Source organism: Dreissena polymorpha, chromosome 11 (assembly GCF_020536995.1).
Source record: "Dreissena polymorpha isolate Duluth1 chromosome 11, UMN_Dpol_1.0, whole genome shotgun sequence".
NCBI lineage: Eukaryota > Metazoa > Mollusca > Bivalvia > Myida > Dreissenidae > Dreissena > Dreissena polymorpha.
In genome coordinates, this window is record NC_068365.1 from 33,584,716 (window position 1) to 33,728,894 (window position 144,179).

The 144,179-nt window shown below is 35.0% G+C and overlaps 7 protein-coding genes and 1 long non-coding RNA gene across 11 annotated transcripts; 6 read left to right on the plus strand and 2 right to left on the minus strand.

Annotated features, from left to right (window-relative positions):
• Positions 1 to 18,170: 18,170 nt before the first annotated feature.
• LOC127849745 (ELKS/Rab6-interacting/CAST family member 1-like) lies at positions 18,171 to 19,517 on the plus strand. Its single transcript, XM_052382494.1, has one exon. It carries the CDS (start codon positions 18,171 to 18,173, stop codon positions 19,515 to 19,517), a length of 1,347 nt encoding a protein of 448 aa, XP_052238454.1.
• A 2,798-nt stretch (positions 19,518 to 22,315) lies between these two features.
• On the plus strand, positions 22,316 to 23,236 carry LOC127849746 (uncharacterized metal-dependent hydrolase YabD-like). Its single transcript, XM_052382495.1, has one exon. The coding sequence runs from the start codon at positions 22,316 to 22,318 to the stop codon at positions 23,234 to 23,236; it is 921 nt and encodes a 306-aa protein (XP_052238455.1).
• Positions 23,237 to 30,782: 7,546 nt separating this feature from the next.
• LOC127851416 (sorting nexin-12-like) lies at positions 30,783 to 42,461 on the minus strand. The gene is made up of 4 exons (XM_052385198.1): positions 42,273 to 42,461; positions 37,343 to 37,438; positions 36,408 to 36,532; positions 30,783 to 34,481 (listed from the first exon to the last, which is right to left on the minus strand). Exons 1-4 carry the CDS (start codon positions 42,426 to 42,428, stop codon positions 34,376 to 34,378), a joined length of 483 nt encoding a protein of 160 aa, XP_052241158.1. The 5' UTR covers positions 42,429 to 42,461; the 3' UTR covers positions 30,783 to 34,375.
• A 3,953-nt stretch (positions 42,462 to 46,414) lies between these two features.
• On the plus strand, positions 46,415 to 47,405 carry LOC127851421 (uncharacterized). Its single transcript, XM_052385205.1, has 2 exons — positions 46,415 to 46,702; positions 47,155 to 47,405. The coding sequence occupies exons 1-2, from the start codon at positions 46,415 to 46,417 to the stop codon at positions 47,278 to 47,280; spliced, it is 414 nt and encodes a 137-aa protein (XP_052241165.1). The 3' UTR covers positions 47,281 to 47,405.
• Positions 46,822 to 93,435, minus strand: LOC127851400 (neuronal acetylcholine receptor subunit alpha-6-like). Of its 4 annotated transcripts, XM_052385165.1 has the most exons (10): positions 78,793 to 79,075; positions 77,687 to 78,471; positions 55,755 to 55,897; positions 54,067 to 54,221; positions 53,048 to 53,246; positions 52,467 to 52,604; positions 51,741 to 51,852; positions 51,251 to 51,337; positions 50,071 to 50,189; positions 46,822 to 48,598 (listed from the first exon to the last, which is right to left on the minus strand). In XM_052385165.1, exons 2-10 carry the CDS (start codon positions 77,751 to 77,753, stop codon positions 48,266 to 48,268), a joined length of 1,353 nt encoding a protein of 450 aa, XP_052241125.1. In that variant the 5' UTR covers positions 77,754 to 78,471; positions 78,793 to 79,075; the 3' UTR covers positions 46,822 to 48,265. The 4 variants fall into 4 exon arrangements, with proteins under 4 accessions (XP_052241125.1, XP_052241126.1, XP_052241127.1 ...); XM_052385166.1 differs by lacking the exons at positions 77,687 to 78,471; positions 78,793 to 79,075 and adding an exon at positions 92,830 to 93,435; XM_052385167.1 differs by lacking the exons at positions 77,687 to 78,471; positions 78,793 to 79,075 and adding an exon at positions 82,245 to 82,324.
• LOC127851435 (uncharacterized) lies at positions 55,595 to 63,819 on the plus strand. The gene is made up of 2 exons (XR_008035764.1): positions 55,595 to 55,920; positions 63,639 to 63,819. It is a non-coding gene; the product is annotated as an uncharacterized LOC127851435 (long non-coding RNA).
• Positions 93,436 to 96,395: 2,960 nt separating the features above from the next.
• LOC127851399 (snake venom 5'-nucleotidase-like) lies at positions 96,396 to 106,918 on the plus strand. The gene is made up of 11 exons (XM_052385163.1): positions 96,396 to 96,518; positions 96,725 to 97,209; positions 100,516 to 100,649; positions 101,195 to 101,408; positions 101,754 to 101,942; positions 102,486 to 102,689; positions 103,021 to 103,152; positions 103,580 to 103,702; positions 104,861 to 105,016; positions 105,326 to 105,529; positions 106,284 to 106,918. Exons 2-11 carry the CDS (start codon positions 97,005 to 97,007, stop codon positions 106,523 to 106,525), a joined length of 1,803 nt encoding a protein of 600 aa, XP_052241123.1. The 5' UTR covers positions 96,396 to 96,518; positions 96,725 to 97,004; the 3' UTR covers positions 106,526 to 106,918.
• A 2,095-nt stretch (positions 106,919 to 109,013) lies between these two features.
• LOC127849747 (uncharacterized) lies at positions 109,014 to 110,236 on the plus strand. The gene has a single exon (XM_052382496.1). The coding sequence runs from the start codon at positions 109,139 to 109,141 to the stop codon at positions 110,234 to 110,236; it is 1,098 nt and encodes a 365-aa protein (XP_052238456.1). The 5' UTR covers positions 109,014 to 109,138.
• Positions 110,237 to 144,179: the final 33,943 nt, after the last annotated feature.

The following is a 144,179-nucleotide window of genomic DNA, read 5'->3' on the forward strand; positions in this document are numbered from 1 at the left end:
TTATTAATTATGTAAAACAAGGGCAAGAGAACTACTTGGGTTAAAGTTTTGTGAGTAAAGAATCGAGTGACAGGCACACTATTAATGTTGTTGCTTTTTTTTGTCGTACTTAATGTTCACCAAGACTATGCTGAAGTTGAAACTAAACTTGTTTGTTAAGTATAAAATGTAAGTAATGGATTTCTTTTTTTTTAAACTAAGGTTTGTATTTTTTTAAGATCATGAACACATAGTAGCAGATTTGTGCTTATTAGAATTTGACATAACCTGGCTAGAGTACATATTAATATAACAATATTACTCTGCACACTATATTATTTAGGGTATACATTTAAATGAAATGATATTATGAATAATTAGAAACATTTGATTTTTTATTTTGTTAAATCCTGTAATCCTCGTTCATTCTCTTATTTCGGCATAACCTGTTACACACAAACCAGTTTTGTGAATTTCATATCAAATGTTATTTCTATCAATGCATTTTTGAACATGTAAAGTTTTTTTTTTGTTGCATAATAAATACATTTTGTCCGCTTGTCATGTTTTAATTCAAGCCGTCTCATCACCGTAGTGTGTTATATACGTTACTAGCTTTTAAGATGAAGCAACCTTATCTACTTGCCCAGACTCGGGCATTTGAGCTAGGTTTATGTTTTTCGGTTAGCTAGTTTCTCAGGCATGACTGAGGGTTTTCATTCAAACTTAAAAAGTGTATTACCTATATTAAAATTTCCCCATGTGCCAAGATAACTATAGTTAAAAAAAATTCAAAATTATGGGCCATTTTCTCTTAAACATGTACATGTTCACTATATTTAAACGGGTGCAAGTTTTTCTCTGTAAGCTTGTCTCTCATGAATGGCGTTAGTGAGTTCATTGAAACTTACAAATGAATCTTACACATGGAAATAACCCCTTGGAATATGTTTGGTAACAAGTTTGAAATTTGTCAAAACGAGGCCTTTTGAAATTCCAACATTTGCAAAATTATCATCATAACAAAACGAAATATAGCATGCCCAATTACGGATATGGTGCAAGGTATACTGTTAATGACATAATAAGGTGATATGTGTTATATCTAATCACATTTAAAAATGTCAATATTAAACCTTGTTAAAACTTCATTTAAATATTTGCTATATGCTGCATTTATTTTGATAGGTTCAATGTTGTTTTCACATACTTAATGCCAGGTTCAGTGTTGTTTTCCAATACGTTATGCCACACACATTGCTACTTTCTGAATCCATTGACATTTCTCTGGGGGCATCTGTGTCTGGTGGACACGTTTCTAGCCTTGAAAATAGCGTATAATATTTGTTTACACAAACACGTTTTTACCCTATATTTAGCGGATTTTCACGTGTGGTAAAATACCATCTGGATATAAGACATTACAACCCGATTATTGGATAGATTTTTTATTGCTTATATTTATGCATATGGGTTATTGAAACCATTAAAATATTACGTTGTGGAAGTGGGGGGGGGGGGACAAAGAACGTTTGGGAAACACAAACATTTGCGCTAACCAACTTTCAGATAATTTATTGTAAATGTTGCATTCTATCTGAATTTAAATTCAGTTGTTGATCAGCGCGGTTGTTATAATTTAATCCCCACAATCACTTGCTAGAGGCGGCTTCATAGGAACTTGAATTACAAACCTTGGCAACTGAAAATCCGGACGTGGTCGCATTACAGGAAACCAAGTTTGATAATAGTATTAAATCAAATGAAATTATACCAGACAGTTTAGAATATGACATATATAGAAAGGACAGAAATTTAAATGGTGGTGGTACGATGCTATTTTCAAATCTAATTTACTTTCTTCTCCGTTAAACTCGGTTGAAAACGAATCAGAATCAGTATGGGCTAAATTGACTTAAAAAGGGAAAGATCACTTCTTCGGCAGTTGGTATAGGCAGCCGGATGACCCAGTAGATCATCTTTTCTTTAAAGATCAGTTATGTAAAATTAAATCTTATGTGAAAGAGAATGTCATACCATGTATACATGTGTGATTTTACCTTTAGACAAATAAACTGGCAAAAAAAAATTAACAAATTTACTTCATCATGCTTATCGGACTGTGAAGGCCAATCTCTTATTTATATCCAAGACGAACGCTGAACAACTCGTGAATTTTTCCACGAGGGATGAAAACATTCTCGATTTGTTAATTACAACACTACCCGGTCAATTTGAAAACATCTACTCGCCAGACAAGTTTAGTGATCATGATGTTATCGCTAATACGTTGAAGTGTGATATCCCGTACAAAAACCAACCAATACGCTCTTATTTCCAATATTCAAAAGGAGATTATGATGCAATGAGAAAGAAAATTTCGGACTTTTCTATGGAGAATTATTTCAACGGTTATCAAAACTCCAGAACAGTGGAAGAAAATTGGCAATTAATCAAGAAATTCTTATTAAAATGTGTAGACACTCATGTTCTAAGTAAAATATCAAATAGTGTACAATCTTTACCTTGGATTACCCGCGAAATCAAAACATTAGTAAAACGTAGAAATAAAACTCATGCAAATTATAAAAAAAAACTGGAAATACCAGGCTGAAGAAAAAGTGGCAACTGTTAAGAAAACAAGTTAAATCTGAAGTTCAAGATGCTCATGACAATCATGTGAATAATTTAATCGGAGAAATTAAAAAAGACTAAACCTTTTTTGAAATACATAAACTGTCAAAAATCCGACAAACAAGGTATACCCCCGCTAACAACAAAATGTGGCTCTATTGTGGAATCAGATTTAGATAAAGCTAAAGCTTTAAATGAACAATTCACCAGTGTCTTTACGCACACAGAATATACATCAGTTCCTTATGAAACACATTTATACGTACAAATGGACTTAATAAATATTACTGAAAAAGGAGTCGAACAACTGCTTCAAGGCTTAAATACAACAAAGAACTTGCAACTAGTATATCAAGCGTCTTAGTGCATCTCTTTCAGCAATCAGTAAACATTGGTACTATTCCGGAAGATTGGAAATCAGCAAATATTTGTCCTTTATATCAGAAAGACGACAGATCAAAACCGAGTAACTATATACCCGTGTCGTTGACATGCATTTGTTGTAAACTTCTAGAGCACACCATCTGTTCCAACTTAATGCAACATTTAGATAACAACTCTATTCATAACAAAAATCAACATGCTTTTCGTAAAAACCACAGTTGTGAAACTCAACTTGTAACCGTCATTAATGACTGGGCAACATCTATAGATAAATCCAAGCAAGTGGACTTCGAAAAATCGTTCGACACCGTGCCTCATGAATTATTAAAATCTAAATTACACAAATATGGAGTTCCTGTAAACATTCTACAGTGAATTGATTCGTTTTTAGTAAACCGTAAGCAATGCGTTGTGGTTAATGGCTCCATGTCCGAATCATCAATTGTTAAATCTGGAGTACCGCAGGGAACTGTGCTAGGCCCGATCTTATTTTTAGTGCATATTGACGACATCTCTATGGACATAACTTCAAATACTAGACTTTTTTACCGACGATTGTGTTTGCTAAAGGGAAATCAATAATTTTGAAGACTGTTTGGATTTTCAATCGGACATAAACAAACTTGGTAATTGGGCCACTTCGTGGGGAATGAGATTTCAACCCAGTTAATGCAACATGTTGACTCTTCACGTAAAAAAAAGAATATTAATTTTGACTACACATTGAAAAATACTCGTCTAGAATTCTTATCGTGTATAAAATATCTTGGAGTGAATATCACAAGTGATCTGAACTGAAGTAAACATATTAATGAAGTAAGTGTGTAACAAATCTTACAGAACGTTAGGTCTTCTCAAAATAAATTTATCTATGTGTTCTCAAGACGTAAAACTTCAGGCATATAAAGGTTTAATCCGCCCCGTGCTAGAATACGCCAGCGCGGCCTGGGACCCGCATCAAATTTATTTACAAGACAAACTTGAAAGTGTACAAAAACGTGCAGCTAGATTCATTTCTTCTAATTATCGAGACTATGAACCGGGATCTATTACTAAAATTCTAAAGGACTTAGAACTTCAATCTTTGATAGAAAGAAGAAAACAAAATAGATTAATATTACTATGCAAAGGACTAAATTCACGTGCAAATTTACCATTGGATCAACTTCGTCGACCTATTCGTTATACCAAATATATCATAATGAACATTTGAACAGAATTTCGACAACAACAAACGTACTGAAGTTCAGTTTCATTCCAAACACGTATGTGACTGGAACTCTCTTCCACCGAACTTTATTCGCAAATACCAAACAGCTACCAGCGATCGTATTTTTGTGTTTATAAATCAAATTAGAGGGGGGGGGGGGGGGCACGAACACTGAGTAATTTTTACAGCTACTTGACGCACGCGCGGTGAGTAAATGTTTTTCAATGTTTCACCGTAACACATCAAGATCAAGATAGGAGTCTGTCTGTTGCGTGCCTATCGGCCTGTATGTCTGCCACAAACTTAAGCAGACTGTAACTTAACCGTGCATTGGAGGATTTCAAATAAACGTTGTACAAATGTTTACCCATATGGCGACGGTGTGTCAAGCACACAACATCGTTGCCACCTTTAATATCAAGGTCAAACATTGAGGTCAAATTTTAGGATACAGCGCTTCATTGTCAAAATAGGACTTCTCTGTACTGTTACTTCCCACACACTGTACGATTTAAAAATCACTTGGCACAAATGTGCACCTATATGAGACTGTGTGTAGCACAGAAACAAATGTTGGTACCGTCCAGGTCAAACTGGTTTAAGTTCAAACTACGTTCGTTTATTTTTAGCTCAGCTGAGCACAATGTGCTCATGGTGAGCTTTTGTGAGTGCCTTTTTTCTCCGTCGTCCGTTGTGCGGCGTCAACATTTGTCTTGTTAAGGCTCTAGAGAACACATTTATTGTCCGTTCTTCATGAAACTTGGTCAGAAGGTTCGTCTCAATAATATCTTGGATAAGTTCGAAAATGATGTCAGTTGGTTGATAAACATGGCCGCCAGGAGGCGGGGCATTTTTCCTTATATGGCTACAGTAAAAACATTGTTAACACTCTAGAGGCAACATTTATTTTCCAATCTTCATGAAATTTGGTAAGAAGATTTTTCCCAATAATATTTTGGATGAGTTCGAAAATAATGCCAGTTGGTTGAAAAACATGGCCGCCAGGAGGCGAGGCATTTTTCCTTATATGGCTTTAATAAAACTTTGTTAACAATCTAGAGTCCACATTTATTGTCCAATTTTTATGAAATTTGGTCAGAAGATTGGTCTTAATGATATCTTGGGTGAGTTTGAAAATGGTTATGTTTGCTTAAAAAACATGGCTGCCAAGGGGCAGGGCATTTTTCCTTATATGGCTATATATGGCTATAGTAAAACCTTTTTAACACTCTAGAGGCCACATTTATTGTCCGATCTTCATGAAACTTGGTCAGAATATTTTTCTCAATATTATCTTAGTTCAAAAACGATGCCAGTTGGTTGAAAAACATAGCCGGGCAAGGCACTTTTCCTTATATTGCTATAGTACAACCTTTGTTACACTCTAGAGGCCACATTTATTGTCCAATCTTTATGAAATTTGGTCAGAAAATTGGTCTCAATGATATCTTGGATGAGTTCGAAAATGGTTACGTGTGCTTTAAAAACATGGCTGCCATCGGGAAGGGGCATTTTTCCTAATATGGCTATATACGGCTATAGTAAAACCTTGTTAACACTCTAGAGGCCACAATTATTGTCCAATCTTAATGAAACTTAGTCAAAAGATTCATCCCAATAATATCTTGGACGAATTTGAAACTGACGCAAGTGGGTTGAAAAACATGGCCGCAAGGGTTCGGGGCATTTTTCCTTATATAGCTATAGTAAAACCTTGTTAACACTCTAGAGTCCACATTTTTATTTCGATCATCATGAAACTCGGTCAGAAGATCTGTCCCAATGATATCTTGGACAAGTTCGAAAATGGTTCAGGTTGCTTTAAAAACATGGCCACCAGGGGCGGGGCATTATTTCTTGTATGGCTATATATGGCTTTAGTAAAACTCTAGATTCTAAATGTATTGCCCGATCTTCATGAAACTTCGTCGGAAGATTCATCCTTATTTATCTTGGACGAGTTTGAAAATGGTTCGGGTTGGTTGGAAAACCTGTACACCAGGTGGCTGGGCATTTTTCCTTTTATAGCTATAGTAAAACCTTGTTGGAACTCTAGATGACACATTTATTGTCCGACCATCATGAAACCTGGTCAGAACATTTGTCCCAATGATATCTTAGATGAGTTGAAAATAGTTACAGTCGGTTGAAAAACATTATAGTTAAATATTCTCGAAGTTTAATGTAGTCATATTTATTTCGCAGAAAATTACTTTAGGGAAAAAACACTGTTCATAGCTTAATTTTTTTGAATTCCAATCATGAATGCACACTTTATAACTTCAACTGAACCTTATCAGCTGCCTGAGCACAAATCAATACACATCTCTGAGTGAACCTTGTTGTTCTATTTTCAGACCTTGTTGTCCTTTGTCTTTGATGTGTGGCACCATAGATAAGAGAAGATATAATTTTTTAGGCACATAGTTTATTTATGAGGTCTGAATTTTGTTGTGTGATTATCAAAGATTTGTGTTTTAAAATGGATTTATTGATGTTTGTTTTTAAACATTTCAACATCTTGTAGAATCGGAAAATACAACATTTTACACTTTACAATTGTACAAAACAGATATTAAAATGTTGTATTTTAAAAAATTCTCTGTTAAATAAATGAGATGAATATTCACCACGTGCAACATTTCTGGTGATGAATAATATTGGCGGTCTTTCCCTTCCATAAAAAAACACATGAGTACCAAAGTCATACAAATATAAATATTCGAACAAGTTTGTATTTCTACAACTCCTTAGTTACTGCGGGAAAACACAACATTCGAAAACGTTACATACAAGAAATTTACGCAAAATTAAGACTTCAATATTACTTGAGGTCATGATACAAGTAGTTATTAAAATGTGCTGAAACAATTATGACTTAACTTAACAAAACGCATTATACGTATACAAATTCATATAATGGACCTGACAATAGTGAGTTAGAATTTATACAGTTTGCTTAGTGGATTTACTTGCTGTCCTTTTTTGCGGTAGTTCATTTTTTGCGTACGGTTTTACACGATCTTTTATGTTCTTGAGATTGAAGTTCAGTGCCAGACAAGTTGACGGCTTCAAGTTGTAGACTTAAAAGTCGTGATTTTCAAGTCGTGATTTTCAAGTCTTGTTCTACAATGTGTGGTACTCAAGCCGTGTTCTCCAAGCCGTTTGTCCATGCCTGGTCAACAACGACACATCATGCGTATGTGATTGCAATTGCAGTCTTGGCATTAATATTGTTTAGGCACTAGCACAGCCGGGCTACCAGCTTGGAAATTTCACCAGCCCGAATCAATTTAAACGAGCCCGAAATGAATGTTGTAATTATTTTACATTTTTAGCTATATTTGCATTGAAGAAACATAGAACAATAAACATTAAACAAATAAACACTTGATTCTGTTTTATTCACAGTTAATTTCAAACAAAAAAAAGTATCACAAGGTCTCAAGACATCTCCATTCATGGTCATTGTCTGAGTCACCGACATCCAGGTCTGTCATGTCAGGTATGCTCTTAAAGGCAGCCTGAAAACAAAAACAAATGTTACAACGTATGAATTTTCCACTCAAATATCTGAATAAGTAAATGCAATGTCAAACTAGCAATAATACCTGTGCATAATAAGTAGAACAAGAAGGTAATGTTGTTTTCTTAAATTATGTATGAATTGCACTTACCAGCCAGTCAGCAATGATGGCTCAGAATCAAAGTCTCCTTGGAGACATCTTAACGAAGCCATCACTGATTATTCTTCCATAACGGTTGCAATTTTCGTTTTATTGACTGTTAATAGTTTTTGTTGCAACCTTCATTCTCATTTTGCAGTTGATGTGTGAGCGTTGCGGGCTCAAAATAACGCAGAAAAGACATTAAAATAAAATTATTGCCGCATGTTCTCCACCCAGTAGTAATAAAAGTTATAGCGTCTCGCGAGATTGACTTACAACACTGTTCGATAAGCGTCTAATCAATGACTGCTCAAGGGAAATAACAAATGAAGTTTTGATTAAGCGTCTATATGAATCTATTTCGGACATGTTACTAAGTTCGGACTTGAAAAAATGCACTCGACCGATCGGGCTGCCGGCTTAGAATTTTCACTCGACTCGGTCGACGGTCGAGTGGGTTACGTCCAAGACTGCAATGGACATATACACCGAAAACATAATTAAAACTAAATAATAAGCAGGTTTAATCCGTAATAAACCGTAATAAATAACAAAACAATTATAAAAACATATTACACAAATATTATTTAAAAACGTTGTGTACAATACGTTGAACTATTTGTACTCATACACAGCTGGCAGGCCCACACTGGACTCGCCTATTAACCTCTACAATATTCACACATATAGCACGCAGACCCGCGACGCAGTTTGACAATTTCAAGATACTTCTTTCGAAGTAATAGAGGGTCCTGTAGAGAAATCCGGAAAACAAATCTGAAAGCAGAAAGAAAAAATGGAGATGAGTGGAAGTAACAACTGAGAACAGTCTCGTCAAGAATGGAAATTGCGCAGATCTTCGTACCTGAAAATTTAAAAGAAATAGTTAAAGTGTTAGTGATATTATTGTCAAGCAGTGGCTTTGTTTACGTAAATAAGGCTCATGCTGACCATGTGCGCATCTTCTAACAAGTGACCTTTATTTAGTCGAAGATGACTAGATACCATAGGTAAAATAAAGTGTCACTCAACGTATACAAGATCAGGTCATTACGGATATCCACATAGCGCAGAGCATTACTTACGCTCGATTGGTCATTGTCGGCTCGGGTACTACTTAAATGTACCCCGGGTACTCTTAGTATACTTAAATGTACCCCGGATACGAAAAAGATGCTAATACGTATCCGACCAATTTAGACTTACCAGAGATTTATTTCCACCCAAAATCCGATATTGTAAAGCCCGCAACGGAATACTAAACAATATTCTCTTTGAACAAAACCTTCCTAAAATGCTTTTTGAGTAGGAGTTTCGATAAAATAGAGGCCATTTATATATATAGAATATTTGACATTAATATGAACAAATTAAAAGAAACAAGAGCTGTCTCCATAGGATGACATATGCCCCCGAAAAACGCTTTGATAGATAGTTATGAGCATTTTTCGAAACCTGAACGCAGATTTTGAATCCTAAACGCGGACCCTAAGTTCAAGGTTAAGGTCAAAGGAGTCCAAATGTGTGTGCGTTTGGAAAGGCCTTGTCCATATACACATGCATACCAAATAGGAAGGTTACATCTGAAGCGACATAGAAGTTATGAGCATTTTTCAAAACCTAAACGCAGATTTCGAAACCTAAACGCGGACCCAAAGTTCAAGGTTAAGGTCAAAGGGGTCAAAATGTTTGTGCGTATGGAAAGGCCTTGTCCATATATGCATGCATACAAAATATGAAGGTTACATCTGAAGTGACATAGAAGATATGAGCATTTTTCTAAACCTAAACAAAAAGTGTGACGGAAAGACGGACTGACGGTCCGTCCGATAACTATATGCCCTCCTTTGGGGGCATAAAAATAGCCGACAATGACCGATTTATCGTAAAAATTCGCGGGTACGTTTCAGGACATTTTTCGTACCCGAGGTACATTTAAGTATACTTAAAGTACCCGGGGTACATTTTACTAGTACCCGAGCCGACAATGACCAATTGAGCATTACTTACATAATTGCGCGATACAAACACCTTATTGAAACCAATAAGATACACCTTCATCACTAAACTATTGTCATTATCTAGTTTAAAGTCTGGACGGGCGAATTTGTAAAACAGAGCTTTACCTAGATATCCTCATTACAAAGTTAGGCAATAATTTGAATAATCTAGATCCTATCGTACTACGTCATTTTATATCAGAGCTACCTAAATATAATTAAACGACGGTAGACACATATAAGAATTAATATAATCTCGAACCGGCCTGTACGGGCGCTCAGAAACCTTCATGGCATATTAACGTCAAAATTAATATTTAGGTCGGCAGTTGACCGAATTGTCCAGTGAAATTTGATAAAACCGAATTTTGAATTTACGTAGTATTCTCTTTAACAATTCGAAAGTACGGTTTGTTTTTGGGTTAGTACTGTTCATGTTGATAACGCGCAGGTCATCCGGATACGTTGATTTATGGATCGCCCTTCGATAAAAGAGAAAAACAAAAGTCAAGCCCGAGACGAAAGTTTCTCTTTTTTTTTCAATTTCATATCCTAAACATTAGTTTTGAGAAAAGGGACATGTTGGAGTTGAAAAATGGCATATCCTTTGGGATTTAAAAGAAAAAAAAATCGCGGGACAATAGTACATTTTCTCGAAAAAGTTAGAACAAATACATCGGAAAAGAGCATGGACTGCATGCATGATCGGTACCCATTTCAACAAAATAACATGAGTTCCGCGGTCGGAGACATATGCCCCACCCCCAAACAGGGCTTTGAACGAGTGATCCAGATTTCAATAGGGGTCATCTACTGCCCAAGGCCAATACACAAGTGAAGTATCAAGCCAATCGGTCAATTCGTTGGCGAGTTGATCAGAAACGATTTTAACACGCATTGTGATAGTGGCCTTGACCTTTGACCTAGTGATCACAAATTCAATAGGGGTCATCTACAGTCCAAGGCCAATGTGCATGGGAATTATCAAGCCAATCGGTCAATTTGTTGGCGAGTCGATCGGGAGTTTCAACAGGGGTCATCTACTGTCCAAGGCAATTTCACGTGGGAAGTATCAAGAGAATCGGCCAATTCGTTGAAGAGTTATTGATCGGAAACGATGTTAACACTTATTGCGACAGTGACCTTGACCGTTGACCTTGTGATTCCAATTTCATTAGTGGTCATCTACTGACTAAGGACAATGTACATGAGAAGTATCAAGCCAATCGGTCAATTTGTTGAAGAGTTATTAATAGCAAACGATTTTCACACTTATTGTGGCAGAGACCTTGACCTTTGACCTAGTGACCCCAATTTAATTGGGGGTCATCTACTGTCCAAGGCCAATGCTCAAGTGAAGTATCAACCCAATCGGTAAATTCGTTGACGAGTTTCTGATAGGAAACGAACTGTGGTCTACCGACAGATCGACGGACAGACCGACCGACATCCAGCAAAACAATATACACCCTCTTCTTCGAAGGGGGGCATACAAATACGAAAACATATTGCAAGAAAGTGTAAGCTATTCAGGCTCGAAGAACAATTAATGTGCTTCAAATACTGACACTATGATTGTATTCAATGAAATATGAACAGTAATAGTTTTTTTTCAATAAGTTGTATGCACGATGTTGTAAATACTTTGATTTCCGATAAAGGACAAGTCGGAAAACGGAGACTTTCAACGAATTGGGCTCTCTGCCTCTGGTATACGAGTTTCATATTCTATTTGACATGCGTTTATATATTATGAATATTCGTACCAAACTTTTTGAAGTACGAATCAATTTGCCTACATAATCCCGACACAAGGGCTATGTATATCTTTCTTACAAACACATGTGAAATATAACCAATGGTGTTGTTCGTTTTCAAATAGGACATTTCTATCATCATCTGAAAATAAAAACGGGTGATTTCAATTTAGAATTAAGATTCAAGTGCTTATTTCTTACGAAATATATTTCAAGTGACAACCGTTAATACAACCGTTAATATTCATCTACATAAGCAATTTTGGTGGCTTGAAATCTGTAATTATTTAACAGAACTGCGAAGTAAATGTCTCAATAGACTGCTCTCAACAGAAAGATTGAACTATTTTCACAATAAGTTTATATATTTGAGCCTCGATCTGTGATTAATTTTCGTTAACAAAAAAGTCTCTTCTTAGCAAAAATCAAGTTAACTGCAAAGGCTTATCTGGGGAAAAAACTTTCCGCACATACATTAAACCCCCTTTTCACAAATCGCGGTCCATTTGTATATGGTCATAATACTTTTCCTTTTTTTTCAAGTGAGCTTCCATGCAACCGTTCTGGATCAAGTACGCTCAAGCTTTGATGGATCTGATACTTGAAGAAGCACACGATTCCATCAATGATTTGAAAAGCTTTCTCATCTTTCCGCGTTATGTACTGGTGTCAAATAATTCCGCATGTAAACAAACGCTAAACATTTCTTTGAAATGTTAATAACGTTTTATTTATTGTTAAATTCTAAAAAAGGACTCAACTGACTTGCGTTGAAATTTTATCAAAATGTTGTTCTTGTTGGTTATTAAAAGCGCTTCCGCTGGATTTAAAATTTCTTTTCTATGTATTGTTGACGTTGAGTTCCAATTGATACAAAAATCCATGTTCAAAGCAGAACTTGAGAATTCTCATTTTTATGTCAATTATTGGAAACGGATCCGTGGGGCGACATTAATCCAGTATTAGAGCGTCGGAATCGGTTACAGAAGATTTTGAGTTCTAGCCAAGATAGCAGCGGGTTGAAAATGCGGGAAATAACCAAAATGTGGCGAGAAGACAGGTGTAGTACCAGGGAAGCAGACATCGAGAGGAGCTTCGACGTAACAATCAATTTAAGATACATAAATTGAACATTCACGCTAAAATGTTCAAATTTTAATCCCCAAAAAACGCATGTCTTAATTGAATAGGCCATTAAAAAACAAAGTCACATTCAGGTTCAAAACGGACGAGAAAAATGAAGCAAATCTTCATTGAATCGTTTTTAATTAACGTCAGTACATAAATTTTTATTAATTGCCTGCTTACTTTGACAACAGTAAATAATTATAGAAAACAGAGAAACAACTTCATTCTGTGGTAAATTTACTGGTGTGTAACCGGAACAGTACGGCAGAGGCTAATCGATTGAACGGAAACCAATGCAAATAATCGTCAGTCATACTGTAGCCTTATTACTAGACGGACGTCTACTTTTGTATCGTTGATCATCCTATGTGTTTTGTGTGTCTACGTTCCTGGACTGAGGGATCCGGGAACAGATACAGCTTTATTTCAGGTAAGTACTATCAGTATTTACTTCACTGGCGCTGCGAGCAATAATTTTTGCAACTTTCGCAGTTCCAAAAATTTAACCTTTGCGGGAACATACCCGCCATTGTGGTTTGTTTTTATGATTGTTTCCGCTGTGGTATGACTCATTTTGTTGTCAAGATTGTGCAGAAACTGCACAATAGTGACGTTTTATTTTGCATTTTATGAAAGTGCAACAATATTTTGATATTTGTGATATTTTTGCGATTTAGGCTTTCGCGGAAAATTGTCCGCCATATTGTTTTTTGCAAGAATCGTCAGTCATTACAGGCTGTCAAGCGGTCATACTTTTTCCTACTTTTTCCTACTATTTCCTACTTTTTCATCAGGATCCTACTTTTTCCTATTTTTTTACCAAATCTTCCTACTATTCCTACTTTTTCATTTTCAATGGAGAATTTTTTTTTTTAAAGAGTTAATTTAGTAAACTTGCAGGATGAATGAATCTATGGCATGACTGTATCCCTGTTAATGTGCATTCATCTAGATGAGACCTGACAACCCATGCTGACTGCTAGCACCTCTTCAGGAGCATAAATATTTATTTCTTATGTAACTTTTAAAATTATTGACAAGTTTTTTTTTGAAGTAACAATAGTGCCTTGTTTACTTCCTTAGCATTTGTTCACTGCAGACCTCACTACCTTACACAGTTCCCAGTGATGCAAGAGCTGAGGGAACCCATTGTTAATTCCAGTTTTATTTTGTTTCCATTGACAACAATTTGACCAAACCTTATGCATGTTTACATGATATTGCTGTTTGGAATGTAGAGATATAGAGATACATGTATTGTATGAGTGGTTATGTAATATGGAATTTATTACACAAGTTATTGGAAAAAAGATAAAACTGATGCTTTGCCGAGTTTTCATCATTTACAAATATAATGTAATAAATTCTGTATTACATGACAACGGATATGATGTTCTATTGATATCATAGGTACATCATGTTTAGTAATTAAAGATAAATGCACAGAGCCTAAATGCCATGATACATTTTTATGCTCCCGGTAGGGTGGCATATTGCAGTTGTACTGTCAGTCCGTCTGTCTGTCTGTCTGTCTGTGTGTGTGTGTCCGTCCGAAAACTTTAATATGGGCCATAACTTTTGCAATATTGAAGATAGCAACTTGATATTTGGCATGTATATGTATCTCATGAAGCTGCACATTTTGAGTGGTGAAAGGTGAAGGTCATCCTTCAAGGTCAAAAGTTAAAAAATACAATCCAAGGGAAGTAATAAGCTTTAAAAGGGAGATAATTTCTAAACCTGCCAAATGATATATTGAAATTTTATTTCAAAGCTGCGCAATAGTGGGCATTGTGTTTTTTTTGTAGCGGATCCGTGGTCTAGTGGTAACACACTGGCTTCACAATCCAGAGATCGCTGGTTCGATCCCCCACTGCACCTAACCTACTAACTCGTCTTTCGCATGAGACGTTAAACCGAGGTGCAGTGTACTAGGTGCTATACACCGGGCACTAAAAGACCCAGGGTCACCTCTGGAACGGGGTGTCTCCTGTATCTTGCACTATCCCCCGTAACCAACTAACACGTCTTTCTGGGGGCGATGGCCATATGGGAGACAATCCCGGTGCACTCGATAAAAACAAAAACAACAACAACGGGCATTGTGTTTCGGACAAACACAATTCTTGTCTAATGATGCCATTGCTAGTGAGGTAACTTCAAGGTGTTAAAGCGAAGTATTAAAATTATTAAACGGCATTATTACACTCCCGCAAAGTCATCAATAATGTAAAAGCCATTATTTGAAACTGGAATAAACAATGTAGTGCAACTGTTTCATTGCCCAATCAATGCTGTCATAAAAGATGTCAGGTGATAAGGTCCTATCTCCAGTTGCATAATCTGCTCTGCAATGACCAGTCATTTTGAATGTAACTTGAGTCATTATAACTGCACCCTATTGTCAATTTAAAGGTTTCACAATGTAGCTGTAGCAGAGCATTTACACTGCTTTATATTCTAGTATTAATCTTGTACAACAAGTTGGTGTATCACTAAATAAATTTGGTCTTCTGCTTAAGGATATAACATGCACAATATAATTATCATTTTTATATTGATACACAGAAGACCTCTAACCACTTATTTGATGATACACCAAAATGAACAGCATCTAATTACATGTATACTTCTTTATCAGGGTAGCTTTGCTTGAAACTTAATTATCATAGATACACTATAAGTGCTAAAATTCCTAGTGGGAAAACAAAGTTTAACCCTTCATGGATGGAGAAGTTGGACACCAGTGGAAAAACACTGGGATCATGGTGCAAGAGAGATACCGGCAATGAGTTTGCAAGATATTGTACTGTCTGAATGAAGTCCATCTTGTAGTAATTCTGGTGCTAATCAACTGATAAGTCATGCAGATGGATAAAAACACAAGGAAAACATGAAATACATGCATGATAATTCACAAAAGCGTTTGTTTGGAAGTGCCCAAAAGCCAAGCAGCTCTCAGGGTTGTGGGGATAAATCTATCTGTATGCAAGTACATCCATCACACAAGGAACAGGTACAAAAGGCTGAACTCTTCTGGGCCCTTAAGGTAGCTTCAAGTGGGTATCCATACAGAACATGTGATGGCACTCCTGCTCTGTTTCAAGCTATGTTTCCTGGACCTGTGTCTAAAAAATAAGTATTATGTATTCCTACTTTGAGGGAAAAGTTCCTACTTTTTCCTACTTTTTTCCTACTTTTCTTGCAAAAGTAGTTCCTATTTTTTCCTACTTTTTGAAAAAAGGTCACTTGACAGCCTGTCATTATTGACGATTGCATTGTACATTCGTTCATTTATTCTATTAATTTTGTGAATTAACCTTTTAGTTCATTATTCTGGAATAGTTGCATGGTTTCAGAATAGTTTCTGTACTAAACTCATTATTAAACAGTAAACGTACGTGTACTTTCATGCATTAGTGAAAGCCATCTTTGGTTAATCTGAAAGTTTGTAGATTTATTCTTTTGAGACGTAATTTCATTAGAATTATTGATATTTCACTGGGAGTTTTTAAATTTCCCGGATTTAACAACCATCAATAAATAGCTCGGGATACCCCATTTTTCATTGGTTGTTGCCATGAGCTAACCGGAAACGGAAATCGTTCCATTGTTTACTTTCCGGTGATTGGAATTTCAGCAATTGCATCTATTGTTCATTGATATTTAGTGTAACTAATAATTGTTATAAGTTGCGCTAGTTGATATTAGAGTGCAATAGCAATTGCAGTATATTTCAACCTGTATTTTGTTTTTTTTAAAAAAACAAAAATAAATAAATAAATAAATACTTAGGAAATAGTGTCATTTTCATTTCATTGTAATAATATTACAAATATTGTCAACTTGCTTTATTGCTTCATCACATATTAGTATTATTACTGGCGTATGCATAGTTGAAACTGTAAATTTTCTGAGCGACTGGATATATTACAAGCATATTTTGGTTTACCGTAAAGCTTTTCTACTTCCTAAAGAGCGCACCTGTAGCAATACCGTATTTACTTTAAAGCAATTAGTAAATAATTTAGTACAGTAAACCAAATACACTGAAAAATATTTCAGTTTCTTTTCAAGCTAGTGCTATCAGGGTGATTGAAAACTTTGCCATTGATTGTTTTTGGAGAATAATCATTTAATGTCTTTGTTTCTACATTAGTTGTGTTCTAGCCTAGCCAGTGCACGGGTTCCTGCACCCGGAGGTATCTGACCTTGAGGGTACAGAGGAGACGTGCACTGGGGATCGGGCAGTCGCAGTGAGCAGAGGGACTATCGGTTCTCCGGCATCGCTGGGGATCGCGCAGTCGCAGTGAGCAGAGGGACTATCGGTTCTCCGGCAACGCTGGGGATTGCGCATAACCTGCATCATACTTTACCGGCAGTTTCTGGTTGAGTTGAGGTTATAGGTATAAACACAATCCATTTCCTGTAATAGTTGCCTATTATCCTGGAGTCATTAAAATAATTGCATATCATTAAATACTATTCATACTGGGTCTCTATCAATACTGAGAGTTATCAACGGCTATAGTACCCGGCATTAGATACTGGGTGTTATATTTTGGATACATACATTTTTGGTGTTTATGGCCATTTGTTTTATTACATTTATGTCTATTTGATTCCATTTTTGTATGCCCATTTTTATTAGGTTGAGAAATAGATTTACTATTTAGTATTGTGCGTGATTGAAACCTATTCCTTTCAACAATTTAATATTATTATACTGGAGTCATTTAGATAACCACACGCTATTGAACAATATTTATACTTGACCCTATTAATAATCACAATCACTAAAGAACAAATACCCGGTACCAAATACTGGGTGTTACATTTTCTAGTATATGTTATTTGAGTTGTGATGGCCATTAATTTGTTTTACTACACTTGTGCTCATTTGCTCCCATTTTTGATTGGGTGGAGAAAGAGTATTTATTGATTGTATGGTGGTGTGTGAGTGTGATAAATATTGAAATTAAAGTTTTTGTGAGCCAGGAATAGTTAGATAAATACTTGTTTGTATTAGTTTTGCATATCATTGCATTTAAATTGCAAATGTGTGTGTGTGGTGTACTTTATGTGAAATGCTTAGACTAGACTTGGACAGTAAATTGACATTACGTGACAGACAATGGCGGAGAGAACTATTGGTTTAGGTTCAGCTTATTTTGAGGAAATGAAACTGTTGCAGCAAAATGTACAAACACCATTTCCTCATCAGTACCCGTCAGGGCAACCAACTCCAGTACAGACACGACCAATTTCACAATCACAACAACCATTTCCTTACCAGTACCCATCTGTGCAACCAACTGGTCCGTACCCACAAATCCAACAGCCACACCCTGGGCAACCAATGCAGTTCCCACCATGGCTGCAAGGACCGCCACAAATTGCATCTCCATACATGCGGTACCCTCCACATTGGTATCCGGCCCAAGAACAGTTCATGCCCTTCACCAGTATGCAGGGGCACCAAGGAATTGGAGTACAAGCTGGTGTAACAAACCAGGGATTTGCACCGGCAGGTACAAATGTTCAACCGGCAGCTCTGGGCGAAATGGTTCCAGAAAATAATGCTGGTAGAAATCAATCACAGTTATGGTCAGAAGACGAGATCAAAGAGGGTAACCTCCAACTCGCAGAGAGCACGCCGAACACAAAAGCAGTCCCTGAAGACAGTAACAAGTTCAGCAGTTTTTATTCGTCTGGCTATGTTACGGCTAACCAGTCTGTGGAAGTCAGCCCGGCCAGAGTACCTGTGAAGCAGCAGATTGATATACCTGTTCATTCACCCAACAATCAGACAAGGGCAGGTAATGTCACGTCTCGGGCCTCTGGTTCCCGCACTTCATCCATCAGCTCTGCGACAAACAAGGGCTCATTCCGCGCCAACATGAGCTTCAGTCACATGCAGGACAGCCTCTCATCTGATCTACAGTCCGAGATGGATGAGATTTGGATGGACCTGAACAACGTCTCTAAGAGGGACCTGATGGCCGTATACAAAGAAGGGGTACAAGAACGAGATAAGTTAAGGTCGACGATGATTCAGTGTCAAGACAGTGCTTCCCGACGTATCTCGGAGATGAAAAAACAGATAGCCATGGAACAGCATGCAAAGACAGACCTGGTGGTGAGAGTCAACCAGGAAATAGAGGACAAAGTAGAGATTCTGGAATTCCTGAAAGAGAGCAAAGAACATCAGGCGGCTATGCTCACCGATAAAGCAGGCGTTGAGCGAGAATTGATGGAGCTGCAAGTCCAGTTTCAAAAACTGCAGAGTTCCCTCGAGAGTAAGTTACAGCAGCAGGTACAACAGGCACGGGAGATGATAGAACAGTTAAAGAAAGACAGACAGATGGCTATTGCAGAAATGAAGCAGCAAATGCATGAGGAGATGGAGAGAAAAGATGGAGAAATCTTAAGATTAAGGTCAAAGGCACAATCACTCGGTCAGGAGAACACGCAACTGAAGGAACACATTGAAAAGTTGGAGAAAGCTTCAACAAATCAGTTGGAGAAAGCCCGTGCAAATCAGTTGGCGAAAGCTCGTGCAATCTTCAAGCGTTTGAAAGCAGAGAAGTCGGAGGCGATTGCTAAGAGGGAGTCGAGACTGAAGGAGTATGAGAACAAAATGAAAGTGGAGAAGGAGAACCTGCAGAAGCAGGGCAATGACTTCCAGAATAGGGAACGAGAAAATAACCAACGCAAACGAGACTGGCACAAAGTGAGGAAAATTTCAGAAAGATGAATGAACAACACAACCACACAATTCTGGAGAGAAGTGAGTCGGATATGTTGGTCCATCAGATGCAGGTTGAGGCCGATAGACAGAAGGAGGAATACGAGAGACCGGTAGGTGAAGCTGGTCACATGTCAGATGCTAGTCTTGCCCAGTTGGCTGCGTACCATGAGAAAGATGAAGCTGAGATCCTGACCCAGCATCAGACGAGTTTGCATGGGAAGGCTGAAGAACATGCAGCACACCATCAGGAGGTAGTCAGTGGGTACAAGGCTCAGATAAAGGCTGCTATTGAAGACCAAGCGAGGGTCTTTGAGTCAGCCATTCAGTCCACTGAGGTACAGAAGGCTCCTGAAGGGGGACAAGAGCAGTTGGACAAAGTCAACAGACCAAGTGAAGACCAAGCGAGGTTCAGTGAATCAGTCAGGCCGTCGACTGAGTTACAGAAGGCTCTGGAAGAGGGACAAGTGCAGTTAGGCAAACTCATCATCACACTGAACACTCCCAGAGCAGACCTCTTTCTTAAAGAGAAAAAGCTGGAGCAAAGTGGCATGAAGTTCAGTACCAAGATGTTTAATCATAAGGCAGGAGCAATGAACGGCAATCCTGATGCTTTGTGCAGGAAAAACATCGTGGATGATCGTATAGAGTATAAACTTGGTTATGAGTTGGAGGACGTAGATGATGGGGTCCCCTTGTCAAAATCATGGAAAGAAAGACATGAGAAGACACGGGAAGTATGGGATCCGGGTATAATATTTACGAAGGTTATAAACAAGGTGGGTGATCCGGTCTATATGCTTGATACTTAACACTAGAAAGCGAAATAGCACAAACTATCTGTGGGTGATCGGGTCTATATGCTGGATATCGCGCCTAAACAAAATAATACAAACTATCGGTTAAATGGGACGGACCGGGAAGGGTGACACGGCTAATATCTCCTTATATGTACATCATAATGCATAAGAATGTGGTCAAAATTAATCCCCAAAATGGGCAAGTAAAGAAATTGACCGACTGACTGGACACTTTGGTGACAGTGATGAAACCTTATAATGTATGTGTGTAGACAGCCAGATGACAGTTTTATGACCAAGTGCGATTGGTGAGGTGTTTGGTTTCATGGAAGATGTGTCAATGAAAGTGAGGAGGAAGGTGTGAGGATGAAATGTCCAAATTGTGTAAAACTGTAACTCACACTTTGGGCTGAAATACTTGAAATATTGGTTAATTGTTTTAGCATGTCTGACTCCGGCTAGGCAACTGATAGTCCTAAAAGAGGGTGGAGGGAGTATATGGAGAAGACTGCCCGGGTGGTACAGGAGATAGAACAGGCTAATGCAGAAGGCCGACTCCAGTATGGCACGGCAAGAGAGCTGGTGTATGCCCTGGGCCAAGTCCACTCCTCAAGGTTGGAGCAGGAAAAGCGTCATGAGCTACTGAAAGGGCAATATGACATTGCAGTGAAGCAGCAGAAGTACCGTTTTGTTGCTGATCTACGCTACAGAGCGGATGTCATTTGCTCGAAGGAATTTGTTTCGAAGGCATTCGGCAAACCTGTGGCCAAGAAAAAGGGTCTAGGATTGTCACTGAATGCGCGTCCAAGAGGTGGTAAGGTGTTGCAGACAGCTGGACGGCTGAGTACCTTCTCGGGTCTACAGTCCGGGTTTCCAGCCTTACCCGCTACGGCATCAAAAGTCCCGGCAACTGTTTCGCTGGGAGAGATCAAGATAGAGAAGGCTTCTGGGGACGACGAAGTGCTGCCCATGGAAACCGAAGTCCTTTCGGTTATAGCGCAGGAAGAAGATGACCTGTCAACTTCTTCTGTCTTCACTGCGTTGGACGAAGTGGGACAGTTCTCAGTCGTTGATGAAGTGGGGCAGTGTGAAGACACCCCACTGATCAAGACAGAAGTAATTTCTGTTTCAAGCGACTCTGATACAGAAGGACGTGCTCCGGTGGAGGGGACCCCGACCTTGGTTGGAGTCTCTAATACTGGGGTAACTAGGGTCCCTGTCGAGGCTGGGAACTTGGCACCATTTGTAATCCCAACACAGGTGTTTACCAATAGTTCCTATGTTGCGAGGGAGCCACGGAAAAGGAGTTATCAGATGAGGGAGGAACCAGCCGAATCGACACCAGTTTTGCCAGAGTGTGTGCCGGTGAGGAAAGTCCTGAAACCCTCAGTTTGGACCAGACTGGGTAATCGCATGGAAGAGCCCATGAAAAAGAAACGATCGTCCCGTTGTCCGTTAATGGGATGTACGTCAGATTCTCGCCATTTAAGCCGACATGTCTACCAGAGGCATCTTCCAGAGCGATTTCAGCTAGGTAATTTGGCAGATCCGGCTTGGCAGGTAGCTCGGTTGCGAGGGCTTAGATGGCTCGCTCTGCAGATCGTCGGAGACGATCGGCTTGGTACCCTGCTGGACTTTGCCCAGAAGCATGACTTAGGAATCAACGCGGAGGTGTCTCTATCTGAAGTAGATAGACAGTGGTTGTCCGAGTTCGGCCGTCAATCAGGATGGCCGGAAGTGGACTTCGACATTCAACGTCTGAACTCGCAGGCTCTTCTTGCCCATTGGCGTGTCCTTGTCGGTCTACTGAAACACATTCCAAGGAATCGACAAGCTTACTTCTTCAACCTGGACAATCAGCGTACCTCTAGTACCGTCCCGGCTGTGGCTGGGTAACATGTTCAAATCCCTGACGTGGAGCATCCAAGTACCCAGACACCCCCGGTTGTGGCGGTGACGGAACCTGAAGGAAGTGGAACGGCTCAGGCTGTTTCTAATGTACGGAACATGTCTGTTAGGGAGTATCTGGCAGTATCCGGAAAGGCAAACCTCTCGTTGGCTAGGGGGAACACATCCCAGGCGTCAGGGCGACCAGTAACGACCAGGATTTCGGCCTTCGATTCCCATTTTCACCTGGACCGGTCTCTAGTGAAATTGGGTATGCCGTATTACTCAGATATCCGGACCATTCTGGATGCAGATGTAGGGATCAGACCCCAAGTTGAAGTGGATGTGGTAGGAGGTGTCCTGATCTATTGTGACCCCGAGACCTACCCGACATCTTTCCCGGCTCAGGCTGGGTTTGGTGTCGCGGTGGGATTACATCCCCGGAAAACGGCAAGATTCAACCCTGAACTCTACCGTCATTTAAAGCATCTCCTGAGGAATGAACGAGTTGTGGCACTAGGAGAAGTTGGGTTGGATCGAACCGAGCCATCAGATACTTGGGGGCTACAGGAGGAAGTCCTGACAAGGATACTAGAATTGTCATCCCCTTGTCAACCAATCATCCTTCATATCCGGGATGGGGAGGATCGACAGTCCGGAGTGCTCTATCTGGAATGTCTTGAATTGTTTAAGCCCAATGTTGCTCGGACGCAGAAAGTGGTGCTGCATTGTTTCACCGGCGCGCAAGAGGTAGTGGTCAGCTGGTGTAAGGCATTCCCTAATTGTTTCTTCAGTTACTCAGGACAAGCCCGGCTTTTCACGGAGGCGCAGAAACAGGCAGTCCGGAGGATCCCGGCGAACAGGCTGTTGATAGAAACTGACTCGCCATACTTTCGACCAGCTGGGGCTCGGATGTGCACTCCATCCTTTTTAGGGGACGTCGCCAACATTATTGCGTCTTATCGGGATAGCGAGGTCAGGGACGTGTGCCAGCTGAACTTGAGGAATTCCACTCAACTGTTTGGGCTAGAAATAGCATAATTTAATGACATTTGTTTGGCCAATTATCGAATTTTGAATATGGAGTTTAATATTTTAATGTTTAGGACATTAATTTTAACAGAAAGGAAACACAACTGAAGTGTATAGACAATGAATGGAAGTGAAAGTTTGGAAAAACTCCGTTGTTAAATATAAGTTTAAAGAAAAACTATATGCTGGGCAAAATTTACTCATCTAGTCTGTTCTAGTGGACAATTACTGGAATTGATTACAATATAAAGTATCAACAGGGCCCGGAACTTTAGTGTAGGCCAAATTTTTGATGAAGTAACAAGTTACCAAGACTGAAAAAGGACTATGTCTCTTTCCCGTTGGATAAAATGGGGGAGAGTGTGGTAAATTTACTGGTGTGTAACCGGAACAGTACGGCAGAGGCTAATCGATTGACCGGAAACCAATGCAAATAATCGTCAGTCATACTGTAGCCTTATTACTAGACGGACGTCTACTTTTGTATCGTTGATCATCGTATGTGTTTTGTGTGTCTACGTTCCTGGCCTGAGGGATCCGGGAACAGATACAGCTTTATTTCAGGTAAGTACTATCAGTATTTACTTCAATTCTTTTTCAAAATCAATGTACTCAACGTTTTGGTCAAAGAGCTTCATCAGGAGTAAAACATTTGTAATAAAGTAAAGGAAATATTCCATAACGAAATTTGCATTGTTGGTTCACCAAAAAAGATTGTGCAATATCTGTTAAAATGTGTCAGGTAATCGGGAACAGAAGTGTAATTGTCATTGAGATGATCGGATGAAGAAGAGTCAATGAAACCGTGGCATCAGAATCTTAAAACACTTAAATTTCAAATAATATATAAGTGAACTACAAATTAAACATGTTTTATCATTATGAGACATATTGATCTTTTAAGTCGAATAGTTAACATGTTATTGTACCAAGTATTTTCAATTTGTTGAAATATATATGATCATCGAATTCATACGGATTTTCGATTGAATTAGTTCGTGTTTAAAAAATATCAAATCCACCATTTATCCACGAACTTCTTCCATCATATTACAAAGTCCTGAACTATTGATAAGCCAAACCATTTTCCGTTCCTTGAAAACTAAATAAATAGAACATCAATGCATAAACCGAAGAACTAATCTATGTGCCATCCGTATACTAGTATTCAATTATACAGATGACCGGCGTGATTTAGCAAAACGAGTATGGTTATGGATTAGCGCGGAAAATGAACGGGTTTCTCGTTTGTATTTGTATATGGCTCGTTAATTTATTATTTCGCAATTCGACGTGTGTATTTTACTGCTATAAGATTTGGTGAAGCAGAAAGAACTTGCGATTATTCCATTCTCCAGTCCTAAATATTTTTGTAAACATAATACTATTTGTTCTACTTACAAAAAGCACGCTTTATTGATTTCAGTTCTAGTTTATTTCGGACGTGGCCCTTAAACGATCCGGTTCAATAGCTGGTGATGGATAGCGCAATGTTTACGGACGCCCTCCTGGTCATTTTGGGGAAAATGTAATTTCGGACTTGGGATTTTTTTTCGCGCCAAATGTCCACTGCTTTGAGAAAAACTCATTTAACACAACTTTAAAATTACTCAAATGAGGAGAACAAAAATCATATTAATGATAATTAAGATATTTGTTAGATGCAATTGAAATAAAATTGTGATACAATAATCATCAAAATAATGTTTTTTTATTGGGATTTTTGTTATAATTCGGTTAGGGAGAGGGTCTGTTTAACGGACCAAACAGACCCGTTAAGCCAGACAAGGGCTTGGCTACGGAGGTTGATCACAATTGTACACTAAGGACATAAGAGCGACAAAACGATTATTTGTTTGCATTTATGTGTGAAAAAAAACCTGTCAATTACAAACAGCAATGCACTCTTGTCTTTGTGTAAATATTTATACGGAAACAAACTTGCTTAGTTTAATAAGGATGATGATGATCATGACGATTTCAACGTATTTGAGAGTAGAGAATAATTAACTTCCTAAAGGTATTAGTACGGTAAATATGGAAAAGATAGAAGGTTACAGCATACGGAAGGAAAAACGGTATTAAATGAACATTCTTATTTTGTCAATCTCATGTTCATTTTACAAGATGCTACAGCAAAAGTATCTTTTTAACTTTAGAATTTATTTATTTACGACGAAGGAACCGAATTTTAAAACTATTAACAATACAAAATAAGATGACAGTTTTTTTACTAACACATCTGCGAAGATAAAAGAAATTGTTTATAAAATATAATATAATAAATTGAAAATTGTGTATGTTAAAATACTTGTTCTTATTTTCTCACCCCACCCAACATCGTTAAAAGAAAATAATGTTTGTATTGAATGTACAAAGAAAATTATGATATTGTTATGCATGAATAGATATCCCGTATTACATACATGGAGTCTGCCGAATTCTGGCAATTTCCTTCGTCGAATTTCTGAAAATTTCGCATTTTTCTAAGAGAGCTTTGAAAGCGTTTGGATAGTATGTCAACAATAGACATTCTGACGTTGGTATGTTCACACGACGACGTCAACTTCCGCCAATTCGCAGTAAATAAGCAAGTGACGTCGCATTGGTAAAATTTAAATAATCTTGATATTATTATATGACTTGGTATATAGAGGATATTTGTACATGTCAGTGTGAGATCGTTTGTTATTTCACGAGTGATCACGGGTGTTTAGCGTGTGGCTATGATAATAATTAGTGAAAACATCATTTTGAATCAAAGGTGGTTAGCGTGAGGCTATGATATTAATTAGTGAAAACATCATTTTGAATGATAATTATAATAATAATAATCTCTTTATTTTCCGAAGGTAACTCATAAAGACAACACATTGATACAAAGTCATGCAAACAGTTTAACAATTGCAATCTTATTTTCAATGAGGCATTCAAACAACTATGGTATGTATAATGCATTTTTACATTATAATGCAAACATGTAGACTTTTACGGACATAAGAGTACTGTAACAGTGTAATAGAAGTGTTATAAAAAGCAAGTATATTATATGAATTCTCTTTTATTATTAATTTCTCTTCCAATATTGAAATGGTCTCAATGTCTCAAGGAACAAATATTTAATAACAGAAAGTATTTAAGAATATAAATGTATTGTTGATTACATTTTCCCATATGCACACACTCTAACGCACGCACGCACACACGCACACACCCACCTATACACACACACTTATACAATTACCATATCTTAATTAACACGACCAATAACAATAACAAAAAGTTAACAAAAACAGCCGCGTACATTATTGTACAAAGTCAGAGTTTAAAAACGTTATTTCTTAAAAGTTGACCCAGTATTTGTAAAAATATTGCAAGACATATACATTTCCAGAAAGGAAATTCATTTCTGCGTTGAATAAGACCAAGATCGTGAAAATCGCTGCAAAATTGACGAATTAATGGCTGTTCAAAGCGATGCACCCCGTTTTCGGGTAATTTCGAGTTGGATACCTTGTTATATATTTATATATTTGATATTGAATTTTTTTTCCAGAAAAGTTAATTGTTCGTTATAATATGATAATTTATCATTCAAAATGATGTTTTCACTAATAAATATCATAGCAACACGCTAACCACCTTTGTTTTGAATGATAAATAATAATATATAATATAATAAATGCATATAATAAATGTGGCCTCTAGAGTGTTAACAAGATTTAACTAAAGCCATATAAAGGAAAAATGCCCCGCCCCTTTACAGCCATGTTTTTCAAGCAAAGGTTACCATTTTCAAACTCATCAAGGATATCATTGGGACAAATCTTCTGACAAAGTTTCATGATGATCGGAAAATAAACGTGACCTCTAGAGTGTTAACAAAGTTTTACTATAGCCATATAAGGAAAAATGCCCCCCCCCACGGTGGCAATGTTTTTCAACCAACCGGCATCATTTTTGTAATAGTCCAAGATATTATTGGGATGAATCTTCTGACCGATTTTCTTGAAGATCGGACTATAAATGTGGCCTCTAGAGTGTAAACAAGATTTAACTACAGCCATATATAGCCATATAAGGAAAAATGCCCCGCCCCTTGGAAGCCATGTTTTTCAAGCAAACGTAACCATTTTCGAACTCATTCATGATATCAATAAGACAAATCTTCTGACCATATTTCATGAAGATTGGAAATAAAGGTGGCCTCTAGAGTGTTAAAAAGGTTTTACTATAGCCATATAAGGAAAAATGCCCCGCCACCTGGCGGCCATGTTTAAACCAAAGGGCATCATTTCTAAACTCGTCCAAGATATAATTGAGATGAATCTTCTTACCAAGTTTCATGAAGATTGGACAATAAATGTGGCCTCTAGAGTGTTAACAAGATTTTACTATAGCCATATTTAGCCATATAAGGAAAAATGCCCCGCCCCTTTGCAGCCATGTTTTTCAAGCAAAGATTACCATTTTCGAACTCATCCAAGATATCATTGGGACAAATCTTCTGACCAAGTTTCATGATGATCGGAAAACAACCGGTATCATTTTGGAACTCGTCAAAGATATTATTGGGATGAATCTTCTGACCAAGTTTCATGAAGATTGGACAATAAATGTGGCCTTTAGAGTGTAAACAAGTTTTTACTATAGACATATAAGGAAAAATGCCCCGCCCCTTGGAAGCCATGTTTTTCAAGCTAAGGTTACCGTTTTCAAACTCATCCAAGATATCATTGGGACAAATCTTCTGACCAAGTTTCATGAAGATCGGAAAATAAATGTGACCTCTAGAGTGTTAACAGGGTTTTACTATAGCCATATAAGGAAAAATGCCCCGCCAGGGCGCCCCCCCTGGCGGCCATGTTTTTCAACCAACCGGCATCATTTTCGAACTCGTCCAAGAAATTATTAGGATGAATCATCTGACCAAGTTTCATGAAGATCAGACAATAAATTTGGCCTCTAGAGTGTTAACAAGATTTTACTATAGCCATATATAACCATATAAGGAAAAATGCCCCGCCCCTTGGCAGCCATATTTTTCAAGAAAACTTAAAAAATTTCAAACTCATTCAAGATATCATTGAGACCAATCTTCTGACCAAATTTCATGAAGATTGGCCAATAAATGTGGACTATAGAGTTAACAAGGCAAATGTTGACGGCGCACGACGGACAAAAAGCGATCACAAAAGCTCACCATGAGCACGTTGTGCTCAGGTAAGCTAAAAAAAGCAACAGCCAACAACAAATACATTAATTGACTTTATACTGATTATACTTACAGTCCATATTCCATTAAAATTTGATGTTTTTGTATAACTATCACATTTTCGTCTAAAACGCTGATGAGAGTTCCGAATTCAAAAGGAAACAAAGCATTATGGAAGAATGTGTATGGGCCATTACTTGTTTTCGAGGTCGAATGGCAGGTTGTCGGAAAGTCATTTTTATAAATATTATAGCAGTAAGAAGCAAAGCGCTGAAGGCACTGAATTTGTTCGCTGTTGTATAATGTTAAACGCAACTCAGTTTTTGAAATTATGTTATAGCTTTAATATCGCAAGTTTGAAATGACCACAACGCATTTAAATTTATAAAGAGTGTATTTAAACACAGGTTGAGATGTGTTGGTTTTTTTTTTCAAATCATTGAAACAGCTAATCAGTGTGCACAGGCTATTCTTATTTGACATGCATTAAGCCCTGTTCTCCCGGAAAGCAGCCAATATGTACAGGTTTCAATGATAAACACTAGACTGGCCAACATTGTCTTACAAACTGTTAAATACACACTATGTACTGTACCAGTGAGAACAGGCAGATGCGCTGTTTAAAGCAGACGCTTTTAGCATTCTGTCGTCTGTTAAATTTTACTGGAGTTATCCACACAGGCAGTCACGGGTTACGGTTCCTAGCGTAGCTAAGGCATACCGATTTGCAAAATTCGGTCTGCATTATTTGTGAGTTAACGCTCACAAATAAAAATATTGATCGTTAAACATTATTTTGTTCCGCTATTTGCGAGACGACTGTTCGCTATATGAAGGCAACACTTGTTAAATCAATTTATGCTTACTACTACAAAGGCGTTACTGATTGGATGACGTTTTGTAAATCAGTTTGATTTTGAGATCACATTATGTGACATATCTATTATTTTGTTTATTTAACATAAGTACTTAATCATAAAAAATTTATTGCTGCATAAGATAATAGAATAGCAGTGTAAATAAAATCAAACGCAGCGATTGGATATTATATAACTGACTTTTTACTGTATGCACGCTTTTGAATATATGACACAATTTTTTTCAATATTAAATTGTAAAACATGCTGCAATATTTTCGGGCAATAATATCGTCTGCAAGTTTCGATTCTAGTCACATAAATCTCTGACAATCTAGGTTTTGATGTTAGCTTCATTACGAACAGCGTTTATTGATACTTTGTATACATCTTCACATTAGTGCAAATATGTTTAATAAAAGTTAAGTTGTTAATTTCTTATAAATGTATAACTTGGTGTGAACGACAAATGCGATGTTAAGGTCAAAAGTACACTGTATCAGGGGTTCGTTTGCGCACGAAGCATTCATGAACTATGTGCAAAATTGATAAATTGCTATACCAACCAGCTTTCTCCGACAAAGCTGATTGCCAACCATTGATTTTCACAGACATCTCCGTCAAATAATGAAGCCCGTATTTTCTGAATGTCTATAAGTACATCGGCTCGTCGGCTCACACAGGATGCCAAAACATCCTTTAGCTGTCCGGTTGTGTAGTGTTCGATGGTTGTATTCCCATTACCAGTGCGTGCAAGTTTGGTTGGTGGTCACCATACTGGATAGGTGGGGTTTCCTCCTAGTACTTCGGTTCTCCTGCCCACGCAGCACAAGTCCATACAGAAATTAAAATTATTTTAGTAAAACACAAATGGAATTCGATAAAGCACCGGCGAGTGCGACCGAGTCTCAGGTAATTCCCGGGTGTCAGTTTCTTTCAATCATAAAAAGAGGGCAATTTTTAATAAGCCTTCGACTGCATTCAGGATACAGCATTTCGAAGACTGGACTTTGTGGACTATTTTATGGACTCATGCGACCTAGATATTGTTAAGATAAATATCCTGACTAAATTTCGTAGATATTGGACAAAACAGAAAAGGCCTTTAGAGTGTGAACGAGCTCAATGTGGACACCGCATGACAAACGACGAAGGACTTGGACTGACCACAATAGCTAAACAATGGTACAAAATTGTTTCCTTTAAAGAAATAGCATAAAATGTAAATATTTAATTAATAAATTCAAGTGATCGAGGAATAATTCAGATTATGACCTACATTTTGTGTTGTTCTGATTACGCAAGTCATTCAGCTTGTGAAACCATAAAACTAGCAGTGCAATTAACTGAAACATAATTTGAGGTATATCACATAATAGCCTTAGATAGCCTAAGGAAAGCCCATGCTCTCGATGTTAAGTATTTCTGTAAATGGTTGAATTTCAGTCACTTCAAAAATGGCTATTTATAAAACTGAAAAATGTTCTTAATAATGTATTTATTTACAACAATAACACATTTTTGAACTTCAAAGTACTTCACTATCATGACTTTTGGACTTTAAGTGAAAGTCACATTTTCTAAAAACATTCTTCCTTACAGAAACACAAGCCTCTTCAAAACACATTAATTTCAAGACATTACAATACAATGTAATATAAATATAATCGTAACATTATCAATCATGCAAAATAAAAAATTTGTTCACTACATTTACAAATGTAATATACGAGTTTTTACATTAAATCAGCTATTTTCAACACAGAAAATAAATGTTACATAAATTACACACACTCTCGATGTAAGGGTGTCAAAGTGAATTTACTACGAGACAGAAATCTATAGCAATTCCTGTTAGTTTATTGGCCAAGTGTTTACAGTTATTTAATCGGATTATGTAATCAAGTGTTTTTATTTATCAAAACAAATCTAAACCCACACTTTGAGAACTCAAACCTTGATTGACAACTGTCTACTAGTCAAGTATCCCAATTGCATTTTTGTACGAATCCGTGAACAAACAAAATGATCTAGTGTAACAATTTCCTATGTAACCAAGTCAAGACAAATAAGTATTGGATGACCTCCACTCTACAGGGTTAGTCTCCCCTGACGACATGCAATATATTGCTATATCAAGACCTCTTAAAATCATGTTTCAGAAGTCTAAATATTAAGTTATTGAACATATAATTCTTTTTTCATTATTAACCCTAAACATGATTGAAATAACCTGACATTTACAATCTTTTGTCTAAGATAACATTATTTTAACAAAATATTTCAAGAAATGAATTTTTGATGGAAAAAAGACTATAACAAAACAACCAATATTAAAAAAGATAATAAAAAATCAGTGAGTCAGTACTTTGCAAACTTACTTGAGAAATTTAAAGGCTTGGGAATATTGGTCAAGGTTTGGTTTATTCTGAAATAACATTGTCTGGATCAAATTCTGCATATATTTATATCTTGACACATACACCCTTCCAATTATTAAACACTATTGAAGTTCATTTAAAGTATTTTCATCAAGATGCATACATTTCTGTATTTTGCCAAATGTTATGTTATTCATAAGTTGATGCTTCAATGCTTCAATTTCATATCTAAACATAAACATTTCAATTATCAACAGCTAAAGCAAAGTTTTGTTTTGCACTTGTGCCAATTGTAGTTCGCAAAACTGAACTTTGTATTTCCAGGAGAACTTTACACCAACTTTACAAGTATGCACGACCCATAACACTTAAAGTTCATTTGGTAGATGTCATAAGTGACTAAGTGGCTTCAAGAGACTAATTAATCCTTTATCATAATTATTTATCACTAAATTTATTAGATCAGATTACTAAAGAAAAACATAAAAGAAGCTGCCTCAAGCTGCCTTCATAGGGTCATGTGTCCAGTTCGATAGGAGTTTAACCCTTTGCATGCTGGGAAATTTGTCGTCTGCTAAAATGTCGTCTGCAGAAATTAGCATTTTCTTGGATTTTTTTGCAAAGAATACTATCAGAATAGCAAACAGTTTGGATCCAGATGAGACGCCACGTTCTGTGGCGTCTCATCTGGATCCAAACTGTTTGCAAAGGCCTTAAAAATTCGGTTCCCGCACTGAAAGGGTTAAGTCTGTTATGCTTCAAACTCGACAAAGTGGTTTTATATAAAAAAAATTGTGTTAGCATTCGTTTTTATGTGTTAAGTTAAAAAGCTTATTTACGAATTTTCCCATGATTCTTTATCAACGACAAATCATTTAAAATATATTTCGTTTGCAGTTTCTTTAAGTTATAACATTCCCAACTACTTTTGGAATGTGTGACAACATTTTGGAAAACATTCAGTCAATATGCCAGTTTGTGGATAGATTCTATTTCATCAAACAAAGTGCCCAAACAAGTACATAACGCATTTTGCCAGAGAAAATATGGTTCTAGGTTGCATTCTTTTCACAGCTTATTAGAAATTATGCTGTGTAATACAATATATCAAACATAATTGTTTGTGAATGATACTGTAACACTTACACTATCATGCCTATTAACTCACAGGGCAGTTTTATGTCTTCTTTATTACTTAAAACTATTAGTTTACATTTCGGTGGAGAAAAATAATCAATTTTGTAATAAAACCCCTTAAATAATTAACAATGTCACATTCACCTTATGCAAATGTAAAAAAGAAACAACAAGACTTATAACAAGCAATATAGTCCCCTACCGGCTCCACCATTGTCAGAAATTCCACCATTGTCAGAATTTTTTGTTTATTTGTTGCCATAGAAACCAGAATTTTTGACGTAGAAAAAAAATGAAATGACTTGCATAATGTCCATATTACCATCTATCCAGTTTTCAAGTTTCATGAAAAAAATTATTCAGAACTTTAAAAGTTATCGCAGGATCCAGAAAAGTGTGACTTACAGACTGACAGACAAAGCGCAAACCATAAGTCCCCTCCGGTGAAACCGGTAGTGGACAATAAATGACACAATAGACAACGACAAGGTTGTCTACATAAATTCATTTGTGGTATGTTTAAAAAAGGAAATAGAAACAGAATAAGAAAGGAAAATCAAACAGGTTAGTAAACAGTTTAAACTAAACAGTAAAGAAAATACAAATGTTTTGATTTAAATATCAAGAAACATCGAAGAAAATATTGCAGAAACTTATTGAATATATGAGAATATCGCTTAACAGAATTCTACACCTCTGATTGGTTTGAGAATTCAACAACTCAATTTCTTGTATTGTTAAATAGTAACTGACTACAAACAGAATCAAGTCTTTAACACATTATACACAGCATCAAAAAGTAAGTTGACTAATGTATGTAATGTATGTTCATAAATAAATGTTGAGTAAACATAATTTTGTAATAAATGATGCAGCTCTGAAATGGGGAATTTATAAATATAGGATGAGGGGCATTATACATGTTCAATTAAAAAATCCAATGCAATCAAGGGCTTTGCAATACACGTATTTAATAATAATGGTCCTTGCATTAAGAAATTGCCTATAAAAGCAAAAAGAGAAAATAATGAATCCCCAATGACTTTATTGAATTATATTTCCATTATTTTAAGAAAAATAAGAATATTGAAGCACCTTATTTCAACAAAGTCACATGCATTTCACTATTTTCACATGCACCTACATTATATAAAATGGCAAACTTCATTTTGAACATTAATATACAAAATGTATATAGAAAATCCGACAAAACATTATATCACAATAATACACAAAACAATATGTCCCTATACACAAAACAGTGACATTAAGAACAAATGTGGCCCAATGTTTTGTGCTACAGACAAGTTTTTGAAATTAAGTACAGTCAAACTTGAATTAAGTAATGCAAAAATATTTATACATATTCCAGACAAATACAGAATTTATAAAAAACGATTTTTGCAAAAATCTTTAGATTGATGACCTGTTATTTTTGTTAAATGTATTGCCCCAAACACAGGTTTTTAGGCCTTACTTAAAGTAACCTATTGTATTTGAGTTATAAAATGATACCACAAAGCTGTGTACATTTAGGCTGGGTGGGTGGGGTGAGAGGTTAGGTTGTTCTGATTTTGCCTGGCACATAGTTTTTATCTATAACTGGTTCTTGCAGGAACATGTGTAGACATTTCTCGTTCTGGGCCAACGGGTGTCCTGCCACCCTGCAACACATGAAATTAATAAATAAAAATCATAGATAAATAAGGGCTTTGTCACAGACAAAATGTATACCCCCATGTGCGGCATTGACACAGACTATTTTGCATGCTGTCTTCACAAAACAAGAGAATCTAATTTATGGCGATTTTTAAGAATTATTATGCCATTATCATTTAAAGCTATTTTGACCTTTGAACTCTTGAATTCTTTCACATAAAATGCCGTCCAATGACTGTGAACAAAATTAATGTACAAAGTCATTTTGAAATCTCATAATGAATGACATGGTAATGGCCCGGACAAGATCATTTATATCCATCTTTGACCTTTGAACTAAAAGTGTCACCTTGACCTTGGATATATTGACGCAATTCTTTCAAGCGACACACTGTCCAATAATGGTGAACAAATGTGCCCAATGATTTTAAAATCTCACAATGAACGACATAGTTATGGTCCGAAACAAGCTCATTTATGGCAATTTTTGACCTTTGAACTCAAAATGTGACCTTGACCTTGGAGATATCGGCTTAATTATTTCATGCGACACACTGTCCAATGATGGTGAACAAATGTGCGAAATGATTTTTAAATCTCACAATGAACGACATAGTTATGGCCCAAACAAGCTCATTTATGGCCATTTTTTACCTTTGAACTCAAAGTGTGGCCTTGACCTTGGAGATATCAACGTAATTCTTTAGTGTGACACCCCGTCCAATGATGATGAACAAATGTGCCAAATGATTTTAAAATCTTTCAATGAACGACATAGTTATGGCCCAGACAAGCTTATTTATGGCCATTTTTGACCTTTGAACTCGAAAGTGTGGCTTTGACCTTGGAGATATCAACGTAATTCTTAAGTGCGACATCCCGTCCAATGATGATGAACAAATGAGCCAAATGATTTTAAAATCTTTCAATGAATGACATATTTATGGCCCAGACAAGCTCATTTATGGCCATTTTTGACCTTTGAATGCAAAGTGTGACCTTGGAGATAACGACCTAGTTCTTTCGCGTGACACATCGTCCAATGATTTTAGACTGGTATGAAAGATAATAAATCATTAAACACCACTGCTGTAAATTAGACAAGTAAGCTTGCAAAAGCAAATTAAAATAGCAAAATGGCTAGCAACAATTTTCAAAGCTGGCACATTTTTGTGATTAAAAATACATGTATAACCAAGGTCTTATTTATATTCTTTATAAGGAGCAGTAATATAGTTGACTAAATAAGTTATCGTTCATAGATCCCAATAAGTGCTTTCTAGATCTCCACCACTGTAAAAAAAAACACTCTAATATGTAGGTACAAATAATGCTAAACTGTTTTATCTACAAGTGATAGTTATAAAAATGGCTGATGCGCTTTGTAATATTTAAAAGGATTGTTAAGTTGGCAGCTGTGTTCATACCTACATATTAGTAAAAGCGTTGTCTTCATGGTAGTCAATATATTTCCTATAATAACCTAACTTCTGTGAATGAATCCAGTTGTGTGTGCATTTTTCTAGCTTCATTGCACACAAGAATGATGTGTTATGCGACATTGTATTATACAATGTCTGCTTAACAGCACAGAGTGTTAATACCCATGATGTAACTTCGATCATTGATGCAGTCATTTTGGAGTATTAAGTAGTTGACATTCATGTGGTCCCTTTAAGCACTACAGCTCCAACTGAATCATAATTAGGATATAATTCTACGTACATGTAGCTGATTATTTTTTAGAGCAACTTTAAACTCGAACCCATTTGAAAAATTTACGTTATCAGTTAACCATTATGTACAATTAAAACTTTTAAGAATGGATTGCATATTTCTTCATTTCATCAATGTGTTAACTGTCCATAAAATTATTGCTGCTCTAAGCATTATACAATGCAATACAATGTGTACAGCTTGGTTCGACTTACTTATTAACAAATACTTCGAGTCCTTTTCTTCTCTCCTCTATGAACTCATCCTCAAATATGCCATCATCCCCTCGGAAGGGCAACTGTCGTTTAAATGCTTTACCAGGCAGTGGAGGAACAACAATCTAGGTAATGGCAAAACAGAAAGACTTTTCGGGCCCTGCTCTGTGAAAAGGGGTTTAATGCATGAAGTTAAAGTGTGTCCTCCCAGATAGGCCTGTGCAGTTCACACAGGCTAAGCAGTGATGACACATTCCGCTTTTATGATTTTTTTTGTTTGAAGAGTCTCTGCTAGCAAAAATTCAGTTTAGACAAAGTGTCGTCCCTGATTAGCCTGTATGGACTTTACGCTCAAGCATTTAGCCCTTATTTCACAGAGCATGGCCCATATACAGATGAATAGTATTTGGTATATCTGGGCTTTCCTTTGACTTTTGCAATTTAGAAGTTTGCGATTGAACTACAGTTTTTACAATGTAGGATTCAACATTATCAATATCATGCATTAAAGAATACAAAGAAGAGCAAATAAGAACATCAGACCTAAACTCAAAAATGTGAATTTAAGAATCACACTTTTGACTTCTTGATTGTTTTAAAACTATGAAAAGCCCAGCAATTCATACCAATTGTAATGAAGACAGACGATTCTCTATGAAAGCGTTAGTTGTGAGACATATGACATGGTGTTGAGTATCAATAATGACACAATTTATTTATAGTTTTGTACTAAAAATTGCAAGCAAATTTTGACTTGCTGAGCATAAAAGGATTACCAATTAAATCTGAAAAAGGTAATCATTTTCAAAGCTGTTTAGTTTAATGTACATATTATAGTTTCTACAAAAGAAAATATTTGTAAAAAAGAACATACCAAAAAACATTTGATTTACTGGATGGCAAAGCATTTCAAACACATCAATTAAGCTACTCACCTTACTGTCTCGTTCCAGTTCAGTCCGTAACCATTCAAAGTCACTATATCGTCTGCGTACACTTGATTCTTTTACTTTAAAAACAGGTAAATTGGTCTGAAAATAAAATAGTTATATCAATGTTAAATTAAAATGGAAAAAACCAATTAAAATAGAAATTTGTTCAATTTAAGGTTTGTCTAATGATCAATTATAAAACTCCTGTATCATGCTTGTAAAGGGAAAATAATCAAGAACGCATGACCCTGGGATGAAATGTGTAGAAGATTTCTTGCTGATGACAAATTTAAAATTGTCAATGTTATCCCAAAAAAATGTTTCCCTCTCAAATTGTGTTCACAAGTGTTGTTCGTAAGCCATAGTTCTATACAACATTATTTGTTGAGACAAAGAGTATTTCAATTACTTAATTTTGGATTAATTCCTATATCATAGACTTCAAGACTTCTCAAAAATACATTTGCTGCAATGTCACTGTGTTCTGTGAGCATTATCCTTCACTACATGCAAACCATTTTGACAATGAATTGCGAAACAAAAAAATAATATTTCTTACCTGAGAACAGCATATTTTTTAATAATGGACAATTGTTAATATAATAAAGCTCAATGCAAAAAAAAGACTATTGCCAAGCAAATTGAAGCACTATATGTCCTCTACCGGCTCCACCATTGCCCATTTTTTTTTAATTTGTTGCCATAGCAACCAGAATTTTTGACGTAGGAATAAAATGAAATGACGTGCATGATGTCCATATTGCCATCTATCTTGTTTCAAGTTTCGAGAAAAAATATGAAGAACTTATAAAGTTATCGCAGGATCCAGAAAAGTGTGACAAACTCACAGGCTGACACACAGAGCACAAACCATAAGTCCCCTCCGGTGAAACCGGTATGGGACAATAAATACTAAATGCAAGTTTTGTTTGCTATTTCATTTAGTGTTTAGGACAATGGCAATATTTATCTTTATTTAATAGAAATGATTAACGCATTTTTAACTAACCATCAAGCTAATGTGTTACACATTTTTAGCTTAGTAAAACTCTTAATAAACTTGCCCTTGTCGAAAACCTTGCTAAGGCTTTTCATGAGACTGACACTTTTGCTTTGGATTGCTAATGTAAATGACGTGCTTATTTTGAGGTCTTTATCATTATTAACCAAAGGCATTTGACAAAAAAGGTTTGCTGCTCTGAATGACTTCTGTTTTAACTGACTGTAATAATTGTAAGTCCTTAATGGAAACATGAATAATCTAAGAGTGAGAATAAAACAATGAAGACTAAGGTGACCTTACTTATTTGTTTTCGAATGGTATGGTAGAGTTTATCTTAGTTCTTTTTTAATGCTCTGAGCTTTTATGGGTATATGTACAGCTCAGCATTCTTCCTGGTTAAACCAAATTCAATCTCAAATTAATAAGTCTCAAGTTTGTCTATAAATTTGAATTCAATCAACCTAAAACAGCGTAACAAACACAATAGCTGTTACCATTGATATAAATTTGTGTGTTGTTTGTGAATAAATGCTCACAACAAAATGTTCATGAAAAAACATTATCAAACAGAAAGTCAAAGTTTTGAATTGCAGATTCGATCTTTCTTATGGAGGTTACATAAAAAGTTGATGTATTACAATTGGTTGATTAGACACGAGATCTATATTGCGGGGGATTCCGGAAATAATCAATAGTGGTGTTTTGAAATTGGAATTTTCGGAATACTTGGCTTTTTCCATTGCAAAAACTTACACATTTTCATGAACCATTAACATGTTTGAAACTTGGATTAATATCATTATTATTCTAGCATACCACATTACAGGTACTTGAACACATTTTTTTGGTCCTTTTATATATAATTAGAGTAAAGGTATCCAACGATGATTTCACAGGTGTATTGAATAACACAATGCAACAGCATGAAAGATCAAACAATGCACACATATGTCGTTGTGGTTGCCAGCAGGAAGCGTTCATCTATGATAAAACACCTTTTATTTGATGAAAATCCACCAAGTATGTCCAAAACAGCTGAAAGTTTCACAAATATGACCCCAAAATCAACGTGTGTAATTCTGGACGTCCAGCTGTCAGTAACGAATGAAGGCGATTTTTGGTTGATTTTTCACAATAAAACAATAACAGTTACTTTGCTATAAACTCCACGTACTTTTTTCATTTACTAAATTTCCCTTCGAAAGACATCGTTCTGTAGTAAGGGCAGAACAAAAATACACAGAAAAAGTAGAAAATACAGCAATTATTATATATTACAAGTTCAAACAGTATACATGTCATTGTTGAAACGCGCTAAATTTTATCTTGTTATCGATTGTTTGAATGAGTCTTAAATTACAGAACAAGTTTACCAATTTTATTTTCAACCAATGGAAACGTCTTCTGTCTGTAACATCGATTTCTGCCTCAAAATGATGGTCGTGAAATTGAAAGTACACTAAATGTGTTGTTTCTTCTGAATTTCTGACTTTTTACCGTTCAACTGGTACTAAAGAACGACAATGTTCAAAGGCAAACTTAGTAAATGAAAAAAGTACGTGAACTTTATAGCAATGTTCTTAATTTATTGTGAAAAATCGACCGAAAATCGCCTTCATTCATTACTGACAGCTGGATGTCCGGAATTACACACGTTGATTTTGGGGTCATATTTGTGAAACTTTTAGCTGTTTTGGACATACTTGGTGGATTTTCATCAAATAAAAGGTGTTTTATCATAGATGGACGCTTCCTGCTGGCAACCACAACGACATATGTGTGCATTGTTTGATCTTTTATGCTGTTGCATTGTGTTATTCAATACACCTGTGAAATCAGTGCTCCAGCCAGCTTTTCAAAATAGAGGGGAACTTCCCCAAAAAGGGCACATTTCACGCGTTATTTTGGAAAATAGGGCATTTGGTTATAAATATACTTAAGTATATACTTTGGTTATACTATATACTTATTAATTGTAAACACTAGTGCATTGGATGACTTCACCAATTGTATGCTGTTCCTCATTTTGTGTAATGAAATTACAATAAATATATTACTATCTACATTGGCGTTAAGGAAAACAACTTAATGGCCAATTTCCTAACCGCTATGGGCTAGCATCCGACTACACGCATTAGAGATATGTAGATATCATATTTCTTTCCGGTGTGTGTGTGTGTGGGGGGGGGGGGGAATTTTTATGTGTTTTTTATCACCTATCATCATTGAACTGCATGTTAATCTTTCAGGTTCCAGTTTCAGCATCAGTGGCCTTTTAGAAGAAAATGAAATGAAGAAAACGTGAATAAAATTCAGGGGTTTCACTGGGTCAAAAAAAACGTTGTGACTGTCACTACTTAAATTCGTTGCTTTAAATAACTTTGAGCCAATGTTTGTCCACAATAATAATATTAATTAAAACAAAAATCTATATTGACAAATTTAAAGTCTAAACAATGATCAATGTCACTATTAAGTAGCATCTAGTCTGGAGATTAAAATGAAACATTGTTATTGTTAATAATAGGATATATTTATTTCACAACACGTTATTTCAACTTATGTCAACAACGTTGACAGTTTCGTTAGGTCGCGAAAATATATGACAATATCAACATTACATTTTACTTGCAGAGTGATAAATCCTCCTTCCAAACAAGTTCATTGTTTGTTGAATTAACAACTATCTGCCCCTATTCATGTTAAAATTCATCATGATTGGGGACAGACAGTGTTTTAAAGTTCAGAAATAAAATCCAAACACAAATATGTTTTTCATGCGGTAATTTCGGACTAAGAATTAACCGCATATTCGCATTTAAAAAAAGATGATTAATTTTCAAATGTTAATAGGTATTTTGAATTAAAAATCACTATTTTTGCAAACAAATTATAGCCAAAGAATTCAGAAGTTAAAAAAATCAATAGTGCTGATTTTGATTTCATTCGAGTGTGATTGTGCCTAACCAAGCGTGACCTCAGAGATTATCTTTCACAGCATGTTACTATCGTCTGCAACAAAAGGCTTATTAGTGATCTGATAACAAACCATGCCCTTGGGGCTTGTTTGTTCACAATGTGTTGACTTAATACACCCCAGGCGGTCATGTAATGGTGTTATCTGTGTATTCATGTCGATGTTTCTGGCGATTTATACGGCATGAAAGCAGATATTTAGAGATCAAAAGGGCATTTGTCAGAAAAATAGAGGGGCGCTTTTTAAGGGGACAAATTTCAGAGGGGCGCAGCGCCCCTCTATTTATTGCTAGCTGGAGCACTGGAAATCATCGTTGGATACCTTTACTCTTATGATATATATAAGGACCAAACATTTTTTTTCAAGTACCTGTGCACCACATCACGGAAGTTGTTTTAATTTGCGCATATTAAGTGATATATATATAATCTGTTTGTGTTTATTTATGCCAGAAAATAATTTATGCTGCTAATATTGGTTAAACTACTGCCCCGATTTCGAGCTGGAGACTTCCCATGGAATATGCAGTAATCAGTTGCAACTCCCAGCGACCCAGAGGGTCAATAGCTGGGAGTAGGATTATTGCAACTAGATTTTATCTGTATCTTGGTTTGATCATTAAATGAAATATGTAAGAGGAACATTTACATGCGTATTCTATGCAGGTAAGCATTTGATCTGACTTAATTGCTATTCAATAGGATGAAACTGAAAGCTGACAGTAACATAACATTTGTATGTTTATCAAATTTTAAACAAATCTCAATACAAGATTATCATAAGATATATCATTTAAGGCAATTGTTGAGTATTACCTGCACACATTTTGAACTGACAATCAGTTTTTGCATAATAAAACGTTTTTTTAATGTAAACATTTATACCCTATAGTTTTTATTGCGATTTCTTTCACAACAATCACACTTCCGGTTTTGTAAATTTACATATCTTACCCGTATTCTGACTTCATAATCTGTGTATCTTTTCTTAGCAACACCATGTGTTTCCGGATCAAGCACGTCTATTTCAAGAAAGTTGGCTGGGGGCGAATACGCATCTTCCAACGTTTGTTTCTTCGGCTGAATTCTCGCAGTCGCTGGTTGTGCCATTTTCTCCTCCTACACAATTTTTGATGACGTCAAATTTGCGTACTCATTTTAACACGAATGGCGAATTGCGTTATCGATTCTCATCACTGAGCGATTCACTACCTTAAGGGATAGCTCCAATGAAGAGAATAATTGTTTAAGTGTATTAACAATAACTCGTAAACTATTTCTTCCAAAACTATTAATGTATTGATTAATAAAAATGTGTTATATAATAAAATTAAGCTTTTTAATTTATAAATTTAAAACAAGTTTATTGGAAAGGACGTCACAACACGTGAATCACAAATGTTTACAGCAACGCAGAGATTGTGAACTTTCAAATGTTCGAAATCATACCGATAGTTTTGCACAAGGACGACACAACCTCAATCTTTTCATGAGCTTTTGGGAGAAATCTTACCAGGTTTCAGACAGTCCTGGATTACCGATTGAGCAGAAGAGGGAAATGCCTTATGGGCCCGCGACTTTTAGAGACAGATGGTACCGTGACGATATTATTTGTTTAATTTCTTACTTAGCCTTATAAAATCTCTTGAAAAAGTCAACTTTTTTTTTATATCAACGTTATGTTCAGTTTAAAGTTAAAAGACTTGACCTTGTCTTACCAAGTGAAAATCATTCATTATTTGCAAATCAGTGTTGTTGTGCTGGTGATTTCATGTTCATGTTCAACATGTTCATTACGGTATTATATAACGGCATTTATATATACAAAAGGTGATTGCCACATTTCATGTCTTCCACGACTTGGAACATGTAGGCTTATTTAAACTTATGAAATTTATTGGGCACTGGCGTACCAGTAGGCACTAGGCCGAGCGGGCGTGGGCCTCAACAGTTTCACTGCCTATGGGCCCTCATGGTGCTTCATCCGGCTCTTGTCATGTCCTTGTTGACACATAGTTGAAATGAATTTTTCCAACTTTTTGTCACATATTAAACAGATGAACAAAATGAATTAGGGAGAGAAAAAACGCTCACGAAATTGACTTAAAATACACTGTCGTTTTTTAATATTCATCATGCGAAATATTGAAATATTAGCAATTACATTTAACGTTACACACGCACAACGATTGAATAACGATTCAGTGTTTCTGTTTGTGTCGTTATATTTTGTGGCAACACACGGATCTCTTTCCTTATTTTAAAGTATTAAATGATGTGCAATTGTAACATGCCGTATATTCGAGTGATTATGTTGAAGGCCTTCAATCCAAAGGTCACTCATTCGTGCCATACTAATATCAAATGGGCCGTCCAACGTTTTGGTAAATTTACAAAATTAAAAAGACTTGTTTCAGATTCGCACATTTTCGTTTTAGTTATGATATTTTTGAGGGAATAGTAATTATTACTGACCATTTACCATGCTCTTAAATATCCATTATATGCATCTTTTGACTATTTGAAAACCTGAAAATTATAAAGCGTCGTGCGACGCCAAACGATTGAATAACTTGGAAAGTTCTGTTGTTGTAGTTGTATTTTGGGAAACTACGAGGATTGCTTATATAGGTAAAAAATACATCCGCTCTGAGCATGAGCACTTATGGTCGAGTGGCTTAGGCGGGAGACTGTTTACTCCAGGACTCCAGCACCCGATTGTATAAACGCTGGTTAAAGTTACCGCTCGGTAACATTCAAAGCTTTGTAAGTTTGCGGTTATTCAGGTATAGCAACCTTCAAGGTAACTCGATTGTATAAACACGATAAACCGCAAAGTAACCTAACCGCGCATAGTGGAATTTAACCACCGGTAACTTTAACCAAAACATTCCCACAATGCATTTTCTAATGACGTAATTTTTGCGCGAAGTGTCACGCTTATAAACAGCGACATGTATTTTTGTTATCAAATTCATTTACAAATGAATTCACAATAAAATAAAGTGTAAATTTTAACTATGAGTTCATCAAAATGACCAGGGACAAACTTTCCGCCAAAAATTGATATTTGCTAAGAAGGGACTTCATTTTAACAAAAAATGTTATTAAAGCGGAAAGTGTCGTCCCTGATTAGCCTGTGCGAACTGCACAGGCTAATATGGGACGACACTTTAAGCACATGCATAATGCCAATTTTTTCTCAGAACACGACACATTTGATTCATTTTAACAGCAGTAATGTACATAGAGTACATGACGTAGCGTGTGACGAAAAAGAATTTTATTGAGTTCTCATTTGAATATAATGATATGATGGCATAAGGGTCTTTATTTAACTATGCTAAAATAATTATCAAAGACCCTTGAGGCAAACTCGTCATTATTGAATTTAATGGATTTTTTATGGATTTTAAAGGATTATTAAAGGTAAGATACTAGTTCGAACGTGTTTTGTTTTTAGTTTGTACTTTTGTTGTTCCCTGTTCTCGGAGAAATGATTTTAACATGGGCGCCATTGATGCATCGGATCACACACGGCATACCCATAACAGAATATAAGAAACACGTTCTGTGCGTCCTTAAATTCGTCGTCCGAAGTCGGAAATCGTATTGCTCTGTAAATTAAGTCAAATAAAAGGTCAGTCGCTGCAATTTGTTGTTTCTCGTCGAAATTGTGAAGGTCGTAGATGGTTGGCTTTTATTATGTCGCGCGCCGCGGCCATTTTGTGTAAGTTACCTCTCGGTAACTTGTACTCACCCACCTAGGGAAGCAGGGTATGTTTTAACTGGGTTTTAACCGATCGGTATAACTAACCAAATTTTATACAAACGCTTACCGACCAGTAACCAACATGTTACCGACTTTTAACCGCCGGTATGTGGTTAACCGCCGGTTTAACTGTTTATACAATCGGGTGCAGGGGTCAGTGGTTCGAGCCCTGTTGAGTGTTACTTTTTTTCCTTTTCTTAAATTGTATTCTTGTTTTTTTTACTGGAGATTTTTAGGTCAAATGTTTAAATGTATCAATATAAAGCATTTAATGACATGCTTCAATACATACAAAATCTGTTGGACGGCCCCTTTAAGTTTTTGTTTTGTTTTGTTTTCTATGTCTATAAACTTCTGATATTTGTATTATTATGGCGCCCTTTTATTCTGCTGTTTAGGCCTAAATGTATTAATTTAAAACATTTAATAAACAACTTAAGAAATACCAAAATCTGTGTTCAAGTCCTTTTTTTATTATCTCCAAAGCTGACAAGTGACACAAATTTGGTCCTAAAACAAATTAATTGTAGATCAGAAGATTCTATGTTATTAAATTAATAAGTTGACAGTTGTAATATAATCGTGTTGAAATGTAATATATTGATGACTGCAGTTATTTTCATTTATTTTATATTTAAATATTGGTATTTATTACGTTGCTATGTTGCCGATGCATTATTATACAAATTCGATTCTTATTTTAACATGAAAAAAGGTATGATATGTTATTGTCTTTAAACTGTTTACATGATTGCATAAAATCCAAGAAAAATCTCACTTTAAATATAGCATCGATATGAATCAATGTGTATCAGATGTAACACACTGATTCTTGATTCTCAAGACAACTTAATATGCCGCTGACCAATATTAAAAGCGATGTTTGGTTTTTTTCATTTCAACATTTTGTTTCCAAAGTTGTTTACATATGTTATTTTTAAGATATCAAAGCGAGCTTTACCAAACGTGATAAGGCTTGATGTAACTGACGCGATACGTTAATGCCATCGAAAACTGGATGTCATGACGTTGTTCCATAACAATACGTGTTGAGAGATTGATTTATTTGACGTGATGCCTCACATGTCACATAAATTCACCGGAAGCTTGACGTCATAAAAATTTCTTCACATTATAACGTCATCAAAATTGTGACGTTGAAGACGTCGTTACCATAGCCACATTTGCTTCAGCAAAGATGCAGGCAAATTCGTGAACCCTATTACAAAGCTAGTATTATTCACTTTTGGGAAAAATTACGCACTGAATTACATTATAGAACGGCGTACCGTTCTTACAGGACATACTTTGCGAAGTCTCAATAATGGATATGTGTGAAAGTTGCCAATGCAAACAATTGTCTTTGTCAGAAACAGATCCCACGATTCCTGTGGTGAACAAAAACAACCACGGGAGGTTCTGGTATAAACATGACGACATTCCTTTCGAAGGTAGTTGGGTGGATAAAAAACAGCGACTTGGTACAGAGAATCATGAAGGAAAAAATGTTGTATATGACGTAGTGGCGCCGAATAAAGATGAGGACTCCGAGAAGAAGTCTGCCATCTTCGATATAGCCGACAAGACATATCATTACATTCGGTATTATGAGGTAACGTTTCGAATTTATAATTAAGAACGACTTTTAGAATATAATACAATAACATGATGTAATTTACTTAATTTTAGCTAAATCGCATATTATTTCATATTTTATTAAGTCGCTTAAAATTGAATATAATTATTTTATTGTGTCAGGGCGCATATTTAAATTACAATTTAACATTTGCAGATAATATGTATATGAAATTCACGCACAATTTTCTCATCAAACAAATTCTTCGAATGACAAACACAAAATGCACATTGGTTACAGCTTGTTCGGTTCCAGGATGACATATTGTTTACAGCTAGTTCAGTTGCAGGATGACATACCTTGGTTACAGCTAGTTCAGTTAACAGTTAGTGAAGTTGCAGAATGACCCACCGTTGTTTCTGCTGATTAAGTTGCAGACTCTTTATTTAATGTTATAAAGATTCTCCACGTGTCTTACATATATGCAGGTTACTCCAAGACACGACAACACCACAAGTGGGTGCAAGAGATGCAGACTAATGTCTTACAGCGTTATTGGGGTCGCCGGATTCGTCGCTGCGTTTTGGCTGGGCCGGAAACTGATTTCAAATTAAATTGATGGACGCAGCGTTTTTGTAAAAAACTCAATTTTGTATTAAATGACAATTTTGAATACATACATATTACCAAATTGTAATTGCATTTGGCTTGAATGAAATAAGATTAAATTTTACTTTATCGGGTTACGTTCTTTATGCGTTTAGAATAATGTAGATGCTTTGACGCCAATGAAGATTTCATTCCGTGCGTTCAGTACATTACGATAGAGCACGTTCCAGAGAATTTTGCATTGTAAGTATATCAGAATGGAACTTATTATTATTGACGCAAAACATCAAAGAATAGAACATAAAGAAAGTAAGTTATTGTTGCCCATTATTTCCTTCCCTTGCGGAACCATACTTGAAACTACTTTATGATATTATGTACATTTACACATAACGGTAACTATTCTCTCATTTTTTTTAAGGATAGAAAATTCTTCCAGATGTGCTGGAAGGCAGGTCATATGTTGCTTTCGAGAAAAGCAAATGACATTATGTATTTAATACGTTTAGTTTTAATAGCAAGCATTAATTCTGTATTCATAACAATTTTTCTATACGTATTTAATGCAAAAGTTAATTAAAGCGTTGCCTTTACAATTAATAACTACACGTATCTGCAAAATGAATTTTATCAACTGTATAGTATAGGACAAGAATATATTAAATATTATGCTAAATATGTCATTAATGTATTTCAATCTCATGTTGAGGATTTATTTTTGAAATGAAATGATCGCACGTTATATTACTCTTGAACACGTTCGAAACGATGTAATGTGAAATATTTAACTAGATCTATAATATTACCATAACTATGTTTCACAGTTCAAAACGAAGCATAACAGCTTACTTAACATATAAAGACACCATACAAAAAGCAGTTGAAATATTCGATATTGAATTTGAACATTTTAAAACTACACAAACAAATCAACCTTAACAAGAACATAGAAAATGAAGAGAACTGTACAACATACGTGTAAAACAATATCTATCCCAAAATAGCGCATGTATATATCACGAATATAGCCGTGAAGAAGATACACATAACGCGATCGAGCACCATGGCCACTTGGTACCACTGCGCATGCGCGTCGCAATGCGAGTCAGTCACCGCTGTGCGCATGACGAGCGTGGTCACGTGCCGCAGGATCTCGTCCATGTCTCGTTCCATCTTTGTTTCCTCGGCGTTTCTTGGGCTGTCGGCATGTGTGACGACGGACTGTTTCTCGAGGCTGCGTAGCGAGACCGCCTCTGACTCCTCAAGCGGGTAGTAGGCGTCGTCTCCGAGGCATACCAGCTTCTTGAGCGTCTTCAAGAAAATCTGTTCAGATAATCAATAAAATCTCGTTAGCATTTTGCGTATTGAACACTTGCATGAGTAAACTCTTAAAGGGGCCTTTTCGCAGAATTTGGCATGTTTTGAAGTTTGTCATTAAATGCTTTATATTGATAAATGTAAACATTTGATATAAAAAGCTCCTGTAAAAATCAAGAATTAAAGGGGCCTTTTCACGTTTCGGTAAACTGACAAGATTAAAAAAAGTAGTTCGCAAATTTTCGTTTTAGTTATGATATTTGTGAGGAAATAGTAGTACTGAACATTTACCATGCTCTAAAATATCTATTATATGAATCTTTTGACGATTTGAAAACATGGAAATTATAAAGCGTTGCAACGTGAAACGATTGAATAATTTGGAAAGTTCTGTTGTTGTCGTTATATTTTGTGAACATATGAGGAATGCTTATATAAATAAATAAAAACATCGTTAAATGTTTGAGGACGGATGGCCGAGTGGATTTAATGGTAGACTTTTATTTCAGGACTCCAGGGGTCAGTAGTTCGAGCCCTGCTCAGGGTAATGTGAGAGCAAGGAACGACAACTCTGCTTGGAGAATGGATTTAAACATATAGGTCACATAACCCCAAACCGGAACTCCTGTTTACAGGGTTACATTTACATGCAGTCAATTTGATATATAGCACACATTGTTCAGTGAATGCTGCCTTTGATTTGTAAAATAGAATGCAAATGGTACGTTTTGGTATTAATTTGAAGGTATATTTGTAAGCAATAAGAAAACAAGCCATTTTTGTGCTCTACTTTTTCTGTTGATGGTTCCCGGCTTTGAAAGTATGTCATACTATTTGAGTAAAAATGGTCGCCTCCTCATGTGGCAAAACTGGTGTGCCTATTCTAAGGTGAATATTTTGAGTTACAACACATAGAATTTGATGGCATGCATTTTTTTTAAAAAGATTATGCATTTATCTTTCCAATGATGTATGATGATATAGTGTTGAAACGCTTGGTCATGGTACAAATTGATATCGAACAACAACTATTTTATATGTAATATAGAAGGAAATTAATTGCGCATGCGTAACCTATATCTGTGAAAACGCGTAACCTATATCTGTGAAAACGGCGAAACAATCCAAAAATATAAACGTATTGTTCTTGAAAGAAGGGAGAAATAGAGCGTCTGTGTTCAATTCAACTTATAATAAATTGAAACAAACCATAGTAGCGTATTCTTTGAGTGAAATAAAAAGAACTCATTATATAAGTTTTAAATTTGAATATTTGTCATTTGACTGTATACACATGTTGCTTAAAAAACTGGAATCAAAATGACCAGACCACCAAAGAGCGCGGCGTAGTATTTAAATGTCATTTTATGGGGCCAGTATGCTAAAAAAGTACAGTTTTACCACTGAAACATTTTAAAGTTGTATCATTTGAAATATTTGAGAGCTAACTTCATACAATTATAGAGACATATGCCTACCTTTTTCACAAGTTCTGGAACTTTCCTTGTCCGGCGTCCCCGGCTTTGTGTGTTTACAACACCAATGGTACATATGATAGAAATAGAAACCCATATCAATGTCACGCCATAGTATTGCACTGAAATAAAGGAACAGGTTTTGTGTTTCATTGCCAATGACACATATGGGAAAAGGGCTACCCGTATCTGGGTTCAAAAAGTAGTATTCAACTAAAAGAAAGGGATAGGTTTTCGCTTTATTACCAATGGCGCATAATAAAATTATGGGACAATTGTCACCCATACCAAGGTCACACTGTGGTAAAGCACTAAAAGAAGAATTGGGCATGTCTTGTAATTTAGATGAAATTCAGTAGCTTGAAAAATGTCTCATAATCTGACCTTTAAATGGGAAATGGTTTTTAATTTGATCTTATACGAGCTTTTTTATTGCAATTTCGTATCTACGCCATCGATTGAACACTCTTAAACCATTTATGCCTAGCGTCTAGAAAAAAGGCCTTTGCAAACAGCGTCGACTCAAATGAGACGCCGCATGATGCGGCGTCTCATAAGGGCCTGCGCTGTTTGCTTAAAGGAATTTCTGTAAGAAATATTCTAAATATAGCAATTAATATTCTAGACACCCCAAATTTTGGAAATAAATTGATCTAATTTAGAAGGATGAGAAAGTCCATTAGGCATAAATGGGTTAATCATTTTGCAAAATGCGCGAGTCTAGTATCATGCATCTATAGAGTTGCGAATAACTGTAAGGAAACAAAAACAAAACTTTTAATTAGGGCGTTCCTCATGCCTGTATACGAATGCATTATATTTTCGAAAATTGTATTTTCTAGATATAGATCCACGTTTCTATGTAAACGGATTTATTAGACGCATTAAAGTACTAATATATATTCATGGTATGCTCACATTCTCAATAAACTTTATTATTTGTGTCTTGTCCTGTGAAAATTTGGCAATATGCATGTGCGTAAAGTATCGTCCCAGATTAGCCTGTGCAATCCGCCAACACTTGCTTTTCGGTAAGGACGGACTTCATTGAAACCGCAAATTTCATAAAAGCGGAAAGTGTCGTCCCTGATTAGCCTGTGCGGACTGCACAGGCTAATCTGGGACGACATTTTACGCACATGCATTATTCCCAGTTTTCTCAGAACACGACTCATTTACTTACCTAAGTATGGAAGTGTCGGGTGTGCATCCGGCAGGTAACTCTGTATTAGGGTAATCATTAATATGCATCCCAACAATAGGCAAGACCCTGAAAAAAAGAAGGTTGATTGCAGTTATACCATTAATCACATAATTAAATGTTCTTAACTTCGAGCGTATACGTTTGTGTGTTTGCGTGTTCGTTGGTGCAGCTGAAGTGTCTATTTTTTATGTATTAATCACATACCAGAGTAAATATATAATTGGTCTGTTATTTCTTATAGAAACATAAGTTCGACATGTATTAAATGAACACAGGTCTATAGCGGCCTTCTCTGATTTTGAAACGAAATGACATAAAATCTATAGCGCATATGGAATCCATATAACTCATCCATGGATAAAGCCTTACTAATTCCTAAGATGAAAGTATTTGTATCCTATTATGTCACAGCTTAAGGTACTATCTGTATAACTCAGTGTTATAAAAAATGTTATGTCTGTGACCTTACCTAATGTTAGCCTTTCTTTTGAATCCGGTGGCAGCAAGAACTGAAATGGCACGAGTAGGGCTAGTATGACACCGGGAAGTAAAAACACCTGCATGTAGTACACCGTGTTGCGCTGAAATCAGAAAAAAACACAAAGTTAAACATGAGCATAACGAAATCGTTAGTTTCATCACGAGGGCATGCTGGTCGTTCAAACTAATGGATCAACGTCGATTGGGCTCATCAGAGTACACACGATATTCAGTCTGATAATACTGCATAAACTTCAAGGGTCTAAGATTCCTTTACATTTGATCCTCTTAAAATAAATCAAAATAAAATGCACGCCTGAAAAGGAAAACGTAGAAGCAAATACAAATAATTTACGATATGATGACTTCGAAAAATTAACAAAAATACCGTATTAGTGAATTAAATGCATTTGGTTGTAAACATCGACAAAATAAACTGCAGAAACATAATAATGAGAGAAATCTTGTTACCATCCTAGTAATTTTATTTACTGCAAATGACCAAATACTAAGTGCAATAAATGGCAATACTAATCAATGCTTGAAGCTGAAGCCACTGCCGTAGAATGGTCAATCCTATTGGTGATTCATAACCAATTGAAAGGTATGTTTCACATAGCATTGAATAACAGTTCCTTCCACATAATATATAGGTTACTGCTTAATGTGTGGGATGATCTTTTTCTTTTCGAAAAATGAGATGGTAGCAAATCACCTTAAAACGAAATTTGAACAGCGCGTGCTGATACTTTTCTGGACAGCATGCGTAAGTCGTGATAGAAAGTTCTGACGTCACTTCCTCTAGTGACCACTCTTTGTGAGACATATACTCGTCCGTGAAAGTCATGTTGACCTGCAAGATATGAGAGTTATCTGAATATCAACTTTTATTATTGACTAAAGTGTTTGAACTTTTTATATGACTGTCTTCATTTTATTACTAAATATATTCTTGTTTTTAGTCAGAATACCGATAGGTAAATCATATGCTTTTGGGCCAAATGGTAATGGTTTTATAGATCATAAAACATTATATTATTATCAGAACCCAAAACATTAAACCTGCTGCTTAACTATGGGATAACACACACGCCGTATTTAACGTATATAAGCAGCACATGTCGCTCATAGTACTATTTTATCGGCTGCGATGATTGCCATACAAATTCTATGGATGGTTGATTTCTCGTTTTCGTACAATGTATTTTAATGATTTATTTGAATATTCTAGTATAACTTATTAGAAGATATTTTATTGTAATAATATAATTGGAGACACATATTTCTGTCACTTACAGGCAGTAACGTAAGATTCACGACCTGACCACTAAATGTAAAGGAGCCGAGTTTGATGACGCATTGCTGCGTATCGAAGGGAAACTTGGTGAGGTCCATATCACATCGGGAACGGATCCTCGTTTTCGGAGCGTAGTACACCTGACCGTTACTGAAGACTATCGCCAGCGTGTTCATCGACACCATATCTACATCAGCACTGCAAATACCATTACTCATTTTGCGTACTTGATTACATTTGCAATGACGCGTATTAGTGATGAATATATAAGGCTTATGTTGTGTATCAAAATTGTTTAGTATTGTCATTATGCCGATATGGCAACATATATGGTAACAAATAATGTGACAATGTGACATCCTGTTGCAAAACTAAGATCGTGAAGTATAGTACATGCAAATAATAATATGGATCCGTCAAGTGGCTCGACGTAGGCGTCACCGTTCGACCTACACGACACCATACAAGTGTTATTTTCATACGACAAGCATCTGTATCTAATTTTATAAAGTAATTACTGTATATAAACTGTTATTATACAGTTATTCGATATGTGTAATTATGAACGACAACATGTCAATTCGAGTGTATTACATAGCCAAAGTTGTGAGTGATCTATGCAACTATTTATGTAAAAACGATATAGACAAATATTTGTGAACACGTTAAAACGTATATAAAATTGGAAACACTAAATTGTATTTTCTCTCATTAATACTGAATTGTTATACGATTGAAAGAGACTGTCGTTTCATGTAAGGCTAAATAAGCGTATTCAAAATTCCACAATTTAAAAAAAAACCACTTAAGTAAAAGGAAAGTTCAACGTTACTAAAATGACAGGGAAAGTCGCCGTCGCAATGAATTTAAAGCAGTGAATATTTGCGAAGCTGCCGTCGTCAACTTAAACTAAAGAATATGGTTTTAACACTCCAGTGGTGTCGCTTACGGCAAACCCTAACGCCTAGGTTAGGCCGCTTGAAGGGTGAGCTAAAATAAAGCCCATGCAGAGTCACACTTGTTATAAACGGTCATATCCGGTCGCCACAGGTCGTCCACTGGAATGTGTATTACGTGTACGCGCTGGTTCTTCGAGGGGTCCCACTCCAGTCTGTAGTCGTACCACATCTGATCCAGGTACATGAAAGTCTCCATGATTTCCTCGTGCTCGAACTGAAACCAGATCAGCATGAAATGCAGTTTACGCGCTCTTGCAGGGAAGTCCCGCCAATATTGCACACCAAAATCAAATCATTTATAATTTAAATCAAATAATTGACTTTGCTACGGGTGTGATATGAGGAAGACCAAAATAAGGCCTCGTGCTGACAGTCTTTCAATCGGCTAATCCAAGCTTTGATTTAATTGCCTTACGCGGTTCAAAATGTGCTTATTTCTTGGATACGCTTTTATGATGGTTTTTATAGTACAAAACCAGACAAACACTGTTATTCTTCTCGAAATATTGGCTGCGTTAACCTGTTGAACATAATCGTGTTGCTTATTTTGAAAACTGTCGAAAGCAGGAGTTTGTGTGGTCTTCATCACATCTGTCTGTTTAATGACTGATATATAACATGGGATGTGCAAGAACATAAAATGTTGTGGCTATATCTCAATTAGAAAATCCTTTTATATAGATTTTCGATCCATTCCGAGGCTTCATTCAAGGCTCGTTTACATGTACATTTTTCAATGGACAACTGACCTTACAAAAGGGTTTGTTTATGATTGTGTTTTACTATTCAGAAGGTGCGAACATAACCGTTAATATTTTTGGTTATTAATCCCAAGCATTTTTAAATGTCCCAAACACCCTCAGTCATACAATGTCTCCGATAATTAATTAGGTCAATGCATATACATACATTTTCAAGAAATTGCAGCTTCGTAAAAATATTTTTCCATTTCTTGCGATTTAAGCATTGTTTTTCTTTTTATTCTGCGTTAAATTAATTATTTTGTTATTACATTTGCACGTCTGACATGTTAGTCGACTACATTTAAATTACAGCTGATTGTACCGAAACGCAAACAAGGCGCAATGTATAATTGGTTCAGGATAATGGTGAAAGGAAGATGCCTCGAGCTTGAATGGACAACGTACGATTTAAAATGCAATCGATGAAACTTGTTGCCTGAAGATAATTCATTTGGATGGCAGACATATCCAAACTCTTGAGAAATTTTATAACGCGCTGCTGCTTAACCCATTTATGCCTAGCGTCTAGAAAAAAGGCCTTGGCAAATAGCGTAGACCCAGATGAGACGCGGCATGATGCGGCGTCTCATCTGGGTCTGCGCTGTTTGCTTAAATTGATTTATGTAAGAAATATTCTAAATATAGTAATAAATATACTAGATATCCCTAATTTTGGAAATAAATTGATCCAATTTAGAAGGATTGGGAGAGTCCACTAGGCATAAATGGGTTAAAATGTTAATTGACTTGTTTCATGTACTCAGATATAACAAGAATTTTTTTTCTGGTCAATAGATGTGTTGGTCTGAACACATATACGTATACCTAAACATTAATTATATTTTTACGCAGATAAAACTTATAAATGCAACTCAAAAATTTCTATTCGAAGCGTTTTATAAAAAAAACTAAAATGTTACTTCTGATGAACGCTTTGGAAGAAACTTATTAAGGATGTTTGCCTACATAAACTTTTTATGAATCTTACAGTACGTAATACCTACCAGATCGATAAGTCCCAGCAGCCTGATGCCAAGGGAAAGGTCAACCGGATGCGTATCGTTTATTTGGGGCACAACCCGCTTTTCGTAGCTGCCTAGCAACGAGGTCAGTAAGGCTTCATGCGTATCAGCCACTGTGGTGCGACCTGAATAGAAGATACAATAAACGGTGAGATCAAGGAAATCTTATTTACAAATTACGTTAATTCTTTTGTTTGGGCATATGACTATTACATCCCTGCCAGGTGGGATAGGACGCATTTCATGTCAAAGGTAAAGGTATTGATATTTCAAGTTTGGCATGATTGCCGATTCTATAATCCGTGACATGGCCGCCGGTATCAACATTCTTTTATTTTTTCGTGATCCCTTAGACCTAAACTTATTAATACTCAACAATTTCTAAACCCTATCATCAAGAATCGCATACTTATATTGTCATTTGCGTATCCTGTTTTCTATAAGATAGACTAATAATTTTACTTAAATGTTAAGGATTTGTATGTATTAGACGAACTATAAAATATATGGGTGCAAATGACTCGGTAGTTGTTTCGGTTGATATTGTTGTGCAAACTTCTGATTTGAACAGAAAAAGAACATAGGCGTATCGCGTTCGAAACATTAATATGCACAGTATGACCAAGAGACAAAGAACCATCATCATTTGCAAACGAGACTATACAATCAGTTCATTGATATCGGTATGCAATGCCGATCGTTGTAAAATATTCATTAAACGCACCTGTTTTAATATTTACATCAATTTATCCAGATTTATCCACATGCTAAAGTGAGCAAACAAATGCATGATCCAACGATAAAATTCTGACACATCCTTTTTCTTATGTCAGTTATCAAAGCAATACATTAACGTTGGATCATTTGGTTATCGAAATAGAGGAATAGCCGAAATTAGAACGGTAAATGTCGTGCCTGAACGACCCAACCATGAAAGCTCGAAATATGCCCTGGACTAAATTTCAGCATGAACCTTAGAAAGTGCAATTACTTTGAAAATATGAAGTAGAAGTTATGGCTCTCGTTAACTAAACTAAACGCATACATCTATTTTCTTATGCAATGTCAAGTTTTTATCTTGTTTAGTTTGCAAGATGTGTACAATACAAAACTTTAACAGAAACACATTAACAATTGGTATTAACACTCTAAAACGGACGCAAGAGTTATGGTTCCTGTGCACTGAACATCTTAAATTGAAAAATAAATAAAAGACAATACATCTTTAAATATAGAAACAAGAATCACGGTGTTTGTGCACTGCACACCCTCGTAATACGATCAGGTTACATTTTGAGTTTTAAGTTGATACCTGTTTGGATTTTCAAGTATTCGTCCGGACAAACTTTAAGTTTTAAAACTTATTAAAGGCCAATAACTATAAATGCTAGGGGGAAAGAGTTATGGTTCTTGTGCAATACACCAACCCTTAATGAGATTGAACTACTTACAAAGTTGATACCTCGTAAAGCTTTCAAGATATGTTCTGGACAGCAAGCAAGCAAAATATAAACGACGTGCATAAACTTGTAATATATAGCAAGAATTATAGTTCTTGTGCGATGCATACCTTCATTGGGATTTATATACGCAGTTTAAGTTTATATCTCTATGTCTTTTAAGTGCACATGTAAGAACACTATTTATCGAAGGGCAACACCATTAAACAAAGAGCGACAATAGTTATGGTTCTTGTCCACTGCACAAAATCGCAATAAGACATACGTTTTTAAAGTTTCTCGTTTTTTAAAATATGCTCCGGACGAATGCTAAGAACGTAATAAATAGTAATAAAGTCTTAAAATTGCTGGAGCAAGAGTTATGGTTCTTGTGAACTACATAACCAACGAAATGTACCTATTTATTTGGATAATAATAATTATGACCAGTTTCCTTATCTTAAATATTGTTCATAACGAAATTCGTAAAAATAGTAAACAAATAGTGTATAACTGTTCATTTGATTTTTGTATTGTACTGTTGCTTGAAAAAAAAGTTGTTACATCATATTCAAAGGATGTGTAAATTTCATTAACCCATTTGCATGTTATTAGACGACACGTGGACATGTTTTCATAGCCTAAATTATATTAAATAACTTAATAAATATATTATAATAAATGTGTAGCATGCACGTATGTTGTGAAGTATATATTTCATGAAAATCTTGATTGAATTACAATAACGTAAGGCAACATCAAGACAGTTTTTCATAACATATAGAAACAAACATAAAGATTCAATAATCTAAAATGTATTTTTGTTACCATAATAATGGAGGATCGCAACACATATGCGATGAACCTTACTAAAATTGATATGTGGATCACACAAAGAAAGTAACAACAATAATGGATGAAGGTATCCAAAATCAGCGTGAATACAGCAGAATTTGAAAGTGACAGTCAATGAATTGAAATAGAGAAAAAAAAATTAAGAAAAAAATTAGCTGAAAGTGCATCTAATGCAATACTTACATATTAAGTTATAATATTCATTATTCACAACATTTTTATCAAAACGATTACATATTTGTGCATATTTATGCCGATATTCGTGAGGTCTAACAACCAATGGACAGATTTTAAAATTGTTATAAGGTTTAACTTTGCGTTGATTTCCTTGGTGTTTATGTTTTGTTACTTTCTTTAAACAAACAATCACATTCCACGGCAGTCCCTGTTGTAAGTCTAAACGAGGGCTTTTATACCCTTAGTCATATTATTATGGGGTATTTTTTAACTATTGCATTTAAACTGCTTTGATTTATTTTAATTTTTTCATCATTTGGCAGGTTCAGATAATTATCTCCCTTTAAAGCTTATTACTTCCCTTGGATTTATTTTTTTACCTTTGACCTTGAAGGATGACCTTGACCTTTCACCACTCAAAATGTGCAGCTCCATGAGATACACATGCATGCCAAATATGAAGTTGCTATCTTCAATATTGCAAAAGTTATGGCAAAATGTTAAAGTTTGGGCCAACCAACCAACCAACCCCAGACTAGGCAAAAAGAATATGTCCCCCACTATAGTGGTGGGGGACATAACAACAAGCCTTGTCATGCGTTTTTAACACCGAAATTTTTAAGATTGGTGTATGACGTAAATGCTGGTATGATGAATTTATGACATTATTAAGTCGATAAAATATCATACAATAATGTTTGTAAAACGAATTGAGACTACAGTAATATGTCAAGCACATCTCAGGGTTTTATTAATCACGGACCTTGTAATGTCGTTGAAGTAGAAATATTAATCAAGCTCCCTGATAATCTAAATATGTCATCGCACATTATTTTGACTTTTGCTCTTTAACAAGCCGCGATCGAGTATTCATTTATCAACCCGAAGGCACTATGATAGTGTTGTCAACAAAATATACATGTCATAACATGGAACTGACTCGTGCAATTTTTCTTGAAAGATGAGCCATGTCTTGCAGTCAATACTCAGTTGATAGAAGCACGCATTCGTTCAAGAGCAATTCACGCACTAGATATTGATTTAGTCACGTTCTCTTAATGACGTCTTATACATTAAAGAATAACCAATAACTAGATTGACACATTTACATTTTCTAATACAGGCTTTGCTAGAACATTAATGTGCTTGAATCTATACATCAAATTACTTCTCGCATGAGAAGTGACTGTTCTGCTCATTTTTATTATGTTTCACGTGTTCTTTTCTAGAAAAGCTTAATTGATTTACAACCTTTCCGAGCAGAACATATTGTGTTACATTACTATGCCTTCTCTGACAAGAATTACAGGGTATACCAGGCATCTTATGAGACTTATTCCACAGGATAACATGGCCATAAACAAACGGGCGCGTAATGAAAATTTATTTATAGCAATAATTAAGACTTATTTTGAGATATCAATGAACAAAGCGTATAATGAAGATGTATTTACGTTTGCGTTTCTTACTTTTCGTTATAATTTCAAAGTTCACAACCGGTGTGCTTTTTAACAAACGATAATTTCGATGCAACAGTATGGAAGGATATTTAGGTAAAAATAACATCCAATTTTGTGACTGTGTCATGATTCTTGATGGTACTTTCAATTTGTATGTAGACACCTTTTCATGCGTGATGACACATCTTGCCTGATGTCCAATGTCTATTTACATTCTGCTTAATGGTATCATGCATGTGTACAGATGCAACATTCTTGTTCGTTAATTGAATGCTGCATATGTGTATGTTGGTTTGTGCAGAGAGACTTGTGCAATAGGCGCAGTGCATTATGGAATCAAATATTGATGCGTTGAATAAATTAACCCGATTGCAAGATGTGAGTTTCACCCAAGCACAAAGCAACATACAATCATGCATGATACAATGATGTCAATTGACAGTCGTTCCGAAATGCGACGGACGACTACGGAAATTTACGGCGTGTAACGGAAAGTTTATGTTATGTTATAGGAGAAGTTGCGCCTTTGTAAGACATTTGCTATTGAACGGAAATTTACCGCGTGTTTGTAGATGTAACTTTTTTTGGTTAATGACTAACCATAATTTTTGTACAGTAATTTACCTTCAATAACCAAAGAAATTCTATGGATATATTTCAATATATGCATATATATACATGCATATCTGCATGTATGCAGAGCTCCAGATAAGACGCTTAAAGTCGTAAAAAAATGAATTAAATTTAGTCAAAAAGTAGACTTAGATTCTGTGCGTACGGTTAAAAAAATATATAATTTTATAGGAAATTGTGTATTCTTGAATCCGAAAGTTAAGCTTAATTTAATTAACGTTCATTTTATTGACGTACATTTTCCCGCATTTTAATGTACGTTAAGTCAATGACGTAACATCCGCTTTCTGTTATTATTTGTATTATCCTGATGAAGGCGTAAGCCGAAACGTTGATAAAAAAGAAAAGAAAAAATATGTGTTTTTGTTGGATTTATCATACTATATGTGCGTACGGTTACACATTGGACAAATAAAATAATAATTCAAATGTGTGATCATGCGTAAAACTCAATATCAATGCATATAATGTAAACATTTTATCAATGAGTTCCCACTCGTCTAGGCCCTCATTACAATTATGAAATCAACAGCACTTTAACGTTATTATGAATAACAGACCATCTTTAAAACAGTCGAAAAGCCAAACGTTGTCCATTACCTGGTCTTTTTATTGCAAAAAGTCTGCTGTAACCCGGCAATTGTCATGACTGTAGACCTAAATGAGGATGTGCCAAAAATTATACTTACATGAAAAAAGGAATTAATAATAGACTTTAAGGCTGGATTTTTTATAGAGTGTAAACCAAGATTTTGCCGAAAAAGTTATCTGGAACTCTGCGTGTATGTTGAGAGGAAATCCATTACATAATTTCAAATTAACTAGAGTACTCTTATATTGCACCACATAAAATGCTATAAAAATATAATATTGAAGTGCACATATAAACTTTAATATAGATGGGTAGGTATTTCGTGTCAATCTCTTTCACATATGAAAGAGCTGTTGGTCATGCTGCTTTAAGTACATATAGATGCATGACACAATTTAGATTAAGCAAAATAAAACACAAGGTATTTGCCAAGATCCAAAAGAGTCAAATATATACGAGCAGTAAGAGCGTAATCGTGCGCAGCGAGACTTACTCATGTAGAATTGAAACTCTTATATGTAATATGCCCGGTGTTTTTTTTTTAATGCGGATTAATGCTCCGTTTTAGATCCATAATTAATGAATGCCTCATTATTTTCAAAAATTTACACCGGATTTATGTTCACCGACATTTTTTCATACAGATTTGATATAAATATAGAGCTTAACAAAAAATACATTTAGCTCTGTTCTCCCTACACACGCGCTGGACACACAGGTGGTTAGCGTGTGGCTATGATCATAATTAGTGAAAACATCTTTTTGAATGAAAAAGTGGCTGGGCATACACCTTTAAAAAACGCTATACAAATTCAAGTACTTTAATATGCACTTAATTGATTGTAAACAATGACGGTTGAAATCCATGCGTGGGAATTTCTCTGGTAACCAAGAGCGACGTCAACGTTCATGACAGACCTGTTTATATGACATTGTTTTATTTTTTTTTCCAACTTGATTGAAAATTATGTTTTATGATATTTAAATACATGTAGTAGAAGTAGTTGTTTTCTCAACGAGGAGTACAAGAGTTGAAGTAACAGTACGAGACACGAGTACTTGTAACTTTCAGGTTTCACTTTATACCATAGACATTATATAGTCATAAAATGATAAATATGTGTTTATAGACATTGTAATTATAGCCTGGTAAACAGACTAGAGAAATCTGAAAGTTTCACGCACACTGACAGGTCTGTGGCAATGGGGGTTTGGGTTAATTTATAAATATGAGGTCGATATACAATGCACATCGGTAGATTACATCTACTGTAATTATTTGGACTAGGGATGGGCCACACTTCCAACACATCAGCCCCGATTTGTCCTGAATAAAATGCATTTATAATTTCTTGAGTGCCAATTGCATCTTACAAATATAAAAAACATTCACGGTAGTCAATTCATTGTGTAGGCCTACTGGTCTTCATGGCGATAATAAACGTATTAGGGCTGCAACGAATCCAAAAAAATTGTGCGGATCCGAATCCGAATCCAAATATGGTTTCATACAGTTTTTTTCGGATCCGGATCCCTCATACACATGTATAAGAGCAAATTAGAATTATCTGTCTAAATTAAAGAAATAAATGCTTTATATGTATAATTTGACTAAAAAACATTACATATTTATAAACAAAAAACATACCACATTTCTCGTTTAACATTGTAGCAATGTCAAAATAAAAAGAAACCTTAACACTTATTCACGTAATAGTTTGCTCGTTAACAAACAATTTTCACTGTTCATACAGTTTGAGGTTTTTTTTCACAAAAAATTTACATATCAACATTGTCCTGGTCCAGGCAAGCCCTATGAGCACTGAAGAGGTCTCCTGCTGTGGGGAAGATTCTCTCACTGGGCACTAAGGTTCCTTGCATCACAAGACAGCATTTAAACTCAATATATGACGAAATATGCTTTCAAGACAATACAATTCATTATGAAGGATTACAATTTGACAGGTCGCGAAATTATGCAAAATTTACCTGAAAAACATTCCAGCCACACTGGCTCCACTACTGCTGTTTTTAATACAACTCAGAAAGACAATAAGGATTGAAAACTTACTTATTGCCAATAGGTATTGCATTTGTAATGTGTTAATCCTCCATGATTTCGAATTAGTTTTGCTTATTACGTAAGGAGGCAGTCTACAGTTTTGTAGCCATATTTACGCATTGGCCCCGGTCAATTTCCTGAATATAAGGTGTATGGTCAAAACCGAATAGTTTTTTGACTCCAGGAGCTTACATGTAAGTTTAAATGGTCAATATTCTAGTAATTTCACATGTTTTCAGTAATTCGAAACTAAGTTACCAGACTTTTAGTCAACAACAACAACATGCTCAGTGAGATGTAAACAAATGTACTTCCTGTTTAAAGCAGCCGGCATTTGACAGATTTCAACGGTGGGTTTAAATAAGTTAGCAGTGCAAAAAAGTTCAATGGAAATGACCCATTTTGTTTGGCTCAGTTTGAAAGCATTTGCTGTGATAGTGCAAAGCATGTTGTCCACTGTGCACGTATTCTTACCCCGAAAAATAAATGTGATTGCCGGGTTTATCTGAAAATGGGGTTTTTACGGTCAAGTTCCGAGACCTCCAAAAAGGTCTATTTTACCCCAGATATCACTTAAAAGTGCATTTTCTGCATTGTTTTGTGTTTTATTTGCAAGCTGCACTGAAAATTGTCTGAATCTATTTTCAGGTTGTGACTGAAGGCCTTGTTTTGAGGGTGTCTTGCAGACCAGTGGTTGTCGGCCTGGGGATTTTCAAGGAAAACTGTAGACTGCCCCCTAATGTCCAATGACACTCTTATACAATAAAAGCAGAATGATCTCGAATGATCTGCTATTTGACTGTCACACGGCAATAAATGTCGACTTTTATACGTATCTTTTATGCTTTAAACATAACCAGTCTGTATAAACAAATACTCTTGAAAACAGCGTTAGGTTACATACAACTATGAACATAAATATTCGGAACCGAAATATCCAGGGGTGGATCCGTACCCGCGAATCTGAGGTTGGATCCGATATCATCGGATATTTCGGGTACCCGTTGCAGCCCTAAAACGTATTTAGTTTAATGGAGATTATATAACAAAGGGAACTAATTCAGTTTATTCAGTTTACTAGTCAAAATGATTCGGATGTTTTCGCTTTTTTCCGAAAAGTAATTTATTCAACATACGGAAAATAAACGCGCGCCACCTGTTATCATAATTCAGTAACTTGCATTCTGCTTAGTTGCATTCTGCTTAGTTGCATTCTGCTTACTGCCTGTTGCTAACTGCCGTTGTTAATGACGCTTAGTGGCAAAACCGATTATGACTTGTTTCAGGAATAATGAACTCACAAACATTGGATAGTCATCAAGCATGTTGCAACAATCATCAAGCATGTTGGAAATATCATGAAGCATGTTAGAATAAACATCACGTATAATGTAAATATTCATCATGAATGATGTAATGTTGCAGCAATTATCAAGTTAAAACGAATAGACAACAAGCATTTTGGAATTGTCATAAAGCAAATTAGAATAAGCATCAGTCATAATGTAAATATTCACCACGAATGATGTTATTTTTACCTAAATACCCTTCCATACAACAGCATTGCTTGTTTTTGTATTGTTATTTTTGATAAAACATATTAATTTACATCTGTTTTGAAATACAAGTGACAATTGAACTTGTAAACAAAAACAACGTATTTTTAATATATGCATTAAAATAACGCAAAGACAAACAAAATGGTGTTCCTAATTTGAATTTAAAGTTAATTAAATACAAATGCTTTTGTCCTTTTTTTCAATTTATAATGACCGATATTACAAACTTAGTTAAAATCTTCTTAAACGTGACATTGAAAGAACAGCATTTAAAAATGTATCCTCCATAATGGCAGGAAGACGTATGATAGCATGAACATTTCTGTTTATGAAAAAGCCAACACAGTCAGGAAAGTCATTATGTATAAAATAACACCATCTGTTTTACGTACTGCGGAAAAACTTCTAGTATAAATCTTTTGAAAACAGACTCACTAACAATCCGGATGTCATAGGGGTTAGTAAGTTGTAAACAAGTTCTGTAAAGATTTATTTAAACAATGCGCCAACCATTTTGTAAATATGAATTCTCATTAAAGTGACATGCGTGAAAATACCAATTTATATTACAATATTTGAAAAAAAAAATCAGACATAAGAAATCAATAGTTTATTCTAAATCTACACGAAGTATTTGATAAATAAATATATGGATATTTAGGCCATGTCCCAATAGGGCTATCCACGCAGCTCCCCCCCCCCCCTCCTGGGATTAATTTTCACCTATACTAAGTTGTTCAGTAACTCAAGTAAGTAAATTTTTTCACTTGTCCTTAAAGATAAACTCAATTGAAAGTGTACATAACAACCAGTTTCCATGGCAACGCCACTCAAAATTGGAAAACGGACCAGGGCGACTATATCACATCATTATTATATTATATCGTATCGTAATACAAACAAATTAGTGTTTAAACAAAGGCTACGCATTGTGCTTTATTTTAAAGACCAAATTATATATATTTATCTCATTTGCATATTCATGAATATTAATGAGGAACTAACAAAATCAGGACACAATTACTATTTATGATCAAAAATATGTAACTATACAATCAAATTTGATGACTTTGGTGTCTATACCTAGGTTTCAAGGGGCAAAGAACTAATCCAATTTACGACATTTGAAGGAGAGAATGAACTAGCACATGACTTCACGATAGGATCAGGTTCTCCCAACTTCTGTAGACTTCATTTTTTACCGTTGCTGAATATCATTGAAGATTAATAACAGCCTGCATAAGCATGAGTTCTTTCAAAAGGTTAATATTAAACACTTTGTGTTCCTTTGACCATTAATTTACATCAGAGCGGATGTATATGGTCTTATTGTCCCTTTCAAAGTAATTCAGGATCAAGATTAGCAAATCTGCATCCTCGCCCACCAATGTTATGGTGCTACGACGGGATCGCTATGCTGTTGATTTAACAATTTCAACGTCTGCATCCCCGGAAGACAGAACAACATAACATCCCACTTTAGTCAGAGTTGTGTTGATCAGAGCAATCATGCCGGCCTTGTTTCGGTCAAGAGACAAAAAGCCTTCCTTTTTAACATGAGCATTCTGTTTCTTTGCTGAAACTCACAATATGATTCACGTTTGTTTCATCGTCTCCGGTGCATGTTGTCTTATGTTATAATGACCGTCTTCGTAGCCACCGAACCCCACTGTCGCTTGTCCGTAATTCCTTTTTCTGAATCTACATAAGACTCGGCAAGTGTGTTATTTGAGTCGCCCTTTTCCATCAACAATGCAGTAAAGTGCAACCATATTGTATCTGTTTCATGAATACAGTTTATCACAGCCTCATATGATGTGTCGCGATCTGCTGTACAAAGTATGTTCTTGACTTGAAAGAAGGCAGCAGGATGGAAGCTCTGTTCATAAGACAATACGGCTGAAAGAGAAGCATCTCCAGATTTTGACACCACCAGGAAACGCTGGAACAGAAGAGCAGGATAAAAAGCACGGTCAGAAGCGATCTTAACAGCCAAGCTATTCCCATTAGCGTTGGCTCTGTATTTTCTCGTAAATTTATAAGCAAAGACTGACTTTCCTATGATATCTCGTATGATCGTTTTTCACACCGCCTCATTTGGACGAACATTCATATCTGACCCAGCCACTATCCCATTGACCATGTTTCTCAGCTAGGTCAGCTGTGTATGGTGAGCAGGTTGTAATATGTGTCTGCATTTTTTCAAGATCAGAAGAATCCCCTTTGATGCACGCCTCAGTTGAGTCTTTGTGTTGTCGACTTGTAGTAAAGGTCAGTTCTGTGAAATCCTGCATCGCACTGTTGTGCTCGAATGTTGCAGATAGGGTCCACGGGGTTTGCATTTCTTCGGTCATTCCACTGCCGCAAGTTAGAACACATGTGCTCTATAAAAACATCATTAATGTTTGCTCAATGACAAGATCACATCCTAGCCCAGCCCAGCACAGATTTTCCCTACGAACAACGTGAAAATCAATACCAAACTTTCGATTAACATTCGGGTGCGTTGCCTCTAGGTTGCTTATTTGCTGCATATACATGTAGTAATAAGCAGAATGCAGGTAATGTACCAAGCAAAGATGGATAGCATATCGGGCACTGCCTGCTAATGCATCAGCCAACACACAGTACAATATGCTTGAATTTGTTATCATTAGCTGATAATTCAGCCATATTATGCGTGTCTTTGAGGTCATGGCAAGTTCATTGTTCTTCTTCTCTGTAGCCCTCTCGAATTTGATCAAAATCGCATAAAATGTATCATCTGCTAGCGTTGTTTTGCCCCTAAGAAGGGCAGAGTACAAATCCTTGGCATGATCGAGAAGTATCTGAATGTCTGGATCTTCCTGGGTCGTGGCTGTGTATGTACTTTTCAACAAAACGATGGTCCCGTGAAGCCCTAGACAGCTTTTCGTGTCAAAATGTGCACAATTGCATTTTCTCCATAGACAGCCTCAAGTATGTTTTTGAGAGCAGTTTCTTCCATGAGGGATCCTGTGCCTCCCCCCCCCCCACAAGTTCACACGTTTATGAAACATCCCAAATTCTGAACATTTTCAACTACATTGTGGCGTATCAATGATGATTTCGGCAGCCTTCCAATACAAGGGTTGGGCAAACGTTACAATGGTGTGAAGGTTGTGGCAAGGTTGCAAACTAAGCTTTATGTTGACAGAATGCACGCTTTGTCCCCATTGTTCATAATTATTAATCATAGGCAAGAATTTTGTTCTGATGCAAGATAGGCATCATTCCTTGCAAACTCAGTGTTGCCTGAAGCTGAAAACTATCGATCCTCTTGTCAAAATCATGAAATCGCAAACGATGGCATTTCACATAACACGCATCACCTCAAAAGTAATGGACTTGTGGTCCTTCGTATTGTGTCGTTGGACGCCATGTGAGATTTCTGTCTAACATAATACACTTAAACTATGTCTGACAACCTCAATGTGTTCTTTGCCCCTCGAAACCTCGGTATAGACACCAAAAGCATCAAATGTGAGAAGATAGTTATATAGTTATGATCATTAATAGGTTTTGGTGGCCATCTTGGTGGCCATTTTGGACGCCATGTTGGATTTGTGTGTACTGTTGTAAAGTAAAACAATGTCTGATGATCTTTATGTGTTATTGCCACTTGAAACCTAGGTATAGACACCAAATTCATCAAATTTGAGTGGATAGTTACATAGTTATGATCATTTACAGGTTTTGGTGACCATCTTGGCGGCCATTCTGGACGCCATGTTGGAATTGTGTGTAATATAATAAACTTAAACAATGTCTGATGATCTTAATGTATTCTTCGGCCCTTGAAACCTTTGTATAGCCACCAAAATAATCAAATTTTAGTGGATATTTACAAAGTAATGATCATTTATAGGTTTTGGTGGCCATCTTGGCGGCCATTTTGGACGCCATGTTGGATGTGTGTGTCCTATTGTAAACTCCGATGATCTTTACGTGTTCTTTGCCCCTTGAAACCTAGGTATAGACACCAAATTCGTCAAATTTGATTATAGTAACATAGTTATGATCATAAATAGTAATTTTTCCCCGATGTTGTTAGTTTCTCTTTAATATTCATGAATATGCAAATGAGATAAATATATAATTTGGTCTTTAAAATAAAGCACAATGTGAAGCCTTTGTTTAAACACTAATTTGTTTGTATTACGATAAGATATAATACACTAAAGATGTGATATAGTCGCCCTGGTCCGTTTTCCAATTTTGAGTGGCGTTGCCATGGAAACTGTTTGGTATGAACACTTTCAATTGAGTTTATCTTTGAGGACAAGTGAACTTACTTGATTTACTGAACAACTTGGTATAGGTGAAAATTATTCCCAGGGGGGGGGGGGGGGGGAAGGGTGCATGGAGACCCCTATTAGGTCATGGCCTAATCCAATTTTAAAATTAAATTAACAATCAGTGCGCCGACGTCACAGTCTTGATATTTATCACATTCTTATTAATACTGTCTTTATGGTTACAATTATCATATTTCGTAACGATGGTAGTGTATTATTAAGTTAGTATATGTCAACCAATTACTTGCGGTCTAATTGCGGTATATAATTAATCACATGACGGCTGTGGTAACAATATTTAGTACATCCCAGATGCTGTCCACCTGTGGACCGTGCTCTTGGAAAATTGGCCTTTATTAAAATGCGTAGTGTCGTCCAAGATTAGCATGTACAGTCCCAACATGCTACTCAGTGACGTAACTGTCCGCTTTTATAATCAAAGCGCTGAAGGCAATGAAGTTGTTCGCTGTTGTCGCCCTTGATTAGCATGTGCGCATTGCACAGGCTAATCGGTGTGCACAGGCTAATCTTATTTGACATGCATTAAACCCCGTTTTCCCTGAAAGCAGCCAATATGTACATATTTCAATGATAAACACTAGAGTGGCCAATATCGTCTTACAAGCTGGTAAATACACTCACTGAGTAGTAGAGCAGACGCTCCTAATCATTTTTATCTTCAGTGCAGACAGGCGGCGGTAATCGTTCCTAGCATTGTGGGTTACGGTTCTTAGCGTAGCTAAGGCTTCTAAGCACATACTGATTTGCAAAACATGGTCTGTAAATTTAGTCGGCCGCTATAGCGACCAACTAAAAATTATCGTGTAAAGGAAGTCTCTTCAAAACGAAAATGCAGTCCAAGCAGAAAATGTCGTCCCTGTGCGGTTAGTTTTTATCTCAGGAAACACTGACCAGTCTGTGATTCAAATTAATCGGCGGACAATTTGTTTTCATAACTCAACTCTCACCTTATTCAGATTGTTTTTAACTTTGTCCTTTTAAGCATGTTCAATTGTTGTGATATAAAGGTAATACTACAAGAGTAATAGAAATCTGATTGTTAAAACTGTTATGACTGGTGACGCTTATTTAATGTATCACAGTACGCACTATTACACGGTCATTGGATACATTTTTGTTAACCCACCATTGGGGCAAGGGCGTCATTCGACTCAGGCGTAGAATGCTACATGTAGCAAAATATATTGAACGTATTAACGAAGTTTTCCTTCTCAGTCTCCGTTACAAAAAAGACGCATACGTAAACATCTAAAATATGAGCTGATTTGACAGTAGTTACAAAAAGAGGCATTACAGTATTCCTAGAGCGTACAAAAGTTCAATAACAAGAAGATCGACCAACGATTTCCATTAAATTTCAATTTCTGTGTCGCTGTTTGGAGGCTTAACCAAGACTCTGACATTTGAGCTTAGAAACACAGATACATCTGACTAATGTAAACTATCTTATACGATAATTATATTTTTTGTTCCGTATATTTGCAGTCACACGAGACATTCGGTTAGAAGAAAATAATTTCTCATTTCTAATTTGTAGATCATTTAGATATTTTCGATATCTTAAAGCAAGAAACCTGTCCATTAATTTTAACGTGGCTTTATAAGATTTGAAAAAAGATAACGAACTAGCATATAAAATTCAGAAAAGATAATGTAGATGCAAACAATGACGGGACTTGCCATACATCGGCAATAAAAGGACGAAACATAACATGATACAAAAACTTGATACAGAAAACTTATCTTACCTGTATGTTTGTTACAAAACAAATACAAACACATTTAAACACATAGAGCATTACATTTCATAACATATATACTAGGTCTATAAAACATGTTTTCAATATGAAATGGCATATGTCTAAGACTACTTTTAATTGTGCTATAAACCCATTCATGCCTAGCGTCTAGAAAAAAGGCATTGGCAAACAGCGTAGACCGCGATGAGACGCCGCATGATGCGGCGTCTCACCAGGGTCTGCGCTGTTTGCTTAAAAAAATTTGTAATAAATATTCTTAATATAGAAATAAATATACTAGACATCCCTTATTTTGGAAATAAATTGATCCAATTTAGAAGGATGGGAGAGTCCAATAGGCATAAATGGATTAAATACAGAGGTTGAACAACATGTATACTCTATTCTAAGCATATCGAAGAGATAACGAAGCAGCTGAAGCTGTATTCCATACGCACGAATGTTTTAATTTGAATGCAGATAACATTTTGATCACTAAATGTCATGGCTTATCTGAGATACGCGCAAACATACGCATAGAAGACCACCCTGAACGGTAAAGACACTGTTTTTACTGGAATTTACATATTAACCCATTTATGCATAAAGGACGCTTCCATCCTTCTAAATATGATCAATTTATTTCCAAAATTAGGGATGTCTAGTATATTTATTTCTATATTTAGAATTTTTCTTACAGAAATTCCTTTAAGCAAACAGCGTAGACCCAGATGAGACGCCGCATCATGCATCATCTGGGTCTACGCTGTTTGCCAAGGCCTTTTATCTAGACGCTAGGCATAAAAGGGTAAACTATAGCGATAATTATAAACTTCATTTTCAATAACTTCGTTATGTAATTTGAGTTTAAACATTTAAAAATAGACTCATATAACACACATACTTCTAAATATAAAGTTATATAACCAAAGTTAAACTTCGGTTGTACCAGATAGACGACTTATTCCCAAACATCGCTACAACACACAACAACTTCAACGAAAATAAATACAACTTTGTTAACCGCATTGGGACGGTCAATTCAAAGCAATGGGTTTTCATTCCGCTTGTATGCCGCTCTTAACCTCAAACATGGACAGAGTCAGTCATAAACCATAAAAGGGCAAATCCATTAAAAGCAGTACATAACAGATTATTTCAGACATCAATATACAAGAAATACACTGTATTTAAATTATTTAATTAGATCTTTAACTCTAATTGGTATCAAAATAGTATTCAATTTCAACAAGAATAGCACTATTAGATTTTTTAGCACGATGGAATAGGTAAATATCCACGATACCGGTAATTCGCGTTTTGGGCATTCAATACTTAAATAGTTGTGTTTCAGTTTTAACAGTAGTTTCCAGAAAAGTCAGTTTTGAAGTTTGATACTTATGCACATGATGAGTTCAACGGGCTTTTAGTTCACAAAAAAATAATTATGTTTCTTTTATAACAGTAGTCTTTAAAATATCTCAGTTTGACAATAGACATACGAGATAAAGTGATGACCGTACATAAATGTTTTGAAAGTATACTGAAAGGTTGATATTTTATGTAGCATGAGCTTAAACATGGTCTAAGTTGTAAATATTATGTGTACCAAGCACATTATTTTATAACGCCAAGTAAGAAGCCTGACGCACAATCCATGCATTCATTAGGGGAAACTATTTGAGCATATAAATAGCAAAACACCAGACCTGGGCTGGTAATGAGAATTTAACAAGCTCCGCGTAGCACTGACCTTTTTATTGTCGGTTCGTCACGCTCGTGTTATTGTATATTTACTTTATTATTTTTAACTCAGTGAATTTCTTTGCACAGAGTTAATAAAACGCATGATGTTCTGTATCAGTATTGCGTTTTTGAAAAAATAAAAAAACAATAACACGAAACCTTTCTCCTCTTTCAATTTTAGCAAGGATGTAAGATCGGAATTTATATGAAAACAGCTGTTCTGTACTTTGCCTAATCCCTACTAACGTACTTCAATCGATGTTGCTTTTATATGTTCGGCAGTCAAATCGTACATAAAAAGGGCCTTTTCACAGATTGTGAAATGTATTGAAGTTTGTCATTAAATGCTTTATATTGATAAATGTAAATATTGGATCTAAAAAGCTCCAGTGAAAAACAAGAATACGATTTGAGAAAGTAAAAAGTAATCCTCAACTGGGCTTGAACCACTGGCCCCTGGAGTAAACGTCTATCGCTTAGATCACTCGGCCATCCGTGTTTAAAGACAATTATTATAACAGAACTCTCCAAATTATTCAATCGTTTCGCGTTGCAACGCTTTATAATTTTCAGGTTTTTTTAATAATCAAAAGATGCATATAATGGATATTTTAGAGCCTCTGGTAAATGTTCAGCATTACTTTTTCCTCACAAATATCATAACTACAACGAAAATTTGCGACTCTGAATTTTCTTTAAATTTTGTCAATGTACCAAAACGTGAAAACGCCCCTTTAATGTTTACTCGTGTTATCAAATGTGTGATTCTGTCTTCAATAATCATATTATGAAATGCGAACGATTGCACAAGTAACAAAGAATATAGAGAATAATAGGTTGGTGACGTGGATGGAGAACGGTTCTCCATGTGGCTCGTCGGAGGATCTTATCGGGTGAGCCGATCCACGTCACCAACCTATATTATTCTATTTATCATGTCCCAACTTTTCTGTTTATTTTGTGCTTTTTTCACCGTTTATTTACATTGTAAAAGAGTTTAACTGGAGAGTTTCGCTAGTATAATGACGTCATTTCGTAAAAAATGACGTCATTTCACAGTAAAACAGAGCAACTGACGGATATGCGACATCACGTGGTCAACTAGCCTTATATCTTTTGGGTTATTAGGTTACTTGGTTATCAGGCTGATTTAAAGGCATGTGACAGGATAAATTTAGATAATGGGGTCAATATGAAACCATTATCTGCTGCAGGGAACATAGGACAAAGATAAAATGCGCTGACGCCACAACTTGTTTAATTGTGTAGTTCGGGTATTTTGCCGTTTTCAACAGTATATCACAGCGGTCAGTTAAACAACTCTCACATTTTCTGAGTGAGCTGCTTTACCAGCACTATGTGCATTTACTCATGCCAGTAACTTACAGCCGCCTTGCTATAATCAGAGTTTGGGGTCGAAGAAAGAATTTCAGGACCAATCCGAACACAAGTTATGTGGCCGGGCCGGCGATCAAGCCCGCGATCATCTGATTGGTTGTTCAGCGCTTTACGAATTGAGCTACATTTTGTAGCTGGCCCGAACACTTATTTTCTTGTTAAATTGTGACGCTGATAATAGTTCAACATCGTAATTACTCCGACAATGATAAACGAAACTTTAAAATGTATGAAATATTTTGAAAAACGTCCATCGGACAAATGTAATTTCTTTTTGTTGAATACACCAAGTCATGACAAACCAAAAATTTATTTACGAATAAATGAGTAACAAAGCGGAAACAGATTTGTTTTCATCAATGTATTTGAAATTTGATGAGAACTTGTAATGCACACACACATGAACACTTCAAAAAAGAACAAACCAAACGAGACAATTGAATGAGCCTCGCTCTTTGAAAGTGGGCGTAATGCATGTGCGTAAGTGGAATCCCAGATTAGCATGTGCAGTCCGCACACGCTTATATAGGACGAAAAAAATGTATTTTTCTTTAAAATGAAGTCTCTTCTTAGAAAAATCCAGTTACGCCGAAAGGTGTCGTCCCTGATAACTCTGTATGAACTCCACAGGCCAATCAGGGACGACGCGTTACGAACATGCGTTAAGCCCTGATTTCCTATAACGAAGATAATCATTATTTCACGTACATGCACACGTATACACTAACTCGGTAACAGTGAAGACGATGCTTTAGGAGATCATTGCTATAGTAATTAATCTTTCTAGACGCACCATTAAAATCCACTTAGGGACGAGCGATATTAACATTTTCTTGTTATTAGTGTGGTCGTGAATGTCAAATTGATGCGTTCAAACTACGTGATGAATTAAGCAACAACATCAGTTGGGAGTAAGTGATATTGCAGATGTCTTCGTTTAGGAAAACCCGAATACCGTAGAGAAGCTAATGAAACCGTCCCACTGAGAATAGTTTTCTGCAATCAAACACAGGATGATTAATGGAATGCGGAAAGTAAATACTATGTAAAGTGGTGGTTTGCATGTTATTATGGCGGAATAAACTTTAGCGATACGACGATAGATTCGTGGAGTTTTATCATGAAAATAATCGTAGATTTTAATTAAATAAGATATTGCTATACCAGTATTAAAGTTATACATTTTTATTGAATTCCATTTGGAATACTCTATTTAGGCCACACACATAGTTGGCCGATATTATACCGCCCAACCATTAATACAATCAATATAATATAAAAGGGACGTTAGCGGTCACAAAGATGAAAGTAATCACGTGCACTTTTGGAATAGGATTTGTCAGCGGAGGCACTTAGACGCGATACGTGGTTCACTTCCGTTCCAATACCAATTAACGTCCAATTACATTACAAACAGTTGAAATACCATTTTAGAGGCTGATAATCGAGTTTCGATTCATTGCATTATCTTTTTTAACTGTATATTTGTTCAAATTGCACATTTTTTGTATTGCAGTTTAATTTTTTTAAGCAATATAAACACTGTGAAATTTAAATATTGTGCTTCTTCATATGCATAGGACGCATTTGTTTCTCAATAATTTTAACAGAAGTAAATTGAACAATTAAACAATTAGCGTAATTTCACATAGTTTAATATAGAACTATAATACAGGCACTGTTTTATGGACATTTAAAACATCACATACAGCACACTAATACTTATCGTTACAATCAATAGCAACAATTTTAAGTAACGAGTGGGTCGTTATTTGTATCCGCCCGGCAAATTTAACCCAATTATGCCTAGTGGACTCTCCCATCCTTCTAAATTGGATCAATTTATTTCCAAAGTTAGGGATGTCTAGTATATTTATTTCTATAATAAGAATATTTCTTACAGAAATTACTTTAAGCAAACAGCGCAGACTCTGATGAGACGCCGCATCATGCGGCGTCTCATCTGGGTCTACGCTGTTTGCCAAGGCCTTTTTTTTCTATACGCTAGGTCCGGGCCGATTTTGTATATCTGAACCCGATCGCCCGACGTAAAATGAGCAAAGTGTCGTCCACACTATGTCTTAGCCAATTGTACGTTATAAAAATCAAATCAAACAAAAAGCAAAAATAATAAATAAACGTAGCACACAATTGGAATAACGAACATATCGATTACAACTGTAACGGTAGGTTAGATGATCGATGACTAATTTTGAGCTTTAAAGTGTGTAATCAAGCAAAATATCATGAACGAAGCGCATTCGTCAATGGCAATTTTATGCAAATACTTAAAGGGGCCTTTTCACAGATTTTGGCATTTTTTTTAACTTATTCATTAAATGCTATATATTGATAAATGTAAACATTGGATCATAAAAGCTCCAGTAAAAAATCAAGAAAAAAATTAAAAAAGGGAAAAGAACATTGCCCGGAGCAGGTTTCGAACCAGTGACCCCTGGAGTCCTGCCAGAGTCCTGAAGTAAAAACGCTTTAGCCTACTGAGCTATTCCGCCGAGTACACATTCGTGACGTATTTTATACCTTATATAAGCAATCTTCGTAGTTTCACAAAATTTAACGACAAAAACAGAACTCTCCAAATTATTCAATCGTTTCGCGTTGCAACGCTTTATAATTTTTAGGTTTTAAAATCGTCAAAAGATGCATATAATGGCTATATTAGAGCATGGTTAATGTTCAGTATTACTGTTTCCTCACAAATATCATAACTAAAACGAAAACTTACGGATCTGAAACAACTTGTTTCAATTTTGTCAATTTACCAAAGCGTGAAAAGATCCCTTTAAAGCAATAAAAATGCAAGGATATACACTTCCATTCCCTGCCCCCCCCCCGCCCCCCCCCCCCCTTACATTAATTTAAATCTAATTGACATCACTATTTTTTTGGAAACGTATGAATTGAATGCTGACAATTATGATCAAAAACACGATTTAAGAAATGTCATGTCTGGACAACTTACTTTATTCATATAGACGTTTCCAATCATGCATGACAAACACACGATCCGATATATGTTTTAGATTTCTTCGATGCTTATTTAACTTTTCTTATCTAATATTTGACTGTTAAAAACAACTACGTCTTGTTTTGCGGTAAATTCGGAGAGAATAGCTTTAACTGATGTGTTCGTCATAAATTGCATAAATCAGCTTGGTAATACATTTAAGTGAAGAAACTTAATGGAATAAAATTTACAATAAATGATAGCATACGGAAGAGCTATGGCGGACGTTTATAATCGGCCTAAATAACACTTGTCTAAATAGCAATCTCGCAACCTTCCCTTTGTTATGTAAATATACCTTGTCTACATCAGTAACGTTATCATATGCAAGTGAAATAATTAACTAGAACTTGGGGTAAGGATCTGGTAACAGTGCTGTCCCAGTGTTTATGTGCATATACATGTTCAGCTTAATGTGACATTATTATACAGTTGAGCCGTGCTTTGTGAAAAGGGGGTAAGATGCATGTGCGTAATGTGTCGTCTCAAATTAGTATGTGCAGTCTGCACGGGCTAATCAGGGACGAAACTTTCCGCTTTGATGATATTTTTCGTTTCAAGAAAGTCCCTTCATAGCAAAAACCAAGTATAGGCGGAAGGTGTCGTACCTGATAAGCCTGTGCGGACTGCACTGGCTAATCTGAGATGACACTTTACGCACATGCATTAAACCCCTTTTTTACAGAGCACGGCCCCTATTTTTGCTTATCAAGAGCAGAAATATGTGCGTTTTGGTATCTGACATGTACACTTTTTAAAAGAATTTTGTTAACATTTTGTTCGGCAACGTTTTAATAAAGTGGAAATTTCCAGATAAAAGACTATCATAAAGTGTATTTTACGATTCTTTTTAAACACAGCCAAAGATAACCAGCATGCCCCAACGTACCTCGATATGCCATATCCACAGGTCTGAAAAATCCCAGAATTGTAATTGTAAGCGGAATGAATATCATCTTCTAGGACAACTTGACTCAACACAATCTTTTATTCCAACGTAGCTGGTAGTTGAACGTAATATTACTTTTGCTTGTTAGTGTGAATGGTAACGATTCAGCATAGGAAAAGCGCTCACGTGAGCCTTCGTACTATTATACTATAATTGTATCTTCTCTCCTCGACACTTGAAACGCAGATCTACATACACGCGAATGTCAATAATTTATGGTCTTGTCTTCATTAGCGTTAACACACAATGGAAAAATAAATATATATCTTAATGGCATTTAAACCTTATGTAGGTTATCCACTATGAACGTACGCTTATTTGTCACTGTTACTGCAAGCACTTAGTTAATAATAATATAATTTGCACGTTGTTCTTTTTGTCATCTTTCACAGAACAATGTTCATATTATTTATTTTATCAATTAACAAGTTGCGATACCATCTCCATCTATCCAACGGCGGTCTTGAAATAAGTATTTAATTTTTCCTCAAACACAATTGTACTTTCATCGTGTACTCCAACACTATCTTGAATCTTGACTTGAATTCGATATTACTCATCTTGCCATACGCACCCACTAAATGCGGCTTCCGGCGCTAACGATCTTAATGGAAGACTGGAAGGGTTTATCACGCTTGTTGGGATAAGATTTCAATTTCCTTTGATATCGTTACATTTCCAAAATAACGAGAAAAACGGTTTCTATGATGGTCATTTAATGCGATCTGCAAGTGATAATGTATTTGATAAAGATGATATATGTTATTTCAGAGGAAGATCGTGTTATCAAATCATGAATGTTCATTAATGTTTCTTCACGAGTGGCGGAAATAATGAGTACAAATAACAGTATATTTACACGGATGACATGATTATACGGGCGTTGACCGTTCATACATATGAAAATTTAGACATACAATTACATAAGAATACCACATATGGATGCGTCTCAATTGCCACGCGACATATATTTTCGCATTGCTATTTACGACCTTGAACAAATCAAAAACACTTTGACATATGCTAAATCACATGTAAATACATACCTCAGGAAAAATTATATCAATGACATCATAATTGTGTAGCGAATCGCACTTAATATTATCGCAATATTTGTTTTTCTTCGCAACCGTTCCAGAATTAAGTCATTACTCAAATATCTGCCCTGAATACTCTTCAGTGGGTATAAGCCGAAGACTGGTTCACTACATATAGTGACAGTCTTTACCAAACACAATTTTCGTGAACATAACCCGTCTTAAATATATTGCCGAATCTCAGATTACTGTCGAATTTATTTGCTTTGATCTTTTCAATATCTTATTGTTATTATTATCCTGACAAATCACAAACGCTTGTTAAAAAATATTTGTTTTAAGAATTATAGTTGGCATCTCTATTCTTCCAGTATTCTCGCGGTATTTTAATAACGACACCCTACTGTTTATTTGTCAGAATTCGTGACGCATTTTCCATTCGCTCTCAGAAAAAAGTTTTACGTGTGATCATGAGCAATATTCTGGTAAGCTGTCCTTGATATCCATCAGAAACACATTTATTCACAAAATTTAAAGATATTCCGATCTAACTTTTTAGTCTTTTAGCTTTAATTTTAAACGTATTTACTCCTCGTCTGCCCGCACTTTACCGATATCCCGAAAGGTTACATATCTCTATAATAAGTTTAGGCCTAAAACCACAAAATCCGATACCGTTGGATTTTCGTACCACAATCTTACGTAAAAAATCTTTCAGATTCGAAATCAACAAAAAACATACATACATTGTCTGCATTATTGATCAAATTTTAAGATATTTGTTGGTTTTCCGTTTTTAGAAGCTGTTCTGCCAAGGCAAGAGCTGGGCATCACACAAGCCATTCTATCCATCAAAACTGACAGTTTTGGTTTACAGAAATCAACAAAGGAGGGATTCCTGAACTATCAAAATTTCCAAGCTATACACACAGTTATTATCTGTGGTGATCTTTATTGGTTCTGTTGGTTTACTTGGATGGAACATGTGTGAACTTTTATAGAACTTTGAAGTCTGTATCTGTCTATCTATAAACAAAAATCAGCTATGGTATAATAAGATCAGATGTGCAAAAAAAGTCAAAGGGTTGTAAAATTAACAATTTGAAGGCAATTATGCTGAAAAAATATGAAAGTTCCCATGCAAATTGTGTCTGTATATCGACAAGTGTCTCCAAATAAATGTCAAACTAGTAATACAAAACTTACCACAAGTATGTAAAAGAACTAAGTATCTGTTGTGATCATTTTTTGTAAGATAGTGTAATTCTAAACAGTAGCAAATAGCTTGTTTAGTAAATGCATAATGCAATTAATATGATTTCCTTTCTATTGTGTAATTGATAAATTGGTTGTTACTTGTAAATCCATGATAATGTTTTATGGCTAGTACAAAACCAGCATTGTTAATTTTGTGAAAGGTAATAAAATAACACCACTTTGTAATTTCATATACGTAAATATTCTTGTACTGTAGGTTGATGACAGTGTTTGAGTATTACTTATTTTGTAACTATTATTTTATGTGCAAATAAATGATGTGAAGTGTTTTGTATTTCCACACAATACCACATACCTTTTTATATATGTACTGTGTTAAGTGTCATTTGAATATTTAAATAAAAAAAATATGGATGATATAACATGATGCATTCTAATATTTGCATTCAAACTGTAACTATAGAGCTAAGTGTATGCAGTTGAGACTGTGATTTAAGATTTGCTATAAAATGGCTAGTTTTTTAGTGGCGACAAATTTTAAACTATTAAACAATAGTTTGCGAAAGAAAATTAGAAGATACCTGTATTTATTAAATATTTAAATTGCGAAACTAGTATGTTGTTATGCTGTTACACATAATTATACATTGATAATAAATAAGAAGACAATAAGCGTTGTTAACGTTTCCCAACAGAAGAAATCATTTTTCTGATGAAGTCATTGTTATACAGACGAGAGCTCAAGGCATGGCTTTCAATACGTAGTGTGTTTTATTTGACAGTCTTAAACTTATTGGATTAAAAAAAATCCCGTCAATTTGTCAATCAAAATTGATTTGACACATCACATGATTTTGATTATGTTAAATCAGTGTACTGTATGCTAAATGCAACTGCTTTAGCAAGCTGTCAAGTTGAATCGAGACATTTGATGAAACAAGCTGTATCCTGGGTAGGACCAGTACTTAGTGTCTATATGACATACCATGACGTCGAAAGTCTACAAGACCTACTAGGTAGAACGAGAAATGTACTTCGACGTACAATTTTCACCGACCCTTGAGTGTTAGCCAATCAGAAGACACCTTACATCTGTTGCTTTTAGAGGTATTTGACTTTGAACATTATTATTATTATTATTTATACCAAATTATGCGACGATCGACCGCTTACTCAAACATATTGTGCGTATTTATTAAACATTATTATTATTATTATTTATACCAAACTATGCGACTATCGACCGCTAACTCATAGATATTGTGCGTATTTATTGACCTGGCGTGGCGGAATGAACCTCTGACTTATGCAAGTTATGGTTATCACAAAATACGACCAACAGGGAGGTTATTGTACATTATTTATCCCGTTAATTTTTGGTAACTGTTTGGTTACCGTTGGGAATTTCCTACACAGTAATGCGCTGGACGGTCGTGATACTTCGCCCCGCATGATCGATAAATACTCACACTATGCTGAATCATTTTAATTTTAAAAGGTAACAATTGAATTTTCTTCAAATTTGTATATAATATATTTCAATGCATTAAATACTTGAAACTTCTATGTGTTTTTTTGCCATTCTGATATTTTTATTCATTTTGTCCTCAATTAAAAAAGAGATTTTAAACATTTATTATGAATAAATCTGAAGGAAAAGCGGCCCAAGAGACAAGTTTTTTGATTGGCTGTTCAGAAAATGTACAAACATGTATGTCGAAGTACAAATTGTACTTTTTTATGATGTTCAAATATATACGTCGAAGTGTATTTTATATGTGTATGTTGACGTACAATTATTGTACTTCGACGTACATTTCTCGTTTCACATTGTAGGTCTTCTTGACTTTCAACCCAAATGGTACGCCGTAGTATATCTTTAGGATTATCTTAAGAATGCAACCACTTAAGGGAACAATACTGAGACCTTCCTATGACTAAGCCAGTTAGCAGACACCCCACCCACTATACCACAGCCACTGAACCAGCTTTAATTTCCTGTGGCTAGATTTTTTTTATAAAAGATGCTAGATCTTTAAGCTAGCTTAACTCGTTTTAAGATTGATTTTTTTTTTTGGATGCATTACTTAATTATTGCAACAATTATAATATTTTTAACACAATCATGTCCATATATATATTAAAAATACATGGTTATCAAATAAACTTAAAAAGTCTTTGCCCGTAAATTAGGTAGCACCTATAATCATATTACTATCCTTCACTGAAATCAACGCATTTACTTTTTAGCGAGCGAAGCTCACATTACGGTAACACCTGTATTTGACTGTAGATCTACAGGTTGTTGTTTTGAAGTTTGGTATCTGCGCGCGCAATAACCGGATATCCGCAATATCCGAAACCGGAACTGGAAATGTTCGAAGTAAATAACCAGCGTCTCCTGATTGATCATAATGATAAAAAAGATAAGAATGATCAAATTTACGGCTTTTAAATATTTTAAAATTCTTCTCTGTATTTATTGTTACTATAGCGCTATATCACATATCGTTACTATAAATAGTAACAAAATGACGTCGCGAGCGGGCCGTTAATCATATCTAGCGGGCCAATATAAATTATATCAGCCCTAGGGCCGATTTTTCATATCAGAAAAGAATGGGATCGCGCGGCTAATACTGAACAATATGGCGTCCACAATCAGTCTTAGCCATAAAGAAGTTAAACATCATCTACTGGTTATTGTTCTACCAGGGCTTTTTTTCCTGACTTTGTGAAGCGGCCCTAACCCCCTTACTTTGTGAAAAAATGAGTCGCGAACTTTTCAAAATTGTGAAAAAATGAGTTGCAATCTTTTCAAAATTGTGACAAATTGAGTCGCGAACTTTTCAAAATTGTGAAAAATTGAGTCGCGAACTTCTTAAAATTGTGAAAAACTGAGTCGTGAAATTATTAAAATTGTGAAAAACGGCCCATTTTATAAAAATTCACGGCCATGTTAGGTTTGTGAATTGTCCTTTTCAAAATTGTGAAATGTCCTTCCACGGCCACTCATAAAGGAGGAAAAAAAGCCCTGGTTCTACTCACCGAAGTTGTGTTATAACCATGTTTTTTTTCGTAAAATTTAATTTGCTTCCATGACGAAGTAAATTCTGGACACATTTCTTCATCGCCATCCATCTTTTCCATTTAAAAGGACTGGATGTAAGCAGGCAATTCTTTGAGGATAGACATTCTTTGATCGACTGACAAAGGAAGGACGTATTCATCAAAGAAATTACCCTTTTAACCATTCACTGACGCTTATCTTAAATTTAGGCATAATCCATCAATTGTTCAACAAAACATCGCCTTATTCGAGTCGACATTTTAACGAAATCGAAAATGCAGTCTCACCAGTTTCATTCCAGTTTTATATCCCAACACTGTTATTCACATTCATAATATTATATTAATCCATCGTAAACACACACACTAATCGTTCGATGCTTAACAAAATATTCAACTGTTACATAAAACACTCCAAGTCCGATTTGTTGTTGTCCTAAAATCCAGAGAGTCTAGGTAGTTTCGTCATTGAAATGACGTCACATGAGGTACGTCATAAACTGCGTAATCAATTAAATGAAAATAAAAGTACGGAAAGCTGTTTCTGTATAAATGTTCGTGGAGGACCAAAATAGTATGATATGTGATATAAACGATAACACACGACAGAGCTGGGCCGGGCGTCTACAATCGGCCCTTGCCGAATAATGGCCCTCGGGCCGTTATGTCGGCAGCGGGCCGATTATAGACGCCCGGCCCAGCTCTGCCGTGTGTTATTGTCTAAATATTTCGAATAAAGCATCAGCATTCTTCGTGTAAAACATGTGTCTTCATTCAGGGACTTCCCCGTTCGATGACGTCATCACCAAATTTATCCAAGTAACAAATGACGTCACCGTTGTGTGTGTACATAGCAAGTGTCAACAACGACGGCTACTCGCATTTTTTATATAAAATGATGACAAAACAAGTAAAAAAAGTGCTATTATTTATTGGACGATTGCCATTGAGGAACAAACACACGATTGGTTCGGCATGTACGCAGGTACCAACTTTTTAAAACAACAACCTGCACAGTCAAATACTCGATTTCATAATCATTTCATATAGTGTATTTATTTTTCTTTCACTGTCTTAGTCATGCATTACATTTAAATTTAAAGGTGGTAAATCACATTTGAGTATCATTTCAACATGACCAAACTTTATTATCTCATCAAAAATTATATATCAGTGGTTATATTCTAGATATCTATTCTCTTCTATTGAAAAACAACAACAAGAATTAAGCTTAATTTTTATGACTCACAAAATGGCATGATTCAAACAAATATTGCTACCTTTGACAATATCGCATAGTGAGGGAGATAGTGCCCTTATTGATATCTGAGCTAACCTTTCTGGTAAAGAACATTCTAAATTAATTATTTGATTATTACGACAAATAGTGCTATATTTATAGATACTATAAAATTTGATTGATTCAAGCAATCAAAAGATGTGATCCATGTGATCAAATGTGATTAATCATATTTAAAACATAAATTCAAATCAGATATAAATAACTTTGAGGTGGGTGACGTGACAGTTGCTACCTGTAGTGCGGTGGCTGACTTGACAGTCTTTACCTTGAGTACGGTGGGTGACGTGATAGTCGCTACCTAGAGTACGGTGGGTGACGTGACTGTCGCTAAATGACTTTTAAACAGTAGTTAGGAATATACAAATTAAATTAATCCTAGTATTTTGGTTATTAAAAAAATATACTTACAAGTGTAAAATTATCAAAGTGTTATATAAATGGTATTAAATAACATGTTTTGGTGGGTGACATAATTATCACTGACCTACCTTGCATTTATTCCTCAATTATGGTAATTTGAAGTTACTTTAAATGTTCAAAAAAACCTGGCCCTTGTGATATCTTAGTACAGTATGCAACATGGAAAAATCATTGCTGATGCCAGTGACGATGATGTGCACCTGAAAATTATAATTGAGAAGGTAGCAACAGTTGGATGTTCTAAATTTTTACACTGTTTAATCTAGTTTATTGTTTAGTGTTTTAAAAAGGTAATGCCAAGGACATACATACTAGATTAATATATATGTCCTTGGTATGTACCAATCTTTGTTTACTGCACAATTTGTTGATAGTTTCATATGTTACGCAACTTTCACTTTCGATCTATCTTCTCTTCAGGTATACATAATTATCGAAGTATAGGTCACTTTATGGTTTAGATAATTACTTAAAAAAATATTAGAGTTATTTAGTTGCAAGGACTGTTCTGTTGCTCTTATCCGCAGTTGGTATTCGAACCATATATACTTTACTAGATTTGTGCAAAATGAGGTGAACTATAAACAGTCGGCAAATAAGCACCGTTTTTACAAAAAGAAGCTTTTATGGGCTTTTCAAACATTACCTCATGTGAGCTTTGGAACTGACAATATACTGTTTTTAATTATAACAAAATATTAATTAAATGTTATTCTTTGTAAAATTTTCCTAAGCAAGGTAATCATGCTATTATACAGCATTTCAGTTTACCTATATATTTTTCAAAAGGTCAGATTGCTTAATTGGTAGAGCAACCCAAGCCAATATCATATGATCATTATCATCAGATGGCTCATGGGTGGATTCGGGTTCGAATCCCGATCTGACCTTCGTAGGTAAACCTGTGGTTGCAAGGCTGGCAACTGATAGTGTGACAATCTGTTTTGGGCGGGGGTTTGGGCTAAACGTTCTGTTCATCAGGTCACATGAAACCCTTTAATATGGTCCGTTTGTTGTTTAATTGCTGATTAACATAATAATTAAAAGTTCATTTCCTTATTTTTTATACCAGTGCCTATAGTATTACCAGTCTTTGAGAACTCCACGTACGTTCTTCTGTTAGGAAGTGCCTATAATAATTATATTTAAATATCATCTTTATTAAATAATTATATTTAAATATCATCTTTATTAATTTTTTTTGTTAGTTTCTTCTATTAAACATTAATCGAGCTCGCTTTGAGGCTTTGCCTTATTTCATATTATTGGATGCTTTAATATCCCAATGAATTTATTAAATGCGTGAAATGTGATTAAATGTAATTTTCTCTACTGAATGTACATTTTACAATGTATTTATATTAGTTTATTCAATATATAATAATTAATTAATTTGTGTTTCTTCTAACTTCATTTTTTGAAAGGCGCATTATAATTGTATTATTATGTAAACCAAATAACATTGATTTATTTATGTTAGTGACTCAATCCCTTTAATTATTAAAAGTGTAACAGGAATGCTTTATATTTTCGTAAACAGACAAGGTTTGTATGCTGTCTTTAAAGGGCATTTAACTACAAACGTGGATAGTCATGAAAATGAATACACGTCAGCATCACTGCCTCTTGTTTACAAACGCGTTATATTATAGCTAATTTGGCGTTAACTGGACATGTGCGGAAATGAGCCATTTGATGTTAGTGCACTTTGACAGAGCAAACTCCTCGTGTTAACTATTTAACTTTCATTTTTGTGATAGCTATTGTCATTTTTTTCTGTTGTATAGAAGTTAACTTTTAATTATGCCACAATGACACCAAGTGACTTGTAGTTTGTACAAAACTGATTCAATGCACATAATCAATGTAAAATGCGGAACTGATTGCAACAATAGTTTACGTCTATGGTTCATCAAGTATTATGCATTATCATTATGGAAATGGAATAAGGTCAACTTTATTCTTTTACAGAGTATATACATATTTTATTAAGTATTTATTGTGCTTGTATAATATCCATTCATATAAGTTGCGCTCGAAGCTTCATGTAAGTAATGACACAAGTCGTTGAAACACCGAATATATAGTTAACATTAGAAACACCAAATAAATATATAACATACAATTTTGTGTAATTCAAATTATTTTCCGTTTTAATCATCCACGAGTAAAATGAAATATCGCAATATTTCAACCTTATTACATTTTTGTCCACATTTAATTTTTCATCACGAGCTTGATTTAAGCAAAGTCTGTTTTGTTTCTCACAAAACATCAGAAGTGTCAGTTACTCTTATCTCCTACCGAAGCTCAATTCACCGTGCAGACTTTGGTCCTCGCCTTGACACTAAATACCAGACATAACCTTCACATGTCAATCTCTAATTGTCCGAAATGCAATATAATGACGCGTCTAGGAAAACTGGTTATCATAAAATGAACATGGATTACCTACCTCTCGTTCCATACTTATTAAAAAAAATGCTCGGAACCAATTGCAAAACGTTGTTATTTATGTTTTATAGTAGATAAAAACGTGGCGTATAAAAGGGGTGTACTCACTCCTAAATATAAGGCCGGTAAATTCTTATCTCATATCTGTTAGTGCTATTTTTCTTAAGCTATGTTTAAATATGATGTCATGCCAGAAGATATGTAACAAGAAACGACATTTTTACTATTCAATCGTCATATAACAGTTATTAAACATGAGGTATGAACATAAAGTTGCAAAATGGTAGCAAAAACTAAACATTTGACATAACTTTTCTTTTTAATAAACAAATTTAAAGTTCCAATGTAAATATAATCATTACATGCATTTTGCTATTAATAGTGTTCAGTTTTACCACCAAATCGGAAATCCACATACAGTACACGAAAAACGCATACATTGCTTAGATGTAGTGTAGATGTTCTCCCATTTAAAAAAAAGCTATGTATCCACTGATAAAGTATTTTTGAAAGGCGATGATAATTAATATACAGACTGTACAGGTTAAGTATGCTGAATCCAGACAGTTAAGATATAAATCCTAGGTGAAATTCCAAACAGACATCAAAGACATCAAAGAGATCATACTTTCAATACCCTGGCAACTCCGCATGGGCATGTTTTTATTATCTTATTATTGTACCATAGGTGTTATTCTGTGAAACGTCCAGAATTATAAATGTCTGAGGTTATAAACATAAACATTTAAAAAAAAAGTTTTGCAAAGGTATATTCAGCTTCCCACATACACTTTACTGTCTTATTTTGAATGGCATGACTATGTTTCGAATCGTATCATAACATTTTGAAACGATATAAACATGAACCATAATTTCTTATCAAAAATAACAGTGACTTTCATACATAAATAAAAAATGTAAATATGACTTTTAATATTTTTTTTCATTTTACGCACAAATACTTTCAGATGGTCTGAAATGCAACATAACGTGTTTAAATATTTCACCTACGCTTTAAGCGAAGACACGCACGTTGATATCAAAATTTGTATTTGAATTGTTTTATGTGTTGCTTATGATCGGTCGGGATGCATCTCTGGAAGCTTGGAGAAAGATTGTCTATCTCCACATATAAATAGATTGACGGTATAATTTGCCTCAGATAAAAACTGAAAAATAAACCTTATTCTTTTCGGGGATTTATTCAATTTAGAAGAAATGTTATAGTTTTGGACGATAAAGACAATTCTCCTCTGCATCATACAAGTGCAAGGAATTATGTCTCACTAATAGAAAATAACACTAATATAAGTACCTGAAAATAAACATCTGAAACTGAACAGAAAACATAATGACAAGACAGGAAGTAATGAAGAGGTTATAAGACTCATTTACAAAGCAATAACGATCCAAAATTTGAGCAAAATGTTCTTTTCCAAGACAATCTATCTACATCGATATAATAATATATACGAGTTATACTGTCCCGAATGTTGAAATTTCACACGCGTTTGCCAATGGATGAACTTACACACAATGACTGTTAAATTAATTTTGTTACGGGTTTGCAAACAATTGATGAGTTTGATGACGTTCATCGCGTTAATTTTGTTTCTCTTTGCATCTTCTAAACGGTATTTTAGAGTGCGAACCTGTTGCAATACATGTATTTTAAAGCTTTCTGAACATAACGTGTTTTATTTGTGAAAATCAGTAATGATATAATAATAAAAAAACCCATCAATCTCATACTTCACTTACGAATGATAGTGAATGCAGAATCTAGCCAGACGCGATGCAAATACGGACATCAAAGGCATCAAAGAGATCTGTATAACAATATGGCACTCCCCTGTTGGCCTGTTATCTCGTCTAAGCATATGATGCTATTCTGTACACGTGCAGCAATTAAATGGCACGTGAAGATATGAACCACCAAATGAGTTAAATATTGTTTAATATGTCGAAAATCTATAATTGTTAAGCAACTATATTCATTTATGCAATTATCAATATGTTAAGCTGCTTTCTATAGTTCGTATTTGCAAACTACTTTATTAGCATATACATCAAAGGGGTTATGTACGCATTAGTAGGGACTTCGAAGGGCGTGTTTCGAAGCATAGGACGGTAAAATCGATTATTTGTTTTAACATTTTTTCGTTAAAGCATTTTTTTTAATCAGGCCAGCGCTTCATTGCAGAATATCAATTATGGCCATGACCATACTTGTGAAGCACTATCCGTTGCGTGTAGACATTGCTTCTTGATAGAAAAATACACTAATACAAAAAGGTATTGAAAGAAAAAATGGTCGGCTTGTGGTTTATAGTGACGGTTGCGATACAAATGTGATTTTTCATGGATGTGAACACATTCCCTAACATGAAGAGTCTAACTCTGGTGCGCGTTTATGTGTTGTGTAGGTTATGTACGTTGCAAACCTAAACTTTTCTTTTTCATAACAGTAAGAAAGAATATTCACAAAACATGTAAGCGTACGTGCATTTTAATTTCAATTGATGATTTAAGTCACATTTAAGTTATACGAAGGTATATTCAAAACTGGCCTCAAACAACCCTGTTTTATTTCAAAGAAGCTCTGTTTATAACCTTAACTGTTGTTTAGCCTACCTAGTATATAGGTTTCGGTCTCACCTTTACTTAATTTTGTGTTTTTTTACTATTGCTCTTAAATTTTATTGTTATTTATATATTTGTTGTTGTTGTTGTTTCCTTGATGCCTTTTGTGTCCATCTCTGATTTATGTACATACAATTTAAATGTGTGCTCATTTCTAAACAAGCAAACTAAAAAGCCATCGGGAGATGTAACAAAATAATCAGAAACGTGTTTACAGTTTGCTTCGGAAATGGGATGGTTGACCAAACTAACTAAACGCTACCGCTAGTCATTTATAACGGATTCTGGTGTTATAAAATATACTGGTGCATTTACTCGAATAAACAACACAATTGATGTATTTAAAACTGCTTAATTAAAAAAGCATGGAGGTCGATTCACTATTAATTATTAATATGTATCAAGAATTCAAACGTTGTTTTCTTCAACACATTTTAACCAAATATAGATTTGATGACGCATTTATACTAAAATGTTGTATTTTATCTTCCAGTTGAACTATACAATTTACAACCAACATTCAATTCAATATAATTATCAGTGCGTTTTCTTCTGGACAACCAGTGTTGGGTTCGGTTCAAAATACATGTATATTAAAGAACCATTGATAATAAAAGCAAAGTGAAAGTCAGCACAAAAGTATAAGACACGGGATTAAAAAAAATAACAATAGCAATTCAAATCATTGAGCATATTTACTGTTTCACATAATCTACATTTTGCTGGTTCCCTGGGTAGTGCATTTTTAACGAATCAGTACAAATCCGGTCTCCAAAATTGTAACACTTTACAGCATAACGTGCCTATTCAAATTTATTTATAATTAATATTATTATTAATATTATTAATATTCATTTTATTATTATTATTATTATTATTATTATTATTATTATTATTATTATTATTATTATTATTATTATTATTACTAGTATTATTATTATTATTGTTGTTATTATAATAATTATTATTTTTGTGCTAGCGCTAGTCTCCACACATTATATTATCAAAACACACAACTACGAGTCTGATGATTAACATCGGATTGAAGCACACGAATATAATATCTAATGAAAGATAAACAAGAACTATGCAAACACATATCTCGATCAGCCGTATCAACAGGATAACCTAATTTCACCATTACACTTGATGATTAAGGTCAAATATAATGCACATTAGTTATTGCAAAACTGGTTTTAAACACTCATGTGTGTTACCAATGTACACACTTGTTTCAACGGAACTGTGTTTTATACCTCCGGATGTTTAATCTTTGTTTCGGAACCATTTACAATTTTAATTATTAATATTGTTTTATATTATTAAGATTTGTAAATTGTATCAATATTAATGCATTTTAAGCGTTTTTTCTCTTGGATGATGTGTTTATATTTTGTTTTAATTTGCATTTAAGCTCGATTTGTTTTACTGTTAAACAAAAAAATAAGTTGAACGTTGCTACAAAATACCATGAAACGTGTTTTCATTTTGCTACAAAACTGTATAGTGAACCAAACCAAAAAAATAATATCGCTATTCAGTAAAAAGGCAAGCTGGCGTTACGAAATATACTTGTTCATTTACTCGATTTAACAACACTAATTTAATTGTAACGGCTTAAACCAATACACATGCATGTAGATACCATATATCAATTCTACAAATTAAAAGCAAATATAGCTTTTACAAACCGAGGTTATATGCAATTTTTGTATTTTTTTGTATTTTATTTCCAGTGAAACTATACTCTTTACCACATGCTGACCAACTATTCTTTCAATATTGTGTAATCAGTGCCTTTTTACACCTGATAGCCAGTGTCTACATGTAAAGTAATAATATCATGACACAGTCATTGAAAAATAATATCACGCAATGCAACTATCGTCTGAACGAACAATTGTCAAATGTAACACAAAATGTTCAGTTCCTTCAAGTTTACTAAATCGATATCAAAGTCTCGTGAAAACCTTACCAATCCTAGTTTACATAAAAATATAATCTCACAAACATATGGTGGGTATGTATCACGATTGAGTAAATACCATGTAAAATAAAACACTTAAAATTATTCCCTCGCGATTCTCAGCTATTCCATTTGCAGATATAAAAAACTATAAACACATAAAACAATAATAACATTTGTTGGTTCAAGTAGATTATTGTTTGGCTGTCAAATACTCGGGTCGTTCAAAATAATTAATTGATCGTTTGAAGCTAAACATGTTGAAAGTTGATCTGAAAGTTGATCGGTGGGTGAATTAATTACTAGTTGTTCGAAACATTGTGTATGCATGCTCCGGCGTTATCACCATATGTACAGTTCGTTTTGAAATACGTGAGTGCATTTACTTATTCTGTCAGGCATTGCTTTTAAACCCTTTGTACTGAGCACACAATGTCCACATGTAAGAGTGCTGTGTACCTAATCTTGACATCAATTATCCAGACTGACAGGTGAATGCACACAATGGAAGAGTCGAGAAGAATCTTTGGAATTCTTAGAGCCGGAAAGAACGCGTTCGTAAACATTTCTGAATGTATTACACACATCCATAACCTTGACTGCTGTTTTAAACATTGAGATCTGTTCTTTATCTTATACTTAGTCTTTAACGTCTTAAACATAGTCTTGTGCTAGTTGTATTTATTTGTTCGTGAAAAGTATTATACATTAAATTGCCTAAGCAATAATTACAAGACACAATAGAGGTATAAGTAAGTACACGTAATTATTTGATACAACAATATGGTGAGACGGACACCCTGGATGGCATCCATATATTTATTGTAATATGGTATGAAAAGTACACGTGCTCGTTTGCACACATTATATTTTTATAAAACACAAGTGAAAGCCGCATGATTAACGTTGCATGACATTTGCGTAGGAATGAAACAGCTAATGGCAGATAAACAAGTACACTGCAACAACATACCTCGATTTGCCGTATCCACAGGACACCAAAACCCTAGGATTGTAATTATAAAAGTAATGGATATCATTTTTAAAATGACTAGAACTCGGCACACTGTCTTGACTCTCACCACGCTAACCACGCAAGTTGTGTTTCCACATGAAGCTAATGCATTATCATTTTACATTTGCACTGATATCTAACTGGTGACGCGAAGTGTGCACGCTCATTGCTCCTAATACTATTGCAACTTCTTGAAATATAATGCAATAGGTTCATCTGATTTCCTAGTCAGTTGAACCTTACACCAATATTCAAATTAATAACGATCATTTATGGTATTTTCTTTATTAAGGATAGTGGTTTGAAAAAGAAGAGTATACCATAACTTAAATTTATTTTAAACAAAACGAACATTGAAAAAAAACAACAATAATCACAATGCTGATTTCGACCCCCTTTTATCCATTATAATCCAGAACACCAAGAACGTCAATCTCGTTTTCATCAACTTTGTTCATTTATTCATTTACATGTGCTACCTATCCCATTGGAATAAACCCTTCGCACACAATGTTTAGATACATTATAATTTCCATTAGCAATTTGCGATACCAGCTGCTCCAATCATTCCAGTGCTCTAGAAATAAGCATCGGATTTCCTCTGAAATACCAGTGTTGCTTTTAACGTGTTCAGTTGCACCTTCTGGCATGAACTCGATATGTTCATGTTACCGTGCTCTCCGTCTAGTGCTGCTTCTGGTATTTCAGCCTTTGAGGTATTTTGAGGGTTCTGTTTTGATAGGATTTTCTTATCCCCTGAATTTTATAGGGAACGTGTTTGAATGTGTAATTTGATAAACATGAAGATTTCAATTTTATTATAAAAATCATGCAAATCATTTAAATGTATGTAAAATGCATAAAACTAAAATCATAAGGGTTAATTTAACAAAATCCAAGTACATTGTGTATGGTTTTTTTTAAATAAAATTTATTGTATGTAAGAGTATTTTAATAATACATCATGAACCTTTAATAATATCTTATTTTTAACACTCGCATCGAATATGCGAGCATGCGCTGAACGGTCTTTTTTTAAATATTAACAGAATAATTTCTTTATTAGAGTTTTAAGTTCAAACAATCAACGATTTGGGAATTCACAGAAAAAAAGACGATACACATAGCATTCAAAGAATATTCGGCTAGGGTATTTGTGTACTGGAATTTATCCGACGAATGAAGGTGTACACGACGAAGCAAACCTCGTCGTTCTAGATTTCAGAGGCGAATTCGATTAACATACTTGTTGTTCTTTTTTTTGTTTGTGAAATAATCATAAGCGTTTATGTGTTAAACACAATATATTCTTGTTTTAAATTATCTTAAATTTCAAAGTTACACGCTTGTAATGCGGATACTTTGATTACCGGTGTCACTTCGATAACAGAGAAAAACAAAAGCTACGCGCGAGAGTTAAGTTCCCCAGTTTTTGTTTAAGTTATATACTAAAGATAAGTGTTTTAGACATGGCACATAGTCGATTTGATACATGATGTATCCTTTTTTATTGGGATGAAAAAAAAATCAAGGAAGAATGGTACATTTTACCCTAAAAAATAGCGAATTCGGTCTGTAAAAAGCATGGCCTGTATGCAAAGCAAACATTTCAACAAATAAAAACTACTAAGAAATATTGAAAGAATTTGTTTAATATTCAAGCATGTAGAGTTATCACTGTGCTTCGAATACTGAAATTTCGTAGTGTTCAATGAAATATAAACGAATAATTATCATGAATTTGCAGACACTTTGATTCCCGATAAGGGACACTTCGGATAACAGAGACTTTCAACTAATTGGACACTCTGATAATCGAGTTTTACAAACCTTTTTGGAGCACGAATCAATGTGCATAGTCAAGCGCGACACATTGGGAAGCTATGCATAACTTAAGTACACACACACGTGTTATATATCCAAGGCGTTGCGCGTTTTCAAAATGCACATAACTATTAATGTATACTATTAATAGTATAATAGAAATTTTTAAAAAAGATAAAAATAATAATAATATCGCCTGTCGACTCTCGCGTTTTTTTAAACGGTGTTACAGTAATTTTTAACCATTTATTATCAATATGGCTGCGTCCATGCTTGATGCACATGCTTGATCACGTAAAAATATCCCCTTTTTGTCCCCCCTGATTTTTTGAAAACACGAAAGTCGACAGGCGATATTATTACAGCGATATTTGGACAGTACAAATATCGCGTGTCGCTTCGTGTATCGCGCAACATATCGAGTATCGCTTTTTGTGCCTTGTGTCGCGGTCTGAAATTAGACCGCGATACACTAGATTCGGATACAATGTAATATGGACGATAGTTGAATAATAAAATATCGTGTTTCGCTTCGTCTGTCGCGCAAAATATCGTGTGTCGCTTCTTGTTTCGTGTGTCGCCCTTTGAACGCGAGACACGATATTTTGCGCGATACTCAAAGCGATACACGATATTTTTCGCGATACACGAAGCGAACCACGATATTTTGCGCGATACACGAAGCGACATGCGATATTTACCACGATATATCGCCTTTTGGGCTACCTACACAAGGACGATATTTCTTGGTACATTCTCGCGCGTCGGTTAGTGTATCGCGCAAAATATCGTGTATCGCTTCGTGTGTCGCCCTTGGTGGAAGAAGGGCGAGATTATAGATGGCACTATCAGGATTCCGTACCAAGTCGATATAATCATTCAATCTGTAACAGATATAGCGGATGACAGTTAACAGGAATATAATATTTTGCTGTAAAGTTGAATATTTTAACAAAGTGTTATACTGGTATATGTGACGTATGATATCCGGTTTTTGTGATATATGATTATATCTCGACTACTTGATATTTGTCGAGCAAAACTTTCAATTGAGCATTTTTGTAAATCTGATTCATCTTAAATTCAGTCTTTCCTCACAAGTCCGATAGCACAAAACATTTAATCAGGTACACGTAGGAAACCTTTCTCAACAAGGTTAATACATACAAGTGTTAATACAACTCTAGGGGCCTTTTCACAGATTTTGGCATTTTTTAATTCATTCATTAAATGCTTTATATTGATAAATGTAAACATTGGATCGTAAAGGCTTCAGTAAAAAATCAAGAATAAAATTAAAAAAAGGAAAAGAACATTGCCCGGAGCAGGTTTCGAACCTGTGACCCCTGGAGTCCTGCCAGAGTCCTGAAGTAAAAACGCTTTAGCCTACTGAGCTATTCCGCCGAGTACACATACTTGACGTATTTTATACCTTATATAAGCAATCTTCGTAGTTTCACAAAATTTAACGACAAAAACAGAACTCTCCAAATTATTCAATCGTTTCGCGTTGCAACGCTTTATAATTTTTAGGTTTTAAAATCGTCAAAAGATGCATATAATGGCTATATTAGACCATGGTAAATGTTCAGTATTACTGTTTCCTCACAAATATCATAACTAAAACGAAAATTTGCGAATCTGAAACAACTTTTTTCAATTTTGTCAATTTACCAAAGCGTGAAAAGATCCCTTTAAAACAGCGTAGAAGTTTAAATGAAATTAGAGTTGTTTCCGTATCAGTGAGAAATAGATTCCTTCGGACAGATAAACTGCTTTAAATTCATTGTACGCTCGCTATAAAGTTGGCTATTATGATTAAGGTCAGTAACTTTAAATTAAATATCTACGTAGGTAAGCATACTACGTATGAATATTTTGGGATGTGGTCAGTAGCGCTCGCTTAAGATACCGTATTTAGTGAGTAAACATTCGCGAGAAACATAACCATACACGGATGTAAAACTTTCATTTCAAATTGTTTTTGTTGGATAAAAATATAATTCAATCAAATTCTCATTGTTTTTAGCTGCTGAAGCGTGCATTTTTTCAACGCCAATCCATCCATCCAATCAAGGGCACAGAGAAGTGTGTACCACAGGTTACATATGAGCAACTACAGTCTTTACCATCTGGACATTCGCACTGGATAACGCGTTTATCACAGGGCACGACGTTTATACACTATCTCGTGTTATAATCAGAGCTGTTAATGGCCGCTAACTGGATATAGTTACATCTTTGCTTGGCACTTGTGTCTAAATACAAATTATTTAAATTACACAGAGCTTAATATTATATTTTCAAACATGAGGATTTTACTTATATGTGCATCATTTATTGCAATGGTCATTCAAGCATCGGCCGAAGATTTTCAGCTTACCATTGTTCACAATAACGACGTGCATGCACATTTTGACGAGGTCAACTCGCATTCAGGCGAATGTTCCCCCGCACAGGCGGCCGCTAACTCTTGCTATGGAGGCGAAGCCAGAAGAAACGCGTTCATAAAAGGTATGTACGCGACAGAACGAAACAATCATTTATCGTACATCGTGTGTTTAAAAGGTGTTGTGTTCATTTTTAATGTATTCATGTCAAACAGTATAAATGTTAAGATTCGTTCCTCTTGCGTCCTACGTTAAAAAAAGTATTTTAAAATTACAAATGAATTAATACATGGTTTGTCATCGCTTTGTTTGTAATCTGTAAGTCAGGCCTTTATTTGTATTTAAAAAATATGACGATCGCGTAAGCGTTTATTTTGTTTATACAAGTATAGATAATATACGGTCAAAATCAGTGTAAACGCATAATTAAAGTTGTATATGCTCATGATCGGTCTCAAAGATGAGTCCAAACAGGTATCATTATTTAATTCCTACTCATCAATATTACAGGTTTAATACATCGTCATCAGTAAGCGTTTTTCAATCAAGTTATGCGTAGAAAACGAAGCTTATTCGTTTATTAATTATCTCCATTTCAAAAGACAAACATTGTATTGTGTCTATTTGCATTTTATCAATGTTCATTTATTACACGATCAAAAAAAGACTTATTAAGAAATTTGAAATATTTATCACATTATAATGAATTAAAACTATAATTAGGTTAAACCTATTCAGAAAACAGTTCTTCTTAGTTAATGAAAGAAACTTATAATGCGTATTTAGAAATAATGCTATTGTACAACAAATCCAAGGTAGAAGTGGCCTTTCGATTATATGTTTTTTCCAGTATCTGTAGAGTACATTCATGTCCCCTTTTTTGAACAAACGGAACAAAATTTACTTAAGCTACTGCACTACTTATTGGAATATAGATAAAAGTGTGTCCATTAATACATTTATCTTTTTATGTTAGATTGATGTTTCGTTTGTTATTTTTAATCCGCTATTGTTTTTTTCAAGGATTTGTATGTGTATAAGGGACACAATTTGTTGTTAACTTGTTAAACAGCAAAACACGCAAATCATCAAAACTATATTGTGTGCATGGCAAATTAAAATACGATGTTCGCTCTTTGAGTTTACTTTATCTTGATAAGAATTAAACATAGATAGTTGTAGGCATATAAACGTCAATAAATAGAACAGTATATATCATTTTTATGTCCCCCTTCGAAGAAGAGAGGGTATATTGTTTTGCACATGTCGGTCCGTCGGTCGGTCCGTTCACCAAATGGTTTCCGGATGATAACTCAAGAATGCTTAGGCCTAGGATCATGAAACTTCATAGGTACATTGATCATGACTGGCAGATGACCCCTACTGATTGTCAGGTCACTAGTTCAAAAGTCAAGTTGTTTGGGGGGGGGGAGGCATATGTTAATTTAGCTGGCCTTCAAATGATTTAAACATTTTTTATTATATGCAATTATTTAAACACTGAACGACAATTAATTCTTGCCGCATATAAACTCATTTAATGTTTGTTTTACAATAAAGTTATATGAAAACTCAATATCGAAAGTAAATGTAGCGGGCCATCAGACATATGCTATATGTATTCATTAAAGGTACCAATCGTCACTATTTAATTATCGACTTTACTTCACTTTTAAATACACACAAACATGTTAGAAAACGAAAATGTAAATTTGAATATCAGTATGCTGTGATCATGAATACGAATGTTCGGATATTAAAGGAAAAATAAACATAATTTAATACATACCACGTGCTCTGTGAAAAGAGGGTTTACTGTACGTGCGTAAAATGTCGTCCAGGATTAGCCCGTGCAGTCCGCAGTCACGACACTTTCCGATATAAACTGCAATATAGTTAAGAAGATACTTTCTTTAAACAAAAAATACCATAAAAGCGGAAAGTGTCGTCCCTTATTAACCTTTGCGTACTGCACATGCTAATCTGAGACGACACTTTACGCATATGCAATAAACCCCCTTTTCACAGAGCACGGTCTATAAAATTGCAACATAGACAACACAGCTTCTACTGCTAACATGCGAAGCACTCGCTGATGATTAATAGTTACATATTAACATATTTCTAAGCCCGGAGAGATTTTTTCTGTTAATCTATGACAATTTGTTATAGAAAATCTATTTTTTCAAACTTTGAACATGTCCCTATTTACGATTCATATAAATAAAAATCATCTTAATATCGAAATAATTAATTACACAGATCTTATACGAATACTTCATATGTTTACTTAAGTATGTATATATGTATTTATCACTTATCAAAGTTAAATAGTTAGCATAAGCAGTTTATGATTTTTTATTTACTTAGGTTGTGTTCGATGCACTATACAATGAATGCATGTACACGTGATACTAATGGACTAAGTATTAACCCATTTATGCCTAGTGGACTCTCCCATCCTTCTAAGTTGGATCAATTTATTTCCAAAATTAGGGATGTCTAGTATATTTATTTCTATATTTAGAACAATTCTTACGGAAATTCGTTTAGGCAAACAGCGTAGACCCAGATGAGACGCCGCATCATGCGGCGTCTCATCTGGGTTTACGCTGTTTGCAATGTCCTTTTTTTCAGGACGCTAGGCATGAATGGGTTAATGTCAATACAAAATGAATAAACATTCCCACGACACTAAAGCGCATGTGCAATGCTACTCATTTTTTAGTTAGATAGCTACTTTTTAAACAACACATTTCTTCCTGAACTGTTTGTTTTTTACAGAAAGCGTGTTATTGAAATTCAATGGTAAAAAAATAGTGTTTGGCAGCTTCTTTGTCAACACAATACCTGCATTATTAATGAGTTATACCCATATGCGTATTCATTTAGTGATTTCAGCTGTTACAAGGAGTAGATGATATGATACATCACGTTTGATCCTTAACGTTAAATATATTCGTTATCAAATTTTATTGGATGCATAGCTACAAAATCATGCGTCTCTCCAAACATGGTTTTCAAATAATAAGAATACGACTTATCAGTTAAAGCTTTGAATGCCCTAGATATAATTCAGTACATGTGTCTTCATTCAGCGACTACTTGTGCATTGCTAAGTGGGGAGTATATATTGAGTTTAGACAACGACGATTAACGAAAGGGTCAGATACACAGACATGTAATTTGTCTACAAATGGCGGTAATTCAGATAGTGTCTACAACACTGCACTACAATACCGAGGTACATAAGACCTTGTGTAATAAATATGTTGATAAATTTTCTTCACATTAGCAATAATTAAGTACTTTCTGATTTCAACATTTCGCAGTAAGGAGCGAACGTTCATGGGCAAATCCACATACATATATTATAATACGCTACCCCGTTTACAGCACAACAGTATGTTTATGATACTATATGTTGCAGATGCGCGTCGTCGCTATGGTAACAGAACGCTGGTGTTGGACGCCGGAGACAGGTTTACCGGCACCCTGTGGTTTAACCAATACAAAGGCAGAGCGGCCTCTATATTCGTCAACAAGGAGAACTACGACGCTGTTGTGAGTAGATGATCGTGCATAACATTGGAACAGCGTGATCGGTATATACATTGATTTAAATACTCACGTACGGCATATAGGTCATAGTACAGCCATGGTTCATAAAAGAACTGGTTTGCTGACCGACCTGGACCATGCATTGATTGTTTCTTTTTACAGTGTCGATCAATTTAATCGCATTTATTCATTGATTGATTGTTTGTGACTGTATGTATACCGAAAATTCGCGAATTAAACATACAGTCTCATATGACGGAATATGTTAATTAAACTCAACAAAGAATGTTATGTTTCTTTTAAATTAGCTATTTAATAATATGTACTTACATCACCAAAGTGAACAGAGACATAAATTATTATATTTCCATATAATTTCCTAGTTATAACAGGTCTTTCAAGCGCAACACTACATTTAGTATTATCAAATGTGTACAAAGTAATAATAAAACTCATAATTATTTACGGTCCTTATCACACAATGTAATGCATTGTAGAAATCCAACGTCTAAACAAGATAATTGCTATGAAAACCGTGATCTGTTTAGTGTCTTGGAAACCATGAATTCGACTTGGGCATAGAGGGACTGGTACCATACCTGCAAAATTTGTCAGTGCCTGTGTTAGACGCAAACATTGATTATACCAACGAGCCAAGACTACGTGGTCTATACAACGCGACAAGGATACTTACCTTGAATGGGGTCAAGGTTGGCATCATCGGTTTTATTACCAAGGACACGGCATTTATATCAAACGCAGGTTTGTGATTAGATATTGTGCATACGTTGTTTGTATTAATATTAATAACGGAGGTCGAACTATTGTATGACGATCGGTTTATCTTCCCATTGGTACAAAAAGATACCATGTGTCTTCTAAATTCACTTTCACATGGCACCTTTTGGCACCCAGGGGGCGCCTTATTATACGTATAGTAAACGATCGACGTAGTGATGCGTGGCACAATTTTAAACAGGATAAAGCAAATTGCAGATAGCACTGAACACCAAAATAAAAAGTTGATTTGAGTATCAAGTTTCTGAATAGATTCAAACGTGACTGAATTGAATAAAGCCATTACTAAAAAGTATCTCTTATTCACAGGAACCACGGTAAAATTTCTAGACGAGGTGGAAACTGCAAAGAAGTATTCAAAACAACTTAAAGCAAGCGGAGTTGACGTGATTATCGGCTTGAGTCACGCGGGCTACGGGATGGACAAGAAAATTGCAGCGGAAGTTGAAGACATTGACGTCATTGTCGGCGGACATTCGCATACATTTTTGTATCATGGTAAAATAATTACAACTTCTTTATTGTGTACCGGAAATTAAAAAAATATTTGTGAGAATCCTGGAAATTATAAACAATTATAAACAGATGCGTATACAATATAAACATACAGTCACACACAAAATGGGGTAAAATATTCAGTAACACACACAACGGGGTATTAAATATATTTCAATTACAAATATATCGTTTCATTTAGTCGTATAGACAATTAACTTACATCGATTATCCAAAAACTGCAATTCTCATAACAGTTATGTTTTAAATATGTGCAACTATCATAAAAAGTATTGTTTTATTCTTTGTAAGTTTAAACATCCCTCACGTGTCGTTGGGAAGTCAGTAGATCCATTTGCAGTTGTATTTTACAAATATATACTAACAGATTGTCATTTGTAATTAAATGAGAAAAACAATTGTGCATGTTTTGAAACAATTTGACATTTTTCTTATGCTTTAATTCTGCAAATGAGCGCATTCAGATGCGTTGCGGCAATAAAACGAGCACATTGGTCTAAATGAGCCACGTCCACGTATTGACAGGCACGCCTCCGAAGGATTATACGGAGACTGTAGAGGGGGAATACCCGACGGTGATAACCCAGAGCAGTGGTCGTAAGGTGCTCGTGGTACAAGCGTATGCATGGGGGAAGTATATGGGATTCATCAATGTCACATTTGATGATCACCTTGATGTAAAGAATTGGTCCGGGAACCCAGTTCTGCTTCGTCCAGAAATGCCTAAGGGTAAGATGTGTAACATGTTGTTTTTGTTAATATGATTGTCATACTTACCAGTTAAAGCGTAGGCAAAATCTGATACATTTCAGACGACACTTTCGTACGTGAATGCTTTGCTAGGAAGTACATTGAACTTCTCATTACATTTATTTGGATGGTTACTTAGGCGAGGAAAAGCACTCGAAAATATAAAGATTCATTAATTGTTCAGCAATTTCCAGCAGCTGAAAGTATAGTTTGAACCAATAATAAGATAAGTGCATTTCGTAATCGTAATTGATGCCCAGCTTATTACTTTGTTTATCTGATTCAAGGACAACTAATATTTTCTAAACAGATAATGAGACTGAAGCAATTATTCAAGCGATGAAGAAGCCTCTGGACGAAATAAAAAAACAGATAGTTGGTCGTACAGTGGTAAAACTAGAGGGCGACCCCATTCAATGTCGTCTGAGAGAATGCAATTCAGGTATAACACAGATTAATAAAGTGGATGGTATGCGTCATTGCGAATAGTAATGTTCTACACGGTTGCTTTGTCAACGTTGGTATATTTCGGTTTTAGAACGTAAAAACATAAAAAGTATTTTATTATAGAGCATCGATATCTTATCGACAATCATAGATCATTGCGATGTTCCGTGAATCATAATATAAATTGTTTAGATAGATTTTCGAGTCAAATTTATCTCTCAATGTATTTATGCCTCGGTTGCCCCTTAAATGCTAAAATCACACAAAAGTTCGGTCAACATATTTCAACATTTTACTTTTAAATGCATGTTACTTTGTGCATAGTTTGAAAATGTCATACTTTTGATAGAAATGCCATAATAAATATATAGGTTAAAAACTGAATTTGAAATTGTACATTAAAATTGTATTATCCCTTGCAGGAAACATGATTGCTGACGGTATGGTTGAGTACCACATTGACAAACGGGAGTCAAACGAGACCTGGGCATTGGCACCTATCGCACTATTTTCAGGAGGAGGCGTGCGCGCTTCAACAGAGATTGGTATGAGCCTGGCATTAGCAAGTCTTACAGAATGTGTTTACTTTACCCCGATTTATCGCTTTGGATACGCATATGTATTTACATTCCGGTGGCATCTGTTATATTATGAAAAATGCACATCCTAACGCACGGTGTCATAGTTCGTGGGAAAATCAGGCTTCTTAGTCGTTTGGAGAAAATTCCATTATAGTTGGTATTTTTAGTTCTATGACACCACCGCAATATTAAAGAAAATATATTTGTTTCTTCTTAATATTGTATTCAAAATATTAATCACCCTTTCACTATAGGTATTATCAATAATACTCAACATAATAATACACATATTTGTCAGTACACCCAAAATGTTTGACCACTTTGGTACTTAGGTGTACTATATATTCTGTACAATCAAATGTAGTTTCCATTTTACGCCATATTTACATAGCATTGTTTCAATTCATTCTATGGGCCAGGTACTGACAATAAGTCACATCTTTGGTTGAAGTCCTGAGCGTCTTGTCGTGCTGTTATTGTGGTTTGTACTAACAATAAAGGAGACATATCAGTTTACCATCATAAAACTACATCATTTTTCGTTTGGTTATTTAAGGGAATATAATTTCAGAGTATATGATAATGGGATATGCACTCACTGTTATGCATTTGCTTAATGTGATCGTACATGCAAATCACCTGATCATGTCAGTGGATATGCTTTGACTGTTTTCCCTTTGGTAGTATGGTAATCATTCTATTTTGACATGTCCAGGCGCTGCCCATTATATATGGTCTAAGTTACATATCAATGGGGCAGTTTATGACCGTAATTCAATATGTTTCGTTATCAAGTGTCATATATATGTTCATGTGACAGTTTATGATCTTTAAGCCTTCTGGTTGTTGTGGTGTGTCCTTTATAAGTGAAATATCCACTTATCCAGGTCCTGAGCATTATGGCTTTTGATTATTGAAATATGCAAGGTATGTGGCATATGCATCTGAAAGGCTAAACCTTTAAGATTTCTGATTTGTAGTGTTCTATATGAAATATCCATGGATCAGATCGCGTCCGTTTTGCCTTTATGTTATTGTGCTGTATATTAACTAGTTTACATATTCACGGGGCTTGTTTTTACCTTCATGCCTTTCGGTGGTTATGCTTTTTATTGTATCTAGGCGACATATCCATGGGCCAGGTCCTTTCCGTTATGCCGTTTGGTAACAACGTAGATATGATCAAGTTGAAGGGCATTCACCTTCGCCAGGCCTTTGAACACTCCGTGGCAAACTACGACATACATGACAGGCCCGGCGCTTTCTTTCAAATGTCAGGTATCGTGGTAGTGTATATAATTATTTATATGTTTTACTTTTTTCTCACTTAAGTATTATGTAGATCCCCAAGGAAGAAAACTTGTAGGGAAGTTTTTAAGTTGTGTTGTACATTTTCTTTAAACACCAATCCAATGTACTTGTATTTGTCTTCATAAATGTCTCTACTTCGAACACTGGGTCACATTAAATTGTTATCAACGATACATTAGATGAATGCTTAACTAATGATATTTCACGAAATATATGGGAATAACATACGAAATAACATACACTAGCAATTATGAAAGATGTGCACGTTTTTGTCAGGGGCGCATGTTACGTACGACCTATCGAGACCACCTGGGCAACGAGTAGTCTCCCTTGAGATGCGATGTCTCAACTGTACAGTTCCAGCGTACGAACCCCTGAACGATGACCTGATCTACAGCATTCTTATGGTGGATTTCACGATCAAAGGCGGGGACGGGTTCAGCATGATCAGCGACAATCTCGTAGAACAAAAGACTATTAGTACGTATGATGATATTGATGAGTTTTTCTTCATACTTGATAGTATAAATTAAGTACGTACATGCTGGTATATACTAAGTGCATACATAATGGTATATACTAAGGACATATATTGCTATATATGCTAAGTGAAGACATGATGGCATATACTAAGTTTGTTCATGCTGTTATATACTTAGTGCATACATGATGGTATATACTATGTGCATACACGATGGTCTATACTAATCGCATACATGCTGGTATATACTAAGTGCATATCTGATGGTATATACAAAGTGCATAAATAATAGTATATACTTAGTGCATACTGACGGCACATGCTGTGTACATATATGATGGAATGTACTAAGTTTATACATTATGGTATTTACTAAGTTCATACGTGATGGTATATACTAATTACTGAGTGTCATGTTGGAAATGTATTAAACATTGTAAGTTGGGAAAATTGCGTGCTGTTTAATGGTACATACTAAATACACATGCATAAATAATGTGAATGGAAACAAATAATGCAATAAATAACCACACATACAATAAATTAGTTAAGACAATGTCATTTATCATGTATGGATTGCCTAATTGTTGGACCTAAGCAACTAACTTATTTATTTCATATTTATGACTCCAATATGATATTATTACAGGTTTAGAACAGTCTTTTGTCTCTCGTTTTAAAATCATTGAGTTTATATTCTTCCCAAATATTATATCTAAGACGAAATGTATGTATAAATAATTATTATTTCAGATTCGCTTGATGTTGATGTATTCAAAACATATCTTGCAAAACACACTCCAGTGTATGCGGACACAGAAGGGAGAATTAAATTTGTGACATCAAATCCAGCAAATACAACCAATTGTCGAATTTGTGAAGCAAACTCATCAAATCCAGCAAATACAAACAATTGTCGAATTTGTGAAGCAAACTTTGTGCTTTTGATTGTCATGTCTATAGCATTAATCATATACCATAAAGAAACATATTAAACGTGAACTTATATGTTAAATGACGACACTCACATCGAAACCTTCTAAAGGAACATTAAACACTTTCACAGAGAAAATAGCAATATGGTAACTTAGGAATGTAGCAAATGAATGAGTATTGGTTGGAATGTTAACATATCATTCCCCAAGACCACTGAGATCAGATGCGTTACGTTACAGTCAGTTTTAAGGAACTAATGTTGAATCGCGTACCCATTGTCAATTATGCAACAGTTTGGTAGTATTAACATACTCTATGCTTAACATTCAATAAACTGCTAACTAGACACGCCCACGCAGTAAATAAATAAATGTGTACATATATGACCATGCAAACCTTTCTCATAGTTAGTTGTGTTTGAGTTGTTAATCAGAATAAACGTAAACAACAAAGCCATCGTTGGTCTTTATATAGCTATCTCTTTAAGAGTCATGAAACGATTTATTTGCGACGAGGATTAACAGGTGAATTGCAGAGGATAAAAAGAATAATTGAAAAAGTTAAACGTGTTTATAAACAAAAAGATTTAAAAAATAAAATGTGATATGCACAAGTTCTGTCTCTGCCGAACATTGCCGGACAGACGGATATGTCCTGTAAAATATTGCAAGGCCCGGTATGTTGGACCAAAATAAGGATCCATTGTCTGTTAAAATAATGAGGTACATTCTATGACGACTCTTTTTATAGTTTCAAGTTAATTGTCTTCATTCAAAAGAGCGTTAATTCCATTAGATTAAAATGAGATTAGAGATCAGAGTTCAGAGATTAGATCTTAATCTCTGGATTCACGGGTTTTACCGTACCAACGCAAAATTGTTGCTAACGGAATTATCCGCGGGAAACTGAATGGTCCATTTTTTGCATCGTTATTATCTGACGAACGCGGGTTATTACGGTTCGAATCCATGACGGTCTATTATAATTTGATTATTAAGTTAAAACAACATGTCGATCTCCAGGAATAAAGAACAATGGTCGTAATTTATCGAGGCCCTGATCGGTTGAGGCCGTCTTAAGCAGATTTTAGATATTACAAAGGTGCGTGCGATTCTCCCGGCGAAAACGGGCGGCTTCACATGATTTTGAAGAAATGAAGAAGACGCAACAGTGGTTTAAATATGAAGACAAACAGCTCGAAAGAAAATTCTGCGAAAGCTAAAAGTTTGGCGGGGTAAGCAAAACTTATTTCGACCAAAGGGAAATGAAGTTCACTTATTTTTTAGAATTTTATATTAGCGGTGAATTTAAGAAAACTGACGATTCTACTTCGGTTAAAAACCGCTGTCAAAATATCTTAATTGATGGATCTTAGAACAGACAAAAAAATATTTGTTGTGTTGTCTATAAAAATCGAATATTGTGCATATCAACAAGTTTATTTGTAGAACTGTGCTCTGACGGAGCTGAAACCATCAAATCTGCATTTGCCGCTCTTCTTCACACGGAAGTAAGCGAGGAGTTCCTTAATATAAAAACTTCTGACACACAGACTTGAATTAGCTATTCGGGATTTCCAAATATATTGCCCAGTTCAATAAGTGATTAGCCTCCCCTGATGAGTTGTCGTTCTTAAATTGATTCAACTTCCGGTTAGCAAAGAATTCCAAGATGGCGACGAACAATGAAGTAGAGTGTGACATAGTTTTTGAACGGTTATCAGTGCGTGAATTACGATTATATCTGAAAGATCGAGGCGAAAATGTATCAGGAAATCGACCTGAATTGATCAAAAGAGCCAGGGGGCTCTTGAAATTAGGAAAGAGGACGCTAAAAGAGATTGAAATCTCGGACAACGTCGATCATGATGTTCGTCAATGTCAATTGTTTACAACGCCGCTCGGAGAGAAATTACCCACACCGTCGGATATAAAAGAATGCTGGGATGAGAATTTAGATAATGTTCCAAATTTTCGTAAAGAGGACTTGTATAACTATTTGGTATTAAGCAAATCAAGGACTCATGACAAGGAAAATAGGAATGCCAAGCGTCAATTGAAAGCGGAAGTGTTTTACGAAGACAGACATGTTCACAGTGTACGATACCACCAGATTACCCAAGAGTGTTCACATTGCTATGTCCGAGCAAAGGTTATACCATCCCTTCCAACAGACAATAACAAAAAAAAAATTACGATGCTTGGGTCTGTCTGGCTAAGATGTCAGGAATGGTTCATGCTGCTGGCTGCAAATGCACTGCTGGGTAAGAACTAGGATAGAGTAAGACTATCAGATTCATGTAAAAACCATTAAGATTTGAGATTCAAAAACATATGTATACCCATGTAGTTTGAATAAAATACATCTTTGTTACACAATGCTTTAAACATTTAAAAGTTTTATGAAACAAGTTACAACTTACATGTTCATGTAGATGGGAACTATATTTATTTGAAACTTTGATATAACCTGAGATATGTTGTTTTAAATGCAACTATCTGGCCACTGACGTTTACATGTGATGATTTAATTTTTTCAATTGACAAGAGTTAGAGAAAAGTATGAAATTGATAATAAAAATTATGTTTAATTTCATTTCAGAGAGGGCGAATCATGCAACCATGTGGCAGCGCTGCTATATGCATTAGTTGACATTACAGATAAACGGAAAGATGGAACAGGAGCATCAACCTCAAAACCATGTAAGTGGAATAGGCCTCGGAAACGAAAACTCAGTCCTCAGAAGTCGCAAAACATTACTTTCAAAAAAAATTAAATATGAAGAAAATACTACTGAACGTGAACCCAAACACAAGCAACAACTGAATACATGTACAATGGACCGTGTAAAACCGCTGAATCTTCATTCGCAATGTCTTAAATTAAAGAGCTGTGCCCCGAATGCAGCATTGCTTCTAAGTATGGAGACTGGAAAAGAAATTGTGCAACAAGCAGAGGATTTAAAACTCCCAAATTTGCATACAGTTCCATATATGTATCGTGACAGTGTAAGCATAGAGAACCCAGTCTGTAAAGAAGCGTTCCGAAACCATATGTCATCATTACATATAACAAGCGAGGACTGTGTACGAATAGAAAAAATGACAAAAGGTCAAAGCAAGAACGACACATGGATGGAAGCTAGGATGGGGCGCATTGCAAGATTTATGTTTGGGACTGTATGCAAGAAGAGAGTGGATACAAAACCTGACATTATCATAAAGAACATCATGGACTATTCTTCATTTGATACTGAAGCTACAAGGTGGGGGAGAAACCATGAAGCAGCAGCACGTCGAATTTACCAGAATATCATTCATACATCACATCCTGGATTGAAGGTTTTTGGATCTGGACTTGTTATTAATGTAGATCACCCACATTTAGGGACAAGTCCTGATGGTGTTGTGGACTGTTGTGAGAAATGCCAGGACAGGTGTGGTGTTTTGGAAATTAAATGTCCATACAAACATAGGAATGCTTCTGTAAGTTCTGTTTATGAGGCCTGTCAAGACAAATCCTTTTGTTGTTCTGTGCTCAAAGGAAAGATTTCATTAAAAAAGACACATTCTTTTTATTACCAAATCCAAGGTCAGATGGCATTGACTGGACGACATTGGTGTGACTTCTTTGTTTGGACATTGAAAGGACATTATGTTGATGCTAGTTTCTGGAAAGAAATGTCATCAAAGTTGAATTTGTTTTACGAACACTATGTTGTTCCAGAATTCTTTACGGAGCGTATTAAACGCGGAAAGGAACTTGTGTGAATGGATTCTTCGACCGATAATGTGAATCATCAAACTGTGTGAATGGATTGATTCATTCATTGAATTCATATTGCTTGTGACACCAAGAGTTGAATTTGATGAAACTTAAAGACAGTAAATAAGACAATTGATCATTCATTCTTAAAGTCATTTGAATATAATGAGGTCCATTTATTAAATATATTCTGATTTCTATGTATGTTTTCAACACATAATGTGTTGTTTAGATTTTGTTTTTAAATGCTGGAAATAAAAGTTGGTGTCTCCGTATGTGCGCTTTTATCTTGCGTGAATACAACATTCATCTTTATATCATAAGGTTTTAACCTGATAGCATACACAGATGGCCAAATAAAAAAAAGTATGTGTTTCACGCAGGTTTTGCCAGGTTGAGTCTTGAAATGTAGCATTCCATAAAAGCACTTATAATAATTTAAGTTAAACTCATAACAAAAATCCCAGCTTAGCACAGATATCTTTAATTGCATGAAACACATAACTTTTTGTTAGAGCCTAATCACAAAATATCCAAAGAATGGTACTTGTATCTTTATTCATTATCAATGCAAGCAACAACAAATAAATTAACAAAACAAATATAGCGCGTTAAATATTCAAACGCACAATGAAATGCTGCGAAATATCACAAGCATGATTAGAATACCTCTTTAACCCATTCCCACTCAGAAGCAAAGATAAAATCGCTATGTGCAAACAGCAAAATACCAGAACAGCCTGCGAGTAACTCGCAGTCTGTTCAAGTTTTATGTTGTTTGCTGTTCATCAGTATCTAAGGGTTGGAAATGAAGACTTGAAAACTTGAATCTAGTAAGAAAGGTCTTTAATTAAATGTAACTTTCTAAGGGAGTACAAATGCGTCAAAATATGTATCTATTAAAGTGGTAAAGGGTTAATTCATTTCTTTTTAATTTGATAAAACTTATGACTTTACAACCAATTAATTTGAATAATCATTGTTTTATTGTCTTAAGGGGATATCAACAGCTAGAAACTGTATTTTATTTTCTGAAAGTAATACATTTAAAAAACTATAAGATTTAATTAAGTGTTGTTCCTTGATTTTTATTAAAATGACTTTGTGTTCGTTTTTGAATACTTGCTGTTAAACTGTTGATATGCTCCTTAAAGTTTTCACACAATTTAGAATTTAATCCCTTGAAACATCCCTTCATAAAGAACTAAATCAAAGAATTAAAAAAGTTGCAATAGTAAAGCAAGTGTTTATGAACTTTATAACTTTGTCAAAGCATTTAAGTCATTTAATTCAGATTTTTACACATGCCATTACATAATTTCGCATTTAGTTATCCTGTATCAAGGGAGGGTGAACGTTTGACAAGGCAGCACATATCTTGAGTATATGCGATGCTTGTTTAGACATTGTTATCGGCATAACCCCTTGAAGTATGCGGAAATTCTTTAATCATTCCATGGCACGTTCCACATCTATGCGAAGATTTGCGATTCTTGTTTCTTCCACCTGTCGGCGATTAAAGCGCTGGAATTTCATGGGTGGAATTATTAGGTGTAGCCCCCTTGGGGTTGTCAAGTCTGATATTAAGAATCCTTTGTCCGCCATAACTGCATCTCCAGCCTCACAGAGTTCCAGCAGAGCACTTTTAATAGTGATTTGTTTGTCACTTATACCACCACTCCACAAATCTGATACAAATGTTATCACACCAGTGGGACTTATTCCTATTAAGGCCTTCCATGTCATGTGTGATTTGTAGTGTGAGTACAGTAATGTTTTGGCAGCCAATGATTGTGGATTTTGCGTGTAAAATTCTGTACAGTCTATTATTACTCTGCAGTTTGGATACTTCTTAAATTTAGCTGGCATATTCTCTCTTATAAATCTTCTAGATATCCATGGTATCATTGATGCCAATTTCACACTTAGATACATGATCCACTGCTTATTAATGTTACTGCAGGTTGCTTTTGAAATGCGGAATCTGTACGCCAAGTCTTCTAAAAGCAAACCAAGTCTCAAGCGCATCAGAACTAGCAAAAATTCATCCACCAGTCGAAGCGTTCTAGGCCGTCCCTTGTTCTCCCCATTTCCTGATCGGTTGGTTCTTTCCTCTGCATCGTCCAGTTCGCTAAATATTGCATTGAAAACTTCCTTGTTTGGCAAGCCGGTGTAAAACATACACATGTCGTCACTTACAATATCTTCAGCTACCAATTCCGGTTTGTTGCACTGAATCCCAATGTCTTTTTCAATACTTCAGTTATTCATATCAGTCTGTGAAGATGTGTCACATGTCAGTTTTTGGAACAATGATAAGCTGAGATCTGTCTGTGTAGCCATGTCACACATGATCCAATCAGTTTGTATAAGCTTTGGTAGAGTCTGTGTCACAGTACATGTTTCCTTCACAGAACTAGTTATATAGTCATGCATTTGAACTGACACATGCTCTGACACAAAACAGGAGTTCAGGGAAGTGTTTTCATAGCAATCACTCTCCCGGCTATCTTCGTTTTCTTGCAGGATTGCAGATGCCTCTGTTGTGTAACTTTCTTCCTCAACCTTAAAATATAAATATAAGTACAAAAAATTATTTCATGCTTAGAATTTCAAAAAAGCATTCAATATTAATGTATCTTTATTTCTTCTAATCTTCTATGTGTTGAATGTCAAATTATTGTTAGTTCGTGTGTGATTTATACCAGAACTTAATGAAAACACATAATGCTTACAGTGCAGCAGAACAAAATACATAGTAAATTTTGTTATCCTAGTGTTCCATCTATTTTAAACACTTGCGAAAGCAAAAAGCATGTTACTGATGTCGGTTTTATACACACTGCGGCCAATCTTACTTGTGACCGTTTTGGTCTGCCCCCTTTTTAAAAAAGCAATAACATTTAAAAGAGTATTAAACTAGCAAAACCTTTTTTACATGATTAAGATTTTGATTCAGAAATTTTGAATGTTATTCAAAACAGAACTATTTAAAGAGAGATTATACAATTTTTATATGTGTTAAATTGTAATACATGTATATTGATGCAAATATGTTATAATAACACACAATAGGCAAGAAAAATGATACATTAAAGAAGAATTTCATAAAATGCAGCAAATACAAAATAATGCCCCAATTGCGACGAAGATATTTCGTGGATATTTTCCTACAATAACCGAAGCATTTGTCTTTTTAGTTAGTGGTTGTGTGTCGTATAAATCGATACCGCTGCAAGAATTTTAAATGAACTGTTAAACTCAATATAGATTCACATTGTACATGCATGATATACATGCTGGCCAATTTGCCTGTACAGTTGTTTTTGATTTCAGAATTAAACATCTACCTTATTTCGCATTTTCGACACATGTTATTCTTATCTTTTATTTGAATTTAAATTCAAATATGTGTATAATAAGTTTTTTACACATTTCATATAAATTCATGAATATTTGACAAAATAGTTTAGTCCCTATTTTTTTCAAACATAACATATCTTTGTTTTTAAATTCCCAAATAATTACATAATTTATTGAAATAAAGCAGGTTTCTCATAGAATGAATTTTTGATAGACATAGTCCCTTTAATAACCATCAGTCTGGTCACTGAAAGTAAAAACAATTTGACGAATAAGAATTCACATACCTCCGATGTTTTAAAGATCTTCTGCTTGTTGTTCACCATGAAGATACTGGGAATTTGGTTCTTGCTGTTGTAGACCCCATCGACAAAATGTGCTAAACACAGCCGATCGTTCTTGATCTTCAAAACGAAGCCAGTGCTGACAGTTTTCAGTCTTTTGATCCATAGTTTTCTTACTTTTTCGTCGGCTGGAAATCTATGCAACCTCACTTGTTTCCCATCTACTAATTTTCCCCGAAAATTACTGCAAATACAGCAGTAATTCCGTTTCTTCTCTGTTGATTTGTGTTCTAGATTCGATAAGTCGTCAATTGCGCAATAATTTGCTAACCACCGGAAATTGATGATTTACCTCCTCAGCGAAGAGCAGTAAAGGGGGGTAATTTTCAGGGGCGGTAACAACAGTTATTGAACTGGCTAACGACTGTATGACAAATTCATGACTCTTTCAATCGGCCTCAACAATTTCTACATGAAACACAATAACAAAACTGTAAAGGGATTGATAAAGACATTATCAGAACTTAATGTCAAAGGCCTTGCACCACTAAAAACATATGCACACAGACATGGCTGCCTTACACACATGATGTGTTGTTCAGACTCAAGAGGATTCAACTCTATCTTATTGAATTCATGTTTGCCTTTATGTGCAGGTTCTTAATTGTGTTTTAATCTGCGATATTCTTTAGAAAAGGCGTTTATCTAAATATACTAATATATGTGTAGCAGTTCAAAAATCTGAATAATATTTCTAAATTTGAAGAAGAAGCTTCATAGTAATTATAAGCTACATTTATAGAGAACTTGTGAAACAATGATAACTCTGCTGGCTACAAGAAAGCTATGCATAACACAACTGAAAGGAGGTACACCCAGTCTGTAAGACGCAGCTTGCAAAGAAGCACGCGTGAATGAAGAACTATTGAGTCGCTCCACTCTTAACAAAGACAGCAAATCTGTTGTTAACACTAATCGGGCGTTTAGTCATAGTTAATGTCACATCGTAAATAAAAAAAGAGATTGTTAAAATTGTTCAATCGGAGCAAGAAGTTCCATTTGCCTGCTTATGTATGTTATTTTCTGTTCTGTCACAAGTACCATAATTGTTTTCTTTCAAGATTGTCTTCAAGATTTAAGTATGGGTATAGTGTGGTTTAAAACTCAAATGTATGTACCCTTATTACAATAAAGTTATTAAATACATTTACATGAACTTAGTAATGTAATTCTGTTATGTACCATATTTCAATAACAATAAGGTTGATATTGACAGGCACTTTATCAAACCTAAGCTACTGTATTCATTGAAACATATGCGACGATGATTATAGTACGAGGATTTGTAGTTATGCAAATTTGCATGCGATGAAATGAATGCATTAAAGCTTCGTAATCTTTGGAAATATTAATTATAACTTATATACTTGAAAACACTGCAAGCCTCGCAGATTACAAAATTACGTGTATGACATGTTACTGATAAATAATGTTATCAAATAATAATTCTGGATTAAATACTGTTTACACGAACTATTGTGTAAATGGAATAATAATATAGAAAATTATACATTTCATTCAATAATACTATTTAAGTGTTAAGATTTCCACCTTCTGTCAAACGCCGCCATACAAACAGCTGAGCGGATAAATTGTGGGCTACTTTTCAATGGCGGCATCATGTTTTGTATAAGAAGTCAATATCCGCTTGTCGGTAGTGGCTGATAAAATCATAGCGTATTGAAATTGTTTACGTAAAAAAATGTTCTTTATGTTTATACTTGATCAAATTGGTTTACAGACATTCGAAAGCTAAACCACATTATCAACCCAGCCTATATATGGAATACTTAGTGAACACATATGATGTATTTAAGTTTGACCGACGAGCTAATGAGAAGTTAGTAATGTATTTCATTTCGCATGCGTTTATTGTTGATGTCAAATTGAATCGAATTTCGGTTAATGAATCCATTGGCGAATGTCAATGAAAGTTTGTCTTTGTCTTTATGTACGTGTTCTGCGTAATAGCATCACAACAGTTCATTGTGAAGAACGATCGTGGGAGAAATGGAGTTCTTGTAGCAGAACATGTGGCGGCGGCATACCAACACGAACAAGATACGAATGTTGTACACTAAATGAAACAACTTTGATACAGAAATGCCAAAGAGCATGTGATTTTGATGATGATTTATTTGAATGTCAACACTGTAACACGTTTTGCTTGCATGGTGGATCATAAAATAAAGACTTTACATCTGGTTTCAGCAGCTGTGATTGTCCGGGCGGATATTATGGCTCATGCTGTGAGTTATGTAAACATTTTTATATTTGAGTATTAATGTTATAAACATGTATATTATTATTTCCGCGAGGTCATGAACATCGTTTTTGTTAGGTTTTGGTTCGAGCTATGCATATTGGAACTGTTATTTTACAAAAAACGCATGAACGTTTAAAATAAATACAAATATGACAATAAGTTTGTAAACAGAATAAGAAAAGTTGTACCGCTTAAATTGAGTATATTATTATCAAAAAGGCGATTTCAGATGAATGTTACTTTGTATGCATCATCTTTATTAACAACGACGAAAGTTTTCAACTTTAGTAATTGTCAATTATTAAATAGGTATTTCTTTTCATGCACGCAACGCAAAAAATAGAACAAACCGACAGTCGACTTTCCATACCTAGTGTGTGATTGTTCTTCTGATCTGACATTTAAAGATCGGGCTTTTCGTATGAACGTAATTGTTTACATGTTAAAATGCATGAACATACTCTTCTACATAAAAGTATATGGCGTAATGGTAGATATATCTCCAACGCCCATAATTTGAAAAACTGCAATTTTGTCTTTATATTCACCTTTCATTTGTATATTTGTAAATAGTAGTATAAAGAAAGTTTCAAAATAATTGATGCTATGCATGAGTATGCATTTTATTTCTCTATGTTAGTGACGACAAACAAATCTTTCCATTTTCCCTTTTAAATTTCTTTAATTCCTTATTAAATATCTTTTATTAAATATTTCGGCCAAAGGCCTTCTTCAGTATTTGTTTTTTCTTCCGTTATGATCAACAGAGGAAAACGCTATGTAAAGTTGTCTTAATAATCGTTTACTGCAGAAGGCCTTTGGCCGAAATATTTAATAAAAGAGTAAATGAATGAAGTTTTAATAATTTCCTCCCTCTGGAGATCCAATACATAGAGCTTTTTAAATATTTTGGTTGATATAATCTTCCTTATGGTATATCAACCTATAGAAAAAAAATGCCTTACGTCAATTAATTTTTATATGATACAAATAATAAATAAATAAAATCTATAGTTAGCGGTATTTTTTTTAATGTCAAATCGCTTATAGTCGTAATTCTACGACGAGGCATTATCAAATATCGCAGATTATATATAATTTGCCTTTATAAAGTCAAATGTTGTATTTGTGAATTTGTGATTGTAGTGTTATTGTCTTTGCAATAGATAATTGCAATTATCATCGCAATGTTAATGTTTTTTTATTTACCTTTTTGAAAATATTGCCTAGCAAGTAATGCTTACGCACCTAAGAAACATTCTTTTAGCATACTGACTTTCAAATTGCGCGATACGCCAATTTTCAGGTAACAAAAACAACGGTGTGAATCTTACTCGATTATTAATAATCATAATGAAACTTATGACAAATACACTGTGATTTCTTTGAATCAATTTACTAGCATGTTTAACATGTTTCTAATATGTAAAGCTTAATGTTCAAACCTTTTTATTGTACACACAAATATAATTGCCGTCAAAAGTAAAAGCAAGATACCTTTCATCGGCAAGATTATTTGCAGCAAAATGTTGCCCACAGATGTTTCAAATGAAAACAGACAAAAGGACAACCCAACCCAAAATTGTTCCGCATTTTTGTAATATAAGAAGCTACTATTTGTTCATTTGTATTTTATTTTTAAGAAATATGGTAAGTAACAATTTGAACATTGCTTTTATATTCTGGGACTTTTTAAACATGTGGACCACAATGGCTCGAAAACACTCGCTTGATTTTAAGGACACCAGTTGTAGAAGACTTAACCAGATGATCTAGTGTTTGACCTCATAAGACAAAAATGCAAACATGGACTTCGTATGATCAAGATAACAACATTCTGACCAAACTTTATCAAGATATTATATTCATAAATGTGGCCCTAGAATAATAAGAAGACTATTTAAGATTTCACCTAGCGACCTGGTTTAGACTCATCTGACCCAGAAGAATCTTATAAATGTTCATGAAGCTTGAGCCAAAATTTGTCCGTTAGACTGATAAGATGTTAAACAGATTGGACGTGGGTACAAAGTTTCTAGACGCAAGTGACGCACATTCGAATCTGGCCTAGGTATTATCAAGATAAAAAAATTAACCAAGTAAAGACTGAATTATAAATGTAGCCTCTAAAGGGGATCGCAACGTTTTTATAAGAAATTTCCCTGGTGACTTCGCCTTTGGACACACAAATTCGAACTGAACCAAGACAATCTAAATATAAATATACATACTTAGTTTCATCAATATTAAGTCATAAATATGACCTTTATCTTGGTAACATGGTTCTTGGCCTGCTGACCTAGTCATTTGCACGAACTAGATCCACATTTACAATCATTCTTGATATATCAATAAACAGTTTAACCATATTTCATCCAGATTTAGTAATTATGCCTCTCTTCGAAGAGGGTATATTGTTTTGCTGAATGTCGGTCGGTCTGTCTGTCGGTAGACCATGTCGGTAGACCAGTCTGAATGTCGGTAGACCAGTTCGTTTCCAATCCATAACTCGTCAACGAATCTACCAATTGGCTTGATACTTCACATGTGCATTGGCCTTAGACAGTAGATGACCCCTATCGAAATTGGGGTCACTAGGTCAAAGGTCAAGGTCACTATCACATTAAATGTGAATATAGTTTCCGAGCAATAACTCGTCAAAGAATTGACCGCTTAACTTGATACTTCAGATGTGCATTGGCCTTGGACAGTAGATGATCCCTATTGAAATTGGGGTCACTAGGTTAAAGGTCAAGGTCACTATCACAATAAGTGTGAAAATGGTTTCAGATCACTATCTCGTCATCGAATTGACCGATTGGTTTGATACTTCACATGTGCATCAGCCTTCAAAAATAAATGATCCCTATTGAAATTGAGGTCACTTGGTCAAAGGTCAAGGTCACTATCACAATAAGTGTGAAAATGGTTTCCGATCAATAATTCGTCAGCCAGTTGACCGATTGGCTTGATACTTCACATCGTGGGCTCCACGCAAGACTATCGTAACTCACTATATAATATATAGTATGTTACGATAGTCTTGCGTGAAGCCCACGACATGTGCTTTAGCATTGGACAGTAGATGACCAATATAGAAATTGGGGTCACTAGGTCAAAGGTCAAGGTGAAAATCGTTTGCGATCAATAACTCGTCAACCAATATACCGACTGGCTTTATACTACTGCATTGGCCTTGGGCAGTATATGGCCGCTATTGAAAATGAGGTCACTAGGTCAAAGGTCAAAGACACTATCACACTAAGTGGTTTCCGATCAAGAACTCGTCAACGAATTGACATATTGGATTGATACTTCACAAGTACAGTGGCCTTGTACAGTAGATGACCACTATTGGAATTAAGGTCACTAGGTCAAAGGTCAAGGTCATTATCACACTAAATGTGAAAATCGTTTCCGATCGATAACTCGTCAACCGATTGAACGATTGGCTTGATGCTTTACATGTGCATTGGTAATGGAAAGTACATGACCCCTATTGAAATTGGGGTCACTAGCTCAAAGGTCAAGGTAACTACCACACTAAGTGTGAAAATCGTTTTCGATCAATAACTTTTCAACCAATTGACCGATTGGCTTGATGCTTCACATGTGCATTGGTCGTATACAGTAGATGACCCCTATTGAAATTGTGGTCCCTAGGTCACAGGTCAAGGTCACTATCACACTTAGTGTGAAAATCGTTTGCGATCAATAACTCGTCAACCAATTGACCGATTGGCTTGATACTTCACATCGTGGGCTCCACGCAAGACTATCGTAACTCACTATATAATATATAGTATGTTACGATAGTCTTGCGTGGAGCCCACGACATGTGCTTTAGCATTGGACAGTAGATGACCAATATAAAAATTGGGGTCACTAGGTCAAAGGTCAAGGTGAAAATCGTTTGCGATCAATAACTCGTCAACCAATATACCGACTGGCTTTATACTACTGCATTGGCCTTGGGCAGTATATGGCCGCTATTTAAAATGAGGTCACTAGGTCAAAGGTCAAAGACACTATCACACTAAGTGGTTTCCGATCATGAACTCGTCAACGAATTGACATATTGGGTTGATACTTCACAAGTACAGTGGCCTTGTACAGTAGATGACCACTATTGGAATTAAGGTCACTAGGTCAAAGGTCAAGGTCATTATCACACTAAATGTGAAAATCGTTTCCGATCGATAACTCGTCAACCGATTGAACGATTGGCTTGATGCTTTACATGTGCATTGGTAATGGAAAGTACATGACCCCTATTGAAATTGGGGTCACTAGCTCAAAGGTCAAGGTAACTACCACACTAAGTGTGAAAATCGTTTCCGATCAATTACTTTTCAACCTATTGACCGATTGGCTTGATACTTCACATGTGCATTGGTCGTATACAGTAGATGACCCCTATTGAAATTGTGGTCACTAGGTCACAGGTCAAGGTCACTATCACACTTAGTGTGAAAATCGTTTGCGATCAATAACTCGTCAACCAATTGACTGATTGGCTTGATACTTCACATGCGCATTGGCCTTTGGGAAGTAGAATACCCCTATTGAAATTGGGGTCACTAGTCCAAAGCCCTGTTCGTAAACGAATTGAACAATCGATTTGATACTTTACATGTGCATTTGCCTTGGACAGTAAATAAACCTTATTGAAATTGGGGTCACTAGGTCCAAGGTCAAGGTCACTATTACATTAAGTGTGAAAATCGTTTCCGATCAATTACTCGTCAGCGAATAGACCGATTGGCTTGATACTTCAAATGTGCATTGGTCTTGGACAGTAGATGACCCCTATTGAAATTGGTATCTCAAGGTCTAAGGTCAAGGCCACTATCACACTAAGTGTGAAAATCGTTTCCGATCAATAACTCGTCAACCTAATACCGATTGTCTTGATACTTCACATGTGCATTGGCCATGGACAGTAGATGACCGGTATTAAAATTGGGGTCACTAGGTCAAAAGTCAAGGTCACTATCCTACTTAGTGTGCTAATCGTTTCCGATTAATTACTCGTCAACAAATTGACCGATTGGTTTGATACTTCACATGTGCATTGGCCTTAGACAGTTGATGACCCCTGTTTGAATTGGAATCAATAGGTCAAAGGTCAAGGTCACTATTTCACTTAGTATTAAAATCGTTTCCGATCAATAACTCATCAACAAATTGACCGATTGGCTTTATACTTCACATGTGCATTGGCCTTGAACATTAAATGACCCCTATTGAAATTTGGATCAATAGGGCAAAGATCGAGGTGACTATCTCACTACATGTGAAAACCGTTTCCGATCAATAACTTGTCAAGCAATATACCCATTTACTTGATACTTCACATGTGTTTTGGCCATGGACAGCATTGTCCCTATCGACATCGGGGTCACTAGGTCAAAGGTCAAAGTCACTGTTTCCCGCTAAGTGTGATTTTTTTCCGATCAATAACTTGTCAACTGATTCACCGTTTGGCTTGATACTTCATGAGCATTGGCCTTAGACAGTAGATAATCCCTTTGAAATTTTGCTCAATAGGTCAAAGGTCATGGTCACTGGCACAATAAGTGGGAAAAGCATTTCTGATAAATAACTCATCAACAAATCGACCAATTGGCTTGATACTTCCAATGCACATCGGCCTTAGACAGTAGATGACCCCTCTCGAAATCGGGGTCACTGGGTCAAAGGTCAAAGTTACTGTCACAATAAGTGTTAAAAATGTTTCCAATTAATAACTCATTAACGAATTGACCGATTGGCTTGATACTTCACATGCGCATTGGCCTTTGTGAAGTAGATGACCCCTTTTGAAATTGGGGTCACTAGTCCAATGCCCTGTTTGTGTGTGTGTGGGGGGGGGCATATGTCTCCGACCGCAGAACACTTGTTAAATTTGTTTTGCTAGTTGCAACAATGTGTTTTGTAAGACCTGACCAAGTGATCTTGCCGTTTATGCAAGAGATCACAATTCAAATGCTTCCTAAGTAATGCCAATAGTAACATTCTGACCAAGTATCTTTAAGATTGATTCATATATTGGTGTCTAGCGTGGTAACAAGATTGTTCACTATTGGCCTGGTGATTAAGAATTTTGACGGACGTGAGTCAGATTCTATTTTAGATGTAAAAACGATAATAAACTTAACTGTTAACTCTACAAAACGATCCTTAATAAATATTTCACAAGTAAAGACGATTAATAGACCTATAAAACATTTAAGGGTATCTAATATGTGCTTCTAGATAATTCATTTAATTGGTTTATTTAAAAAATATATGAAGAATTCTTAACATGTTACTCATAGACTCCTAATTTAATATTTAGATTAAAATCGGCATTGATGGTGTTCTTTTCAATGAGAAATAAAAATTAACTTGATTTAAGTAGCCCATATATTGAGTTCTTTAAATGATTAATGCTTAATAGCAATACTTGAATATCGGTTTTTCTATAAAATGCCATGCTTCAATTATCTTACTTCATAAATATCAATACACATCGTTATGTAGGCAGCAATAAATCGTTTATTTGATGTCAAGATACAATTTCGTTAGTGTACAAAATGAATTAAGGTGTACGTCAGGATATTCTGTACATGTGCCTACAAATGTAATGATAATTTAATTCCAAACTTGTGTAACACATGTTAATATTATTCTTAGAACGATTTTTATTTGTTTTTATGTTTGTGTAAATTTATCTTTATTCGATTTTAATTTACGTATTTTACTATATTTGCATGTTAAGGTTTTACTTTATTTACAGATTCGAGGGCAAATAATTCGTCATTTCTTAATTTAAAGCGCATTATGACTATGATATACAGTCAAGTTACTATTACCGGATCATTACCCATAGCGGATAACTTTGATGTTCAAGACTGCGTATCGCGATAAACAGTTGACATTTTAGATGATATTTTGCACACAGCATCTTCAAGGCCTGCTTTTTAAAACGCGTTGATTGAGATTTATTCGGAGCTACTCTTTGTCAAACATTTTGGTATGTTTTGCTGACATGTATACGACTTTGTTGACTGCCGTCTCGTTTCCAAATCGATGTTGAATAATTTTCGCAGCCAAATGCTATAACTCTGTTGGAAAGTAAGAAGTTTACGCATTAATTTAAAGGCCATTTAGTAGTCTTTCTGAATGCAAAAGTCCATTTCAGTTTTGATTCGTGTTTAAGATTGTGCAACACCTTAAATGAAATGAAGAATTACAGCAATTACGGATCAACCGCGATAATATGCGTTTTGATAATATATTATATTAAAATATATGCAAATATTGTTGATTCTTACAATAAATGATCTCAATCATAATGTTTTATTTATGTTCCATGTTTAATATCGATGATTAGATATGTTTCAAACAATTTACATGTTTTATAAGATGCCCATATCTTTTCGATTTTTTTAGGATTTTCAACAGATAATTCACACATGAACACCATGCGTACAGTGTGGATACAAGATCACATATACAAAATAATTAATAACAAACAAATGCATTCACAATTTATAACTGGCAATGTAACTTGGTCATTGGAAACAACACATTTCATGCTTCGTCAGTTCAAGTAGCGTGTTAGATGCCCCCCGAGTGGTTTCAGTCACGTGATCCGTTATGGCTACAACTGATCCGTTAATGCATGAATTCTGCGGCGTAAAAAGGTATCACAAATACATTTTGCCTGCGTTTTAATAATAAGACTATGCGCTGAATCAGTAAGCAAAAGTAATATTGAATCAAACTGGTGTAAAAGAAGTCTCAAAACGTTTATTGCTTTTCACCAGAACAACTTAATTACGCTACTGATCCGGTAATGGTAACTTGACTGTATCAAGTGTTAGATAGTCTTCATTTTCGTCAAATTGAATCTTTCCGATTGTATCTTCATTAAGAAAAGTTCCTTTTACCGTTATCGAAAAGTTTACCACTTAGTTGCACAATTTCTTCTTTATGCACAACATGACAGCAGATTTATACGCGTGAGGACCTCATTGACAATAACTGGTATATTCTTCGTTTCCAACTATTCTATTACTCATAACTTAATCTATTATCGGTGTGGAGACGATGCTAACTATAAATCGATATTCTTGATATGTTTATGAAGTAAAAGATATGATATGTCTTTGTATGAAAAGCTAAGTTGTGCTATCTCATTGTTTCTCGAAAACTGAATGAAAAACTGTTTTTTGCTAGGGTCTGTATCCGGGAGCCATAGGATTTTTTTTTCAATTTTCTTCATCTATTATGTTCTGTTTCATTCTCTAGTATATTTATTTTTTCTACCTGTTTTGTTATCAGTACTTCAGTACTATTCTTTCTTAGGGTTTGCCAAGCATCTTCTTCTTAAGGACATGTACTTAGGCCGTTAATTGGTAACATTCCCGTTCTATCTAATAGAGTTTCCCTTTTAACTTTGTAGTTCTCTTTATCAAAGACTTCATTAGGTCATCATTCATTTCTTTTCATCTTTTGTCATAACATTTTAAGTTTGATGTTGACATGGTTAATTAATCGGACGAGACATACCAATTTGGACCTGATTTGACCTGTTATATCAGATGTTTAATTTCTTTTCAAAGGTTCATCTGTTTGCTTTCTTCCATATATAAATTCATTCGTACATGTACATTCTATGTCAAATATCAGCTCTTTTTTTCTCCTTCTTTATCGGTTTTTGTTTATTTGTTATTGTAAGAATTGTTTTTCACTCATTTGTGTTAGAAACTTCACCACGCTAACGTCTTGTTCTTTTACATAAGTAGAAGGGGTAACCCCAAATATAGTAATTGATTCCTTATGTTTCTGTTTCTATATATTCGAAGTTTCTATATGTAAATTGAGTATCAAATGAGGTGCCTACGTAGTAAATGTTTATGACAATATCTTCGTTGAAATACACTAGTTTAATAATACTCAATCAGGCGAACGATTTCATAAAACATAATATTGTTGTATTTTTAATCCACGTTTAAGTCATGTATATGAGCATTTATTTATTTACATCGGATTCGCGGCTACACGCAACCACAAACCTCATACACCTACAAATATGTTTTGTCATGAACAATCGGAACAACTGCACAGATTGTTTTCACCAGTTGTGTTTCCCCGAAAACAAGAGGCCTGAATCATTGTATTATCAATGTTATATTAATTCAGTTAAACTAATACGACATATGTGTGTGGTTTTGTAATGACGACTATCTCGACTCAAAAACTGTTTAACTGTTGCTCAAACACTAAAAGACATTTTCTTATGCTTATATTAAATCAACAATATTTATGAAATTGTGCACGATTATAATTAATGTATTGATAAGGTGTTCTTCATATGGATTCGGTAGCTTTGCTTGTTGTGTTCTGTGTTTGTTATTATAAAGCTCTATCACTTAATATCTTTTCATATATGTATGTTTAATAGATTTTCATATTGTAATGCATTGTTATTGATTTTTCTATATTTTTCATAGATTTATACAACTTCTTTATAGTTAACATTGCGCTTCAATCTATTAAAATCGCTTCAATGGCAGACACGTATTTATGTGTAACGGCACTTTAATTTATTCACGTATAAAGATGAATATCAAGCTGAGATTTGCAGACACTTTATTTAATCTCAGCCTCTTCATTTATTCAAACATCTGACAAGATGGATATAGTATGAGGTGTTGTATTTCTACATGCTTGTAAAATTCGACAAAAAAATGAATGCATTTTAAACGGGATAACTTCAACTGAGTAAGATCAATAATATCTTACATTCAAACCTCGCAGAATGTATCAAATATCCTGATGATGTCCAATAGTCATGAATCACATGAGGCTCTATTATGAAATAAAAACAACAATATCGACATTTGAAAAAGCTCAGAAGTATTGTGACTTAACACAGTTTCATATTCAAATGAGCTTTCAGAAATGGAGTAAAAATCCTCATAATGAAGGCCATTGACTCAATTATTATATAACATCTTTGTCACTCGCTTTTGTCATTCGTTTTAACATCATTGTGTTTGAATCCACACATAATGTTGTATGGGAGTTCAATGTATTTATACATTTATTATTTCAGATTCGCTTGATCTTGATGTATTCAAACATTATTTTGCAAAACACAATCCGGTGTATGCGGACACAGAAGAGCGAATTACATTTGTGAAATCAAATGAAGCAAATACAAACACTACAACAAATGGTTGTCGAATTTGTGAAGCAAATTATGTGCTTTTGATTCTTATGTCCAAAGCCACAATCATATACATTTAAGTAACATAATGATATCTTGTATGTTTAAAAGAAAATAATAAACGTTTATGAACACGTTAAATGACGACACAATTTAACAATGAAACTTCTTAAGAAGCATTTAACACTTCGACAGACAACATAGCAATACGGTTACTTAGGAATGTACCAATTGGTTGAAGTTTGGTTGGCATGTAAACATATAATTTCCAAAGACGATTGAGGTCAGAGGCACAAAGTTCGAAACGGATATCAAAGAACTGTTATTGGATCGTATACCGAGTGTCAGTTTGCTACTATTGGGTTTTAGTAACATACTCAAGACTGAACTATGCTTAACATTACGAAATAATTACTAGTTAATCGAGTAATACATTAGTGTAGTTACATACATATACATGGTTAATAATAGTGTCATGCATTAGTTTGCTTTAAGTCTATACTTACAAACATAGTCTTCACTGTTTCGATATGAATTGAAAATAACAAAGGTCACTGGACTGTCATAGAATAAACACCATTTAATTTATAAACGTTAAACGTAAGCATGTGTTTATAAACATTAATATGTTCAGGTGTGCAAACTAAGCTTATGAGAAGAAACGCCTTTGAAATTGATGATTCATTCGGAACAGTATCTGTTATCATTTTAATTACACAATCTTTAAAGTTTGCATCCTTAATCTAAGTACATTCTGATATGATGCCATTAAACATTTACATATGGTGAGGCTGACGGCTTATAAGACACGCCCACTCAGTGGCGAATGTGCAGAGAACATGTATAATCATGCATACCGTTCTGATGCTTTGTTTTGTTTGCGTTGTTGACCAGAATAAACGTTTTCAATAAATACGTCTTGGACCTTATTATACTGATCCCTTTACGGCTCCTGAAACGATGTCACTGAACGATAATAAATCTCACAATACGCGAGAAAAACAAGACCTCATAAACTAGTTCAGTCCGATAATGTTCACGGAATTCAAAAATGAAACAGCGCCGGAATTTTAAGCAGTATCAAGGGAAATCAATCGGCTTATAAGCAACTGGGCTACGTCAAATCACCGCAAACTGCAAGTTAACAGACAAGTACACGGAAATAAAGCGTCAATTTATTCAATCGATGTCAACCCAAAATTTCCGAATCAGGTATTTAGAAGCATCTGAAAAGCTCTGTAACAACCCGTTTTGCAATAAACCCGTTTTGCAATAAATTTATTGCAAAACGGATTGGAGTGTCTTATTAATTAAAATGGATTGGAAGAGTTCAAAGGGACTTTCAAGTGTTAAAAATAGACAAAACTGTGAGCTTAGACTTGAAATGCATGGAAGATGATGCATTTACAGATTTAATACTTTTTTTTCATATTGATTTGAAACGGTACAACGGAAGTTTTAAAGTCGTCTCTAACGTAAATATGATAAAACAAGGCTGAATGTTTATATAAAGTGATGTTCACCAATTTGGAAATTAAGTAAAGAATACCCAGAAGTGCATAATTTTATTGCCAAAGGGGTTGCAATAGAATCATTACACATGCATTTATTGGTTCAAATTGATTTGAAACGCTGAAAAGAAAGATTAAGATGTCGTATATATAGAGTTTGTATACATATAATAAGACAGAAGTGTTAGATTCGACCTAAAATTAACAGACATTGAAAGTGACCTATTCCACGAGTAAATGTGATAAACAAACACAGAATGTATATAAACAGTGATCTTAACACTTTAATGATTAAGCGAATTTATTCCCGAAATCCAATAATGTTATTGCAAAACGGATTGCAGTGTCTTATAGCGATGTAAATGAAGCAATAAAAGCCCGTTTTGCAATAAACTCGTTTTGCACTAATACATCACATATGTACTAATTGACTCCAAGTGATTGAATACTTTTCGAATAAAGTTTCAAATGTTATTTATAAGGATTTTTTTTCATAAATTATTGCATTTTGCGTCATCTTATCTTAAGTACTTAATTGTTTGAAATTACTTGCGATACACATTCTGTGTTGTTGTATCGTATTAAATCTCGAAATGCATCACCTTCCATGCTATGGAAATATTCGCCAAAGCATAATTTCTTACCATAAGTTTTGCGTAAGACACACGGCAAAGCTCCGCGTCAGCACACGCACTCACGTACGCATGCACTCACGCACGCACATACGCGAACACACGCACACACGCACGCACGCACGCACGCACGCACGCACGCACGCACGCACGCACGCACACACACACACACACACACACACACACACACACACACACACACACACACACACACACACACACGCATTTACATGCTTACAGACTGACCGTTGCTATCAAATATTTGTGAAAAACTGACGGTCGTGCCATTAAAAGGGTCAGTTGATCTGCAGGATCATATCTCGTTTAGCTAATATCTTGACTCTTTTCAGTAACAAATGTAGTTAAAACAGAAAATGGAACGCGTGTCGCACGTTTGCAGCGTTTGTTTAACAATTTTGATTCAGGCATTGTAAAGTTACTTCGCAATATCTGAGGGAAACGGCAAAGGCACATAAGATGCCGTCATAAAAGCGCTCATAAAATAAATTTAAGCAGCTGCTTCTTATTGAGAATTAAAAATCACCTGAGAGGAAAATAGAATATGTAGAATTGGATGATAGAGTGGAGTAGAGTATAGATTTAAGTATAAAATAAGTGTTTGTGCAAATGAGTACATAAACAAATGTAGTAGTTATATATATAAACACCAAATTTATGAGCCCTTAATACCATTATATATACATGTGTTATTATTAAATAAGTGTTTTTATTTGTCTTGTGTTTATATTGTTAAACGTGATTTGAAGCATTTACGTATGTTGCATTCTTTAAACATTCTGGAATTATTTACACTTCAAGGCAACGTAGCGACTTTTATTTGTTGTCACAGATCATAATATATATCGAACACTATCAAACAACCATGTATATTTCATACCTCTTCAAATAGATTTTTCGTATGTATTTTAAGTATGTAGTCACTTCTGAAATTAATCTTGTCACTCTACAAGATTCATAGAAGGAACGTAAACGATGAAACAAATAGCATTACTCACATGTTCTTATACACCAGCATTTTTCACCAGTAAAAACCGTTTTCTTTTGACGTAGTCTTATTCATTTTGACTTGGGACTTGAATGCGGATATGTTTCACGTCAACAACTCCAACAACATAAGGGAAATCGGTTGAAAATAATACATTGCGGAATGTAAACAACACGTACATAGGTTGAATTATTACGCTACTCTTTGAATTTATCTGAAGCCGTTCTTTCTAAAAAAAAATTGTACTGAAACAAATCCGCCACTGCCGTTCCTTCGCCTTCCCTAGAAATTAGCATTTGTAAGGACTCGTTCAAAGATTTTCGTAATTAAAGAATACCCTTAAATGAATGTAAAAACTGTAAAATGTGGAATAGTTAAAAACAAAAACTATAACAAGGAAAAAGAAAACATGAACAAAATGTTCCTGTCATGAGGTTTGAACCCGGGAGCTCTAGAAGCAAAAGACAACTCGCTTCCACTACTCGACGCAGGGTTTTGTATTTGAATGGTAACTTAAATGCCGATTATTAACATTTGAGCTAAATTATGGATAAAAAGCGTTACAAGCGCTTTATGATTTTGTCCAATTCGATAACTGATTATCATTAAACGAACACACAGTTTTCTTCGTCAGGTGTTTTGGTTATTTGAATATAAAGCACAAATCTTTGTTTAAAATATATAACATACCCTTATGTTTCATTATTAGAAAATTGTCAACACTGTTAAAAGTCCCACCGATTATGTATTTGTTGTTCGATACAAACAATTTAAAAAATCACTGGCAATAAAACGTATTGATCAGATCCTTATTTCAATAGTTCTTTCATTCATTTTTGTTTGACCAAATAAACTGTCTGAAAAGTATTATGAAGTATTAATGTTCATTAGAAACGCATTATTATTAGCGGTTGGTTGCTTTTGACTGAAAAATAAACTAAAACAATAGTCAAGTGTAAATAGAATACACATCATATGGCTATGTACGACTAGAACCATCACAATCTATCAGACGACAAAATCATTATACAAATACAAATGCTTGCGTTGTAGGAGTTTCTTTTGGAAAAATGGTTATTTACGTGTATACATAATTTATCATTGGGAATTTTGGAATTAGACATTTAAAATCATATTTACGCTATGGACCCTTTTAAAATGGATATCTACATTTCCTGTTGCAAAAAGTTAAAAAAAACTAACCCTGCAAATAAAAACATCTTCTTTTAAGTGGACATTTGTTTTCAAAATTTTCTTATTTTTGTAATATTGGCAACTACCTTCTACATAGTGCGGACTTAAGAACTGCAACGGCATTGAAAAAGCAACATCGAAATCTGATTTAATATTAAATTCGCTACAAATATAAATGATTAATATAAACACATAAATCGGATTCATGTTTTAGAAATTGTATAATTTATTTATAACTAGTGTTACTTAAAATAAAAATATTGAAGCATGGTAAGGACTAAATATATTTTACCATCGAATTCACATGCTTTATGTCATAAAAGGAAAATTGTAAAAAAATGATGTGTTTCCGTATTGTCTTAGAATTATTATTTCCTTTAAATGGGTTAATCATTGCAACCAATCTAACGTAACCGTATTGAAAAACATCCCGATTCTGTTTGTTATACTATTATTAGTATTTTAACAAAATCGTTCATATTATGCAATATAGTATAAATCTCTAAATTAAAAAGCATTAGCGAGATATATAGGAAAATAACTACAAATAATGTGTTGTAAACCGGGTTTGTATTCTTATCCATGGTTTATCATTAGATATAAAAGTATAGTATTGCATAAACTCTATCTATAATGCCCTCTGGTGGTGTGCAGAAACTTCGACGACTTTCCTGGCATTAATGGGGAACTGAATAAGCAACAGTTTCCTCATGAATGCATGGATAAAGGCAATGAGTATTTCAATCAATTTTTCAAATTAAACCATCTGCATTCTCTTGACAACAGCTTTATTTCATTGGCAACGTCAATGAAGTTAAGGTTATTTAGTATACACTTTCAAAAGACTATGCTGTAAATGTAAGTGTTCATGTACCCTCAACGTTCCTGTTGTATGCTTGAAATACTTCAGTGACAATATGTTGGTAGTATTTTTTTTTTAATTTAGTTGGAACGAAATAACTTAATAAGATTTTAAATAGACCTATACGAAAGAAACCTCTTTAAAAACAATATCATCTTTGATGATATATTTTTGACCGTCACGACCAGTAAATTCCAAAATAATTCCTAATTGCTTACTTTGCGCGGCTGCATTTTAAATTTGCATAACTACACTGTTTAAACACATTTAAAATCGACAACTGTCAATCCAAAGGTAAAGCCTCGTCATTTCTGATGATAACCGAGTGAGGCATATGTAAAACACAACTGTATGACGTCATATGAAATAATCAAATTATTCTGTCGATGTCGAATGATCGAGACATATTATTTTCAATGTTATTTTAATTTATTTTGATATGTGTTATTTGTTTATGCAATAATAGCGAAAATACTAATTTTCTCGGACATGATCATCTGCGGGCGCTCTTAATATCCGTTCCTTCCCTCGTGCTGGGCACTCGGACAGGAACGCAGATGATCATGCCCTCGAAAACGTTTTATCCCTATAATAATTATATGCGTTCGTAGAATATTCGTACATTGAGCGACAGCTCTGCAGACGCTTGACCTCAATATTCCGTGCAATGCAGCCACTATGTGGTGCGTTCCTTTCGCCAGGGGGACATATTGTTTTTGCCCTGTCTGTTGGTTTGTTGTTTTGTTTGTTTGCGTCAAACTATAACATTTTCCATAACTTTTGCAATATTGAAGATAGCAACTTCATATTTGGCATGCATGTGTATCTCATGGAGCTGCACATCTTAAGTGGTGAAAGGTCAAGGTCATCCTTCAAGGTCAAATATATGGTTACCAATCGCTCATTAAGTATACACTTTTGCAATATTGAAGATAGCAACTTGATATTTGGCATGCATGCGTATCTGATGGAGCTGCACATTTTGAGTGGTGAAAGGTGGAGGTCATCCTTCAAGGTCAAAGGTCAAATATATGGCTTAAAAGCAGCGTAGTAGGATACATTGTGTTTCTGACAAACATATCTCTTGTTATGTCCCCCACCACTAAAGTGGGGGACATAATTATTGTTTTTGCCCTGTCTGTTGGTTTGCTGCTTTGGTTGTTTGCGTCAAACTTTAACATTTGCAATAACTTTTGCAATATTAAAGATAGCAACTTCATATTTGGCATGCATGTGTTTCTCATAGAGCTGCACATTATGAGTGGTAAAAGTCAAGGTCACGCCATCCTTCAAGGTCAAAGATATAGCTGCAAAGCGGCGCAGTAGGGGGCATTGTGTTTCTGACAAACACATCTCTTGTTTTTAATGTTTTAATGACCAGCGTTATTAGGAAAGGTGGCAGCGTACAAGAACGCTCCGTAGCCCATAAGATTCAACAACTACGTAATTAACAATACTGTCTCTGTTACTGCGAAACATTTTCAACGAGTTCATGCTGTCTCGGAACACCCTTCGGTCAACTAAAATCACCCTATTTATGTAGAACGAACGAGTCTTATATAGTCGGGCTTGCTGTTTTGCTGTGGTGGTTTACAACAATTTTCGATGTTTAAAACGCATAAAATTGGTGAAAGTTTTCTTTCATCAGTTGTAATTTTAGAATCTATTTTCTATTGCCGTTGGCATCGATTTTCCATGTGAACACACATTTCACCATTATAACCGTCATTAAATTCACCATCCTCGCATTTTTACCGTAATCATCTTCATCGTCATTGTTATCATCATCATATGGAATGAGTGATGTATTGGACGTCATCATTGATGACGTTCATTCGAACGAATGATAAAGGGGGCTAAGTTTCGTTAAGTTGAGGCATATAGTCGCGATTTGAGGCGCTTGAAAACTGGTCGGTAAATTTTGCTGAAATTTGACATGTATATGGAGAAGAATGCGATCTACCTGTTGGCGTAGGCGTTATACCTGGGAAAAATATAGTTTTTGATTAAATCACGAAAACGTTTCGCAAGTTTGACAAAACCGGAATTACAAAATGCGGTGTGGATATACCGAATTCCCTACCGAAATCCCCGAAATCAAACTTTGATAAAAACAATGTTTCATTAGTGATTTCCGTGTATTTCGCAACAGTCTATATTAAAATACGCAGTTTTTCGATAAATAATCAATATTAATGGGGATTTCGTGGGATCTCGTGGATTTCTGGGGATTTTGGTAATTACGGGAAATTCGGTATTTCTTCACACCCGTCAAAATGGTCGACTTCGTCAGAATGAACGCTTAGAAAGTATTTACAAAAAAACATCATCTCAAACAATGTAAAGTGAACGCTACTTATCTGTTTTGTAAATAAGTATACGATCCATTGGAAAACACTAACATTTGACATAAAAAAACGCCAGTGGATATGGAAATCTTCATCGTTCGAAATAGCAGACGGCGTCGACCAATGGCTGTCAATACAAGTTCGAAAAGAACGCGATAAAGTATTAACAAAATAACATAGATGATGTAAAGTGAACGCTAATTCGCTGTTTTGTAGATAAGTATACGATCTTTTGAAAAACCATAACATTTGACACAAAAACACCCGTGGATATGGAAATCTTCAGCGTAACGAAATAGCAGACATCGCACGGCGTCTCATCTGGGTCTACGCTGTTTGCCAAGGCCGATAATATAATGAATGGAAATGCACAAACTCAGTAACTGGCAAGCACATATGCATTAGTAGGTTGTTTCGTGATTATTCAGAAACGACTACATAATTCTTTTGGTTCAGCCAGTGCAACTTAACAGAAATAAGTATAATAAGTTTCTACATCTGACAACAATGTGCCAACTTAATACAAGGTAAGTTGTTTACATTATTTAAAATATTGCAAGCTTACAGTACTCAACAATAAACAGCTGGTACAATGTAATATCATCGTTTTAATTTTAATAAGCCCTTGGTTAATTACCCTTTTTAATGTTATGGATCAATGCATCTCTAACACCTTCAATTGACTTGTTCATGAAAAATATACACCCTCAGTGCATGTTATCCCATACACCATCAATCACTTACGAAGGCTCGATTGGTCATTCTCGGCTCGGGTACTTCTTACCGGTACATGTACCCCGGGTACTCTTAACTTTACTTACATGTTCCCTGGGTACGGTAAATAAACTTAAACATGCCCGCAAATATTAGATTGTATCTGAGTTGTATATCCGCCAAAAATCCGATGTCGTTAAACATGCTACCGATAACGTAAAACAATATTGTTAACCTTAAACAGCCTTCTCTTTTAAAAAATCTGCATCAACATGCTTTTTAGTTTGAGTGTTGAGAGGACGCCGTAGGAATAAGCAAGTAATCAAGAATACGTCTCTGTTTCTGCTTTTATTTCCTTCATGTATAATGACGATAAGGATTGACGACTAACATTGACAACAATGATCACAAGCATTTATGACTAACACTGACGACAAGCATTGTTAAATTAACGATTTAATTTGAATAATAAGATTATAGTACAACAGATATGCTTTTCAAAGTATAATATAATAGCATACACTCATTAGAATAAGAGGTTTCATAAATAACATATGAAACATTTTCAATCAATATCGAAATATCTTATTCAATATTTATAACACAGCATGAATTAATTGTTAAAACATAATATAAATACCGAATATGGTGTTCCCCATTTAACGGACCTTGCAAACCAAAAAATGTTTCTTTAAAAAAAATCTATGACGGTAAAAAGTGAGCGTGCGATGTCGCGGAAAATATTATACTTGACGACGTCATACAATGACGCGACTTTAAACAATTTAAGATTTAAAATTAAATCACATCATTGATTTTAACAATGAGTTTTGATAATATAAATGCCATTGAACAGAAAATTGACATAAATGTAAACATAATTAATTTTTACAAAATACCCGACAACAACCGATTTAGTGTTAAAATTCCCGGGTACGTTTTAGTATATTTACCGTACCCGGGGTACGAGCCTTACTAACTGTATTATTATTATATCTCACCGACTACAAGGTACCTTTACCTTGTTGTGTTTATCAACCTGGAATTTATGTTAAGTCCGGCTTTCTTTACTTTTTTTTTTCATTCATTTGATTACGCAATTGTTGACGTACCTCGTGGAAAATTATTTGAATCTTTGGATTTTAATGGCGACAAGCTGAAAGTGTCAATTTATTTTAAAAACGAATCTAAGATTTTAAGTATTGTGTGTTTTTTATGCATAATTCAGTGTTTTCCAGAAAATTGAGTACCAGTTATATGGCCGGCAACTATGCAGTAAAACAAAAGCATTTATGACATTTACTTGATATATTTGGGAAAAGAAGCAGTCATGTAAATGTAACCGGCAGAATCGCTGGCTGCCGGTATTTAAAGAGAACACTGATAATAGTAAACTAAATCTCTACGACACGATTACAGCGTTGTAAAATTGTGTTTTGGGTGATAATGGTTAGTAATTCATACAAATGTTATTAAAAAATATTGTGCTTTAAAATTAATTTTGAGAATGGGATGGAAGAACAGAAAATGAAGAGCATACAGGGATGGAAATAAGTGGTTTCCCATGAGCCCGGGGCAAGTAGATTTTGGCCTGGGCAACTCAATTTCAAAAGTTGGTAAACTTGTTTTTTTTTTAATCTTAAAACAATTCAGTGCAATAAAAATTGAAAAACAATTGATCACCATGGATCAATACTAGTTAAATAACATTCATTATATAGGAATAGGACATGATTCAATTCAGGCTCATAATAATACATCATGCATTGAACATGTGTATTGTCAGCAAATGTATATAATTATCTATTATTTTATTAAAAAAATATAATAATATTCACATGTTCATATTTCTGGGCTCGTTATTCTTTATCTGGGCAACCAAAATACTAAAGATGGTTGCCCACAATAGTAAAAAGTTAGTTTCAATCCCTGGCATATCATTGTAACTTTATTGTTTAACTGCATTGCATTAAAATTGTGATTGAGGTAAGCTTGTTGTTTATAGTATATTTACTTTTGAGCTCGACTATTATATATGAAATATATATAGTGTAGCTATCCTACTCACCCCGGCGTAGGTGCGCGCATTGGAATGTTTGCGTACCACCTCGAATATATTTCCTATGTCCATTGACATATTGCTTTCATACATGTATTTTGCTTCTTAACCAACATGACCCCAATGTATAAACAAAAGCAGATAACTGTATCAAGCATTTTGTAACAATTATGGCCTTTTTTTCACTAAGAATAAGCATATAATTGATAAATCTATTTTAAAGTTTGCGTACCACCTTTAAATTGCCACAACTTTTTTATTATGCTCTCCCCAAATTTTTTAAGGGGGGAGCATATAGTCGCCGCTTCGTCTGTCCGTCCATGCACAATTTTTGTCCGGGCTATTTCTCAGCAACTAATGACTGGAATTCAATTTAACTTAATGGGAAGCTTCACTACCAAGAGGAGACATGCATATTATCAGCCGGTTCTGGTCAGATGATTTTTCACAGAGTTACAATGTATGGCCCTATGAAATTTTCCATTAACTGTACATATAACGCGATCTAACTGTTGGCGTATTCGTTATTACTGGGAAAAATCTAGTTTTTTATTAAATCACGAAAAAGTGGTGTTTTTTATTGCGCAATCGCTATAAACACGTGGCTTGGCCGGAAGTACATGTAGCCTTAATAGCAACCCCAAGAGAATTCACCCCCAGGAGACAATTGACGGGCTAGACAATTCAAATTAGATTTTTCATACCCCAATTTTTCGATTTTCGTAATCATTTTTGTCGTACCCAAATGTTTTTCGTACCCAAATTGTTCGTACCTAAAAAAAAATTCGTGCCCATTATTTTCGTACCCAAATTTTACGTACCCATTTTTTTTCGTACCCCTTTTTTTTTCCTGCCCAATTTTTTTCGTACCCATTTTTTTCGTACCTAAATTTTTGTTCGTACCAAATTTTTTCCGTAACAATTTTTTTTTTTTCGTACCCAAATGTTTTTTGTTCCTAATTGTTTTCGTACCCAATTTTTTTTTCGTACCCATTTTTTTCGTACCGAAATGTTTTTCGTACCCAAATTTGTTCGTACCCATTTTTTTTTCGTACCAATCTTTTTCGTACCCAAATTTGTTCGTACCCAATTTTTTTTTCATACCCATTTTTTTCGTACCCAAATAAAAAAATCGTACCCATTTTTTTAGTACCCAAATTTGTTTCGTACCCAAATTTTTATTTGTACACATTTTTTTCGTACCCAAATAGTTTTCGTACCCTTTTTTTTTTGTTTCCTTTATTTTTTTGTACTCTAATTTGTTTTCGTAACCAAATTAGTTTTTTTTCCTGCCCATATTATGTTCGTACCCATTATTTCTTCGTACACAAATTTGTTCGTACCCAAATTTTTTCGTACCCATATGTCGTACTCAAATTTTTTTCGTACACAAATTTGTTCGTACCTAATTTTTTATTCGTACCCATTTTTTTCGTACCCAAATAGTTTTTCGTACCTTTATTTTGTTCGTACCCTTTTTTTTTCGTACTCAAATTTGTTTTCGTACCCAAATTATTTTTTTTTCGTACCCACTGCCCACATATTTTTTCGTACCCAAATTTTTGTCGAAATAGCTCTAATCGGCTTTCAATTTGATTTGATCTCCCCACTCATTCCATCCCGCGAAACCCTTAAGGTGTCGCAACTCTAGTTTAAAGAATCGAACGAATGCAAACACGTATTTCGGACTGTGTGTTTATCATACATATGGAATGAGTGATGTATTGAACGTCATCATTGATGACGTTCATTCGAACGAATGATAAAGGGGGCTAAGTTTCGTTAAGCTGAGGCAAATCACTGCGATTTGAGCGCCTTGAAAACTGGTCAGTTACTTTTGCTGAAAATTTGCATGTATATGGAGAAGAATGCGATCTACCTGTTGGCGTAGGCGTTATACCTGGGAAAAATCTAGTTTTTTGATTAAATCACGAAAAAGTTTCGCAAGTTTGACAAAACCGGATTTACAAAATGCGGTATGTGGATATACCGAAGTCCTACCGAAATCCCCGAAATCAAACTTTGATAAAACAATGTTTCATTAGTGATTTCAGTGTATTTCGCAACGATCTATATTAAAATACGCAGTTTTTCAATACACAATCAATATTAATGGGGATTTCGTCGGATCTCGTGGTTTTCTGCGGATTTTGGTAATTACGGGAAATTCGGTATTTCTTCACACCCGTCAAAATGGTCGACTTCGTCAGAATGAACGCTTAGAAAGTATTTACAAAAAAAAATCATCTCAAACGATGTAAAGTGAACGCTACTTATCTGTTTTGTAGATAAGTATACGATCCATTGGAAAACACTAACATTTGACATAAAAAAACGCCAGTGGATATGGAAATCTTCATCGTTTGAAATAGCAGACGGCGTCGACCAAAGGCGAAAAGATCGCGAGAAAGTATTCACAAAATAACATAATTAAAAATGATGTCAAGTGCACGCTAATTCGCTGTTTTGTAGATAAGTATACGATCTATTGAAAAACCATAACATTTGACATAAAACACCCGTGGATATGCAAATCTTCTGCGTACCAAATAGCAGACATCATGCGGCGTCTAATCTGAGTCTACGCTGTTTGCCAAGGCCGATAGTATAATGAATGGAAATGCACAAACTCAGCAACTAGCAAGCATATATGCATTAGTAGATTGTTTCGTGATTATTTAGAAACGACTACATAATTCTTTTGGTTCAGCCAGTGCAACTTAACAGAAATAAGTATAATAGTTTCTACACCTGACAACAATGTGCCAACTTTATACAAGGTAAGTTGTTTACATTATTTAAAATATTTCAAGCTTACAGTATACAACAATAAACAGCTGGTACAATGTAATGTCATCGTTTTAATTTTAATAAGCCCGTGGTTAATTACCCTTTTTAATCTTATGGTTCAATGCATCTCTAACACCTTCAATTGACATTCTCGGCTCGGGTACTACTTACCGGTACATGTACCCCGGGTACTCTTAACTTTACTTACATGTAGCCCGGGTACGGTAAAGAAACTTAAACATACCCGCAAATATTAGATTGTATCCGAGTTGTATATCTGCCAAAAATCCGATGTCGTTAAACATGCTAGCGATTAAAGTAAAACAATATTGTTTACCTTAAAGAAACTTCTCTTTAAAAAAAATCTGCATCAACATGCTTTTTAGTATGAGTGTTGAGAGGACGCCGTAGGAATAATCAAGTAATCAAGAATACGTCTCTGTTTCTGCTTTTATTTCCTTCATGTATAATGACGATAAGGATTGACGACTAACATTGACGGCAATGATAACAAGCATTGAAAACTAACACTAACGACAAGGATTGGCGACTAGATGTAACATTGACGATTCTCTACAATAAATGAAATTAACAATAAAGAATGAATAATACGATTATAGTACAACAGATCTGCTATTCGAAGTATAATATGATAGCATACACTCATTAGAATAAAAGGTTTCATAAATAACAATTTGAAACATTTGCAATAAATATCGAAATATCTTATACAATATTTATTACACAGCATGAATTATTTGTTAAAACATAATATAAATACCAAATATGGTGTTCCCCATTTAACGGACCTCGCAAACCAAAAAATGTTTCTTTAAAAAAATCTATGATGGTAAAAAGTGAACGTGCGACATCGCGGAAAATATACTTGACAACGTCATACAATGACGCGACTTTAAACAATTTAAGATTTTAAATTGAATCACATTAATGATTGTAAAAATGAGTTTTGATAATACATTGTATAAATGCCATTTAACAGAAAATTGACATAAATGTAAACATAATTAATTTTTACAAAATAGCCGACAACAACCGATTTAGTGTTAAAATTCCCGGGTATGTTTTAGTATATTTACCGTACCCAGGGTACGAGCCTTACTAACTGTATTATTATTATATCTCACCGACTACCTTTACCTTGTTGTGTTTCAACCTGAAATTTATGTAAAATCCGGCTTTCTTTACTTTTATTTTTCATTCATTTGATTACGCAATTGTTGACGTATCTCGTGGAAAATTATTTGAATCTTTGGATTTTAGTGACGACAAGCTGGAAGTGTCAATTTATTTTTTACAATGAATCTAAGATGTATTTAATTTTTGTGTGTTTGTCATGCATAGTTCAGTGTTTTCCAGAAAAATTTGAGTAGCCAGTTATATGGCCGGCAACTATGCAGTAAAACCAAAGCATTTGTGACATTTACTTGATATATTTGGGAAAAGTAGCCGGCATCAAGAGTTAATGTAACCGGCAAGATCGCTAGCAGCCGGTATTTAAAGAGAACACTGATAATAGTAAACTAAATCTCTACGACGGGATTACAGCTTTGTAAAATTGTTTTTTGGGTGATAATGGTTAGTAATTCATACTAATGTTATTAAAAATATCGGCTTTAAATTTAATTTTGAGAATGCGATGGAAGAACAGAAAATGAAGAGCATACAGGGATGGAAATAAGTGGTTTACCGTGAACCCGGGGCAAGTAGATTTTGGTCTGGGCAACTCAATTTCAAAAGTTGGTAAACTTCTTTTTTTTAAAGCTTAAAACAATTCACTGCAATAAAAATTGAAAAACAAATGATCACCATGGATCAATACTAGTTAAATAACATTCATTATTTAGGAATAGGACATGATTCAATTCAGGCTCATAATAAAACATCATGCATTGAACATGTGTTGTCAGCAAATGTATTTAATTATCTATTATTTTATTAAAAGAATGTATAATATTCACATGTTCATATTTCTGGGCTCGTTATTCTTTATCTGGGCAACCAAAATACTAAAGATGGTTGCCCACAATAGTAAACAGTTAGTTTCAATCCCTGGCATATCATTGTATCTCTATTGTTACAAGCATTGCATTAAAGTTGTGATTGAGGTTAGCCTGTTGTTTATGGTATATTTACATTTTAGCTTGACTGTTATATATGAAATATATATAGTCGAGCTATCCTACTCAACCCAGCGTCGGCTTGCGCATTGGAATGTTTGCGTACCACCTCAAATATATTTCCTATGTCCATTGACATATTGCTTTTATATTTTGCATACTTCATTACCGACATAAACCCAATCTATAAACAAGAGCAGACAACTCATTTACTGTATCAAGCATTTTAACAGAATTAGGCCCTTTTTCACTTAGAATAATATGCATATTATTGATAAATCTATGTTAAAGTTTGCATATGACCTCAAATATTTTTTATGTCCCTTGACATATTGCGTTCATACACCATGTATTTTGCTTATTAACCAACATGACCCCAATGTATAAACAAGAGCAGATAACTGTATCAAGCATTTTGTAACAATTATGGCCTTTTTAACCAGGTTTTCCGAAGGAAAAAACTGGTTATTAGATTGGCGAATGCGGGCGGGCTGGCTGGCGGGCTGGCGGAATAAGCTTGTCCGGGCCATAACTATGTCGTTCATTGTCAGATTTTAAAATCATTTGGCACATTTGTTCACCATCATTGGACAGTGTGTCGCGCGAAATAATTACGTCGATATCTCCAAGGTCAAGGTCACACTTTGAGTTCAAAGGTCAAAAATGGCCATAAATGAGCTTGTCCGAGCCATAACTATGTCGTTCATCGTCAGATTTTAAAATCATTTGGCACATTTGTTCACCATCATTGGAGGGTGTGTCGCGCGAAATAATTACGTCGATATCTCCAAGGTCAAGGTCACACTTTGAGTTCAAAGTTCAAAAATGGCCATAAATGAGCTTGTCCTGGCCATAACTATGTCATTCATTGTGAGATTTTAAAATCATTTGGCACATTTGTTCACCATCATGGGACGGTGTGTCCCACGAAAGAATCACGTCAATATCTCCAATGTCAAGGCCGCCACGACTAAAAATAGATTTAAAAAAAAAAAAACTTTCAAAGGGGGTTAATTTTTTTTGGTCATTTCAAAAGTTCAGTTTGAGTTTTCTCCCTTTATCAGATTTTTTTTTCACAATGAAAACCTGGTTTTGTGACAATTTTGTCCCTTGTTTTCACTTAGAATAAGCATATAATTGATAAATCTATTATTAAGTTTGCGTACCACCTTTAAATTGCCATAACTTGTTTATTATGCTCCCCCCCAAATTTTTTAGGGGGAGCATATAGTCGCCGCTTCGTCTGTCCGTCGGTGCACAAATTTGTTTCGTACACAATTTTTTTTGTACCCAAATTTATATATGTACCCTTTTTTTTCGTACCCAAATAGTTTTTTGTACCCTAATTTTTTCGTTTCCTATAGGTTTTCATAACCAAATTTTTTTTCGTACCCAATTTTTTTTTTACACAAATTTGTTCGAACCCAAATTTCTTTGAACCCAAATTTCTTTGAACCCATTTGTTCGTACTCAAAATTTTTTCGTACCCAAATTCGTTTTGTTCCCAATTTTTTTTGTACCCAAATTTTTATTTGAACCTTTTTTTTCGTACCCAAATAGTTTTTCGTACCCTAATTTTTTTTCATAACCAATTTTTTTTTCGTACCCACATTTTTTTGTACCCAATTTTTTCGTACACAAATTTGTTCGTACCCAAATTTCTTCGTACCCATTTGTTCGTACTCATTTTTTTTTCGTACACAAATTTTTTCGTACCTTATTTTTTATTTGTACCCATTTTTTTCGTACCAAAATAGTTTTTTCGTTCCCTTATTTTGTTTGTACCCTTTTTATCGTACTCAAATTTGTTTTCGTACCCAAATTTGTTATTTTTTCCTACCCGCATTTTTTTTCGTACCATTTTTTTTTAGAAATAATCGATTTTCAATTTGATTTCATCTCTCCACTCATTCCATCCCGCGAAACCCTTAAGGTGTCGCAAGTCTAGTATGGAATGAGTGATGTATTGGACGTCATCATTGATGACGTTCATTCGAACGAATGATAAAGGGGGCTAAGTTTCGTTAAGTTGGTGCATATAGTCGCGATTTGGGAGTCTTGAATACTGGTCGGTAACTTTTGCTGAAATTTGACATGTATATGGACAAGAATGCGATCTACCTGTTGGCGTAGGCGTTATACCTGGGAAAAATCTAGTTTTTGATTAAATCACGAAAAAGTGGTGGGTTTTTATTGTAAAATGAGTTCTCGCCGGAAGCCGATTCACCCCAGGACACAATTCACGCGCTAGGCAATTCAAAATTGATTTTAAATAATACATAATGCGATTTTATTCCAAAATTAATTAATAATTTCATCTTGCGTTTAACATACGTTTTAGAAAATATTAACAAAACAAACAAAAACAAACAACCGTTAAATTTTATTGTTGTAAATATGGTAACCTGATTACATATCCACTAGCGTCTATGCATATTTACACATAAAAAATAGTTCGCAAGTAAGCAACAAACAATCACATTTAAACGCAAATTATTT

What these genes read in the sequence shown, in the direction of transcription:
- LOC127849745 (XM_052382494.1), top strand. Translation starts at nt 18,171, where the DNA reads ATGCGGTACCCTCCACATTGGTATCCGGCCCAAGAACAGTTCATGCCC.
- LOC127849746 (XM_052382495.1), top strand. Translation starts at nt 22,316, where the DNA reads ATGTCTGTTAGGGAGTATCTGGCAGTATCCGGAAAGGCAAACCTCTCG.
- LOC127851416 (XM_052385198.1), bottom strand. Translation starts at nt 42,428, where the DNA reads ATGGCACAACCAGCGACTGCGAGAATTCAGCCGAAGAAACAAACGTTG. An exon ending in ATTATGAAGTCAGAATACGG is followed by an intron (nt 37,439 to 42,272) that starts GTAAGATATGTA and finishes TTTTATTTTCAG; the next exon opens with ACCAATTTACCTGTTTTTAA. An exon ending in CTCGAAGTATTTGTTAATAA is followed by an intron (nt 34,482 to 36,407) that starts GTAAGTCGAACC and finishes CATGTGTTGCAG; the next exon opens with GGTGGCAGGACACCCGTTGG.
- LOC127851421 (XM_052385205.1), top strand. Translation starts at nt 46,415, where the DNA reads ATGGATATGTGTGAAAGTTGCCAATGCAAACAATTGTCTTTGTCAGAA. An exon ending in ATTACATTCGGTATTATGAG is followed by an intron (nt 46,703 to 47,154) that starts GTAACGTTTCGA and finishes ACATATATGCAG; the next exon opens with GTTACTCCAAGACACGACAA.
- LOC127851400 (XM_052385166.1), bottom strand. Translation starts at nt 92,896, where the DNA reads ATGATATCCATTACTTTTATAATTACAATCCTAGGGTTTTGGTGTCCT. An exon ending in TGCTGGGACTTATCGATCTG is followed by an intron (nt 54,222 to 55,754) that starts GTAGGTATTACG and finishes ATCTGGTTTCAG; the next exon opens with TTCGAGCACGAGGAAATCAT. An exon ending in TGAATCTTACGTTACTGCCT is followed by an intron (nt 52,605 to 53,047) that starts GTAAGTGACAGA and finishes CATATCTTGCAG; the next exon opens with GTCAACATGACTTTCACGGA.
- LOC127851399 (XM_052385163.1), top strand. Translation starts at nt 97,005, where the DNA reads ATGAGGATTTTACTTATATGTGCATCATTTATTGCAATGGTCATTCAA. An exon ending in AAGAAACGCGTTCATAAAAG is followed by an intron (nt 97,210 to 100,515) that starts GTATGTACGCGA and finishes TATATGTTGCAG; the next exon opens with ATGCGCGTCGTCGCTATGGT. An exon ending in TCTGAGAGAATGCAATTCAG is followed by an intron (nt 103,153 to 103,579) that starts GTATAACACAGA and finishes TATCCCTTGCAG; the next exon opens with GAAACATGATTGCTGACGGT.
- LOC127849747 (XM_052382496.1), top strand. Translation starts at nt 109,139, where the DNA reads ATGGAACAGGAGCATCAACCTCAAAACCATGTAAGTGGAATAGGCCTC.